This window comes from Solenopsis invicta, chromosome 3, assembly GCF_016802725.1.
Source record: "Solenopsis invicta isolate M01_SB chromosome 3, UNIL_Sinv_3.0, whole genome shotgun sequence".
Taxonomy (NCBI): domain Eukaryota; kingdom Metazoa; phylum Arthropoda; class Insecta; order Hymenoptera; family Formicidae; genus Solenopsis; species Solenopsis invicta.
In genome coordinates, this window is record NC_052666.1 from 16,143,319 (window position 1) to 16,256,553 (window position 113,235).

A 113,235-nucleotide genomic window follows, 5' to 3' on the forward strand; every position below is an offset into this window, starting at 1 on the left:
TAGTAATCAAGATATTTCTCGTCTTCCTTTCAATGGTGGTTTCAATTGTGGTTTAATTTGATATTACTGCAAGCGTGTAGAACTGTGTGCTCCGTTACGAAAGTGGAGTAACCAGGTTCTTGAGGGTAAAGCCTGCCGCAGACGATACGTTTTTTCTTACGAGATTGCTTACGTGCTCCTATACTGGCAGTCTTACGTGCTCCCGTACTGGAAATGGGTAGCTTACGGGCTACGCTACTGGCTCGCGTACTGGATTTTCGTAATAGATCATGTCCTATTTTTCTTACGTGATTCTGTACTGATTTATTGTAAAAGCCAATCAGAACGCAGTCTTATAGGTTATACTGGGTTATACCAAGTTATAAGGGCCTCGCACATGAAATGCATAACGTAACACAAGCACAACATAAGACCGATGGGCCAATGAGCATCCAGCATAAAGTCGCCATATTGATTTACATAACATTTTCATTGGTCCGTCAGTCTTATGTTATGATTATGTTATATTATGCATTTCATGTGCGAGGCCCTATACTGTCGAAGTGTTATCAAAGTTCAAACGTGAATTCACTTCGCAAACATAACATCGTGCAGAAATGAAAAGACTTCAAAATAGTCCAAAAAAAGTATTTTATGTTTAATAGAGGCCTACTAATAAGAACCATGTTTACATGCAATAAACACACCAAATTACCATAATAAACACAGTAAAAGTGAGGCATTAAAGAATGTATTGACTGTCGACTCCATAAACGTCGGCGATATTTATTTCATTGTCGCAATTTTTCAATAAATAAAAATAATGCAATTTTACGACAATGTACAACTGTTGCAATAATTTCATCTATCTCATCCATATTTAAGCGTGCCGCTTCTATGAAACAGATTTCAGTTGCTTAGCCCGTACGAAAACTCGCACCGTGTGAAGCCACGGCCAGTAGCACTGCCAGTACCATTGCCCGTACGGTAGCAAGTAAGAAAATCCAATTAGAAATCCAGTAAGAAAAAACGTATCGTCTGCGGCAGGCTTAAGTCATAAGTCGGAGTAGTTAGAGACCCTATAATAAGAGTCGCGCCATCAGGCGATCTTGGCAAAATCCAGTGAGCGAGAAGTATATATACTCTTATCTTTTTCTTTCTTTAATTTAGGTTAAAGAAAGAATGAGATAAGAGTATATATACTTCTCGCTCACTGGATTTTGCCAAGATTGCCTGATGGCGCGACTCTTATTATAGGGTCTCTAGGAGTAGTTAGAGTCCCTAGAAGTAGAGAGTCTGGACATCTCGGGGTTCCACGTGATTGGATGCACGTGATTGTGCACCTAAAATGACAGCACCAATACGGATCACTGTTTAATCCTCTTTAGCCAATGCGATAACAGCATACACACGTTCAAGTGCACACAAAGATAAACATACACACATAAAGCTCACGTACACCCGAGGACTTTGATTCTGTCCATGGGGAAATTTTCCAAACTGAGAAGTCACCACTTTCTACATACTTGCAGTTCATGGTTAATAAAACGACTAGAGCTTATTGGTTGTTACGTTAATCATAAACTGTAAGTATGTAGAAAGATAGCTTCTCAGTTTGGAAAATTTCCCCATGGACAGAATCAAAGTCCTTGGGTGTACATAAATCAGGAACACTTTTGCTTCGCGCGCGCTATCGAGTTCGGTCTCCTATTCTCCTATTTCATAATACCGACCTTAAGGGCCTCGCACATGAAATGCATAACAGAGCATAAGGCTTCTGGACCAATGGGAATCTTATGTAAATCAATATGGCGACTTTATGCTAGATACTCATTGGTCTATCGGTCTTATGTTGTGCTTATGTTATGTTATGTATTTCATGTGCGAGGCCCTTTAAACTAAAAAATTGATGTTATGTTATTTCACTTCAACGCGGCAAATGCAACAACGCCGCGTTCATGCGGCTAGCGGCATTAGAATTAAAAAGCCCTAGATCTAGTTCTTTCTGAACTGCCGCGTTGCCGCGCGCGGCATTTGCCGCTTCCATTAGGGGGTCGATCATGAAACTTTCTGTTTGTTTTCTGTTCCTGAACTCTCTAAATAAGTGTACACTTAAAATGAAATAGATAGATGTTTCAAAGTTAGCGAAAGCAAGAAAGAACGTTCCAGTGCAGTCTAGTGCAGGAATAGAAAACAAGCCTTTTGACCTTAGGCCTGTTCGTGTTGCTGCTCTTTTTGAATTAATTTCTTTGTCGTCTCTCTCTTTCTTACGATCAAATATATATTTATCTCATCTCGAGTGCAAAAATTTTTGGGGATTTCAAGCAACTCGAACAGACCTCTTGGGCTGCGTTCAGATTCCCCACCCGAGTGCACCCAGGCACCTAAAGAGCGTTCAGATTCCTTTAGAGTGCCCCTACCGGACATTAGGTGGGTCGTTCACTTTATCACTCTGTCTATCCCGAGAGAGTGGAAAAACCACATGGGTCCTTGAGCCGGGTGAAACGGGTGGGTGACGTAAAGGTGCGTTCCAAAATGTATCGCTATAAAAATTTCTATATATTTGTGATAAAGCTCGTATATTTAAAACAAATTTAAAATAAAAAAATAAATTTAATTTAAAATATTATAGTAAATAAAAATTAAAATGTATAAATAGAATAAAGAAAAACGTTAATAACCAAGTAAAGTTTAAACGTTTTGTTTATTATTCTGTTTATGTAATTACAGATTAATAAATATTAATCTTTTATTCTATTAATGTAAGGTTTCTTGGTCTACAGTCTCACAAAACCGTTATATAAATATTTATATTTGAGATTATTATGTTAAAGATTTTTAGTATTTCTAAATATTTTCTGATACTAATAAAATATACTGTTTGTTTTCTGTTCCTGAACTCCCTGAATTAGTGTGCACTTAACGTGAAATAGATATATATTTGAAAGTTAGTGAAAACAAGAAGGAACGTTCCAATGCAGTCTAGTGCAGGAATAGAAAACAAGCCTATACATATAATAGATGATATGCGCAATATATATCTTCATCTAATTTGTTAAAATAAAAATTTATTTTCATTGTTTAAATTGATTCGTCCTATTCTACTAACATTTAATTTTCATCTACTTTAGCTATATTGATAAAAATATTCATAGTAAAATATTTATGTATTATCTTTATCGTTTATCTTAATTTATTATGTAATTTATTCCGAATCTGAGATATTTATGTTACTATTTCTCAGCGTTATTTGCTAAACACACCCAATGTTTGAGAGTGCGTTCAGATTTCATAAACCACTAGGGAGCTTTTCATTAGCTCCGCCCATTTACCCAGTCACCCAGAGATCACTCACCGGGTGGAGAATCTGAACGCAGCCTTGGGTGTTTACGATAACTAATCGGATCTCGGATTGGATTGAACAATGGTACTCAACGTAAGTATAGAAAATTTCCCTAGGCTAATCGGATTGACGATCTCTGTCTCAAATGTGATCCGATTGATGACGAAAGCGTGGAGACGCAGAAGCATGCTTGAAAAGTAAGTCTCTTTATTTTTTTAAATAATCACACAAAAAATCAAAGATAAAGTTAAAAAGAATGATTTGAATTTAGATTTATTGTAATATTTTTTGTCTAAATACTAAATTTTATTTAAATTTTTATTTGTAAAAATTAATTAATCTATTCTAAAGTTTGTGGTTATATCGGAAACAAATCAAAGTTAATAAAACAATTATTAATTGTTAGGTACAAATTAAAGCATATAATATTTTAAGCATATCATATAAAATTCCTGTTTATTATAAACTTAGTAAAAATAACTTTGAAATCATTCAACTACATTACACATTAATCAATATTAATTTATATGTTAAAAATCAATAATGTTTCTAAAAATGTTCTTTTTATTCTTTTCCAGATCGTGAATAAACTTCAATTCCATGAATAAATAAAAGTTACTGGAAAATGGATTTATATGAAGAGGGCATTATTGAACAATATCAATTTGTGCTAACTTAAAATTTGTAAAATCTACTTTTCTTTATTAGTTGTTTATTAGAGAGTAATAATATAAAAATAATATAAATATACGCATAATATATGCATACAATTATTTTAATTTTATTTATGTATATTCCGTTCTTATATTATTACTCTCTAATGAACAACTAACAAAGAATAGCAGATTTTACAAATTTTAAATTAGCACAAATTGATATTGTTCAATAATGCCCTTTTCATGTCAATCTATTTTCCTGTAATTTTTATTTATTCTTGGAGTTGAAGTTTATTTACGATCTGGAAAAGAATAAAAAAAACATTTTCAGAGACATTATTAATTTTTAACATATAAATTAATATTGATTAATGTATAATGTAGTTGAATAATTTCAAAGTTATTTTTACTAAGTTTATAATAAACAGGAATTCTATATGATATGCTTGAAATATTATATGCTTTAATATGTACCTAATAATTAATAATTGTTTTATTAATTTTGATTTGTTTCCGATATAACCACAAACTTTAGAATAGATTAATTAATTTTTACAAACAGAAATTTAAACGAAATCCAGTGCTTAGACAAAAAAATTACAATAAATCTAAATTCAAATCATTCTTTTTAACTTTATTTTTGATTTTTTGTTATTATTTAAAAAAATAAAGAGACTTACTTTTCAAGCATGCTTCTCGGTTTCCACGCTTTCGTCATCAATCGGATTACATTTGAGACAGCAATCGTCAATCCGATTAGCCTAGGGAAATTTTCTATACCTACGTTGACTACCATTGTTCAATCCAATCCGAGATCCGATTAGTTACCGTAAACACCCACGAGTTAGTGGGTGTTTACGGGTGCTTTCCAACAAGAGTGCCACAGTGTGACACAGTGTCACACAGAGAGACACAGTCAGTGCTTTCCAGCTACGACACAAATCGACACTGTGTAACACAGTGTCCATTAGTGTAAGAGAGAAAATTTTAGTTGTTTCACTCACACTAATGGACACTGTGTTACACAGTGTTGACTTGTGTCGTAGCTGGAAAGCACCCAGTGTAACACAGTTGTGTAGTCTAATTGGAACAGATAAGTTACCAAACACGGTCACTAGAGTGCGTAAAAGACTGACTTAGTAAAAAACACAGATTCGAATTGAATCAGAAATCTATCCGTAGAAAATCCAGACCCGTTAAAGAAGGAATTTTACATTATCCAACGTAGGAATAACTTCTTTACAATGCCGACAAAAGAATAAACTTGCAATTTAATCCGATGAAATACGTATGAATAATGAATAATCAACGAATGCATTGTTTCTTAGGCTTATACAATTCTTTAAATAAAAATAATGAATATTGATTACTATTTAAGAATTCTGGGTCCGGTACATAATTTTTGAACACGAGACATTTTTAGTAAAAATATAAGTCTATTGTGCTAATTTAAAAATGTAGCATGTAAAGAAACGAAAGATTCAAACTATAATTTTAATTTTATATGTTAAGGCGACAAAACGTAACTAAACATGACTAAAATGTATCAGTACCACACTTGAAAAAATAATTTATTTGCCCGATGTGTTGGCACTATTGATGGCTGACACGGCCAAACTTAAGATTGAGCTGTGTTTTGCAGTGTCGCTCTGTGTCTCTCTCTGTGTCATAGTTGGAAAGCACCAATGTAGACACTGTGTTACACAGTGTCGCCTGTGTCTCTTGTTGGAAAGCACCCTACGATAACTAATCGGATCTCGGATTGGATTGAACAATCCGTTTGTTTTCTGTTCCTGAACTCTCTAAATAAGTGTACACTAAGGGCCAGTTTCACAACTTAGTTTAACCGGAGTTTAAACCTTTAAACTTGGTTTACGGTAAATATTGTGTCCCACAACTGTCTTAAACCTCGGTTAACGTTGTTAAACTGCGGTTAAAGTTGAACGGCGAAATTCGGGCGTTTAAGGTAGATAACCGAGGTTTAATACTGCAGCGCCACTGCTTTCAGTAATCTTTCGAGTATTGTACTTCATGGCTGATATCTCCACGGGGGGTTTTAAGATTGTGCGTCTTGAACCTCCTTAGTAGGAATTAGGTTATGTGACGCCCGTGTGTGTGTGTGACTTTGCTCACTCTTGAGCCTCAAGCATAAAAACATCGAGTCACACGATGTTATATGATTCTTTTCGTCTTCTTTATAAAGTCGTATATTATTTTGACTTTAGGCCAATTCTCTTCCTTGATCAAATCCACGACACTCTCCACTCCCTCCAAATCGTTTCTCTGTAGGATCTCTCCCATTACCATTCTCTCCTCGTCGTATCTGCTACAGCGCCACACCACGTGATCGATGTCCTCCATCTCGTTTCCACATTCACATCTCTCGTCCTCAATATATCCCTTTCTAGCTAGTGAGGCGTTCAAATTATAATGGTTTACTCTAATTCTATTAATAAAGGTCATAAAACCTCTCTCCGCCTCTCTTCCGTGAAACCAGGGTTTTTTGTCCCCACTGTGAAAATTTTCATAATAGAAACATCCCTTTGTTTCGAAAAGCCTAATGTTCTTTTCCATTGTACTTCTCCATGCTTGTTCGATCGTCTCGACTTTTAAATCGTAAATTGGCACCTCAATCTCCTCGCCTGCTGCTTCCTCCGCACCACATTTAGCCAAATAATCTGCCAATTCATTACCGGATATCCCACGATGAGATGGGATCCACACAAATATTATCTCTTTGTTTGACTCTTTAAATTTACAGTACCATTTCTTAATTTCTAGTACATACTTATTTTGGTAAGTATACAATTTTTTAAAACATACAGCTTGCAGCACTGATTTACTATCCGTAGCAATAACAAAATTATTATAACTATCTCTTTTTCTATACGCCATTTCCAACGCAGTCTTTATGGCGAACGCTTCCGCCGTAAAAATAGAACATTTTTTAGGAATACTCGCATAAAATCCCTCCTCCTGATCCTCGAAAACTATGCCCACACCTGTAGCTACTGAGTTTAAAGACTTCGACCCGTCAGTGTACACAAACAATGTCTTGTCATTTAATTTGTATTTCTTTTTAGTGTTATTAATAAATTCTTTATCTATGTTGTTATAACCTTTAATATTATTGACATTAAATTGAACGTTTTTTGGTATAATACTATATTCTTGACCGATTTCACAGTCCATCTCTATTTTCGTATTAAGAGTCTCATACTCCATATTCCATAATTCATAACCGTTTTCTTTTTCTCCAATGACATTGCTGTTACCATTAGCGTAGGTCCAAGCCTGGCTCAAAATACTGATCTTTTTCAAGGGATTCCTATATCTAATATATTTTTCGGATTCGACTAGATTATTCAGACTTAATCTTATACTATCTATTCCATATTTATAAACTCTAAGGCAAAAATTTTTTGCTAACATTAAAGCTCTGTCTGACAAGTAGGTTAATTTAGCTTCTGCCATTATCACATTATTTGGAGTGGAATTCCTATAGCCTAGGGCTGTTCTTACGCCCAAAAATTGACCCCGTTCTATTTTTAATTTCGCATCTTCATTTTGGGGTGCGTATATAAAACTACCGTAATCCGCTATGGATCTAACGATACTCTTGTACAGCATAAGTGCCGTATTAATTTCTACTCCTCTTGACACGTTACTTAGGTATTTAAGGATTGAATTCGCTCTATTAATTTTCCCTCTAACATCCTTAATTTGTTGAACAAATTTTAAGTTGTTATCGAAACAGATACCCAAAAATTTTGCTGTCCCCTGGTTATTGATCTCCATTCCCTTGATTTTGATGTTCAAATTCTTATCAATAAAACCTGATTTTGAGAATTCTACGAGGTTTGTTTTTTTTGGTTCTAATTCTAAGTTGATTTTACTTAAATTTTTTCCAATTGTCTGCACAGCTGCTTCAATACGATTCTTATTGTCTAGTCTACTATAGCTACACCTATATAACGCGATATCGTCCGTGAATTGTAAGACATTAATGTCATTTTCTATTTCGTTGGTTATGTCATTCGTATAAAACGCATACAAAATTGGACTGAGTACCGCTCCCTGAGGCAAACCCTTGTCAACATTTCTAAACAGTGATTTATTGTTGTTAACAATAAATTCGGTATTTCTAGTTTGTAACCACCTGTTAATAAAATTGAAAATTTTTTTTGGACATCTCTCCGAAATTAATTTTCTCTTTAATGTACTAAAATCCACATTGTCATATGCCGAGGACACATCTAAGAATACCCCCAATGAGTATCCATCCAACAAGATAGAGCTTTTTATGTCCGCAGTGATTTTGGCCAAATTTTCCGAACAAGATTTTCCCCTCCTAAAACCGTTTTGTAATCTATTCAATTTTTTATTGTTTTCAAGCCACCATAGGAATCTTTCATTTACGAGTCTTTCCATCATTTTGCACAAGCAAGAAGACAATGCTATTGGTCCTTTTCTTTCCCTACTTTATCTATGAAGAAGACTTGGTATCTTCTCCATTCCCTAGGAATGGTCGCTCCGTTCCAAATATTATTAAAAATAGTTAGTAATACCTGTTTTGCAGATTCTGGTAGGTTACTTATCATAGGATAACTTATCCCATCCACTCCCGGGGCTGAATCCTTTTTAACCATGCTCACGGCCCTCTCAAGTTCGTACATGTTAAAGGGGCTATCTAGATAATTATCTGTCCCTAAATCAACATTTATCTGAAATGAATAATCTATTGGCACCCATGCTGGCGACAACTCCTCGATGGTTTTCATAATTTCTTCCTCTCTATTTTTTGTTTTCCAACTATTCCAGTTAATTTTTTTTTTGACATTTTTAAAAACTCTCATGGTATTCCACACATAGCTAAGATTTGTGAATCTATTGATACTGTTACAAAAATTTATAAAGTTTTCTTTTTTTTTTCTTTTAAAAATTTTTCTTGCAATGGCTCTAATTCTTTTATATTCTATGAAATCTGTTATGTTGCGAGTGTGTGTCCATTTATTTAATTTGTTTTTTCTTAGTTTCAGTATTTCCACACATTCTTGGTCCCACCATCTTACCTGTTGTTTTTGACGTTTGTTACTAAGTTTAATTTTTATATTTCCGTTGCCATCTATCAAGTTGTCCTCAGCAGGTTTACCTGACGCCAGTCTAGCCGCTCTCACTATCAATTTAACGAATTTAGAGTAGCTTTGCTCAATATCCCTCCAATTATTCATTTCTCCATAGTTTTGTTCCCAAAAAGGTTCATCCATTAAAGCCGTATATTGTGTCCATGCTGTTTTTTTTGTTAGTAATTCTATTAGATCTTTTTTTGTATAAACAAGTATCATTACCCATTGTTATTGAAATAGGAAAGTGGTCCGATCCCCAAGTGTCGTTTCCCTGTTCGTAATCAATGATTCCTGCCAAGTATTGATTAGCAAATATCAGATCCAAATTTGAAGCTCGTTGATTGTCATAATTAAGTCTCGACTTGGTGTCAGTATTAATGCAAATATACCCTCTATCAAACATTGTATTCATTAAAAATTCTCCATTTTTATCAATATTCTCACAATTCCACAGAGTGTGGTGTGCATTAAAGTCACCTATTATTAAGCTGTTCTCATTAACTTCTTTGAATCTTAATATTTTTTTCCAATCCGTTAAGCAATTATTTCCCGCCGGTTTTCTATATACCCCCACTAAATTAAATTTATTATTCAAATTGTTAATTTTTACTCCGACTATGTCAAAATTCTTAATATTACTTCTCCAGTCTTCCATGATTACAAAATCTATGTAATTTGCAACTAGAATAGCTACCCCCCCTGAGTTTGTCAAATTATTACTTTTTACTATTTTGAAACCTGAAAAATATAAAATTTTATCATTTGGCCATTTAGTTTCCAATAGAACAATATCATAATTTTTAATTAGATTTTCAATTTCTAGTTTTTTACCTCTAATCCCTCTCGCGTTCCAGATTAAAATTTTAGCCATACCTGATTTTTTTTTTTTTTTTTTATTTATTCAATTAATCGGTCTCTATCTATCCAGTAACTCTTTCTATTATTATTCAATAGTAATTCTCTTTTATTTTTGGCCTCCTCAAAACGATTCTTCCATATTGAAATTTTATCTAGCACCCTATGATTGTCTTCCTCTGTTGAATCTTGTCTTTTTTCATTTGTTTTATAATTATCTTCATCCATAGAGAAACTGCTAATCCACTCTATTATATCATTTCTTATTTTACCGGAAGTCAAAAAAATTTTTTTGAAATTATTAAAAAATTCTCTATCGTTGAATTTCTGGCAGGAATCATCGCTCGTATTCTTTCTTTCTATATTGACATTCTCTAACCTTTTCAAAGCAATCCCTCTTTTTTCTTTAGTGATTTCTAATTCTCTATTATTAAAGTTTTGATAAAAGTTATGGTATGTATTTTTTTTCCTAATAACTTCCTCACGTTCTCTAGACCCTCCCGTTCTATTATCTTTACTTTTATGGTTTTCGTTATATTGTTTATTGAATTTACTACTATAAGATTCCTTTGGTGTCTTGTTATTAGTAATTTCTTTACTTGAACTAGTATCCAACTTTAAAGTAGGCCATCCCCCTGGATTCTTAAATCTATCATATTCTCTGTTTTTGTTATTTCCGAAGATCATATTTTTTGCTTCTATAAATGATATATTGTTATGTCCCATAACCATTTTAATCTCTTTGTTTACGCCATACACCGGACATTTCTTATTAGTCGATCTATGTTCGTCTTTACAGTTTCCACATTTCAAAGGTTTGTCACAAAATCCGTGTGACTCATCACTACATCTAATGCATTTTGTGCTTTCTTTGCAGTAAGCTTTAATATGACCGTACTTAAAACAGTTATAACATTGTTTTACCGATTCTATATATGGACGTATTTTTAAACCGAATCTTACATTCTCAAATATAGCAATGGAATCCCTGATTTTACTGCCTCTCATAGTAATTAAAAATTTATTAGTATAAATGTATTCAACCTTTTTAGTTGTTCTATTCCATAGTCTTTTTTTCATGTTTTCTATACTGACAATATCTTGTTTGTCTAAAATATTTTCCCAAAGCTCGGGAATACTATAAGACCAGCTATCAACGACTCCCTTACTAGTTAAAGTTCTTTTGTCTATAAACGTTTTAAAACCTTTATTTAAATTTTCTTTTGAGATGTTCAAAAAAAAGTTTGCTTGTTGAGCTTTTTCGAACGAGACAATAGCCAAGTTAAATTTTATCATTGTCAAGTTTTCAAATTTAATTTTATTTTTATTACACCAATTTAGTAAGATTATCTGATTTTTACCTACGTTTGTATTTCCATTTGCCTCAGCGAATTTACAATGAACATTACAACACCCTGTATAACATTCCGGAAATCTCTCAATGTTTACATTTTCCTTTCCGAATATATCGCGACCGTTGCTTCGTTGCAACCTTCCGTTAACCACGATATACAGTTCTCTCTCTAACTCTGACCTTGTCGATCCTTGATTGTCTTCTGTGTTGTTTCCTACTTGTTGCCTTCCATTCGGTTCGTCCTTGTCTTTATTCGAATTCCCCTGACATTCCTGCATCTCTTCATTTTCATTTTCCTCGTTGTTCACTATGTAATTTGTTTCACTTGTTGAGTCCATCGTTTCCTCTTCTATATTTCCTAACTCTATCGCCACGTTCTCCATAGCCTTTTCCTCTTCAATTTTTCCACTTTTTAAATCTTCCATTATTAACTTAATCTTTCCTTTCATTCCACTCATTGTAGATTGCTGTCTCTTTGATTCCTTACTCTTGTTCCCGCTTCTAGTGGACATCTTGTCCTTAATCACAGTTTCAGTTGCGTTCCCCCTTCCGATGGGGGGAACCGGCGGCATTCTTTCTGCCTTCCTTTGGTTTTACACTTAATTAAATCTCCTCCTCCCGCCACAATCCGTGACAAGGTTCTCCCAGTACGTTACTGCTATAAGAGTGCTCAGAGCAGCGCCACACACACACGTCCGATCGCTACGGCGTCTCGAACGCGACTCCTGATATCTCCACGGAATTGTAAAAAGGTTATGTTGCGAGATATGGCTCTGGAATATATGTTATCGTCATCTGACGATGAAGATTTTGTGCAAATAATAAATCGACGCCCGAGAATAGTTAGAAGACGACCGTCATATTTTGAAGAATTTGATGACATTGATTTTTATGCTCGATTTCGCTTAACCAAGGAATCTGTTACTGCAGTCTTAAGAGAAATCAAAGAAGAAATTTCTCATAAAACAGAACAGTAAAAATAGTTTTGTAATATTATTAAATTAGTACTTATAGATTACATACTATAATTACGATGACCATATATATGTGTTTTTCCAAAGAACAGTTTTTTTTTATTTCGAGTGGCTGTCTTTTAGATTTATTTATTTTTTTCAAAACTCAATTTTGTCTTTCATTCTAATCTGTTGTTCTTTATTTTATGAGAAATTTTTTTCTAATTAGTGTTCCAATGTTTAATGTACTTAATAAAGTGTAAATTTTTACAGTAACAATTGAATTTAATTGTTTAGTTCAAACTGATTTGGAAACATGTAAGAAGAAAACTTTAAAACTTTTAAATTTGTTCATTATTTTTTGCCTTGGTGTATAGAACCTGTAATATCTCATTCCCTACTCTTCGGTAACAACCAATCACACTACTTGTTCTAGAAGAAAGATAAGTCTGTTGAAGTTTCTTCGCATAGATTATAGGTTTACGTAACCTAGAGTTAAAATCTGGTTGTGAAACGCGATAGAAGTTTAACTGTGGCGTTAAACTTGACGGTAGTTCAACTAAGCTCGGGTTAAACCCAAAGTTGTGAAACTGGGGGTGTTTACGATAACTAATCGGATCTCGGATTGGATTGAACAATGGTACTCAACGTAGGTATAGAAAATTTCCCTAGGCTAATCGGATTGACGATTGCTGTCTCAAATGTAATCCGATTGATAACGAAAGCGTGGAGACCGAGAAGCATGCTTGAAAAGTCTCTTTATTTTTTTAAATAATAACACAAAAAATCAAAGATAAAGTTAAAAAGAATGATTTGAATTTAGATTTATTCTAATTTTTTTGTCTAAACACTGGATTTCGTTTAAATTTCTGTTTGTAAAAATTAATTAATCTATTCTAAAGTTTGTGGTTATATCGGAAACAAATCAAAATTAATAAAACAATTATTAATTATTAGGTACATATTAAAGCATATAATATTTCAAGCATATCATATAGAATTCCTGTTTATTATAAACTCAGTAAAAATAACTTTGAAATTATTCAACTACATTATACATTAATCAATATTAATTTATATGTTAAAAATCAATAATGTATCTGAAAATGTTTTTTTTTATTCTTTTCCAGATCGTAAATAAACTTCAACTCCAAGAATATATAAAAATTACTGGAAAATGGATTGACATGAAAAGGGCATTATTGAACATTATCAATTTGTGCTAACTTAAAATTTGTAAAATCTGCTATTCTTTGTTAGTTGTTCATTAGAGAGTAATAATATAAGAAAGGAATATACATAAATAAAATTAAAATAATTGTATGCATATATGATGCGTATATTACATTTTTATATTATTACTCTCTAATAAACAACTAATAAAGAAAAGTAGATTTTACAAATTTTAAGTTAGCACAAATTGATATTGTTCAATAATGCCCTCTTCATATAAATCCATTTTCCAGTAATTTTTATTTATTCATGGAATTGAAGTTTATTTACGATCTGGAAAAGAATAAGAACATTTTTAGAAACATTATTGATTTTTAACATATAAATTAATATTGATTAATGTATAATGTAGTTGAATAATTTCAAAGTTATGTTTACTAAGTTTATAATAAACAGGAATTCTATATGATATGCTTGAAATATTATATGCTTTAATATGTACCTAATAATTAATAATTGTTTTATTAATTTTGATTTGTTTCAGATATAACCACAAACTTTAGAATAGATTAATTAATTTTTACAAACAGAAATTTAAACGAAATCCAGTGTTTAGACAAAAAAAATTACAATAAATCTAAATTCAAATCATTCTTTTTAACTTAATCTTTGATTTTTTGTGTTATTATTTAAAAAAATAAAGAGACTTACTTTTCAAGCATGCTTCTCGGTCTCCACGCTTTCGTCATCAATCGGATTACATTTGAGACAGCAATCGTCAATCCGATTAGCCTAGGGAAATTTTCTATACCTACGTTGAGTACCATTGTTCAATCCAATCCGAGATCCGATTAGTTATCGTAAACACCCTGGGCCTTAAAATGAAATAGATAGATGTTTCAAAGTTAGCGAAAGCACGAAGGAACGTTCCAGTGCAGTCTAGTGCAGGAATAGAAAACAAGCCTAATGGTACTCAACGTAGGTATAGAAAATTTCCCTAGTCTAATCGGATTGACGATTGCTGTCTCAAATGTAATCCGATTGATGACGAAAGCGTGAAGACCAAGGCTGTGTTCCGTTTTTACTGGCAGTGCAGTAAATGTGACGTCATGACAGTACACTGTCACAACTGTTCCAATATTACTGCATTACTGCCAGCACTGCTATAGCATCGTATTTCGGAACAGCATAGTAGCCATATTGCACTGTGGGTGTTTACGATAACTAATCGGATCTCGGATTGGATTGAATAATGGTACTCAACGTAGGTATAGAAAATTTCCCTAGGCTAATCGGATTGACGATTGCTGTCTCAAATGTAATCCGATTGATGACGAAAGCGTGGAGACCGAGAAGCATGCTTGAAAAGTCTCTTTATTTTTTTAAATAATAACACAAAAAATCAAAGATAAAGTTAAAAAGAATGATTTAAATTTAGATTTATTGTAATTTTTTTGTCTAAACATTGGATTTCGTTTAAATTTCTGTTTGTAAAAATTAATTAATCTATTCTAAAGTTTGTGGTTATATCGGAAACAAATCAAAGTTAATAAAACAATTATTAATTATTAGGTACATATTAAAGCATATAATATTTCAAGCATATCATATAGAATTCCTGTTTATTATAAACTCAGTAAAAATAACTTTGAAATTATTCAACTACATTATACATTAATCAATATTAATTTATATGTTAAAAATCAATAATGTCGCTGAAAATGTTTTTTTTATTCTTTTCCAGATCGTAAATAAACTTCAACTCCAAGAATAAATAAAAATTACTGGAAAATGGATTGACATGAAAAGGGCATTATTAAACATTATCAATTTGTGCTAACTTAAAATTTGTAAAATCTGCTATTCTTTGTTAGTTGTTCATTAGAGAGTAATAATATAAGAACGGAATATACATAAATAAAATTAAAATAATTGTATGCAATATATGATGCGTATATTACATTTTTATATTATTACTCTCTAATAAACAACTAATAAAGAAAAGTAGATTTTACAAATTTTAAGTTAGCTACAAAGTTAGAACAAATTGATATTGTTCAATAATGCCCTCTTCATATAAATCCATTTTCCAGTAACTTTTATTTATTCATGGAATTGAAGTTTATTTACGATCTGGAAAAGAATAAAAAGAACATTTTTAGAAACATTATTGATTTTTAACATATAAATTAATATTGATTAATGTATAATGTAGTTGAATAATTTCAAAGTAATGTTTACTAAGTTTATAATAAACAGGAATTCTATATGATATGCTTGAAATATTATATGCTTTAATATGTACCTAATAATTAATAATTGTTTTATTAATTTTGATTTGTTTCCGATATAACCACAAACTTTAGAATAGATTAATTAATTTTTACAAACAGAAATTTAAACGAAATCCAGTGTTTAGACAAAAAAATTACAATAAATCTAAATTCAAATCATTCTTTTTAACTTAATCTTTGATTTTTTGTGTTATTATTTAAAAAAATAAAGAGACTTACTTTTTAAGCATGCTTCTGCGTCTCCACGCTTTCGTCATCAATCGGATCACATTTGAGACAGAGATCGTCAATCCGATTAGCCTAGGGAAATTTTCTATACCTACGTTGAGTACCATTATTCAATCCAATCCGAGATCCGATTAGTTATCGTAAACACCCGCAACTTACGAGTGGTTGAAATGCGTATACGTTTACTATTCGATTACCGATGCGTATTCTGTAACACAATTTACGGTCGTTCGTATTTAGATACGTGTACACCCAAGGACTTTGATTCTGTCCATGGGGAAATTTTCCAAACTGAGAAGTCACCACTTTCTACATACTTGCAGTTCATGATTAATAAAATGATTAGAGCTTATTGGTCGTTACGTTAATCAAGAACTGTAAGTATGTAGAAAGATAGCGACTTTTCAGTTTGAAAAATTTCCCCATGGACAGAATCAAAGTCCTTGGGTGTACGTATCTTTTGTATGTACGAATGCAATACGCGGCAACACTGGATTGGTGTACTATCCAGTACTATCTTTATTAAAAACATGGCGTAGTTGCCAGTAACACGTGCTTTATTTTTCAACGCTTATTTTGCGTAATAATTTTGTATGTTGATTAAAAAAAAAAAAAACGAAAATGGATGCAAGAAAACGTTGTGCGAATGTAACAGAAGAACAAAAAACGCTATTATTACAATTTATGGAAAAAAATCCGCGTTTGATGTCCGGTAAATTTTTTGCTGATTTTACATTTAAAGATGCAACTATTTTGTGGCAAAAGCTTGCAGATATCTTAAATAGTTGCAATGGTGTAAGCAAGGATTGGAAATCTTGGCGAAAGGTAAATATATATCTGCGTACATATAGAAAAATATAAAATAATTTTTTTAATACCTAAGTAACGATAAGGTTAAGATGACATTATTTTTATCTTAATCTGGTTATTTGGCTATAATTTATCTATTTCTATAACTTATTAATTGAATTTGTAATAATATATTTTTTAGTGCTGGCAAGATTTGCGATCACGTAGTGAATCAAAACAAAGCAAAATAAATGCAGAACGATGGAAAACTGGTGGAGGAAATGAATCTAATCTTAAATTAAGTAAAACGGAAGAAGCAACATTAAATTTAATTTCTCCTATATGTATCGATGGACACACAGAAGTTAAAGAAAACGAAGTACAAATAGAATCAGATACTGAGGTAAAATTTTACAAGAACTTTATAATTAATGTAGATTTTTTCTTTATAATAGTATTATAAATTTTTTATATCAAGTTTTTTTAACTTTTTATTATTTCACTTAGTTCTTTTTTTTTTCACTTTTATTAGATTTATTCCTTATAATATTATAGAATATTCTACACGTAAACTTATCTTGATTCTTTATTTTTAGATAAATTTTGAAACTGATGAAGTGGAATATCTTGATGAAGATATAGAAGATTTGAAACAAATTGGTATAAACAGTGCAGTCTACTTTAATATGGGAAATACAGAAACCAAAGATGATAATAAGGAGAATACATTAATCGACAATGCTGCAGGCAATTCAGATGAAAACGGTAATAGTAATGATAGTTCAACTACACCAATAACAAAAAAAAGGAAAAGAATGTCACTGTCTCAAAAACTTCAAGCAACACAACAGCCAACACAGGATCTTGCAAATATAGCACAAAAAACATATGATATGCAAAATACTTATTACGAAAATAAGTTGTTATTAAGGAAACAAGAATTAAAACTTAAAGAAAGATTAGTTAGTGCAGTTGAAAAGTGCAATCCTTCATAATATAATGTCTTTTATTGTAAACATATTATATATTTTTTTAAATCATTTCAGTTATAATAAATCGTAAGGGTTGGTTTATAATAGCTGAGAATAGCCATAACGTAAAGAAATTGGCCAATTATAGTCAATTATTTTTCTATAAATCGACTACGATTAGCCAATTTCTTATGGTTACGGCTATTATCAGCTATTATAAACCAACTCTAATATCTTATTTAATAATAAATACTTGTTTCCTTAATAATGCACGCCTATACGTAATGTATTATATATGTAACCATTTTTAGATACTTTTTTAAGTAATGATATTGAATTTAGAAAAAGAAACAAAAATATTTTTTTTATTAGCTTTCAGAGATAAAGACTGTATAAGTCCAGTATATATAATTGATTGTTATATTTAAGATCATCTCAAGTACTGTCTTAAGTGATTTAAGATGTCATTAGACAATCACAGCCGTAGTAGCATTCAAGACATTACTTAAGGCGATTTTAAAATAAGATTCGATTATGAATATCGGTCTAAGAATTCTCTCTCTTGTGATTTAATGTGATGTTATTTTTTTTAATATATTTTATAAAAGATTATAAAGCTTCCAAATAACTTTTTGTTTTAGTTTTATATATTCAGTTGTATTTTCTATATTATATGCATAATATATAATAAATATGTGTACACCCAGCATCATCGATTCTTTCTCTCAGAAAATTTTCCAAACTGAGAAGTCACCATCTTTCAATATACTCGCAGTTTATGATTAATGTAACGACTAGAATTTATTGATCGTTACGTTTTTCATAAACTGTAAGTATGTAGCAAGATAACGACTTCTCAGTTTGGAAAATTTTCTGAGGGACAGAATGGAACAGAATCAATGATGTTGGGTATACGTTTTATAAGTATTATAAGTATTATCGAAGATAAGCACGAATTAATTGCTACTTCGCAATTGTTTGCCTGCTGCCAATTCAGGATTCACTCTGTTAGCTATTTCTTCATTATCTCCATTGCATTGATTAAACATATCATCTTGCCAATCATCATCATATTGTGGAAATGGAATGTTTTCTATACACATATTATGCAAAACAGCACAGGCATTTGTAATTTTACATGCCATTTGTGGTGTATAATGTAAAACTCTGTGTTTCAATAAACAGCGAAATCGCATCTTTAGTAAACCATTGCAACGTTCTATTAAAGCTCGACAAGACATTTGTCTACAGTTGTATCTTTCTTCTGGACTATTTTCTTCTGCGTTAGCGACTGGAGTTAGTAACCAAGGACGTAAAGGATAACCTGAGTCACCTAAAATAGTCGTTAATAATACATATTACAATTTTAGTTATTACAAAGATACATAAATAATTTGTTCGCGTTGCTTAAAAATGTTCAAAAACTTGTATAAATGGTAGTGCTGTTTTGAAAAATATGTGTCTAGAAAACGATATTTGCATTTAAAACGAGATATAATATATATTCGAGTGATGGAGAAAGACAAAACAAAGATGCCCAGTACAAAAAGTGTAAGCAACGTGAACAGATGTAATAAAAAATACAAATGTATCCTTTTATTATTGGGCGAATTCAAGCTTAGACATTTTGACGCTTGAACTCATCTATTGATACAATACACACACACACACACAATTATACTTACCCAAAAGGAAAAAAGTCATATTTGGCCATGTTCTATGGATTGTTTCCATTCCTATCTTTAAGTTAGAATTATTCCATATATAACTGTCATGTGTGCTTCCAGGATATCTGGCATTTATATTCAGTATCTTTAAACTCCAATCACATACCTGAATTGAAAAATTATACATTGGCCCGTATTCATAGTCGATTCTTTTTTCAAGATCGTTTTAAGTAGAATATTTTAAGATGCTAATCCGGCTCTCTGTTTGATGACATCTTAAGACGATCTTAAATATAAGAATGGACCATAGTATTCATAATCCGTTCTTATAATATTTAGATTTGTTTTAAGAAGTATTATTTTAAGATGTTATCAACTAATCAGAGAACTGTTTTAGCATCTTAAGGCATTACTTAAGACGGACTTAAAATAAGAATTAACTATGAATACCGGTCTACAAATTCCGACCTATAATATTAATAAAGTAATAATGTATTATGTCTGTTTGTGTTGTTTGCACTACTTGCACTTAACATCTTCGTTTTCTCTCTCTCCAACACTCCTATATTATATTTATCTCGTGTAATTATTTTAAGAGAGTTTAAGCAACGCAAACAAACCTAATAATTTAATATTAAAAAAAAGAACATTTATACACTTACTAATTGTACATTTATCGAATGATATCCCTTTCTGTTAACGTATAAATGTTCAGGGTTTACGGCATCATGAACCTGTGGTGGAAAGATAGCTATGTGAGTGCAATCTATGCATCCAATTACTCCAGGAAATCTATGATTATCATAAAATCTGAAAATGTATCATAATACACTATAATAATTTTGATTAATAATGCAGATTAATATTATAGTCATTGAAAAATTTACTAACTGTTGTCTTAACTGCTTCAACTCATTTAAAGTTCTGGGAAATTTAATCCACTAGTTCATTACATTAGCCTCATTTAATGCATTTACAACTTCGTTAATACATCTCGATACAGATGGTTGACTTATGGCAAGATGTAAATTCTGTCCTACACTTGTTTGATAACTACCATGTGCGAAAAAATGTAATGCTGTCAGTACCTAATGCAAAATTTACAAGGATTAAAAAATAACAAGGATGGGAAGTAACGAGTTATAATAAGTAACGCATAAGTAAGTTATATTAGTAAGTATAATAGTATAAAAGTATAATAACAGTAAGTGTAATAAGTTAAATTATCATAACTTACGTTATATAACTTACTTACGCGTACATAGATTTTCGCTGCTTTTGTTTCGTATATGGTGTTAAATCTCTTATTATATTACGCACTAATTCGCGGTTTCGTTAACCGAAATAGTTTTAAAAATTTCGTGTCATTTATATTGAATGCGTCAGCTACAACATATCTTATCCGATGATTTCTCCGCATGACATATGCATTAAGTGCAACTTCGGCGGCTTCAATTTCTTATGCAATCACAATATTATTAATAATATTTATTTTTATTTATAGAATGAAATTGTTTTATACTAAATAGGCTTTCGCAAACGTGCGTTACTTCCCATCCATGTTAAATAATACACATGTATTAATAACATTATGTAATTTACGACATATATATAAATAAATTCTGTATTATTCCTAATACGTCACCCTTATTTTTTAGTTACCTTCCCCTCCACCTATAAGTCTGTGGAACCCTGTAACTTTGTTACATTACATACATCTCTAAACATAAAGCATATTTTTTAGCTCATATGTGAAATTAATACCTCAGAGTCAGTTAAAGACGATAAATGAGATCTAAATAAGAAAAACTTTGTTCTGATATTTTAAAATAATTACAATTGTTTAGAGAAATTATATTGCAAAAATTGGCAAAAAGATTTTACCTACAAATACTTCAATTAAAGAAATCTTAAAATTTTAACTTGAAGCAAAACAACAATGGAATTTTGTAGTTGACTCTTGGACTAACAAAAAAAAATAATAAGATATAAATCGCTCCAAAATGTTAAATTATTTAAAGTATCGAAAAGCGACATTTAAAAAAACATGATTTTATAATTAATAAGTAAAATTTTATTATTTGAGCTATACAAAATAGTTAATGAAGGGTTGTAATGAATAAAAATCATTGTATATATAATAATAAGCACGGACGGGAAGGAAAATCTTAAAAATTTCAAAGTTTTTGCGCACATTAGTTCGCAAAAGGCAAAAGAATATTACATTGCATGTAATAATGCGTATACATTACACTAAAATAATTTTTTTTTATTTAATTTTATGCACTTTTATACTATCTGTCTAAAACCGAGTAAACATATATTTAATCAAAAATAAAGAAGCATCCATAATGCTGAAAACTTACAAATTAATCACCCATAGGAATCAGGTATTTTTTTAAACTTTTGTGCACTTTCACAAAAAAATAATGCAAAAGAAATGTTTATACAGGCTCATTGAATTTATGGATAGTTTAAAATTTTTTGAACATCAATTCAAATCCTCAAATTATATAATGAAAAAGTTACAGCAATGTAAAAAATCGCATAGGGTACTCCATACCTATGGGTGGCGGCAACCTAAAGTTATTTATGTATATTTATAATTTCTATGTGTTTACTTTTATTTTGGAATCCAACATGGATTTTCGCTTTTTTTGTTTCAAGTATGGTGTTAAATCTCTAATTAAATTACGCACTAATGGTTTTGTTAATCGAAATAATTTTAAAAATTTTGGGTCACACAAGTTGAAAGCGTCAGCTGCAACATGTCTTATCCGACGATGATTTCTCCGCATGACGTGTGCATTAAATGCAACTTCAGCGGCTTCAACTTCTTGTGCAACCACAATATTATTAATAATATTCATTTTTATTTCTCTGTAAATACATAATAAGTATTTTTAGAATATTACACAAATATTAACAATTAAAATATTACTATGAATTCTCAAAGAATATTATTTAATAATATATTTTATACATGAAAATATTCTGTTAATGTTATATGTCTTTACATAATATTCTTAGTTATTACTTTAATATACGTAAAATATAAAAATGTTCATACAGTTTTGAGATTTGAAGGAATAAACATTTCTTGAAATATATAAAATTATTAATAAATGGCACATTAAAACTCTGTTTTTTGCGTAATACATTTTATATACGCTATTTTTTACGTAAATTTTATTTTATTTTAATAAAAGAATATTTACATTAATATTTATATTAATTTAGAAACATTATTTTAATATTATTTAATATTATATTGTATTAATATAATATTAACTTATAGAGTATTACATTTAATATTCTATAAATATACCTACGAATATTATTTAATATTAAATATTATTTAATATTATTATTTATAATAATATATTAAATAATATTATGCGCTTATAGGTTACAGAAAGTTTTACACTAAATAGGCCAATAGACATTCGCAAACGTGCTCGAAATCAGGATGCGAATGCTCCAGACCACTCGCAGCGCTGCGTATGAAAATTTGCGTGTACGTTTCAATGCGTGCACGTATCTGAGGTTCGAGAATAGGTTTTCAAATAAAAGCGCTCGCAACTCTGAATTTGCGCATACGTTTCTCTTACGAGTGAGTTAGAGAATCGGGGCCCAGTACGCGTATCAAGTGCTCGGTGTAAACTAAGCCTTTTTCCCTAAGGCGGAAACGTGAAAAGTTAAAAATTTCTCCATTAACTTCAATGGTAAAGATTTTCACTTTTCACGTTTCCGCCTTAGGGAAAAAGTTTCATGATCGACCCCCAGTAGGCACCTTAATAGGAAAAAGGTCGGCAGTCGGCGTGACGCTTCTCAGGTTTCTCTCTGACCTTGACCCCTATTTAAATTATAATACTATTTATGTTAAATATACTTTAAATTAATAATTAAATAATTTTTTAATTAAAATATAATAATTAAGTTAGGGATAATCAATTTTTAGGTTCGCGCCGTGTTTCCCGCGCGTGCGCGAACCACGCCGGAAAGATGACAGCGGTCTGTCAACAGCAGCTACGTTTTATCAGCTGTCATACTACTAACCTGTCAGAATTGAGAGAGTTTGCGCGATATGAAAGCTCTCGCTCCCATTTGCATGAGATTCCCGAGGAATGTTGAACAATTGCAATTATACTCGTAGTCTGCTTTAACATACGTTGGATCTCCGTTTACTTGTGTTTGATTCGGACGCACTGTCGCTGTCGTTCGTCGTGATGGCTCTACAGGAGGACGAGAACACTTGGTAAGCCGAGATTGCAGTTTTCTCATGTCGTCGGGAAACAACGTGTTTTGACGAGAATATCGAACTTTGTATTGATTGGCGGTAACGCGCCAAATTTCTGTTAATTCGTACGATCCGTGACACAGTTGCAACGTGAAGCATTGTAAAATGTAGAGAAACGTTGCATGCGTGCAACTGCAATGAAGCGTAGTAGAAGATATTTTGATTAGTGGAGTAGTGCGAATTACGTAATATTGTTTCCAAGTTTTTGCCAATTAATATGCTAAATCTGTATATAGATTTTAAGTGGATATATATTTAAATGGATATGCAGTCAAGCTTGTACATCCTTTACATACTTTCAAATGCAAATACCAGTTTTGGTTTTTTTATTAACTTTAAGTCAATTTTTCTTGTTGTTTCAGGGTGTTAGAGCTGGAAGCAGCATTGCTTGACACAGAAGCACCATCTGCATCCGATATATATGCCATTTGTAAAGGTCAGCCAGTTCCTGCCAATTTAAGACCAGATGTCTGGCTGGCTTGCCTCTACGTTACTGATCGAGGTGATCAATTGAGCCAGTTTAATGAAGTTTACGATTTACCCGAGCAAAATATAATTCGCGAAGATTGTCAACAGTTGGTTGGTAAGTACTTGGAAAGCTATCTCATATACATATAGCTACAATTTTTGTATAGCTTAATGTTTACTAACAGTTATTATCAAACATTGCAGCAAAACTTGGGAATGATGATGAAGATAAAGTTTCTGTAGTTTCTGATCTTGAATCTATATTAACATTTTATTGTAAAAGTAAATGTAAACAATACGAAAGAGGAAATGGATGGTTAGAATTATTAGGTCCTTTAATAGCTTTAAAATTACCACGTGCTGCAACTTACAATCTCTTTGAAGCAATAAGAGATATCTATATTCCAAGGTAAGAGAATCATATGGTAATAAGCATTATCTTTATTTGAATACATATTTTCATTGATATAAAATTGATTATTTATTAATTTTTGAACAATATCCATTATTCTTTTTAGAGGTGAAACATATAGTTCAGTTTTAAGATTACTACTTCTCTATCATGAGCCAGAACTCTGCTCCTTTTTGGACACGAAGAGGATATCGCCTGACCAATATACAAAAGTATGGGTGAATACCCTTTTTGCTGGTGTTTGTTCATTACCAGCAGTCTGTACAATGTGGGATCTATATTTCATGCAAGCTGATCCATTTTTCATGTTATTTCTCTCGCTTATCATGGTTATAAATGCCAGGTAAATATTGATTAAATTAATATTTAGATGTAATGTAATTGTTATTACATTAATTCTCATTTTTGTAGAGAGCAAATTTTGAGTATGAAGGATGAGGATAAGCAAAGTATAATAGATGCAATAGCAGTAATGCCCTGTGCTTTGGAAGCAGAGGATGTAACCGATTTCTGTTCTTTGGCACAGTATTACGCGATGAAAACACCAACGTCTTTTAAACAAGACTTGTATCCTGTAATGTATGGTGAAAGCTCCGACGAGAAACTAATATCCCACGCATTATGTTTACCGGTATTGGCGCAAGAATTAGTAGAAAACGCTATTGAACCTCCATCCATACCTAACAGCAGTGTTGAGGCTGTTAGATTCTTTCTCGTGGATTGCAGACCTGCTGAACAGTATAACGCAGGTCACTTACCAACAGCGTTTCATCTTGATTGTAATTTAGTAAGTTATTAATTACACAAAGCATATTAAAAATATTTTTAATTAACATAGAAATTTTAACATTTATTAAAATGATGTATACGCTTTAAATTTTGATATAAAAGAAGATAAAATTTTCTTTTTAGATGTTACAAGAACCTGCCGCGTTTGCTACCGCAGTACAAGGCTTGCTACAAGCTCAGCGTCAAGCGCTAGCTGTCGGTTCACAAGCTGGCGGAGAACATCTTTGTTTTCTGGGAAGCGGTAGACAAGAGGAAGATCGCTATACACACATGGTAGTAGCATCCTTTTTACAAAAACATACACAATATGTCAGCATGGTTACCTCTGGATATCAAGGTATTTTTCACTAATTTTGAATGTACTTTTACGAATATAAATTATATCTTTTGCATATAATTATGATTTTCTTTTCAGCCATTCATGAATATTTTGGCGACGAAGTGGTATCAAGTCTTGTCGATCACAATTCGCAACATTGTCTGGTGTGTAATGCTAACATGTTAGAGGAAAATTCGAACGAAGCGAGCCCCGTTAAAGTCAGAAATAACAATTCGGATCTCTTGGGCAAGATTGGACTAGCTATGAAGTTAAAGAGTCAGGAAGTAAAGGGGAAGCTATTTGATTACATTGTTAATCCCACAGCAAATGTTAATAGCAATACAGAAAAAAGAGATAGTAAAGATTTGGACTATATTAGACGTCAGAGAAAAACTGCGCCTGTGTTTAGTATAGACGATGATCAAGAGATAGGTAATTGCATTTCTTTAAATTATCCTTAAGTGATTTCGAACTGCTTATCATAAAGGAAAGAACTTATTTAATCTGATCTGTTATTTATAGATATGACGATGACTAATAATGAAAGTGAAGAGCCTATCGAAGTAGTATCTGTACAACAATGGATGAAAGATCCTAAGTTATTACATTCCTTTAAATGCCAAGAAGTGAAAGTTAATGGCGATCTCTGTGATAGGTGAGCTTCTAAAGAGGATTTTCTTGTGCATATTAAGTTGGTCATATGTGCATGTATTTTTCTTTATTTCAGTCAACTATTAGTTACCGATAGTCACCTTATAGTACTGCGAGAAATCCCGGAGCGAAAAGGCGCTGCGCACGTAATCGTGAAACGTCCTTTAACGAGCATCGTCAAAATAACGTCGAGAAAGCGGCACGCCGATCTAATAACTTTTAAATACGGTACAACGCAATATAACGATACAGTTATTTCTGATATGGATAAGTTTCTTATACCCAATGCGAGTGAAGCGACTAAATTAATCACACAACAGATCATGAGACAACTGAAAACATCAGATTAATATTATGGGTATGTATTTTATAGAAACATTTCAGGCTAATGTACAGATCTTACGAAGTTGAATTTGTGACGATCAATTTTCTTAAACAAATTTATCTTTGATATAAACAATGTATTTGATTTTTTTATAGTTATTTATTGAGATAATTGTTTATTTTTTATTGTATTAAATATAATTATTGGAATTTAGATGTTGAGTGAGAATATTTCTAATATTGTTTATATTTTTTATGAAAATCATAATTTAACTATATTATGAAGATTTTATGTCCATGTAATTTCTTTTGTATAATCAATCAGATGACGTTATGTCGTTTATATATATATATATATATATATATATCTTTTTTAAATATGACATTACGACTGACCTAAAAACCAATGCGTTCATAACTTTGTAATTCATGTTTATATGTAATTATATTGTTAGAGTCAAACAAGAGAATGCATTAGATTTCTAATAGAAATATCTAAAGGCCTTCAAACCTTTGTTGTCTAACAGTGCATAAAATTTTCGCAGTGCTAATGTTAGTCAAGATTATTTGATTAGATTAAGATTCTGTAGGAAGAGCAGTCAAGTTATCAAGTTACAAATATTTATAATAAATATAAAAAATTATTGTATTATAAAAAAATCAATACAGTTCCTAAAAAATATAGATCTTTATACTTTCTTTCCTAAAAATTCCTCTAAACTTTATTCTCCTAAAAAAGTTCCATGTTATAATAACATAATAACAAATTTAGGAAAAATCCTATAACCTGGCAACTCTGAAGAAAAGAAAAATATTATGAGCTAGAAAAGAGTCGAGTATTAATATGTATATGTGACTGATTAATTATTAATCACGTTTTTAAATGTGTTTGCGCATAGAAAAATAAGCAAAAATATTTATCAATTTTAGTTGACAATTCGTCTTAACGTGATTTTAATATATTTATTACATGTATATATTTGTATTTTGTAAATTACATATTGCAATATATTCTCACAGGAAAAAATTTATACAAACAATATAAAGATAACAAGTATAAATAGGTTACATTTATGAGACAATAAAAAATTAACTTTATATATTATATGTGTGTGTGCGTGTGCGTGTATGTGTGCGTACGCGCGCGCGCGCGCGCGCGCGCGTGTGTGTGTGTGTGTGTGTGTGTGTGTGTATGCAATTATTAATCACATGGTAATATTGGTAATTTAAATGTAATTTAATATAATTTGTAAAAATAATTATAAATTGTGTGTGAGAATTGTACGTACATATTTCGTGTATGGATTAGAAAATGCTAGTGAATAATTGGTCAACTTAAGTTGACCGATACCATATCATTACTGATACGTTATCAGTATTATATTTAACGCGCTAGATGCGATAATAATAATTTGTAGGATGTCTGTAGTAATTTTACTGTCTCTTCTATCAAAATCAAATTATGAAAAAAATTATCAAAGGAAATAATATTGTTGATTCTTCATATTATTAAAAAAAATATTTAATTTTGTAAATGCATTGCTGAAAAAATTTCTCATCCCTACATTTTCTTCAATTTTATGACGAAAGTGTGCGATCAATCGCACAGCAAAGCAACCAGTTTATAGATTTAAAAAACCGATAATAGGTTACAAGTTAATAAATGCGTTTTTTAATGTTTTAAAGTAATAAATGCATATTTTTTTAAAGTTGAGATAAGTATATACAGTAATATAATTCACACTGACAAGAGCATGATGTGGCGTGGATATATACGTATATATTTATTGACACATACGTACACATGCGTAAAGGGTTGATATATGTGTTGGTATCAGCCAGTATCCGGTCCGGCCTTTGCTAGTGCGCGCTGTCGTAGTGTCGTACTGGTCGTACGTGCGTACGACGTACAACGCGGAGGAGGAATGACTGTCAAACATGATGTGCCAAAATTATTCAAGCTAAAGCAGTCAGGAAAAGTCAAAGGATGGGAGGAGTAAACTGGAGTGAATTGTTCCCAGGAAGATGGAGTCCTGTCATTTTTATCTCTTACATAGCTCTCTTTATAAACCAAGGTATTTTGATCACATGTTTTATAAGCAGTTCTCATCTTCCTTGTTACAACAAATGGGCAAGATAAAATAGATTTTAATTAAATGTAAGTTGTTATGAAAATACAATATCAAATTGTGATAATCTACTACAGGTATTCTTGTAACATGGTCTCAAAGAAGTGGCCGCTACGAATATAATATTGTAGCAGTTGTGCTGATGACAGAGGTTCTAAAATTGGTCATATCCACGGCACTCTACTGGAAAGAGTAAGTAAAACAATTGAAAAATTTACAATTTGTATACAGCTGACCAGATTTTTTTAATTGGTATTAATTTATCTTATAGCAATAGCATCCTGACACTTCTCCAAGAGACAAGAAAGAATAAAAAGGGTGAGATTAAAAATAGAGATAGAGATTTCTAAAAACTTATATAAATGTTCAAAATGTGAATCAAAAAAGACTAAAAAAAGTTTCTGTAAATTTTTAGTGCTTTTGCTGTATATGATACCCGCGCTTTTGTACTGTCTCTACAACAATCTAGCATTTGTCAATTTGGCTAGATTTGACCCCACAACTTATTATGTCCTACTGCAACTCCGTGTTGTACTTACAGGAATCATTTTCCAGGTATTGACAATACTGTTTTCATATGTAGAGGAGTGACAAATGATGTAAGAATTCTGATTTCCTTTAGGTCATTTTTAACAAAAAGTTATCCATGACACAGTGGTTTTCTCTAGTGATCTTGACAGTTGGCTGCATGATAAAGCACTTCGACGCCCACGTCCTTGGCACGGAATTCCATGTAGATATTTTTCTACTTCTAATTCTTGTACAAGTGAGTCACCTATCATTGATATCTGTATGAATAAAGGGGCACAATTGTTTTCTAAAAAACATCTTGCTTTACAGACAACATGCTCCTGCTTAGCTGGTGTATATAATGAGTATTTGCTGAAGCGACAGGGTGCAAACATCGACATTTTTATACAGAACGTATTTATGTATATCGACAGTATTTTCTGCAACGTCGTAGCAATCGTCCTATTAAGTATATTCACGAATGGCGCTAGCGAAACGTTGAGTAACGTCGAGATCGACACGTTCCTAAAACCAAAAGTAATCTTAATTATGTTAAACAATTCGCTCGTCGGGATAATAACAAGCTTTTTCTTGAAAACCTTGAATTCTATACTAAAGACTTTCGCCAGCGCAATGGAACTAATTTTTACCGCGGTATTGTGTTGGATTTTATTTAGCATACCTATTAGCATGAACACTATTGTTTCTATAACTATGGTGAGTTTCGCTGTTATTTTATATTCGAGAAATCCTGTACAGAACACTCAGCCCAAAGAGAGGGTGGAAAGTGGGAAGCTTCTAGTATAAATGACAGTATTAAATTTTATTTAAACGATAACATGATCGTAACCAAATAAAATTGTGGAACAAAATACGCGTCACCATTAACGTTAAGCTGTTTCACACTACGTGATAACGTGATAGACCTAGTTTACACCGAACACTTGACACGCATACTAACAAGTAACTCTATTAAATTGTCTTAATTTCGACAATACGTATAAATGTATACGTGATATCTATATTTAATTAATTATCTTGATTCATATTGTACCAGCTTAGTATACTATTCATTAAATTTATTACCGAAATTAAGATAATTGAATAGAAAGTTACTAAATATTACGCGTATCAAGTATTTGGTGTAAACAAAGCCATTATTATCTGAACTAAAGTTGTTAAGACAATGACTGAACGCTTGTGAATAAATATCGAAATTTCTTTTAATAAATAAGAGAATTAAGTAGATAATTTAACGAGCGTTACCTAGAGAGAAATAACAAATAACAGACGTCTAATAAACGTTTATTAAACGCTATTAACGTTTGATCGACGTCGATCCAATTTGTATGTTCGCTCTGGGAAATAATCTTTGTTATCTAATAGCAGATCGTGAAAATTTAATTATCTTTATCAATCTTTATATTTTTTAAAAGCATTGGTCTCTTTTTAAACGGAAATGGATTAAGATCTGGATAGTAATGCTTTGAGATATCTTATCAAATGTTCTAGTGAAATTTTATATTTATATCTTTATGTTTACCTATCTAATCTTTTGTTAAAAAAAGCGTATTTTGAAATTAAAGTAAAACATTGATTATCTGGATCATTGATTACTGGATTTATAATTTCCATGAATGTCTTTTATAAAAAAAAATCTTTGATTCCTGAATAAAAAAAGATCGTTTCAGTTTTAAAATTTCGATTTCAAATCGCTTAGCCATGAATATCAACCCTATTATTCTCGCAAAACGATTTATATCGTTTCAATCGAGATCATACGACCTTGCTTTAAATTTAAAGTCCATTAACCAATTGCGTCCCTCGTTCCTCTCCCTCCACTCCCCTTGTTCTATTCGTTTACGTATCTTTGTTCTTCCAAAGGCATTTGGTTTCCATCATTCTTTTTCATGTACGCAACCTCTGTTGCATCACTTGCTATATATTATTTATTGACAGAAACCGTGTGAAAGCGATTTACAAAAAATCCTCGAAAATTTACTGTCAAGACAACGAGGGATACGGCCACTCAGGGCTGCGTTCAGATTCTCCACCCGGTGAGTGATCTCTGGGCATGTCTCTGGGTGACTGGGTAAATGGGCGGAGCTAATGAAAAGCTCCCTAGTGGTTTATGGAATCTGAACGCACTCTCAAACATTGGGTGTGTTTAGCAAATAACGCTGAGAAATAGTAACATAATATCTCAGATTCGGAATAAATTACATAATAAATTAAGATAAACGATAAAGATAATACATAAATATTTTACTATGAATATTTTTATCAATATAGCTAAAGTAGATGAAAATTAAATGTTAGTAGAATAGGACGAATCAATTTAAACAATGAAAATAAATTTTTATTTTAACAAATTAGATGAAGATATATATTGCGCATATCATCTATTATATGTATAGGCTTGTTTTCTATTTCTGCACTAGACTGCATTGGAACGTTCCTTCTTGTTTTCACTAACTTTCAAATATATATCTATTTCACTTTAAGTGCACACTAATTCAGGGAGTTCAGGAACAGAAAACAAACAGTATATTTTATTAGTATCAGAAAATATTTAATAATACTAAAAATCTTTAACATAATAATCTCAAATATAAATATTTATATAACGGTTTTGTGAGACTGTAGACCAAGAAACCTTACATTAATAGAATAAAAGATTAATATTTATTAATCTGTAATTACATAAACAGAATAATAAACAAAACGTTTAAACTTTACTTGGTTATTAACGTTTTTCTTTATTCTATTTATACATTTTAATTTTTATTTACTATAATATTTTAAATTAAATTTATTTTTTTATTTTAAATTTGTTTTAAATATACGAGCTTTATCACAAATATATAGAAATTTTTATAGCGATACATTTTGGAACGCACCTTTACGTCACCTACCCGTTTCAACCGGCTCAAAGACCCATGTGGTTTTTCCACTCTCTCGAGATAGACAGAGTGATAAAGTGAACGACCCACCTAATGTCCGGTAGGGGCACTCTAAAGGAATCTGAACGCTCTTTAGGTGCCTGGGTGCACTCGGGTGGGGAATCTGAACGCAGCCCAGGGGGTCGATCATGAAACTTTTTTCCTAAGGCGGAAACGTGAAAAGTGAAAAATTTCTCCATTAACTTCAATGGTAAAGATTTTCACTTTTCACGTTTCCGCCCTAGGGAAAAAGTTTCATGATTGTCCCCCAGAGGATCGATTATGAAACTTTTTCCCTAGGGCGGAAACGTGAAAAGTGAAAATCTTTACCATTGAAGTTAATGGAGAAATTTTTCATTTTTCACGTTTCCGCCTTAGGGAAAAAGTTTCATGATCGACCCCCAGGATGATTTTACCTGAAGCCCGGAAACGCGGAAATAACTAGATTCCGCGTTTCTACGTTCCGTCGTTTCTTTCCGCGTGTTTGAGCGGAAAAGAAGAATCCAACGGAATCACACTGGTGTGTGCCGATGTGCACGTGTAAAATAATTCGAGTTTGTAATGGACGGCCCTGTAAGTATAATTTAAATAATTATTAATACTCAATAAACATAATAGTGCTATTATTTTGATAGAAAAATCTTTGTAATTTCTCACTTCTTTCGACATAGATATAACACGTAAAATCTAAACTAAAATCTTAGGGTGCCGTCACATGGGGCGTAACTTACGTAGCGTAATTTGCGTATTCTAGTAACTTCTAAAATACGTTACGCCATTTTAAAAGCCTTCTTTCTCATGAAGTGTATTTCGCGGATTTTCAAGAAATGCGTATCTAATGCAACCAATTGCTGATTAGGGTTTCTCTTGTACTCTCTAACAGAAATGCTAAACAAATTTACGATTGGTTTTTATAATTTACGCGTCTCGGAAAGTACGCCTCATGTGGAACTGATACTCTGCACACTAGTATGTGTGAATTGTCTATGTGCGAATCTATCCTGTGCGGGCATACATTTCTGTTACTTGTAATTTTCAAAAATTTATATATTTAAAACGAAATAAATATATGTTAGGCATTTAAGAAAAAAAACCATTTTACATGCAAAAAATTTAAGCAACACGGACATATCTATTAATGTACATACAGTGCGTTGCATTGATTATTTTTATGTTCATGACTGAATGCTGCGGTGATCATTGACAGCAGCATTTGGTCATGAATGCAAAAATAACTAAGAAAAAAACGTGGTCCTTAAAATCGGTACTCCAAGCATTAATGCAACTCACTGTACAATGCGTTGCATTAATGCCTGGGGTACCGATTTTAAAGAGCACGTTTTTTTCTTGGTTATTTTTACGTTCATGATCGAATGCATCAACGATCACCGCAGCATTTGATCATAAACGTAAAAATAACCAAGAAAGAAACGTGGTCCCTAAAATCAAACCCCAGGCATCAATGCAACGCACTGTACAACTATAACCTTAAAATTTTGTATCAACTTATCGCAAGAAAGTTGAATATGACAGAATGTTATTACAGAATAGCTGTTATAAATAATAAATTTGATATAAAACTGTTTCTTAATTTACCCTGATTTCATTATCCATCTTTCAATTTTGTTCTGCTTATTTAAGTAATACATGTGTTACCAATACATGTATTACTACATGTGCACCCAAGGACATGGTTCTGTCCATGGGGAAATTTTCCAAACTAAGAAGTCGCTATCTTTCTACATATTTACAGTTTATGATTAACGTAACGACCAATAAGCTTTAGTTGTTTCATTAATCATGAACTGCAAATATGTAGAAAGTGGTGACTTCTCAGTTTGAAAAATTTCCCCATGGACAGAATCAAAGTCCTTGGGTGTTTACGATAACTAATCGGATCTCGGATTGGATTGAACAATGGTACTCAACGTAGGTATAGAAAATTTCCCTAGGCTAATCGGATTGACGATTGCTGTCTCAAATGTAATCCGATTGATGACGAAAGCGTGGAGACCGAGAAGCATGCTTGAAAAGTCTCTTTATTTTTTTAAATAATAACACAAAAAATCAAAGATAAAGTTAAAAAGAATGATTTGAATTTAGATTTATTGTAATTTTTTTGTCTAAACACTGGATTTCGTTTAAATTTCTGTTTGTAAAAATTAATTAATCTATTCTAAAGTTTGTGATTATATCGGAAACAAATCAAACTTAATAAAACAATTATTAATTATTAGGTACATATTAAAGCATATAATATTTCAAGCATATCATATAGAATTCCTGTTTATTATAAACTCAGTAAAAATAACTTTGAAATTATTTAACTACATTATACATTAATCAATATTAATTTATATGTTAAAAATCAATAATGTATCTGAAAATGTTTTTTTTATTCTTTTCCAGATCGTAAATAAACTTCAACTCCAAGAATAAATAAAAATTATTGGAAAATGGATTGACATGAAAAGGGCATTATTGAACATTATCAATTTGTGCTAACTTAAAATTTGTAAAATCTGCTATTCTTTGTTAGTTGTTCATTAGAGAGTAATAATATAAGAACGGAATATACATAAATAAAATTAAAATAATTGTATGCATATATGATGCGTATATTACATTTTTATATTATTACTCTCTAATAAACAACTAATAAAGAAAAGTAGATTTTACAAATTTTAAGTTAGAACAAATTGATATTGTTCAATAATGCCCTCTTCATATAAATCCATTTTCCAGTAATTTTTATTTATTCATGGAATTGAAGTTTATTTACGATCTGGAAAAGAATAAAAAGAACATTTTTAGAAACATTATTAATTTTTAACATATAAATTAATATTGATTAATGTATAATGTAGTTGAATAATTTCAAAGTTATGTTTACTAAGTTTATAATAAACAGGAATTCTATATGATATGCTTGAAATATTATATGCTTTAATATGTACCTAATAATTAATAATTGTTTTATTAATTTTGATTTGTTTCCGATATAACCACAAACTTTAGAATAGATTAATTAATTTTTACAAACAGAAATTTAAACGAAATCCAGTGTTTAGACAAAAAAAATTACAATAAATATAAATTCAAATCATTCTTTTTAACTTAATCTTTGATTTTTTGTGTTATTATTTAAAAAAATAAAGAGACTTACTTTTCAAGCATGCTTCTCGGTCTCCACACTTTCGTCATCAATCGGATTACATTTGAGACAGCAATCGTCAATCCGATTAGCCTAGGGAAATTTTCTATACTTACGTTGAGTACCATTGTTCAATCCAATCCGGGGTGTATTCCGAAAGTTCTATTGAAAATAGTCTTTTTAATCATAAGGTTGGCAGCACTGTAACTAACTACGTTGTGTTCCGTAATGTAAGTTGATTATCGTTTGCTCACGTCAGCTCACGTTGGTTTGCAAAGATCAACAAAGAGGTTAGTTTAATTTCTTATACTTTAATTATTTATAAAATAATTATAATCATGTATTATTGATTAAAATATTATTTACTAAAAATAATTTTGATTATAAAATAGGAATTCAAAAACACAAGACTTTCCAAAAACTGCATGAAAACTAACTGCAAAGTTTTCTATCTATTTATAATGTTTATAAACAATTATTGGAGACATTGCACTGTAGTGGTGCTCATTGAACAGAGGATATCAGCATCGGTGAAATATTTCTCAAGTTTGAACCAGATTTTGTTAAAGCATATTCTCCATATGCCAACTTCTTCGAAAATATAAAACAAATGTTAGAGGAATGTAATCCAAATAAACAACGGTTTTACGTCTATTTAAAAAATTGCCACACAAAACCAAGGATGTAGACAAGATCAATGCCATATTATCGGTTTTCTTTAGCTTTCACTTATATTTTTCTAAAAAATGGATTTACTTATATTTGATGAATTATTTTCAAGTTCAAGTGAAAGTTCTGACAGTGAAGAAGAAATATTAGATATTATTTTTGAGAACAACGAAAATCATCCTAGAAGAAGAAAAGCAAGAGTTCAAAATTTTATTGAAAATGTAATTTATGAATACGATAATAAAAGTTTTCAAGAAAACTTTCGGTATGTATATAAAATTAATTTATTAATCTTATATGTATGTACAAAAATAAAAGACAAAAATATTTATTTTAGAATGCAAAAAACAACCTTTAATTATCTTTTATTTTTATTACGAAATGATTTAGAAGAAGAAAATTATTCTGGAAGAATACCCATGTCTGCAGAGAAACTGTTGTACATAACTTTATATGTGTTAGCAACACCAGATTCATACAGGTTAACTAGTTAAATTAAAATAATTTTTTGTAAAGGCATGATTAATAATTATTTAATAACCATATAATTTAATTAAAGGTCGGTGGTTACAAAATTTAATGTTGGCAATGCAACAGCTTGGCGAGCGGTACGAAAAGTTGTCAAAATTCTTTGTACATTTAGGAATTATTTTATTCGATGGCCAAACAGAAGAGAAATAAATGATTATAGTCGAAGATTACAAATTGAATACGGTTTTCCTGGAGTTATTGGAGCTTTGGACGGGACGCACATTTGTATATTAGCTCCATTGGAAGACAGTTAATCTTATATCAACAGGAAAGGAAGACACTCTAATCAGTTGCAGGTACATATATTTATTATGATTACTTGATTAACAACATGTGTTTTAAAATATTTAAAATAATCTTCTATACAGGTAGTATGTAATGATAAATTGCAATTTTTACATTGTTATGATGGTCTTCCTGGATCTGTGCATGATATGAGAGTATTTAAGTATTCAGGATTACAACAAAAATGTAACGACCAGTTTTTTCCTGATAACACCCATATTATTGCAGACTTAGCTTATGTATTGCAAAAACATATCACGGTGCCATATAAAGATAATGGTCACCTAACTGAGCAAGAAATGAATTACAATAGTGTTCTTTCTAGAACTAGAATGATAGTAGAAAGATCAATCGGCTTATTAAAAGGACGATGGAGATTTCTGTTGGATAAAGTACCAATGAGAAGAACGGATTTAATACCATGCTATATAATAAGTTGCTGTGTTTTACATAACATTCGTCTACTGCAAGGTGATCATTTTGATTATCCAGTTATTTTCAATGAAAACTTAGCTGCGGGACCAGAGCCAATGGCAGTAAATCAATTTCTACAAAATGAAGGACTAGTAAAAAGAGAAGAAATAAAAAATATGTTGAATACTTAATTTGTACGCACAATACTATGTAAAAGTTTAAAAAAAATAAATTACTGATATATTGAAAATATTTGATTTTTTATTCAATTGCAATATATTATTACATTATTATTACATATTATTACAGTTTTTATAACTAAACATTTATGCACAGTAACAACTTAGCAACAACGCTTTTCCATGCTTTTCAATAAGGTTTTTATACTACAATTATAAATAAAAAAAAAACTTTTGTAACATTATTTTATAGAAGTTATAGATTATTTGCAGTCTTTTTCAAAATATATTCTATATTATTTATATGGTAATACAGAAAAACTAATACAGAAAGAATTATTCTTGAATAGATATTAATACAAACATTTAACAGATTGAGAAGATTTCTACTGTTAAAATATTTTACATTCTTTGTTAAGAGAAATATAAAAATTTTATTTTATACCTTTAATCGCACGTTCATATATTTGATTTGAAACATATAATGTATAATTGGATACTCCATCAAATAATATTAATTGTTTGATTGTATTTACATTAACATTTTGTGATTGAAGCTGTTCTGTAAACAATTAAATCGAATAAATTATCTCTCCGTGCTTATCTAAAAACATGAAATATTAAAACAAGCATGCAAGCTAAGCTACTACAACTTCTCCAACTATTTAAACAGAATAAACTTTATTATACATTATTAGTGCACAAAAACGGACATAATTTAATTTACTTACAATTAATAAATTAATATTAATCAAAACTTAGGATTTTTATCTCCGGAATTCTTGGAAATCCATTTTTTGCTTTTTGATTCCTATTTTAAAATCAAAATTATTGTCAGTAAATAATATTTCAATCAATAATACATGATTACAATTATTTTATAAATAATTAAAATATAAGAAATTAAACTAACCTCTTTGTTGATCTCTGCAAACCACCGTGAGCCAACGATAATCATAAACTTAACTTACATTACGGAACACAACATAGTTAGTTACAGCGCTACCAACCTTATGACTAAAAGGGATATTTTCAATAGAACTTTCGGAATACACCCCCGAGATCCGATTAGTTATCGTAAACACCCCCGGTGTTAAGTGTTCGATGTAAACTAGGTCAATGTCGTTGACGCAGCATTCGATCATGAATATAAAAATAACAAAGAAACGTGGTCCCTAAAATCGGTACCCCAGTCATCAATGCAACGCACTGTACCATCAAAAATGGCGGGTTTCAACAGCTTAAGAAGAAAAGAGACAACCAACATAATGGTTAGAGTCCTATATAAAGAGAGAAGCGACATCGAACCCCCACCACAACCTTCAGTATCCAATTGAGTCCTCCACCGCCATTTTGGGACCGCTCTAACGTCATCAAACACCATTTGTATCATTCTGCAACTAGCTGTGGTCACAATATGGCTGCTCGCTTAGCCAATCAAGGCTATGTTCCGATATTAACTGCCAGTACTGAAAATGTGTAGTATATGCATGGTGGAAGGGATAGCATGGTGTGCTCAATTTGCAGCCTTCTTTCTCTAAAATCTGCGCTCTCCGTCGTTTTTCTGCTTCTTATTCCAGAGGGCTGCCAAGTGTGAAAAGTTGAAGTATTTCACTTTCTAAAGTCTGTACACCTGATATAACTGTCTTTGTCGGACGTTTTCTATTTTCACTCTATCTCTTTTCTTGCAGATAGTTACCGCTGTAAATAAATGTTATTAAATACAACACGACACAAAAGACTAATTGCGCTCATTGTAAAAAATTAATAAAAATTAAACAGTTTGTGTAAAATATAAAGATTAATAGTATTGAATAATAAAATAATATTTGAAATAACACTACAAATATAAATATCGTAATAAATTTTACGGTAATTTTAATAATAAAAAATAAAGTTCTTAAAAATTTAAAAAACAACTATTGATATACAAGAATTTTTTCCAAAACAAGAAATAAATAGAATTATTAAGTCCACAAATCATTACAGAATATTAATCTTTTGTAAATAAAAAATTATTGAAATTTGAAGATATTTTTTCATTAAAAATGAAAAGAAAAAAATAGTTAAGATAGTTAAATTGAATTAAATAATATTCATTGATTTTATGCTTGAGCCACGTGTTGGTGTTTTTGAATGAACTGACTAAGACAATCTCTACCGACAAAATGTGAAGAAATAAGTCATTATTTTTTATGCAAGTTTCATGATAAATATAATAATTTATTATACACAATTCTTATATTATACAGTTTTTAGATACACATAATTATTTATTATTTTATACATTTCAAAGTTAAAAAACTAAGAGCTAAAAATTCTATTTGATTTTTTTCATTTTTTTCTTGTTTTTGGTGGCGTTCAACACATTGCATATGTTTCCTCCAGCCTTCGATTACTGTAATAATAAAACAAAACATCATTGTTTATTGTATATACCAAGAATTTTGTGGCAAATTAAGATAGCAAATTACTATCATCAGTAATCGTTCAATGTTGTTCTTACCTTCTAAATCGACCCTTCGGTGATTCTGCATCTATCATACATTCCTGTATATTCGATGGATCATCAGGGCTGACGAGTAACTCGGAAGACTACATGTACATTTTCGTGGATGACGGGAAGCGGAAAATCTTCGGCTATGACTTTGAAGTCCATATTACTTTCATTGTTACTAAAATAGAAAATATAAATGTTACTTTGATAATGTTATGCAAAAAAAGGAATGTATTTTTCAGTAATTAATACATCAATTATTATTTATTCATTTTTACCTATTTTCCGTTTTTGGTAACAATAATGTTGGAACTGCACTCGGCAAAAGCGACTGTCTTCGAATGTCCATAGGAGGTCGAATCTTTTTACTTCTCACAAACAAATCTTCTGTGAAGTGTGCTAAGCATATATTTGCTGAAAATTCAAATGACAGAATAATAGTTAAGTTAACTAACAATTAATAAGTTAACAATGTCGTAACATTGTCTTAGTTTACATCAAGCACTTGATGTGTGCTATGTAACTTCCTATTAAATTATTTTAATTTCGACAATACGTATAAATGTATACATGATACGTACATTTAATTATCTTGAAACATATTGTATCAGTTTAATATACGAGGTGTGTTCAAAAAGTATCGCGAATTTTGTGTTTTTTCAAAAATTATTTATTTATTCATGAATATCTATTTTGTCCCCTTCAAAGTAATCCCCATGAGATATTATAAACTTGTGCCAACGGTTTTTCCAATCTTCGAAGCACTTCAAAAATTCATTTTTTTTTATCTTGTTCAGCTCCTCCTTCGATGCCGTCTTTATCTCGTCAAGCGTAGCGTAACGTCGTCCTTTCATGGGCCTCTTCAGTTTAGGGAACAAGAAAAAGTCACAGGGGGTCAGATCTGGGGAATACGGTGGCTGCGGCATCATTAGTGTGTTGTTTTTGGCCAAAAAGTCGCGCACAAGCAACGATGTGTGAGCAGGGGCGTTATCGTGGTGCAAAAGCCAATTTTTGTTCTTCCACAAATCCGGGCGTTTCTGGCGGATTGCTTCGCGCAAATTGCGCATAACTTGCAGGTAATATTCCTTATTGACCGTTCTACCCTGTGGCAAGAACTCATGATGCACCACGCCCCTGCAATCGAAGAAAACTGTCAGCAAAACTTTCACATTCGACCGAACTTGGCGCGCTTTTTTCGGTCTTGGTTCGTGCGGCAGCTTCCATTGAGATGATTGAGCTTTGGTTTCCACGTCATAACCATAAACCCACGATTCGTCACCAGTTATGACCCTCTGGAGCAAATTTGGGTCGTCGCGGACAGAGTCCAACATCTCATTAGCAATGTTCATGCGATGCTGTTTTTGGTCGCAATTGAGCAATTTTGGTACGAATTTCGCGGCGACCCGTCTCATGCCCAAATCATTGATAAAAATCGAATGGCACGAGCCAATCGATATGTTTAGGTCCTCAGCAACTTCTCTAACGGTGATTCGACGATTGGCCAATACCATTTTCTCCACTTCATTAATTTTTTCGTCTGTTGTTGAAGTGCTCGGGCGTCCGGCACGCTCTTCGTCGTTCACATCTTCTCGGCCTTCTGAGAACATTTTGTACCACCGATAAACGTTGCTTCGGTCCAAGGTAGCTTCTCCGTATGCCACAGTCAACATTCGGAATGCATCCGCGCACTTAATTTCGTTTTTCACACAAAATTTGATACAGGTTCTTTGATCCATTTTTTTGAATAGGTAAAAATCGAAGACGATCCAAAACACGTGCAAGCAAAGCAGCTGTCAACAATTAAGTGAACATTCAAAATGGCCGAGCTTGTCGGCATAAGTGAGAGACATGAGTACCAACATAACGCCACAAAAAGATCGAAATTCGAATATACGTAACCCGCGAAAATTCAAAATTCGCGATACTTTTTGAACACACCTCGTACTATTCTTTAAATTTATTGCAAAAGTTAAGACAATTAAATAGAAAGTTGTTGGTTAGTATATATATCAAGTAATTGGTGTTAGGTTAGGTTGCTCTATTAAGATACGAATATTTACAATATTTTCTTTTGGAACAGTATTGGAATGTTGTGTGTGTGCCTGTATGTGTAATACAAATTGCAATGGAAATAATGTCATTACAAAAAATTGGCTAATAATATTTAATAAGACTTACCATTCTTAATATTTTTCGGCATAAAACTCTCTCCGATTCTCTGAATTCAGCCTTCACGCATTACTGCATTTTCCGGAAATCGGAAAAAGCTTACTTGCGCCGGCAAGTACGTTTCGTTGCAATTTTTACACGATTTCACTACACAACGTACCATTTTCACTTTATTTTACAATAAAGTTTAAAAAATAACCTCAAAGCACGTGTTGTTACTATGGACGCTATGAAGCAAAGACACTGAAATTGGAGCAATGACGCTGGCGGCGCTGGTATGACAGAAAAAGACGCAATGCACGCACTCGTACGTGTGACAAAGATGCGACCATCTAGGTTCAGCAACTTTCCGACATTAAATATTTCATTTTTTCACAGTTGGCAGCCTTCAGGAATAAGAGACACTTTGCCGTGAAAAGGGGCGTGGTTTAGCCAAATTGAGCACACCATGGTTGTGTTCCGATATTAACTGCCAGTACTGAAAATGTATAGTATATGTGACGTGAACTATAAATTTTCAGTACTGCCAGTAAAAACGGAACACAGCCCATGTTATACTTCCACCATGAGTATATGTGACGTGAACTATAAATTTTCAGTACTGCCAGTAAAAACGGAACACAGCCCAAGTATCAATCAGATTACCAATCAGAGCTACGTACATCAATGTCGCTTCTCTCTTTATATAGGACTCTAATAGCGTTTTTCACTGGGAGAACTGGTGCGCACTGAGTGCGCACTCGCTACGGGCAACGTGTTTCACTGAACGTTTCGGTGCGCATGAAACCGGTGCGCGCTGTTTCACTGGGAAGGCTAGTGCCGAATTTTTGCCCTTTCGTGCAAGATTTCGGCACGAGCTCCCAGAGACGGTGCCAGTTCAGTGCAACATGGCTGCGCGGGACGCACGATTAGCAATTGCATTACTAGATTTGCTTTCTTCATCATCATCTAGCAGTGATGAAGAAGAAGTATTAAAAAATCCACGGAAAATTCCGAAAATCAAAAATTTTGTTCAGGTGGTGCATAACTTAACGGATAAAGATGTAAATACATCTGTTTTCATTGTTTCTGCAGATTATATTGTATTACACGTGAAGCAATAATATATATTGTATAAATATATAGTATCAATACTACAAATAATTATCAAAATATTTAAGATAGACTTGGTAGTATTAAAATTAGAGAATAAAACGTAGGAAATGCGAATCAAATGCGGTAGTTGGTGCGTCAATAATATAAATAGTAAATATATTTCGCTATCAGTACATAAATGTGAATACAAATAACGGACGCGTTTCGACTTTCTTTGAAGTCATTCTCAACGATAATTTTAAATTAACAATTAGCATATATGATTTTGTTAATTGAAAATTATCGTTGAGAATGACTTCAAGGAAAGTTGAAACGCGTCCGTTATTTGTATTCACGTTTATGTATTAATAGCGAAATATATGTATTATTATATTGACGCACCAACTACTGCGTTTGATTCGTATTTCCTACGTTTTATTCTCTAATACAAATAATTATATTATTAATAATTGTATTATTAATTATATTATTATTATTACTATTATTACTATTACTACTATTACTATTACTATTATTATTATATTACATTATTATTATTAATTATTTTTAATCTAATGGAGTCTGTGGTACTTACCAATTAATTTTATTATTTTATTAATTTTATTATTATTTTTATTTATTAATTTTATAGAAATTTATCAATTTCTTTTCTAACATGTGCATTGAATAACCTCAAAAACCAAGATCATAAGTATATACTTACTCTTTAATTTATTATATAAGTCCGTTTCAAGCGGCTCAAGGGTTAAAGTTAATATTTCAGTATTTATTCTAAAAGAAATACACAAACTAATCGATCCTTCCATATTAAATTACAAATTTTTGTGATGCTAATGTTCAAAAGGTATCGAATATAATGCGCCATAAAACTGCACGGAAAATAATGGACGTGTTTAGCTGAGAGTGCAAGAAACTCGCACTGTCAGTGCACTCGGGCAGTGTCGCCTGAACTCGGCGAGTTTCCAGTGCGCACTCAGTGTCGCCCAGTGAAAAACGCTATAATAATGGTAATCTCTCTCTCTCTCTCTCTCTCTCTGACCGGCCTTCTACACACGATTTCTATAGACTCTTTCCAGTATGTATTGAGTTCAGTGGTCGGCTCTTTCTCTCTTTCTCTCTCTCTCTCTCTCTCTCTCTCTCTCTCTCTCTCTCTGTCTCTCTCTCTCTCTCTCTGTGTGTGTGTGTGTGTGTGTTTCTGCTATCTGGTTGCGCACGTGTGCATGCATGCAATGCATGCAATGCATGCATGCGCGCATGTATTGCATTTTACGATCCCGTAGTGACGTCGTGGGCGTATGTGTGACACATGTGCGGTGTCGCGGCGGTGTTCTGCGTTCTTCCGCGGATCCTGACGATCCTCCTCTCGGAATCTCGCCCTCCTTGATAGCGCCGCCACGCTCTGGAACGTCGTCGGACATTTCTTCCGTCTCCTCTTTTTCTCCTTTTTCCTTCTTTTTCCTCGCTGACGGATCCGGTGCTAATGAGCGTGCGTTAGTGCGCGGCAGGCCCGCGCCACAAACGATAACGACGCGTCGAATCGCACCAAGCTCGGAACGCCGGACGTAACAATCTTATCTTTTGATCATGGGTAAGTTTTCGCTGTTTTCGCCGAATTCACCGCGTTCCTGCACGTCCACTGATCGTTTCAGAAGACCCCACGGAGGCACAGAAGTGGCAGCAACACCTGTCCCTGCTGCGGGAGCAATATGTCAATTTGTACAACGCGAACGCGGAACTACAGCGGGAGTACGCCGTCGCCACGGCCGAGAAGCAGGAGGGCGGATTTGTCGGCCGGCTTTTGACGACGGTGGCATCCTTGTACTGTCAGCACCGTTACAGGTATTCCTACGTGTATAACCTGAAATCTAGGGTGTTCTTTCACAGCAACAAATAACATAGGATCAATAGGTATGACATTTTTTCAGTGACATAAGTATAAAACTGATTGACCAAGAGATACCGGCACATAAATTCATACTGTCTGCTAGGACTGATTTCTTCAGCGACGCCGCTCTCGTCGAAAAGACTGTTTTAGGTTAGATGAACTTGTATCTCATTTGTTTATGTCTTATTCTTACTGTAATATATTGTGTTATGTCTGTTATGATTGTTTTCAGATTGGAGCAACTTGAATAGTGCTGTTGCATTGGTGCTACTGAAATGGATTTACACAAGCAAAATATCCCAGGAACACCTAACATTGGATTTGATGAAAGCAGCAGCTGGTTTCCAACTGTCCGAACTGGTAGATCAGTGTGAGAAGTATCTAATTGGGACTGTAGGCCTGAAAAATTGCGTGGGATTGTACTCGGCAGCCGAGGAACTAGGCACTCTAAAATTGAAGGAGCATTGCAGCTCCTTAATCTCTGCACATTGGGTAATAATTGCACAATTGTTTAAATTGTCAAATTAATGCTGTTAACATTATATTTAAAATGTCTAATCTTGCAGGAAGATCTGACGGGCGAGGATTTCAAGGAAATTCCAGGTTCTCTGCTGTACAAGTTACTGCAGACTAAAAGTAAATATCCCTTGCATGCAGCGGTACGTTTAATGCGTGAGGACGTTGTATTTCTATATCTGGTGGAACACAACGCCGAGGTAAGATTTCTTTCTCTCATTTTTGTTAGATAAATAAAAAACTGAATACAACATGATATGCACAACAATAAAATTTATTGAGGGAATTTTAATTAGTTATTACAAAACAATTTGCATAATTTATATGTATATATGTATGAAAATATGAAAATATACACACATACTGTTAAAGTAGGGGTTTAATATTTTAACTGTGATAATATCAGTTACAATTTACATATTCACAGCACAAATTTGAATGTTAAATATTTAAGCATGCACAAAGTACACTTTGTTTACAAAGATGAGATAAATGACAGTTTTGGTTTTAGTAGTTTTTGGCAATGCTTATATATGAACTGATAAAATATTTGTTAGTATAAATTAAGGAAAGATTCAATCTAGTATCTTCGTTAATTTTTTATGGTCCCTCATATTTATTAAAAGCTGTGGTAATTTTTTCAGAAATTTATACAAAATATTGGCAATTATTGCCAAGCAATGAATAGATTTTCATACTTTGATTATATTAGTAATATATTTTATACAGGAATTCAATTAATTTTCTTTAACAAGATGATTTGAGAAATAAGATAATTCAATTATTATTTTTAACAAGATAATTGATATTTTTTCATTCAAAAGCATATTCCAAAATATAAATATAGAAATATTTATAAACCACAAAATTAAAAATAAATTTTTGACCTATTCTCAAATTCATTTTAAAAATAAATTTAAAAAATTAACAATTATAAAAATTAAATTAGTTGTTTATAATCATTAATAAATACATAGTGTATATTTTTGTATTATGCAATATAATTCTTGTAATTTGTTATGAAGGATCTCTGTACTTTCATAATTAACAAGAGACATTCTTGCACATGAAACTTTTATACGAATTGCACTTTCTTTTTAAGTAACATTGTGCTATAAACTATAAAGTTTTACAACAATCTTATAATTAGCAGCGCTAATATCATCCCACATACTTTGCTAAACATTTCGATTTGTGGGGGGGATGAATTGCACAAGTGAAAACTACAGAAACAATATTCAGGTGGACCAGTAGGTGCACCTCTGTGTTCTCCAATAAAACAACCTTCGTCATATGCAGATGTTATGATCTCCTCCTTGTTATACCACTGCTGATCATTGTAATCATAAGTGCGAGAGGTATACTTCTGTAGTGCGCAATCTCGTTGAACAGTGGTCACTACAGATGCTGAAAAAAGAAAAATTTCAAATGTAAATAAACACTATTTAAGACCATGTGAAAACATCATCTGAGTGCACTATGTATCATTTTATCTTTGTTGTGTACCAAACATTAAACAAACATAAAATGATACATAGAGGCACCTGGGTGATGTTTTCAAATGCAGCCTAACAGTAGTATTTGCAAACATTGTCTGCTTACTTTTAGACTGATACTGAACAGTTCTCTTCATACAAAACGTCGAGGTTGGACAAAATACTTGGAATTTGGCACTCCCGTCAAAATGGGAACAAAGCAGATCTGTGTCATCTGGATTTATCAATGTCATAAGACACTTGAAACACGAAATACCTTCTCCTCGTACTTGTGAAACATCTATAAATTTTAAGATGTTAATCTCATGTCTTCACTTTTAGTACATATTGGTACATATTAATATAAAAAGAATCGTACATGACAGAATACTGATACATAATATCATAATTTGCAGACTTGACTTTAAGTTATACATTTTATTTGCAATATCATTCATATCCCATCAAGGAGTAATCATTTAAATGAATAATGAGGTATTTATTTGATACTTCAGTAACAATGATAGAGAATCTGAAACAGTGTTTGAATAGTGTTTAACTTAAAATTTATATTAATTTCTCAAGAATAAGATATGATCAACCATTTAAAATAGAAATCATCCAGATATTTCATTTAAATAACCTTATTATGAACAGAATTAAAAGTTTCGGACAATCACAGATAATTGCTTCTGCAATTGTTGATAGATCTCCTGTTTAAGATATGTTAGAAATCACTAGATTTCACCGCTGGATGATCTTCTGTGTTCACGCGAGGTTTTCAAATCAGAGCTTTCCGATCTCATTATACTTTTAATTAATGTGCACTGGCATATCGACGTTCGCCACCAATGAAACGATGGACAGGAAGTGTCTATCTATCACAGAGTCTCGCCGTTCGCGTAATGATGCATCGTAACGACTTATTTCGCGACACGCACCACGATGACCGTCGTTGGACGCACCTCGCATGACACGCGTCAAAAACGTACAGAACGACTGGCCGACGGCTGATTGCGGTCGGCAGGGCGTCGTACCGCGGGGCCACGTCATCCGCCTCGGTCATACTTTAATACTCCCTCGGCCTTCCATGTATATCAGAAAATAATCTTCATACTTCCTCCACTTTTTCACACTGACCCGATCCGTGCCATTCCAGCGCGTGAATACACGCACGCGCGCGCGCGCATACACACACACACGGCACACGCGAGCGCATATATCGCGCTGATGCAGTGGCTCTCAATCTCGATTCTTTTTACAGCTGTTATTGCGACTTACATTTATTTTAGATATATTAAAGATATATTTAAAGATATATTTTTAAAAATATATTTATTTTAGTTAAGAATTAAAATAATCTAAATTATTTTAAGTATGCATTTATATGAAATGCAAATAAATGTTTAATTATTATGTCGTTTTCTAAATAATTTTTATTATAAGATGTTTTATATAGCAATATTTATAATGTAAAACTTTGCAATAAAATGCAACTTGCAAGCTTTAAAATTGTCGTTTTTTACATAGAATAATCTTTAAATCAATTTTAAACAAAGTAAATGAAATGAATCTTTTGTTTCTTGATGATAATAGGCCTGTTCGTGTTGCTGCCCTTATTGAATTAATTTCTTTATTATGTCTCTCTCTCGTTCTTACGATCGAATATATATTTATCTCATCTCGAGTGCAAAAATTTTTGGGAATTTCAAGCAACTCGAACAAATCTAATGTTGTGATTATTTCTGTTAGCTTCCGAAGGCGGTCAATGCTGTGGATCACAAGGGAGAAACGGCTTTGGAAGTCGCCCTGAAAACTCGCCAGCCATCCCTGGCACGCACTCTGGTCGAGCATGGAGCAGATCTGAGTGCGAAGGATACGAGAGGTCTTTCTCTCCTTCACTCGGCTATCTTGAAAGGAGATTCCTACTCGTCCGAGTTTATAATCGAGCAGCTGGAGAACAACGGCAGCGTACAAAAGTTATGCGAGGCTGTAAAAATTAATGAGGGCGCGAAAAATGTAGCGGATCTTAAACAACTGGAAGGCTGCACCGCCTTACATCTAGTGGCGAAGCACAATACGGAAAATATGCTGGCAGTTGGCTCGAGACTACTCCAGGCGGGAATTGATCCGAACTTACAAGATCACAGGGGATGGTAAATTTGTACTTTCTATCAATGTTTCACTTAAAAATTTTGTAGCTCTTAAATTATACTTGGAGTAATATAAAAGCTAAACGATTATTTAATAAAATTCGAAATAAACTTGATTATAACTTCTATAACTAAAAATATTCAAATATAAAGATTATTTCTTTTTTATCCTTCTCGATTATTGATTTTTTGTTCCTTACTTTTTTACAGGACTGCGCTTCACAGTTGTATCTTTGAGAAAAACGAGATGTTGTTCGATCTGTTACTCGCAGCAAAGAATATAGATGTAGATCAAATTACAAACAAGGATGACACAGCGTTGTGTTTCGCGATGAAGATGGAACCCTTCAACGAGAACTTTGCATCGAAATTACTAATCAAGGGTGCCATACCGAATCCAACGTACGACGTCACCGGAGATACGTTGCTCCATATCTTGACGCAAGAACGCAGAGAGGAAGCGGCGTTATTCTTAGTGGAATATTGTAATAATAATTTAACGAAAACCAACAACGAAGGTTTCACGATACTGCACGAAGCATGCAGGGTTGGCTTAAAGGATCTGACTCGTGCTCTGTTAAGAAACGGGCTGCCGACCGATGTCGTTACTCTTTCTACTGGCGACGCGCCCATTCATTTCGCAATTTCGAATCTGTATACCGACATAGTCATCGAACTATTGGACGCTACGAACTTGGATTCGCAGCTGACTATTAAAAACAACGCAAACGAGACACCTCTGAGTTTGGCTATAAAAGCACCGTTCAAGAAGGGCAAAGATATTGTGTTGGCTCTGATAAAAGCTGGAGCTGATGTAAATGAACGCAACGAAGAAGGCCTGACATTGTTGCATCAAGCGATATTGAAAGAGGATTCAGCTACAGCGATATTTTTATTAGAAAATGGTGCTGACATGAATACAAAGTGAGTTCAATAAAACTTACAAATATTTACTTGCTTAATCCTATTAACTTTAATCCTATTAACTTTAATCCTATTGTTTAATCATATTACTCTTAATTCTATTAACAATTGTATTTTGGTATTTGCAGAACAGCCAATGGAGAAACGCCGTTACAACTGTGCGTACATTGTAGACTGGGTGAAGTAGTGGAAGCTCTTTGTAGGCGAGGTGTAGACACCTCAATAGGATGCCCATTGTGGGACGCTTTGGATTCAGATCAAGAAGACACCGCATCGATCTTGGTTAAACATGGAGCGGACACTGATTGCTGGGGTCCAGGTCCCGATGGATGTCAGCAAACGTTATTACACAGAGCGATCGATGATAATAAAGAGGATATCGCGCAATTTCTGATTAGAAGGTGCACAAATTTTTTTAATCGAAAAGAACGAAAAACAAACAAAAATTTACACCAGCAAAAAAAATTATTTAAAGATTGTAAATATACTATATAATTTTTTATAATCTACGTCACGACAAAGTTATAATTTATGATTTATCTTAAAAAGAACTTATTTAAAATACTATGACATTAAAACATTATAATACTGATTTAAAATACTATAACATTATATATTTTACCTTTTCTCTTAACGACGATGTATTACATGTGGATGTATTACATGTATTACAGTGGATGTGATTTGAATGCTCCGAGACGACTTGGTCCAGATGGTGCTGGTGGAGACGAGGCAAGAGACGAGTGCACACCTTTACATTTGTGTTGTCAATGGGGATTGGAACAAGTTGTTCAAACGCTCATCGAGCATGGAGCCGATGTGAATGCCCGTGACACAGAGGGAAAAACACCTGTGCACGTAGCGATACAGAATCAGCACTCGCAGATTATTTCTCTTTTGCTATGCCATCCAAATATAGATCTGAATAAAAGAGATAAGAAGGGACTGACACCTTTCGCAACCGCTCTGACAGTCCGCAACAACAAAGCCGCACAAGCAATATTAGAGAGATTACCTAAGGCCGCTGAGCAATACGACAATAAAGGCAGAAACTTTTTGCATACTGCTATACAGAAGGGTGACATGGAGAGCATTTTATTTTTATTGTCGATACAAGTACTGCATTTAATTTACGTAAATAATTGTATATAAAATCAGTATCTGCAGCCGGCTGTCTCTTTTCAGGTAGACGTAAACTCGAGAATACATGACGTTACGCAAACGCCTCCCTTACATCTTGCAGCCGTTTCGGGGAACGAGATGTTGGTGCGAAGTTTGATTTTGGCGGGTGCTCGTGTCAACGATACAGATGCAAATAGGAACACCGCGTTGCACGTGGCGGCAAAAGCGGGACATGCTACTGTCGTCTCCGCATTATTGCAAGTAAGGCGGAAACTATTCAGTGTATGCCAAATACCAAAGTCAATAGACGTGTTTTAATTTCGGTATATTGTACATAGAACAACATTAACTTTGATGCGGTAAACGCGGACGGCGATAACGCGTTGCACGTAGCTGTAAGAGAGGGTCACGTATCAGTAGTACGGACGTTGTTGACTGAGTGTACGCTAGATGCGGAAGCGGTAAATCTCAAGGGTCGCAACCCTCTACATGAGCTGGCCAGATGTGCGAGGGATAACGCTGCGACGATATGCGACCTGTTTTTAGAATGCATGTCACAATATCCAGTTAATAACGCAGGTACAAAGAAAAGACAATAAAATTATTTTAAAACGTTAAAATTGTTTTGAAGGAAGTTGCAGGAAATATATATATTACAGGTATGTATAACTAATTTTCTATTGCAGATTTAGATGGAAATACGCCGTTGTTAATTGCGTACATGAAGGGCAATGGCAATCTTTGTAGAACATTAGTGAAAGCTGGAGCGTGTCTAGGTTCGATGAATAAAGATGGAATTACGATCTTCAATTATCAAGTAGCGACGAAACAGCTATTATATAGACTGTTAGATTCCCTGACACAAGAAGCACCGTGGTCAGACAAAGATTGCTGCTTAGAGTGCGGAACAAAATTCTCTCTCACAATGCGCAAGCATCACTGGTACTGTTAAACGTTTTAATGACAAAAGTTGAAATGTCGATCTCTCAAACGGGCATATATTTTCCTTCTTTTTTTCAGCCGACATTGTGGACGAATTTTGTGCAGCAAGTGTTCTGGTCAAGATGTACCAATCTTGAAATTCGGCTTGAACAAGCCAGTACGCGTGTGCAACGTGTGCTTCGATGTATTGTTGGGTACAGGTTCTCTTCAACCGTCATAGTTAAAATAAGAATTTATATGTGATTACTGATAGGAGAAGAGAGCAAATGTTTTTTTATATGAAGAAAATGCAGATACAAATCGAAAGTATGTGTAATTGTACGTCATTGATATTTTATGTATCCTATTGTATACATATTGTTCAAATTTGTTAAAACTATCTCATAGAGTTGAAATACAGATGAAGAGACTGTGGATCAATATAATTCCCCTCTGTAATAAGTTAATCTTTTTATTGCTAGTATTTGATTATATATATACAATGCTCGAGAGAAATCTTTAACTTTAACATTGCGAACAAGTTTACTCTTTCTGAAATATTGAACAAAATTATTTAAGTTTACTGAATAGTGTTTTTGAGACGCAGTGATCAACGCATTGCACATAGTCGATAAGTTCTTCTAGACAGGTTTCCTCTGTGTTGGATCTTGAATTGACACGATCGTTGCATGTATTTAACTTCTCTTTGAAATTGGCGCATTTCACTTGTTGACTGCATTCCTCCTACAAAAAGAAAAGTCAAGAGTTAAAATGTGATACAAAATAACATTAGATTAATAATCTAATTAACATTACAAATATACTTGTAATGTCCTTTAATAATGTGATATAATTATAAATAGCGATTTGAATTTGAACTGAATTGATTCTCAATTTGGTTGTTTACTTCATTTAGACATTCTATTTGTATACAGGGTTTCAGAAATAAATGGTCAAACTTTAAGAGCATATTCCACTCATTGTAAGGAAAAAAAAGTCATACAAACATGGATTTGGAAATGCTTCCTTTCCAAGTTGTAAACAATTTTTATCGACTTTACAGAAATTGCTGGAAATAATTTCCTTCTGTAATTATCTTCTTGAACCGATTTTTCTTCCACCTACACTTAATGGTAACAACTACAGACAATTTTTGGAAATGCAACTCCCTATATTATTAGAAGACGTTCCATTATGATTTCAGATACGCAATCAAATGTGCTTCATGCATGATGGAGCTCCAGCACATTTCAGCCACATTGCTCAAGAGTTTCTGAATAATAATTACGTGTACATAAATAGATGGATTGGTAGAGGACCTATTGCCTGCACTTTCTCCCAATTTGAACCCTTTGAATTTTCGCTTAAGGGGACATCTTAAGACTCTTGTGGATGATACTCCTGCTGCTACTACCAAAGTACTCCGAAATTGTATTATCGTTGCATATGAAAAAATACGAAATACTCTGGGAATTTTTGAACATCTTCGACTATCCATGCAACGTCGATGCAAAGCATGCATTGATGCGGAAATAAATTATTTCCAGCAATTTCTGTAAAATCAAAAAATGTTTGTAACTTGAAAAGGAAGCATTTCCGAATCCATGTTTTTATTTTTTTCATCCTTACAATAAATGAAATATGCTCTTAAAGTTTGGCCAACTATTTCTGAAACACCCTGTATATTGTGAAAAAGAATTGTTTTGTGTAACGTAATACACGTTCGCACTCTCTTTCAGCTTTATTAAATAACAATTTTTATATAAAAAAACAAGTCAAATACCAGTGTTTGGAAGATTTTTTCTTTCGGTTAAAAATTTCTCTGGAGCCATAAGATGCACACGAGCAACGATTGTGGCTTAAACTTTATCGAACTTGTCTGTACTTTGAATAATCGACAATGCGTATTTGCACGCGCGTTCGAAAGACAAAATATTATGTAACGAACGTCACTCACGCGGAGAACAGTTTGCGGATCCACTAGCTCCTCTTCCTCGCCCTCATCAGCCTTGACTATCGGCAGATAACGCTTGAAGAAGTCCTGTATATTCGACATTTCTCTTTTTTAGGATACTTTGATAACGTGGAAGTCGAAATTGATTCCAAGCCTCTTCTTCGGAAATTTCGGAATACTTCGGAACAAGCTTCGCGAAGATAACCACAAACGATGGCCGCAACGCAACCACGCAACCTTGCACAATCTCTGCAACTGTCTGCAACTTCAGAACGTTCGGGAAGGACGATTATCACGATTCATCGATTGATCGAAATTTAAACTTTTGTGCGTCGAACAAATGATTCGTGTAGTGACCAATCAGCTGCCGAAAATAGGCAGCACAAAAAGTGATTGGTCATGCTTTTACTTGCACGCGCAAAACGTCCATTGCTACGTTCACACTTGAGGTGTGTTCAGATTTTCAGTCCTATTGGACTAATTGTAAATATCTATCGCAAGAAAAACTCATTCTATTAAGCGTTTTTCACTGGGAAAACTAATGCGCACTGAGTGTGCAGTCACCGCTGGCAATCGAACGTTTCGATTCGCGCGATGACGGTGCCAACGGAAGCGCCCAATTACTGCAGCAAGTGCACACTCAGTGCGCACTAATTTTCCCAGTGAAAAACGTTATATATGATTTATAATCCGCGTCTGCAATTCATAATGAAATCAAATGAAATTAACTTTATATGTGCCGTGTTATTTTTTAAAAAGATTAAAATACATATGTATAAAATATATATTAAAATGCATATTTTAAAACACACGGTATATAAAATGATAAGTAATTTACGTAGAAATCTAGCTGGAAACACCTTAGCCGGTTGAATCAATTGCTCAAACAACTTAATTGAAGTCGAAATCGCCCTAAAGAGTCCGCGCGTTCTAACCTTCGTAAGGTGCGGAGAGGGCCTAAACTAGTCGTGGGCGCCAAGTAATTAGTAATTGATTCTGTAATTTGAAAGAGAGAGAGAGAAAGAGAAAAGGCCACTTGTGATGAAAGATAAAGAATGACGTTACCGATCTAACAAGAAGAGGACGCGTTCGCGCGTCGACCCGGTTTACGCGAACGGGTTATGAACGCGCACGGGGGATGCGCAAAGTGCGTCTCGTGTGCGCGAATGGACACGGCCAGTCAAACACGCTCAGGTGCGTCAAACTCTGCGTTGCGCCTATCGAGAAAGAGAGAGAGAGAGAATCGCGCGTGTCGCGAAGAGTCAGTGAGCAAGGTGAGCAAGTGAGAAGGACGAGAAGAGGGAGAGAGAGCGAGAGATAGAGAAGTTGAAAAACTTGCTCCGTACGTTTCATCACGCTTTCATCAGGCCGGAGACCGCGCGAGCCGTCAGCAGTGACGAAACGTCGGTAGCAGGACGGTCGAGAGGACGATCGGTTCGATAGCTCGATAGCGAGCAATAGCGAGCTCGGGCTCGGGACGCCGCGCCGTTGCGCACCATCGCTGGACGTTTTACAAAAGTTACGCGATCCCTGGCAGAGGAAGAGAAAGAAATTGCAACGTAACTGAATAAGGGTAAAGGTTTTGGCGGAAGAGAGATAGACTGAGCAAGGAAAGACAAAGAAGAAAAAACGGAGAAGAGTGAAGAGAGGCGAGGAGAGTGGAAGACAGAAGCAGAGAAGTAAAGGCAGTAAAGGCGAGAGGAGGTTTAAGCCAAAGCCTCGAACATAAAGCTTGTCGACGGCACGCTATACGGAGAATTCCGCGGCGTGGGATGTTCTTGGCGGATCATCGTCGCGCGGGCAACCCAACCTAAAAAAAAGGACCGCCGAGAAGCGCCTTCGAGGTTATGTACTGTTGAGAGGGGGTCACCACGACGTTCTCGCGCGAGACTGAACGGCCGAGGTCGAACAGCGAGAGAAAGAGAGGGATTACATCGTAAGTCTGTGAACACTATGGCTTTCGGATCCTACCTGAGGATGCCGTATCGATAACGCCGTATCGGGGATCGGTATCGATCCAGGGACAAGGGTCTCGTGTTTGCGCGACGAGAGAATGCGTCCTCGTGCGACAATCCACAGCGGAGTGTCAAGGCTTCGTGCGATTATTGCCTCTAATGTGATCGAGCGTGTGCGATGAGAGAGAGAGAAAGAAAGAAAGAAAGAAAAATCGTTAAAAGATGCCCGTAACAAACTGTAAAGTTAGTCTATAAAAAATACAATTATTTTGCAGTTACTGTACGATCTCTCATGTAATCATTGCCGCGTCTCTGATGTAGGAGAGACATACCTAGGCACTTAAAGTTTCGACAACGAATTCGCTATTTTTGTAATTGAATTATTTTTAAGTGATGAACAGAGTGATGTATGGAAATGGTGTTGTACTGATTTACAATTCAATTTGTGTGAACGCGTACGATTTTATTCTTTTCGCGATTTGATAAACAAGCTTTTCTCAAAAGATGTGAATAAATTATGTGTTACATAGGTTGATTTGCATTCACCATAATACCAATATTATTTAAAGTTTGGATAAATGTTTACGACAGAAGTTCATGTGAATGGATGATGCTTGGAGGCAATGAACGGCATGGAGAGGCATGGTCATGGACATGGACATTCACATGCGCACTCGCATCGTCATCGCCATTCCCATGGCAGTTCTCAAAGTACTTCGCAGAACTCGAATCAGCCGTCATCGAAACATAGCCACGGACACGTGACACATTCGCAAAAGGATGCAGCCGCGCCACCGGCGACCCCGAAGACCCAGAGAAATTTTAAGTTGCTGGTTGATCCATTTTTAGTTAAGGGAGCTACAAGACTATGCAGATACGATGGAACTGTCCCGGGAGACCCGACGTATCCACAAGTTCAGCCTCGAGATCCCAGATCGCAATTAACAAGGATCTGGACTCGACTCGAACAGCTCGATCTACCTGTACCTAGATTTAAAATCGACGCCAATTACTGTGGAGAGCCACCGCCACTGGAAGTAACATTTTGCCATTTAAACGACAATATCGATAAGATATTTTTGACAAACATGGTTCAGAAATTTGGGTCTATAGAAGAGCTTACTATTTATTATCACCCACTAACCAATAAGCATCTTGGCATAGCAAGAGTGGTGTTTGAATCGACCAAGGCATCCAAGGTGTGTGTAGAAAAGTTGAATAATACATCTGTGATGGGGAAAGTATTAAGGGTGTTTTTAGATCCCTTTGGGGAAGAATGCAAGAAGATGTTTGAGGAATTAACTATTGAGAAGAAACCAGAGAAGAAGGTGGAAAAAGAGGTTCCAAAGCCACCACCACCGGAGGTTGAACAAGAGAAACATCAGACACCAGTAGAAAAGGCTGTGCCTGAAGAAAGGGATGACTTTAGAAATAATAAAAAAACTATTCTAAGTATGGACAAGAATAGAGAACCATACGTAGAAAATTCAAGATATAACAAATACAGAGACTATCCTACGCCGAGCGGCAGCACAGGTAGTGATTTGGGTTATGGAACGGCGCCCAGTGAATTGAATTATTCTAGTAATTACTCTCAAAATTCTACCCCGGCAACAAATTATGATTTCTATTATAGCAGTTATCATCATCAACCTCCAAGTAGTTACTTAGCTAATATCCCACAAAATGTGTCACAGAGTATACCGATTCAACAGAACTCGAATGTATGGTGGGGCAATAATTCTGGCTCGACGGGATATTCAACTTCGACCTCTGTTTGGCCAATTCAACAACATGCGACAAATTTAGACAGTGCTGGTTCTAATATGACACCAATTAATAATAAAACTTCCAGTGCAAAGGTGCATCATACTCCTAAAAAGGAAAAAGAGAATCAGACTACTACGGCAAAGAGTACGCCACGCGATTCTCCCGATGAAACTCGCAAAACATTAGATTTAGATACGAGAATTGCTATGTTATTAAAGGATAAAGCAGGTGGAATGGCACCTCCTTTTCTACAATTTGGCAGTGACTCGGAAGACGATAAAAAATCTCAACCTGACAATGAGATGCTGTCAGAGCCTCCCAGTCCCTTCCTCTCGCGCGAAATATACAAACAATGTTTCGACAAGATAGTAGAGAGGAATAAGGAACGCAGGAAAATTCATGAGAATAGCATTAGTCATTTCTCTGTGGACGAGGATTTGGGTAGTGTCATAAGTTCCAGTGAAGATGAGGCATTGTTGGGAAGTTACAGTCCTGCACCTGATGACAATGAACCAGAGCCACCTAAGGACCCACCACCGCCTCCGCCACCTGACGACGACAGAATGTCTCTGAGCCCTTTGAGTTCAGGGGATGAAAAAATTGAGGAAGTGAGATCATGTACATATGTGTAAAATATAGTATTTGTTGCATTCATTCATAAATATTTTCTTAACAGGTAATAGCGCAAACTGAACCTTCGAATCAACTATATCCGGCAGCTGGTTATCCTGGACATTTGACTCATTACCCCTCTAATGATGTGTATAATTGGCCACGACCGACACAGTATCCTTATCCTTATGGAACAACTTATTTACAGAGCCATTATCAACCTACCACGGCAACTTTTTCAGCAACAATTGGAAATCATCAAGGAGCAAACTATTATTCTTCTTTCCAATCTCGGTTACATGCTATGGCAAATTATAACATCACGAAAGATCCACAGGTACAATTTGTCATTACATATACATATAAATCTGAAATTTATATTTTTCCGCGATTTGTTAAAAAAAAAACTGATAAAAATATTCTTGTTTAGGGACCTGCCATTAATGGAGTATTGAACAAAGTTGTAAATGAACTAAAACAAATTCTAAAAAAAGATTTTAATAAGAAAATGATAGAAAACACAGCATTTAAATTATTCGAGGTTTGGTGGGACGAAAAGAAATCCGAGAAGAATCAAACTCAGGGTAGTGGCGACAATATCATTGCCAATAACACGACAAAAGAGGATGTGAAACCACAAGGATTGTCTTCATTATTGGAGCAAGCGACGCCGTTAGGACTCAATTACGATGGTTTCGGTTTGGGTATTCGAGCTAGTATGCCAAAGATGCCTTCATTTAGGGTAAAATAATTTTTATGTTTTATTTATGACTTATGTTTATTTGCCAATGACATTAAACGTTAGTAAGTATTTATTTAATTATATGTAGCGCAAGATCAAAGCTCCAAGCCCATTACCGCAGGATGAGGATAGTCGGCAGTCGGGTCACGCTGATATGGAAACAATTGAAAGTGACAGTGATTTGGATGTACCACCTGTACAAAAAACGAAAAAACCTCTGACTTCTCTTCCGACTGTCTCATCCTCGTCTACCACGTCTTCATCAATCGAAAGTAGTAGCGAGGAGGTTAGTTCCAGTGAATCTTCCGATAGTTCAAATGAAAGTTCCGATGAAGAAGCTTGTTTCGAAGATGAGGTGTGTATAAAGCATAAATGAATCTGATAATTTAAGAAGATGCAATAATTAGACTAATTAAAATGGATTTGTTTTTAGCAAGATACAGATAGCCGAATGTCCGATCACAGACCTTTGGCTAGTAATAGCGAGGATCCTGATATATTGATGGAACTCGCGATCCAAAGGTCTCTAGACTGTCCCACGCCAACCGGCAGAGAAACGCCAGTGCCGGATATCAAAATTAAAGATCAAAATTCGATCGAGTTTCCACAGATTGATGATGATAATAATCTGGATAGTTTATTAGTTTCTCCTGTAGGGTACGAAAGCGTCAAAGAAGAGGAAAGAATTGCCGAGAAGATGCCTGTAGCGGAAGAAAAACCGTTTGATGTGTATAAAACCTTGGACAAGGAAATAAAGAATGTGTCGAGAATCACCGAAGACAAGGGAACGCAGAGTGATATAAAACCTGCACCAATGATGATAACATCAGCAATAAAAGAGGAAACATTACCAGATATGGAGAATTCGGCCGCAGAAGCTTTGATGACTTTAGCTGGGCAGGATAACATTATACGACATAGGAGTCCTGGTCCTGTACAGCCTAATATTATCAGAGCGCTGCAGACAATGTCAGCAAAATATATCAATGATGAACCTATTTTGAAGGATAAGATTGAAATGTTTAGCGAGATTCCTACGACTGACTCGGAGGAAGAAAGCTTAGAAATCAGAAGGCTAAGGTCAGTTAAATAAGTTTTTATTTAGTAATGATTTTTTTTTACATATAGTACTATATAATGCGTATACTGCTCGTCAAGTCGAACTTAACGAGTTGATTTACCCAGACAGATAAAGTCAGTAATGTTAAATGCGCGTGCACGTCAGAAGGTATATATTGGCAGTAATGCTGGTTGTGTTCTGATATACATTATCAGTACTGAAAATCTATAGTTCATGTTACATATATCATGGATTTTTAGTACGGACAGTGTATATCGAAACATCGCCACAGAATAATAAGAAAAATAATAAATAATTACTAGATCATGCGAATCGTTGACCGGCAGTGCACATACACGCATATATACTGCGGGATAAATTGCAATAATTAATTTGTGACAACAACTTAAAATTACGATATTTTCTATAGGTATCAAGCAGAGACAGAACTTCGATTAAATGGACAGCGAACACCGAGTTCACCCGGTTCTCAAGCTTCGCAAGTATACATGGAACATTCATATTCGTTACCACCCGCACAACCGGAGCCTATCGAACCGGTGATACGTGTACCGCCAGCCTCAGTGAAAGTAAAACATTCGAAGATTGTCAAATTAACAAAATCAAAAGACAATACTCATAAAATCGAGAAACAGAAATCCAAGAAATATACAAAAGTACATAGCAGTCATCAGAACCATGTGGGAGAAAAGGAGAATATCCGAAATGAGTACATATACGACAAGCTTCCTAAGCAGGTTCCAGAGCCGACCGTCACGTACAAAGCACGAGATTATATGTCAGAAATGGCTATTTTGTACGAATTTTTAACTAGAGGAATAGACGCAGAGGATGTGGAGTATTTGAGAAGAAGTTACCAGGCTTTCTTAGCGGACGATAGTCACAGTTACTGGTTGAACGACACACATTGGGTCGATCATCCGCCGACGGATGTACCGAGTCCCGCGAAAAAGAGGAAACGAGACGAACTACGATTGCACGCGAGTGGAAGTGCTAGAACGGAAGGATATTACAAAGTTGACATCAGAGAGAAGGCTAAACATAAAGTAAAATATTAGATATTTGATATATTTATAAAATGCACATTTTTCTAAAAGAAATTTAAAGTTTCAACAGACGTGTATATGTATATTGTTATATTACTTTCTTATCTTTAGTAATATAACAACTAATCGTTTTGTGTTCTTACAGCATCATTATGCTCAAAGTATACAGCGTAGCAATGATGTGGAGGACAGTGGTGGCTCTTATATTGGAGGTGATGGTGTAATGAATGGTCCAAAGAATAGTTCTAAAGCGTTGACCGGTAAGATGCAAGCGTTGTCACGCGAAGCACGCAGTAATCAACGTCGGTTGTTAACAGCTTTCGGAATTGATACGGACAGTGATCTCCTTAAGTTTAATCAATTAAAGGTAGTACATAATTCAATATTTGTTAATGTAACTACTGATTCGTATACTTTAATATGAATTTTGTGTTCTAGTTCCGTAAAAAACAATTGAAATTTGCTAAATCTGGTATTCACGATTGGGGCTTATTTGCCATGGAACCAATCGCGGCCGATGAAATGGTTATTGAGTATGTTGGACAAATGGTTAGACCGGTTGTAGCCGATCTACGGGAAGCCCAATATGAAGCTACTGGAATCGGTAGTTCTTACCTCTTCCGCATCGATTTAGATACAATTATCGATGCGACAAAGTGCGGCAATTTGGCGAGGTTCATTAATCACAGTTGCAATGTGAGTCACTTAAAATTATTCATTTCTTTAATCTTAACTGACAATATAATAAATATATTCTATGTGTATAAAGAAGAGAGAATTCTAATCTGAATTGTAATTTGTTTGGAATTCATAAAGGTTTGTCTTGTAACACAGTCATATTAATCTTGGAATGAGAAAGGCAGTGCAATGCATTTTACTATAGTTACACAACAAATATCTTTACTTTTTTAGCCGAATTGTTACGCAAAAGTGATCACGATTGAAAGCCAAAAGAAGATCGTAATCTACAGTAAACAACCAATAGGAGTTAACGAAGAAATTACTTATGATTATAAATTTCCATTGGAGGATGATAAAATCCCTTGCCTTTGTGGAGCTCCTCAATGCCGGGGTACCCTCAACTGAATTGTTCATTCTTTTTCGTGTCTTCTACACTTTATCACACCCCGCTCATATTTTTGTAAATATTTCCCCATGTAAACATTTTATAAAAATGCAATGGAAAATGCTAAATTATGTTAAGATGCGTTTTTCCTACTTTATTACGAGACCCTTCTGATCCAGCGTGCAATTTCAACAATTTGAGATAAATGTATAAATAATTATCACACTGTGTGTTAAAGTTATTTTATAATTCATTTTTGTATTTACCATCGACTGCTGAACATATTAATCGACTGATGCCATGAAAAAAATACAATTAAAATTGTACTCTTTTTTTCAGTGCAATTATTTGCAATTATAAACAATGTAAATATTCTCTGTGTATTATATACAAAGTGATTTTCAATTGTATGTCAATAGTTTCAAGAGTAAATTTGTAAAATGAAAAAGGATATGTTGTGAACATGGGTTTAAGTTTTATTTTCCAAGTTATAATAAAAGTTAAAGTACATTTTATTTTGCATTTAATGTGACTTGTCTTATTAATAGCACTTATAAATATCCATGTGTTAATTTTCTTTGTAATATATAGCTTATTGTATTAATATAAATAATTTTAATTTTATTAATATTTAAGGCTCCTGAGTACTCGCCGCGGTCATATTGAAGTCGTGACGTCAGAAGCGAGAAATTGCGTGAAATGACACGTAATTTTGTCCGACGTGCCATTTGTAAGTAAAGCTAATTTGGATAAAAGAGACCAAGCATATGGCTTTTAAACACTTCTAAATATCGATCACGACTATCCTTTTTCCGCCTAACAATCAGTAAATCGTTGTAAAAAGCATGTAAAGTGAAGCTATTGAAATAGGAAAACACACGGTCACGTAATTTTGTTCGACGTGCCATTTCTAAATAAAGCTAATTTGGATAAAACAAACTAATCAGATGACTTTAAAACACTTCTAAATATCGGTCACGACTATCCTTTTTTCACATAGCAGTCAGTAAATAGTCGCAAAAAGCACGTAAAGTGACGCCTATTTAGACAGGAAAACACACGGATAGCTATTGAAAAAAGTGAAAAATGTTCTTTTATGTATAAAATTCAAAGAAACTTTACTCGCGGTCCATTTTTACGAATTTGGTAAATACGAGACAAGTCATATTTTCACAATAAAACACATAACAAAATGATATACACGACAACATCTCATCGTCAATCTGTCACCGTGTATTAAGGCGCAAGTTCACGCAGCGAATAAAAGCTGGGGGTCGATCATGGTGGAAGTAACATGGTGTGTGCCATGATGTAAGAAACAAGGTGAAACAACGCGCATCGTCGGCGGCTCGATGCGCGGTAAGAGGCGTGGCTCGATGTGGTGAGCCAATGAAATTTGGGTCCAAATATATCCGCGCAATTTGAATACGAAACAATTATATGTAGTCACACGTACTTAAATTGTAGATGTTAGTTGTTAAAAAAAATAATAATTGTAGTTGTTAAAAAAAATAAATATAAAAATGTAAAAATACTTGAAATTTGTTATCTTTAACACAAATTACTGTTTCAATAAACACTGTTGTTATAAACATGAAATACAACAATTTAGCCATAGACATAAGCTCATTCTTATAATTTTCCAAATTTCTTCTAATCCAAGTTTAAAAAATTTGAAATAACAATTATCTCAATTTTCATTAATGTACAAAGTCTCAACTTTATCTTCACGTTCTTCCTTTTTTAGTAGCTTTGAATTTCTCCGATTCACCGATTATTTCCAATTCACGTATAAATACAAGTATAAATACGTCTCAGTACCGGAGCCGTAGCCATATTGAATCTTAAAATTTGGACCCACTTCTGATTGGTCTAGAGTATGGTCTACTGCGCATCTGGTTACTTGTTTCACCTTTCTTCTTACATCATGGTGTGTGCAGTTTGCAAGCATCTCTCTCTAATTCTTTGCTCTCTCGCTTGTTTTCTGACCGTTCAGACCCCAGGTGTACCAATCTTATTTAACTCCACAAAGTTGTTACAACTGAATGTAGTTGTCTTCGTTGCACGCACATCATGTTGTATTCTCTCGGTCTTTTTTTATCGCATACGTGAATATCGTACGAGAGCCTCGAACAGAAGGAAAAGTGTGATTTGCATGTAAGTAATATTTTTTAATATTTTACAATAATTGAAGAAGTTTGTTCATATATTAACATAAATTAAACTGGAAAGGCTTCAAATAAAATTACATAAAATGCAATAAAATGACTCTTTGAAGGTCTCTTTCAATATATAAAAAGAAAAAACAAATACAAAAATTTAATTTTAAAGAATTCTCAGTTAATTATCTCCCAAATTAGTTCGATCCGCCATAAGGCCGCGAACTGCACTATATATAGTGCTTTTCCTAGATCGCTCCGTTTGAAAAGTCGCGATTTTTTTACTCAATCCGCATAAAATGCCGCGAGTAATGTATAAAATTCTTAAGATCGTTCCGCTTGAAAAGCCGCGATCGTTTTACTCGATCTGCACAAAATGCCGCGAGTAAATGTAAAATTGATATTTTACAAACTTTGATTAATTTTTGTGGAAGTTTGACTTGTATAGGTTGCTCATCTACCACGAAAGTCGATGCAGTCTTGTTGAGATAATAACACTCTAAAGGAAGCAGGATCAGTCTTTCTTTAAAAATTTTCGCAAATCGTTGACTAAGTCACCAAAAGTTGGTCTATGTTTATTTTTTGTTGCAAAAATTATGTTTTTGTTGCGGAAATAATTTTTTCATTTTTTTATTTTTTCTCCTTTCATCATTTTTTAAGTATTGCTTCTTATTTATTTTACAATGCACCGACGCACCATCTTCACTAAATTTCAGATAAAATCTCTCGAATTACGAACGTCTTTCGAAATCACGCGTACTACAAACGGTACAAACTGCAATTCTTTCAGAGAAAAAGACACAACGAACATATAGCAGAGTGGGACAAAGATGCAATCATAACAGTTGTAGTAACCTGATATTATCAAACATTTAATTTTTCGAAGTTGGTACACCTGGGGTCTGAGCGGTATCCGAAGCGAAAAAGGGGCGTGGTTTGCGGATTTTGCACACACCATGTAATACTTCCACCATGGGGTCGATTATGAAACTTTTTCCCTAAAGGGGAAACGTGAAAAGTGAAAAATTTCTCCATTCACTTCAATAGTAAAGATTTTCACTTTTCACGTTTTCGCTCTAGAGAAAAAGTTTCATGATCGACCCCCTGGCGTTTTACCCTCTCTCCCAGTGTTCTCAGATTGAGGGATTTCTGACGCATGCGCAGTAGGGCACATATGGGCTGCGTTCCACCATGGTTCCGATGTACACTGCAAGTACTGAAAATCTATAGTTCACGTTACGTATACTATAGATTTTCAGTACTGGCAGTGAATTTCGGAACGCAGCCATGCTTTACCTAGCAGTAGCGCGCATAGCTTTACAAATAATAGGTATCGGGGAGCCCGTCTCAAGAAGAGAATAGGAAAAATAAAGGATTTATATGTAAAGGACTTTATCGATTAAAAAATATAGTTATGGTAAGTAATGATAAACTTTATTAATTTTTTGCTGCAGCCGACTTATTACAAATAACAACATTTGTTGCAAGGGCAAGGAAAACTGCAGAAAACCTTACCAGTATCCGAACAAATACAAAATTATATAATTATAAATGTATTATATTATTGTAAACAAAGAAATATAAATGTTATTATAATAATTATTTAAGTAACATATTGACTTGGGATCTCCCGACTTTCTAGAGCGGGTGTCTTGACAATCAATTTAATATCACTCATGCAGCGTCTCTAAATGTACTCTCAATGATATTTTAATTTTTTCAAAAATGTTAGGTCAATTTGCCAAACATCACATTAACAAGGAATAAATATTTATTTTTGATATTTTAAATTATTATTTTATTATTATTCTTTAAATTTACATTTTTTACAATACCTGTTTATTATATATGCAATATAGGACTTATGGGGCTAAGAATATAATAATATGTAAATAGAAATTCTATTATAATTATATAATATTAAATTAATATTAATATATAATATTAAATATATGGGCCCCAAATTGCGCCCAGCAGTGTAGCCGAGCACGAGTCTGTCATCAATGCATATGTATGAGTGAAGTCCTATCTGTGATGACCAGTGCTACTGCGCATGCGTCAGAAGTCCCTCAATCTGAGAACACTGCTCTCTCCATCAATTTGGCGAATCCAGCGAATAAACGCTCAAAGTTCGACACAGTCCAACTTTTAGCGACTAAACGCTGACGTTTACCCCTTCTCCATCAATTTTCATCAATGTGGCAAATTCAGAGAATAAACGCTCAAAGTTCGACACAGTCCAACTTTTAGCAAAACGACGCTGAAATTTAAATATTACATTCCAAATTAATTACCTTCCAAAAGTGAATATATAAAAAAAAAAATTATGACTAAAAGGTTAAATCAATCGACATCACCTGAAAATACAAACAAAGTTAGTATATATTATATACATATAGTAAGCATACTTTTAGGCTAGGTTGCTTTTTGTTTTTTATTTATTTATGTTAGATAGCTTTATTTGTTATATTTTGTTAATAACTGTGTTTTTTATATTGTAGGAAATTCTGTTATACCCTCATATACTTGTGGTGTGTGCAAAACAATTGTTTATACCATACAAGAAAGTGAAGAAATATATCGGCACTCTTGTATGGAGGGATATAATGAATGTTACATAGATAAAAATTCATATTATTTTTATCCTAAAAGCGGTAAATACATTAGTAACAATTTCGGCCCGATGCAAAGAAGAAACTGTGCTCATTACGATTTACAAAAATCGGAGTTACCCAAAACTTTTTTTTATATCTATTTCTTTTTCTTTTTTTAACAAATACATTGCAGCAATTGCAGCAGCTATACGTCGTCTTCTAATTTCAGCTATAACCGTCACTGTGTGTTTATAATATTTTACATACTTGATATATTGATTATAATATTCCAACTCCATTTTTGTCAGATTATGTACTTAGCAATTGCCGCTTTTAACGCTGCTTTGCGTTGCGGTGGAGTTGGGTAGAGTAAGGGTAAAACGCCAGCTTTTATTCGCTACATGAAAATAAGGATAGAGACGATAGCGTTTAGCTTTTTAACGCTGCTTTGCGTTGCGATTGAGTGGGGGTAAAACGCCAGCTTTTACTCGCTGCGTGAAATTGCATCTTTAGTTCTAATTTTGTCCGCGATAGAATGTCGTTACCATCAACGCGGAGTTCTTGGCTGAGGAGTCAGGCTAAAGTCCCATGGACTGGGGGTCAATCATGTAATTTCACGTGGAATTTCACTTTTCACTTTTCATTTTTTCATTTTTCACTCATAGAGAGTTCACGTGAATCTTTTCACGCACAGCGATTATGTATAGATAATGCGCGGAAGTTTAGTTTGCGTTCCGAAATTCACCATTAGAGGCTTTGTCATTGCAACTATCAAGCGATCGTGAAAAAGGTTTCTACCTGCTTTTACAATATAACTTTTACTGTAAAAATTTTATTATATAAAAAAAAATTGTAAAAAATATTCATAAATAAATAGCAATATTTCTTAGTTATATTGCATAAACTTAATTTACAAATATAATATATATTACATTTATTTTTAATGATCCATATATTGTAACAACTATTTTATTATGTAGTAATCTAATACTCAAAATTACATTGTAATTTAATTCAAACATTGTTTTTCAAAATAAATTTTAATTAGTTTTTCATGTATGCAAATTTTAAAGTAAATTAATTTCATTAGTCATCAAATTTAACTTTGTTTAATTAAAAAATATTGAATAATTTAGAATACGGACCTTGATCAAAACTGAATTCTCCGCTCACACATGTATTTTCCTTTATAAGTTATAAACACTTATATGATTGATTAATATTTTATTTCACAACACGCACCTTTCTTATATCATTGTGTTTCAAAACGCGTTAAAGTATATTTTTATCTAAATTTGCATTTGATAAAACCTCATTCTATATAATTATCAAAATATCAATTTGTCAAATATAAATATCAAACCTAATTATATCACAAAAGCATTATTTTTATTTATGTATGTATTACTTTATCCTATCAACGCAATGCAATACCAAAAAGGTTAACCTCTTCAATAATACCTCTTCACTACTGTTACCACACTGTTACCATACTTTCATTCTTATTTCAAAATACATACAATTTATTAATTCCCTAAATTTTCGCCTTTTTGCCATCACGGCTGATGGTGAAAAAATTCACGTGAAAAAGTTCATATTTCCGCTCATAAGTGAAGGCTTGTTTTCTATTCCTGCACTAGACTGCACTGGAACGTTCCTTCTTGCTTTCGCTAACTTTGAAACATCTATCTATTTCATTTTAAGTGTACACTTATTTAGAGAGTTCAGGAACAGAAAACAAACGGTGTGTTAAGCCTGCCGCAGACGATACGTTTTTTCTTACTGGCTTTCTAACTGGATTTTCTTACTTGCTACCGTACGGGCAATGGTACTGGCAGTGCTACTGGCCGTGGCTTTACACGGTGTGAGTTTTCGTACGGGCTGAGCAACTGAAATTTGTTTCATAGAAGCGGCACGCTTAAATATGGATGAGATAGATGAGCTAGATGAAATTATTGCAACAGTTGTACATTGTCGTAAAATTGCTATTGCATTATTTTGAATTATTGAAAAATTGCGACAACAAAATAAATATCGCCGACGTTTATGGAATCGATAGTCAATACATTCTTTAATGCCTTACTTTTACTGTGCTTATTATGGTAATTTGGTGTGTTTATCGCATATAAACATGGTTCCTATTAGTAGGCCTCTATTAAACATAAAATACTTTTTTTGGACTATTTTGAAGTCTTTTCATTTTTGCACGACGTCATGTTTGCGAAGTGAATTCACGTTTGAACTTTGACAACACTTTGACAGTATAACCTGGTATAACCCAGTATAACCTATACAGACTGCGTCCTGATTGACTTTCACAATAAACCAGTACAGAATCACGTAAGAAAAATAAGACATGATCTATTACGAAAATCCAGTACGCGAGCCAGTAGCGTAGCCCGTAAGCGGGTGACACTCTTTTGGACACAGCACGATTGGACACCACCACTCACAGCGCTTGACCAGTGGAAAAACTCTAGGCATCGGCTGCCATAAGTGGTGGTGTCCAATCGTGCGGTGTCCAATCGTGCGCCCCCCCCCGTAAGCTACCCATTTCCAGTACGGGAGCACGTAAGACTGCCAGTATAGGAGCACGTAAGCAATCCCGTAAGAAAAAACGTATCGTCTGCGGCAGGCTTTACATGATTCCGTGGAATCGTACACCCACTTTGGGTGTTTACGGTAACCCAAGTTGAGTTGGTTTCCACTAGGGCCGTAAAATATTAGGCGTGACTCTCTCTAGTACCTTTGTGATTTATGACAATTCAATGCTGTATCATATTGCCTGAGTTAAGTCATTCGCGCATCATGGCGCTTCACGGCGCTTCATGGCGACCGGTTGTGTGGTTGTGATCGAGGCTTCCATCCGTTGAGATTGTGATAATTAATAAGCCTATAGCTACCTCAGATAGCACACAGTGTTCTACACCAGAAATAGAGCAAATTAGACTTGAAGTGCGCGTATCATATCCTAACTACGCAAATTAGGTATTGCGCAACATGAACAAAGACCCCCCTGCCCCAGTGGCGGGGGGCGGCGGAGCACGAACACCGGCCGACGATGTCGGCCGGACGTGCCCGGGGATTCCCGCGGGCTTCCCTAGTCCCCCCCCTCCTCCTCACCCTCCTTTCCCTCCCATTCCCCCAGCTCCTAACATACCCAGCAGCATCCCGGCTGGCAATTTTGAAGTCTTCGAAGCCGCCTATAACCGCAAACTAACCTCTACATATTGCACTCAGACTCTTCCAGAAGATATTCAAGTTACGGGAGACAGGCAATCTACAGTAAGTGACTTTGAATCGATAAACGGACAGGCACCCATGGATATTGAATCAGCTAAACCGCAGAGGAAAAGGATTCTCGAGGAAACGACAGATCAAAAAAACGCATCTACCTCTAAAGTCAGTAAGTCAAGCAAACATAACCTCCTTAATAATAGCAAGGCTTCAGGCTCAAATCTCCCTAGCCGCAAAGAATGCGATTCCTCTCGACAAGTAAATGTCATTCAAGACGTGAACGGCTCTAGAGCGGGTGGCACTACCAGCGATAGCCATAATAAGATCCCCACTACTTCTACTAATGGACCAAATGTGCCAAAATACTCGCGAGACGACCATCCCCCATACATTGTGTACGTATATAACACTAATATTGATGCCGCTGATCCGGAGGCCGCTCACCCGCTGCACGTCTGCAGCTTGATTTCCAGCATTGCCGCTAATAACGACATCATCGAAAACAAAAAGATAGGTCGCGGAAAAGCTATGGTTGAATTTAAATCCGCCGCCGCTGCCAACAATTTAATAGTCTCTCCTTTGTTGAAGCTTCATAATCTACGTGCCTTCATCCCCTCATATCGTATTTTACGTACCGGCTTAGTTAAAGACGTCCCTCCCAGTATTAATTTGGATACGATACTCAAATCAATTGAAGCCCATTCACATAGAATCCTAGAAATTAAGAGATTAAATAAGAGGGTTATCAGAAATGGTGAACCCATATTAATTCCTTCGTCGTACATAAGTATTAAATTTGCAGGACAAACTTTACCAAAGTACGTTTACATTTTTAAAACTAAGCATGAAGTCACCCCTTTCATTCCCAGAACAAAAATTTGTTACAAATGCTACAGGGTTGGACATATTAGCACTTCGTGCAAAGGCCACGAAAGATGCCTTAAATGTGGTTTAAGAAAACATGATAATGATAATGACTGTCCCATGCATAATAAGCAACCGGTTTGTATTAACTGCAAGGGCGATCACCTTGCTACGTCTCCAAACTGTCCTACAGTCCTTAGCCAAAAAAAGATCACTTCCCTTGCGGCCACCGAAAACATTCCCCTGTTCCAAGCAAGAGAGATCATTAAACGCAGTAATCCTGATGTCAACTTACAATACTCTGGTCCACCTCAGATTGTTAACGATCCTAGAACGGACTTCGGTAATTTCCCTCCCTTAAGAGATAACGATTATACTAGATATAATAAACACTTCAGGGATAGGCCCAACCGTCCCTCACTCGACACTAATTACCTTTCCAATTTTCACAGTCATAACAGATTCGACGCCCTTGAAAATATGGAAGATCTTCATCATTCCTCGGCTCCATCTCGCCGTCTCAGTTCTTATGCCGGTGTGGTCGCAGGCAACAGTAACTTTCAGTCCAGTTTTAATGGCGGCCCGCATGCACATTTGCTCTCACCTGAGCCCAGCTTCTCTCACAGACGTGACAGCTCATCTCACCTTCGTCCTCCCCCTCCCGTCAGACACTCGACGGACCCGGGCAGGCCTTACCAATGTTACCCCAACGGTCGTCCCCTGGTTTCTTCAGGAAATGGAATAGCGTATAATCACAGCAATTTAAGTGAACCTGCAAACGCTGGGCACTCATCTGAACCAAACTGCAACATTGCAAGCTTCGGTGATTTCATTAAGGATATTAGCAGTTTCTTCTTACAAAAGATATTCCCACTACTACTTAACAAAAATTACGATGCGGCTACGGAAGAGTCAATTAATTTTTTGATTAACTATTTTAGCACTAATAAACTCAGTAGCCTTTTTAAATATTTTGTTAACTCCTGGACTAATACTGATGGTAATAATTCTGACAATGTTAATAATTCAAGCTATACAGTAGAATATTCTAGAGATCATACGGCTTCCTACAACGGTCTAAAAGAAAACAGCCAATCCTCATCTAATCACGTTTTCCCAGTATTAATCGACTCTAACCTTACATCTTAAATTTTGGTCTATTCAAATAATGTCACCCGCGACACAACATATTTTATACCATTATAACAATAATAATAATAATAACTATAACGGGAGGACACAGCTCACCCATAACGGTAACAATCAAACGCGTAAGTCTAATGTTGTGAACATCCTACAGTGGAACTGTCAGGGTCTCCGTAGCAAAGCGGCTACCCTGCAGTCCCTTGCGTATAATTACGATATAATCTGCATTCAGGAAACGATACTCTATGAGTCAAACTACTTCCATCTCAAAGGCTATCATACTGTTAGGCGAGACATTACAGGTCCCAACATGCGTGGACTCTGCATTTTGATCAAGGAAAACATTTTTTATTCCACCATTGACCTTGACGCATTTTCGCACCCTTCCTTAGAAATTCTCGGTATCATCATCAAGGTTGACAATTCTCAGTGCTTGATTGTCAACACTTATCGCCACCCTTGCAGGTGTACTCCGTTCGCCGTTTTTAATAGACTGCTTGAACTTCAGGACAAATTCCAACTTACACTCTTGATTGGCGATTTTAATTGCCATCATATACACTGGTATAACGCTTATGATGATGGTCCCGGCCGGTCTTTAGCCAAAGCCATAGAACTACACAATTATGTTATCCTCAATGAAATGAGCCCTACCTTGATGACGGCTCCAGGATCTAGAGATTCAATTATTGATCTCTCTCTTTCTTCTCATAAGCTAGCTCCTCTATGTCTATCCCAGACACTGAGTGACACCTGGGGTAGTGACCACTTCCCGCTAACTATACAAATTAATGGACCTATCAAACAAGCCAAAAAATTCATTTACAAATGGCCTCTCTCCGAGGAACAATTAAAAATCTTTTACGCTTTATGTCTAAAAAATCCAATAAAACTCGAAGATCTCTCAGGCTCTAACAGTTGCGAGAAATACATAGCATTTGTCAATCACATCAGGAACATCTTATTCGATCTCATTCCTGAAGAACAAAGATTTCCTAGAACCATTAACATCAAGCCCTCTACTTCCCTCCCTCCCTGGTGGAACAATGACTGCCAGAGAGCCGTCAACCTTCGTAGAGAAGCCACTGCCATCTACAAAAAATATCCCACGTTCGATAATTACAATTACTTTGTGCAGACCAAAAGATCGTGTACCAAACTTCTCAAAAAACACAAAAGTAAAGGTTGGAAGAACCTCTGCCACACGTTTAATTCCAAAACTCCCACTGCTGAGCTTTGGTCTCTGATCAAACTTTTCAAAAAGCGCAATCTAGTCAACGCACATACTCAACCTGACACTGAAAGTGTCATCAAGGCGCAATCAGCTGTTATTGATAAGCTCTGCCCCCCCTCATGTTTGCATTACTTTCAGGATCCCTCTTGGACTAATGGTACAACGAGCTCTTTTGATGATGGCAGTGATGACCTACAGAATGCATCCAATGCTGACTTACAAGGCTTGGACCTGAACGTTTCTCTTCCCGAAGTCATGGCGGCCGTAGATGATATGAAAAATTCCTCTGCTCCTGGGCTTGACCAATTCTCCTACAAAATTATTAAAGCACTGCCTCACGAATTCATCATTGTACTTGTAAATTTGTTCAATGCCCTCTTACAGGAGGGCCAGTTTCCGAAGCAATGGTCCCAATCGCTCATCGTACTGATACCCAAGCCGCAAGGAGGGGTAAGACCTATTTCTCTTCTATCATGCTTCCTTAAAGTCCTTGAAAAGACTTTATATCTGAGACTCAGGTGGGCTATGGAAAATAGATGCTCTCTGCCTGATTTTCAGGCTGGCTTCAGAGCTAACAGGTCTTGTGTGGACAATTTGGTCTCTCTTTCTAGCTATGTGCATTCCGCCTTCCTCGAGGGTAAACTTGTCGCTTGCGCTTTCCTTGACATCATGGGCGCTTTCGATAACGTCATCCCTGCTATTCTGGTACAGGAATTGATAAACATGGGCTTTCCCCCCAAGTTTTGCCGTTTTATTTACAACCTCACTAGCGAAAGAGAAATATTCTTTGCAGTTGGCGGCGAACTAAAGGGTCCATACCGTGTACATAAGGGTACTCCACAGGGTTCCATCCTTAGCCCCTCACTCTTCAACATTTATCTTCGAAATATAGGCAAACACTTAGCTGGTAATACCCAGATTCTACAATATGCTGACGACCTCGCGGTGTTTGTGGCCTCTGATAATGAGAGAAACGCTATTGCTGCCTTACAGGCTTCTATAGATCGTATTTCCCTTTTCCTTAATGAGAGAGGCTTAGGTCTGTCGTCTGAAAAATCTCAGCTCATTGTTTTTTCCAGGAAACGAACATCAAAATTTAATACGAATAATACCCTTAACATTATTATTAACGACAATCCCATACCCCGGGTCGATAGCGCACGCTTTTTGGGCGTCTGGTTTGATAATAAACTCAGAGGAAACGTTCACCTAAAACACTTAATTGTTAAAGGCAGAAAGCTTACTGATATCATTTCTTCCCTTTCAGGAGTATGGTGGGGCGCTCACCCTCGTATACTTCTTCAAATCTATAGAGCAATTTTTCGGAGCTCTATAGAATACGGAGGTCAGATCTTTCAATTCCAACGCAACTCCATGAATTTCCTAAAGCTTAAAAGGCTAATTTACAGATGCATCAGAGTTGCATACGGCTACAGAATTTCCACTCCCATCAACATTATGCTCTTCGAATCTAAAGAACCCCCTCTTGAAATTAGAATTTCACACATCTCCTCTAAATACCTATATAAAGCACTAGCCAACAAGAGTAATCCTGTCATCTCCTCTCTAGAAGCCCTGAAGGGTGTAGCGACTTCCCGGCAGGATAGGATCAGTATCCTTAAAAGATTTCCCATCTTTGGTGTATACGTGCACGTTATCGGGGATGGTAATAGAATTTTCCGCAGTACAGTAATCCCAAGATTTCAATATAATTATCCTGTCTCTTGCTTCAAACCGAAAATCAACGACTCCCTTACAAAATTCAAAAAAGACACACCTAACGAACTTATCAGACAAAGCTTCCGCTGTCTAGTAGAGGAACACTTTAGTCTGCACGTTAAATTATACACAGACGGATCCAAATCTGAACAAGGTATTCGTGTGGGGGCCAGTGTCTGGATCCCCTGCCTGGGCCGTTCCGTCACCCATAAATTGCCCACTGAAACGTCTATTTTCACCGCTGAAGCGTGGGCCCTACTCGAGGCTGTTGGCATCATTGAGGAACTCCACTGGAAGAATGTAGTGATTTTCACGGATTCTCTCAGCGTGTTACGCGCTGTTATGCAACACAGTCACAAAGCTGATAATTACGTTGTCTACCGCCTTAAATATAAGCTGTTTGTCCTTAATGAAGCTGGGGTAAACCTGACCCTTTGCTGGACGCCGGCACACAGAGGAATTCCGGGAAATGAGGCGGCGGATGCGGCTGCTAAAGAAGCTGCTCGCTGCGGCTACGCCCCACCATTTCGGATACCCTACGCAGACTTCTTTGCTATGGCTAACATCGATAAATGCAACAAGTTTAAAGCATACTTAGAAGACGCTGCTCACAGAACTGGTGCCCAACATGCTGCCTTGTATCAGCAAGACTCTCGCAGACATCCTTGGTTTCATCGAAAGTCTCTTATCAGAAAGGAAATAGTCATCATTAACCGTCTTAGAAGTAATCATTATAACTTAAATTACAGTTTGCACAGAAAAAACATGACAAATCTACCATCTTGTGACTGCGGTGACGGCCGCCAGGATGCTAATCATATCATATTTTACTGTCCTACCACCACCCCGAAATCTTGCAACCTAAGGAAGTACATTAAAGACAAGTTCCCTTTTTCTGAAATTAACATCTTTCCCATGCTTAAATTTCCTACCAGTAGTATCTGTCGTCTTATTCTCGCCTACTTCACGTCATGCAACCTCCTCATTTAAACCCTCCCGCCTCGCGGGTATACCCGCTAGTTTGCGTCTCTGACGCGATTCAAGGGGAGGGCGCTCGACTCCAACTACTCCGATTTACGACTTACCCTCAAGAACCTAGTTACTCCACTTTTGTAATGGAGCACACATTTCTACACTCTTGCAGTAATACCAAATTAATCTACAATCACCACTGAAAGAAAGACAAGAAATACCTTGGTTACTATGGTCAAATCGTCCCCGCCATGCTGTACATTGGGGACGGGTACCAATAACGTTGAGAAGAAGAAGAAGAAGAAGCCTGAGTTAAGTTAAACCTCGTGCTCAACCGGTGGACTGCGTAGAATAGTCAAAATATGAAACAATTCGATTATAAGGCACAAATTAATTTTAGAAATAGAAACATTATGTATGCAAAATTAAATAAATGTTTTGAATATATTTCCAATTTAAAAGAAACTCCATATGGAAACATGCTCATTAATTCTCGTAGAAACGCTAGATTTTTAGGTTCTTGTATTTCAATTAAATGTTTAATGGGATTATGCTTTGCGAAAAACCAAATTCTTTGTTATAATATATTTGCACTTTTAAATTAAGTCAAGATCATTTAGAACTTATGTTTAGTATTATAAGACAGCAATTTAAATGCAATAATAACCCTATAGTTTAAAGCAATTTCAAAGTACAATAAAAAAAATTTTGCTTCATATGGAATTAAAAGAAGATTCATCTGGAAACTGTATTTCAATATCAAATATAAATATATTATATTTTACTTCTTGATTAAATTTAATTACGACAGTAAATAATGGAAAATAGACATTAGTAACTGATGCATCAAATTGTGATAATAAAAACTAGAAATATATGATATTGCTTTGTATTGTAATAAAAATAACTCGCAGCTAATTACGAAATGCTCCCGCAGTATTATATCATACATATCAGGTATTGCAGTATGTTTTTTAACAAAAAAACATTTTGAACAATGTGTTGACGCTTTGACAGAACTCCAGCTAAATTCTTACGACCATGATTTGATTTCCATAAAAAATAAAGGAGGTTTATTATTTCCTTCAAAAAATGCAATATTTATGTGTGAGGTTTATGAGAAACTTATGCAAATAGCTATTCTAAAATTTCTACATAGTACACCCAAAGACTTTGATTCTGTCCATGGGGAAATTTTCCAAACCGAGAAATTGCTATCTTTCTACATACTTACAATTCATGATTAACGTAACGACCAATAAGCTCTAGTCATTACATTAATCATGAACTGCAAGTATGTAGAAAGTGGTGACTTTTCAGTTTGGAAAATTTCCCCATGGACAGAATCAAAGTCCTTGGGTGTACACGGTTAGTTTCCTCCGTTTCCTCCATTTCCTGTTCATCGAGAGAACACGTGTGAAAGAAATAGGAAATAACGTAAGAGTTTGCAAGAAATTGACAAGCCTTTAATATGTTGTAATACAGATAAAAATATGGGATACGTATTTTTATATGTATTACAACGGGCCCACATGATTGTCAAGAGGATGAAACACGCTCTTAAAATAAATTGATTTTTTAATTTCTGAAGTAAACCGTCAAAATGGTAAAAAATATTAAAAAAAGTTTCAAATAAAAGTTTTATATATTTCTATGTATTTTATAACACTTTGTTTAGATTTTTTTTAAATGTCATTTTTTTCCTTCTCTTCTAAATTTCTGAAAAATTAAAAATTTATTTTATATCAAAACTTATAGCATATTTAACAACAAATTCAAACATGTATGGTAAAGTTATAGTTCGAAGACACATTTTTCAGAAATAAACTAAAAATATCTATATCGCTATACACGTGCCCCATCCATATCTGCTTTATGGCGTTTATTGTTAATATATATATATATTTTTTTTAATTTTTTTTAATGACTACAAGACTTCTCGTGTTATTATATTTTTATATGTTTTTTAGGTTTAATTTTATTATCTTTTTATTTTTTATTTATTTATTTACTTATTTATTTTTTATCTATTTACTTTTTATTGCTAAAAATCTATACAATAATGAGGACGCTCAGAATTTAACTGAGCAAAAATAACTGTATTTGCTTGTCTTATTGTTAAACCTTTCCAATTTAATATTTAATTTTGATATAACAACAAACTTGTTCAATTGTAAAATATTAAAAAATATCACTTACATGCAAATCACACCTTCCTTCTGATGTATGTAAATCGAGCCATGGAAATATACATACAAGGATAGAAAGAGAAACTAACATGTGTGAAACAAAGAAGGTAGATCCAGCATACCAACAAGCTGACACTAAATAATTTTACTTTTCACAGTTGGCTGTTTTGTCAATTGTAGCCCTTGCAGAGCAAAAGTGGGCATGGTTTAGCCAAACTGCACACACCATGTTATCCCTTCCACCATGGGTCTAACTTAACTCAAGTAATACGATGGTCATAAGTCGGAGTAGTTAGAGTCCCTAGAAGTAGAGAGTCTGGACATCTCGGGGTTCCACGTGATTGGATACACGTGATTGTGCACCTAAAATGGCAGCACCAATACGGATCCCTATTTAATCCTCTTTAGCCAATGCGATAACAGCATACAACACGTTCGAGTGCACACAACGATAAACACATAAAGCTCACGTATGTACATACACTGACATAATCATCACCGACATTTTAGGAACAGATGTCCAGACTCTCTACTTCTAGGGACTCTAGGAGTAGTTGGAGTCGAGCGCCCTCCTCTTGAATCGCGTCAGAGACGTAAACTAGCGGGTATATCCGCGAGGCGGGAGGGTTTAAATGAGGAGGTTGCATGACGTGAAATAGGCGAGAATAAGACGACAGATACTACTGGTAGGAGATTTAAGCATGGGAAAGATATTAATTTCAGGAAAAGGGAACTTGTCTTTAATGTACTTCCTTAGTTTGCAAGATTTCGGAATGGTGGTAGGACAGTAAAATATAATATGATTTGCATCCTGGCGGCCGTCACCGCAGTCACAAGATGGTAGATTTCTCATGTTTTTTCTGTGCAAACTGTGATTTAAGTTGTAATGATTACTTCTAAGACGGTTAATGATGACTATTTCCTTTCTGCTAAGAGACTTTCGATGAAACCAAGGATATCTGCGAGAGTCTTGCTGATACAAAGCAGCATGTTGGGCACCTGTTCTGTGAGCAGCGTCTTCTAAGTATGCTTTAAACTTGTTACATTTATCGATGTTAGCTATAGCAAAGAAGTCTGCGTAAGGTATCCGAAATGGTGGAGCGTAGCCGCAGCGAGCAGCTCCTTTAGCAGCCGCATCCGCTGCCTCATTTCCCGGAATTCCTCTGTGTGCCGGCGTCCAGCAAAGGGTCAGGTTTACCCCGGCTTCATTAAGGGCAAACAGCTTATATTTAAGGCGGTAGACGACATAATTATCAGCTTTGTGACTGTGTTGCGTAACGGCGCGTAAAGCCTAAATCACACCAGTGATTGACGATTGCGATTGACGATTGGCGATTACTTTTCAAACCAATCAGAAGAAAGCAGTCGCCAATTGAGATTAGCGATTGCCGTTTAAAAAGCGCTTTATTTTCGTCAATCGGCAACCAATCGTAGCCAATAAAATAATCACGTGATTATTATAACCTAACAGGATTAGTAAAGTACTTGTGCCCATGGTGGACGTCTGTCGTATCGTACGGAAAGCACTCTAATTATTAAAATTTTAACTCTAATTATCACAATAATTAGCAATGATCAATGTCCATCTGTGTTCTTGATGGACGCCCTTGGTGGACGCCTGTGTCATAACTGTCATATCGTAAGAAAAGCACTCTATCTCCCATCCGGGAGTACATACCAAAGTGGTAATAGAACATTCACAGTCAAGAGTATTTTGGCAACGTAGACTCAAGTGTAATTTCGAATACATATCTTAATAACGAGCAAAATATCGCTCAATCGATATTATTGGCAACGTCTGCAGAAACGAAAATTATCAGCAGTTATAACCCAGCAAACACCACGTTACATGTAACGTAAATGTTAGTTGTAATTTCCCACTCAACAATGTAACTGTTATATAACACATTCGTTATATAACAGTTACATTGTTGAGTGGGAAATTACAACTAACATTTACGTTACATGTAACGTTGTGTTTGGTGGGAATTATTATGCTACTGGAATGTAATAATAAAAAACATAATAGAAAAAAATGGGTGCACTGATGGCTAGCTAAAAGAAAAGAAAAAGGTTTACATCATAATTTGTTCATGGAACTTAGTTTAGAAGATCCTAATAGATTCAGAAGGTATGTAAAAAAGTGTTTTTTTAAATAAACATTTAAAAGAAAAGCGTTGAAATATTTCTTACAACATTTATTACAGATGTTTGCGTGTGGACACAAAAACATTTGAAAAACTTTTGGAGAGAGTTACTCCACTCATTATGAAGAAAAATACGCATTTAAGAGAAAGCATTTCAGCAGCAAAAAGATTGTCTTTGACTTTACGTCATTTAGCTACAGATAGTTAAAATTATTGCTTCTAAGAAACGTTTATACAACATCTACAATAAGATTATTGTAATGTTACAAGAAAGATGCACATAACAGACGACCATGTTCCACAAACAAAGCCCATATACCATGACTTCATTTGTCAAATTCATAATTTTCTTATTTATATTTTAAAAAAAAGACGATGGTCATAAAATATACCCGAGTTGGTAGAATATCACGATATCTTGTATAATTCAAGTTAAATTCTAAGAACAATCTTTAAAATTACTTCATTATAATCTATTTAGATATTGTAGGGCTGCATTCAAAAATTTTACTCATCGGGTAAAGTAACTTTGTGATCAATCAGTATGAAGAAATCTTAATATTTCTTCGTCCTAATTGGTCACTCAAAGTTAATCTATCCGACGAGTACAATTTTCAAACGCAACCTAGGATGATTACTGATCATTAGTATTGTGGTTTTATAAAAGCTGAATTTCAATCTAGCTTGTAGCAGAAATTTGTACAGGTATATACTCTCTATGTAATTTTTAGAAATATGTTACATATTAATTTTTTAACTGTAATCTATCTTGAAGGTCTTGAATGTGAATATCAAATTATTCAATTTAATACATTAATTGATATTTTACAACTCCCTCTTTTCCTCAAAGTTTGTATTTTTCTTTTAGGAGAGTCACAGGATTCGTTGTCAATAACTTTTAGAATAGGTCAAAGCATAATATCTGGCATTATAAAAGAAGTATGTCGAGCTATTACTGAAGTATTGAAGAAAGAATATTTAAAATTTCCTTCTTCTGAAATGGAGTGGCAAGAAGTTACACGAAATTTTGATAAACTATGGCAATTTCAGAATTGCATATGTGCAATTGACGGAAAGCACTGTAGAATTGATCCACCACTTAAATCAGGATCACTTTATTATTGTTACAAGGACTTCTTCAGTATTATTTTAATGGCAGTTGTCGATGCTCATCTGCGTTTTATATACGTTGATATTGGGACAAATGGACGAATAAGTTATTCAGGAGTTTGGAACAAATGTACTCTCAAGGCTCGTTTGGAAAGCAACAATATTCACATTCCAGATCCATCTACAATATTTGGCACAAGAGAAATATTTCCTTTTGTATTAGTAGGTGACGAAGGTTTTCCTTTGACAGAAAAACTTCTTATACCTTATCCTGGTCCTCAGTGTTCTGGAAGAAAAGATCGCAGAATTTTTAATTATAGGTATGATGATTTTTTAAATTTAATACTAAAATTATCTTTGGACCTATATTATATGGAACTGTTTTAAATGAATTCCAAATGGATTACGAAATTATTTTTTCTGGAATAGAAATCTAAGAAATAATTAAACAATTTTTTTCGGAATTTAATCCAGATATTTCCATAATATATGTTCAGATCATGATTTATATTACACATTTTTTTAGATTATCACGAGCTAGGCGTTGTGCAGAAAATGCCTTTGGTGTTCTTGGAGCCAGGTTCTAAATATATCGGGCTGCAATGAGATATGACCCAGATGATGCTGAAAAGATAGTAATGGCAACTTGCTATCTTCACAATCTGTTACGGAGTAAAGTTGTTAGTAAGACTATATGTACACCTCCAACATTTATTGATGAGGAACATATAATGTCAGGTGAAATCAGATTGGGTGATTTCCGGGCAGAGCCAGCAAGTGGTTTAGTAAACTTAAGTAATCAAGGAGGAAATAGGCATGCAAATTCTGCTATTCAGCTATGAAATAAATGGTGTCTTTATTTTAATACTGAGGGTGCTGTGCCGTGGCAAGAGCGTATGGTGCGATAAATAAAATAACGTTATTATATTTTTATTCAAGTTATTATGTTATATTTGTTTCAAACCTTTTTCTTTTATTTAGTTTGTTCATTCAAGATACAATATACACACATATACATATGCATATACATATACATACGAGGTGTGATCAAAAAGTAAGGTGACTTTTCATTTTTATAAAAAAATATTTATTTATTCATCCAAAATTATGTTATCCCCTTCAAAATAATCCCCCTCTGATACAATGCATTTGTGCCAGCGCTTTTTCCAGTCGTCAAAACATTTCTGAAATGCACTTTTGAGTATTGCCTTGAGCTCCTCATGCGATACAGCCTTAATCTCTTCAATCGTCGCAAATCTTCGTCCTTTCATAGGCCTTTTCAATTTTGGGAAGAGGAAAATGTTTTGTCACCAGTTATAACCCTTTTGAGCAGATCAGGATCATCATTGACGTCGTTCAACATGTCTTGGGCGATGTTCATGCGACGCTGCTTTTGATCAAAATTAAGCAGTTTTGGAACGAATTTTGCTGACACACGTATCATACCCAAAACATCCGTTAATATTGATTGGCATGAGCCAAACGATATGTTAAGATCATCAACTATTTCTCTAATCGTGATTCGACGATTTTTCAACACAATTTCTTTCACTTCCTAAACATTTTCGTCGGTTTTTGACGTGCTGGGGCGTCCAGAGCGAGGTTCATCGTTAACATTTTCTCGGCCCTCTTGGAATAACTTATACCATTTATAAACATTTTTTTTGCTCAAAGTTGACTTACCGTACGCCACTGTCAACATTTCAAGAGTTTTTGAACACTTAATACCATTTTTTACACAAAAATTAATACAAACTCTCTGCTCCATTATTTTCAACAGCAAAAAATCGCCGAGCACGCAAACACGAGTCTAACCTTTATGCCTCTCATATAAAAACAACATATGCTATATAGTCAAAACTGTGAACATATGATCGTGACGAGTGTACCAACACAAAAAAGAAAAAATTTTGAAATTAGAGTGTACAGAGCGCGCGAAATTTAAACAGTCACCTTACTTTTTGATCACACCTCGTATATGTATATGTATATACATATGCATATATGACATTGATTGATAATAATATACTGATTTGTAAGAAATTGGAAATAAAAATTCTCATAAAAATAAACGTAAAACTTATTTGTTAAAAAAATTATTTGAAAATGACGTTAAATAACATTTCAATGAAATTAATGTTATCGTTGAATCTTATTGAAATAACAAAAACGTTAAAATTATATTAAGATATCACTTTGCTAGGATAACATTTTAATTATTTTTATTTTAAATGTGCATAATGTTAAGTATTAAATTTTAAAAAATGTTAAAATATTATCTTATTTTAAATATTTTAATATATCTGTAATGTTACTGAACCTGTTTTTTTTAACAAATAACGGTTATATAATAACTTTTTTTCATAGGAATATAATGCCCTTTAATGAAAATATGTCAAGTTATATGTAAATAGAAAAAAAACATTCTATATTAAATAAACAGAAAATTGAACATATAAAATTTAGTAAAAACAGCAAAACTATAGCACTCACGCTGTATTATTTACTCTTGTGTTTCGGTACTTGCAAAAGTAGTGAGAATTGTCATAATCTTTGTTTCACAACGCAAACGTATATCTGGTTTCATTTCTCTTAATCGAGCAGCAATATATAAACCCAGATGTTCAGCATCAGTAGTATGATGAAGCTTTGATTGCTGAATTTGTGGCATTTACTCACTACTTATTTTTTTAAATGCTTCTACTGCTTTTTCCATAACACATGACTTTTTCTTCATTGCCCCACGTTTTACGTAAACTGGACTCGTTATCTAATCGCGTTCTTTTTTTAGTCACAAAAGTTAAATTTTCAGAAACAGGTTCAAAATTTTCTAAGTCACATCCAAATCCTTCAGATGACAATGATGATGTACTGGAAAATCCAACTGTTTTAATTGAAGACTGATTGAAACCTGTTTGGCTGTCATCTTGATGTGAAGCATGTAAAGATGCATTTGTATCAGGTGGTATCAATTCCCATTTCTAAAACATGGTCATACAACATACATTTATAATAAAATTAAATATATAATCGGCTAAAAAAAGACATCGTTTCTTCTAGAACTAATTATTAATTTAATTCTAGTAATAGTTACCTCTAAATTTGTATCAAAATACATATTGCTTCTAATTGAATTTACAAGATTATTGTTTCTTTCTTCGCTATCAGCTTGATTGTCTTCAAGTAGTGCTTTTCTTACGATATTACAGTTGTTACGTCCTGCGGAGTAACGATTCTTTCCTTCGCAACCAGCGGATATTCTAATTAACGGGCGAGCGACGGTGATCTCACCCCGATCCCAAGAATTCGGTGACTCTCACGTCAATAACCGGATGTCACGAATTAAGTAGTTATAAATTCATCAATTGAGAAGATCTGAGGTGACACCGTTGCTCGATACCGGAAACACTCAAGATAGTAAAATCAGAGATCTGGAAGACGCACGTGTGCATCCCTTTGAGTTCTGATGCCCGACACCCGCATAGCAACAAATCAAAGAATTTTTTGACATTTAATGCTTCTGAGAGTTCAATTGTCAAACCTGCCGCTTTCTCGGATAACAATTACCGAGGAATATAAAAAAGTCGTAAAAGTAAATATTGCACGTGGGTGTATTAATGAATAAAGTGGTGCACACGGCCCTCGAAGGGACAAAGGGAATCATAGATGAAAAATAGTATAAATAGGTGCGTCTTCCAGCGGAGCGCGCAGTACCCAGTACGCAGTTCGTAGTACACAGTTCACAGTCCAAATCGCAGTTCCGTGGCATCTTGCATGCCCGAGTTCTGCGACTCTCGGATCCGCGGCCTTTAAACTCGTGCGCGGCGCAAGTCTCGGTCGAGAGGAAAAAGTGTCAGTTCAAATGTCCCCGGTTGGGATCTGCGGACCATTGTCCATTGGACCCGGAACACCCCCGACCGGATCTACTACCTCCCGCCGAGTCCGGCCCAGTTTGAAGCCCTGCGGCTCCGAGAGAATAGCATTCACCTGCATCGACTCACGCTACAATCTGCAAGCAGTAAGTCCCAAATCAACCGTTTGTTTCGCTCTCGTTCTTCGAACACCCTTTCTCTCTCTAGCGCGAAAGATTTCGAACATAATACATTTATTGAGGTTATTACTTTTTCCTCCCCATGCTCCTCTCCATACTCACTCTCTCTCTCTCTCTCTCTCTCTCTCTTTATCTTTAAATTCTTTTTTTTCTTGGGATTAACTCGTAAGAGTTAATCCGAAAGAATCTCTTTATTTTTAATTCTTTTCTTTCTTGGGATTAACTCGTAAGAGTTAATCCGAAAGAATCTCTTTATCTTTAAATTCTTTTCTTTCTTGGGATTAACTCGTAAGAGGTAATCCGAAAGAATCTCTTTATTTTTAATTCTTTTCTTTCTTGGGATTAACTCGTAAGAGTTAATCCGAAAGAATCTCTTTATCTTTAAATTCTTTTCTTTCTTGGGATTAACTCGTGAGAGTTAATCCGAAAGAATCTCTATATTTTTAATTCTTTTCTTTCTTGGGATTAACTCGTAAGAGTTAATCCGAAAGAAACTCTTTATTTTTAATTCTTCTCTTTCTTGGGATTAACTCGTAAGAGTTAATCCGAAAGAATCTCTTTATCTTTAAATTCTTTTCTTTCTTGGGATTAACTCGTGAGAGTTAATCCGAAAGAATCTCTGTATTTTTAATTCTTTTCTTTCTTGGGATTAACTCGTAAAAGTTAATCCGAAAGAAACTCTTTATTTTTAATTCTTCTCTTTCCTGGGATTAACTCGTAAGAGTTAATCCGAAAGAATTTCTTTATCTTTAAATCCTTTCCTTTCTAGGGATTTTCTCGTAAGAATTCTCGTTTCCCTCTCTCCCCTTAGATTCTGTCGAACCCTTTTTCCTTACTTCCGATCTTTTCCCTCGGTTTCACTCGAACTCCACTCGAGTTAACCCGAGAGGTTGTCTAAATTTTAACTTTTCGCCAAAGGAGAGAAACGGAATATTTTTTTTTATTTTAGTGAATAAAGTTCCCAAAATTCATAAAAACCGGTCACGAACAGCCGCGAAGCGCCGCCGAAATCGCCGCAATCGCCGAATTCGCCGCCTCGAAGCCATTGAGGAGGAAATCCACCAGATCGCCGCCCAAGTCAATCGACTTTGCCCCCCAGTCTCGTACTCGCCGGTCGCACCGGAAGAAGAGCGACTTCTCCCATTCGCATTTTTCCCCCACTCCCCCGTAGATAATTTTCTCCGCGCCGACTCCCCAGTAGATAGTTTTTATCGCGCCGACTCCCCCTTAGATAATTCTCCGCGCCCCGACTCCCCCATAGATAATTTTCTTCGCGCCGACTCCCCCGATTCTCAAATAACCTATAGAATCTTCCCGGACTCTCCCATTTCGCTCTCTTCTCAGGAATCTCCGACCCCTGAGATTCTCAATTTGGAGGAAGATCAACCTCCTGCGGATTTCCCAAACGTAGAGCCCCACGAGGAGAAGGAGCAACCTTGCTCCACCCCTCCGATCCTCGGATCGCATGATCTCGAGAACCAGGATCGTTCTCCTAGCCCCGCGCTCAGTATAGAGATCGTAGAGGAGCTACCTCCACCTCCCCCACGTTGTTATTTTGCCCCTGGTCCTCTTCAGTCGCTAGAGTTAATTCTCTCAATGTTTCCGATCTCTTCTGTCCCACTCCCTCCTGGCGCGTTCTCTATCGGCCCTGAAGAATTTGACCTCGAAGCGGTCCGTGTCTTCCTTTCTCTGTCTCCCCCCGATGTACCAGTCCCTGTGTATCTCCCCCATATATATCCAAAATATTATCTAATTCCCAAACTAATATTTTTAAATCACTTCCGCCCCAATACCGCCGTATTAAATGAAGTCCCAATATAGACACACATACACACTTGCGAATACTCTGTTTGTTACACTAATATAGAATATTATAAATGTAAATATATATATATATATATAACATTATATATATATATATATATATATATATATATATATATATATACGAGGTGTGTTCAAAAAGTATCGCGAATTTTGAATTTTCGCGGGTTACGTATATTCGAATTTCGATCTTTTTGTGGCGTTATGTTGGTACTCATGTCTCTCACTTATGCCGACAAGCTCGGCCATTTTGAATGTTCACTTAATTGTTGACAGCTGCTTTGCTTGCACGTGTTTTGGATCGTCTTCGATTTTTACCTATTCAAAAAAATGGATCAAAGAACCTGTATCAAATTTTGTGTGAAAAACGAAATTAAGTGCGCGGATGCATTCCGAATGTTGACTGTGGCATACGGAGAAGCTACCTTGGACCGAAGCAACGTTTATCGGTGGTACAAAATGTTCTCAGAAGGCCGAGAAGATGTGAACGACGAAGAGCGTGCCGGACGCCCGAGCACTTCAACAACAGACGAAAAAATTAATGAAGTGGAGAAAATGGTATTGGCCAATCGTCGAATCATCGTTAGAGAAGTTGCTGAGGACCTAAACATATCGATTGGCTCGTGCCATTCGATTTTTATCAATGATTTGGGCATGAGACGGGTCGCCGCGAAATTCGTACCAAACGCCCCTGCTCACACATCGTTGCTTGTGCGCGACTTTTTGGCCAAAAACAACACACTAATGATGCCGCAGCCACCGTATTCCCCAGATCTGGCCCCCTGTGACTTTTTCTTGTTCCCTAAACTGAAGAGGCCCATGAAAGGACGACGTTACGCTACGCTTGACGAGATAAAGACGGCATCGAAGGAGGAGCTGAACAAGATAAAAAAAAATGATTTTTTGAAGTGCTTCGAAGATTGGAAAAACCGTTGGCACAAGTGTATAATATCTCATGGGGATTACTTTGAAGGGGACAAAATAGATATTCATGAATAAATAAATAATTTTTGAAAAAACACAAAATTCGCGATACTTTTTGAACACACCTCGTATATATATATATATGTATATATAAATGTGCATAATTTAATTGTTAACCTCGAGCTTTGTATCGCGAGTCTGCGGATTTTTTTTGTATTACTAAATTGTGCGCCTTACCAGCTCTAATCTGTAATAAATTACTTTTACATAGAATTAATCCTTTTTTTATATACATATTTATCTTTCACATTTTCTTTCAATAAATCAATGACTGATTATAAGGAGTTTAATTAATTTCTCCACCTCACTCATCATCCCTTGCTTTATTAAGCTAAGCACTAGGTCCGATCCCGAGGTAAAGCAATTAAATTTGCTGCCTCAAAACAGGACCGAGGGACGCGGAACACCCTGAGTGTTTGTCATTGGGCCCCCCCGCTGTGGACCCATTCACCCATATATTCTGGGTTGTCGACGCGGCCTGCCTGTGCCTCGTGGGCACATTCTCAAGTTGTTACGTCTCTCCTTTCTCCCTCCATGTCTTACCTATCCTACTTCAACTCTGGACGTAACACAGTTATGGCACAGGCGTCCACCAAGGTCGTCCATCAAGAACACAAGTATGGACCTTGATCATTACTAATTGTTATGATAATTAGAGTTAAAATTTTAATAAATTAAAGTGCTTTCCGTACGATACGACAGACGTCCACCATGAGCACAAGTACTTTACTGATTCTGTTAGATTATAATAATCACGTGATTATTTTATTGGCTACGATTGGTGTCCGATGGCGATTGACGATTATAAAATAGAGCGCTTTCTAAACGGCAATCGCTAATCTCAATCGGCGACTGCTTTGCTCTGATTGGTTGAAAAGTAATCGTCAATCGTCAATCGCAATCGGCAATCGCTAGTGTCATTTGGGCTTAAAACGCTGAGAGAATCCGTGAAAATCACGAAGTTCTTCCAGTGGAGTTCCTCAATAATGCCAACAGCATCGAGTAGGGCCCATGCTTCAGCGGTGAAAATAGACGTTTCAGTGGGTAATTTATGGGTGATAGAACGGCCCAGGCAGGGGATCCAGACACTGGCCCCCACGCGAGTTCCTTGTTCGGATTTGGATCCGTCTGTGTATATTTGTTTAACATGCAAACTAAAGTGTTCCTCTACTAAACAGCGAAAGCTTTGTCTGATAAGTTCGTTAGGTGTGTCTTTTTTTGAATTTTGTAAGGGAGTCATTAATTTTCGGTTTAAAGCAAGAAACAGGATAACTATATTGAAATCTTGGGATTACTGTACTGTGGAAAATTCTGTTGCCATCCCCGATAACGTGCACGTATATACCAAAGATGGGAAATCTTTTAAGGATGCTGATTCTATCCTGTCGAGAAGTCGCTACATCCTTCAAGGCTTCCAGAAGGAGATGACAGGATTACTCTTGTTGGCTAGTGCTTTATATAGGTATTTAGAGGAGATGTGTGAAATTCTAATTTCAAGAGGGGGTTCTTTAGATTCGAAGAGCATAATGTTGATGGGAGTGGAAATTCTGTAGCCATATGCAACTCTGATGCATCTGTAAATTAACCTTTTAAGCTTTAGAAAATTCATGGAATTGCGTTGGAATTGAAAGATCTGACCTCCGTATTCTATAGAGCTCCGAAAAATTGCCCTATAGATTTGAAGGAGTATACGAGGGTGAGCGCCCCACCAGACTCCTGAAAGGGAAGAAATGATATCAGCAAGCTTTCTGCCTTTAACAATTAAGTGTTTTAGGTGAACGTTTCCTCTGAGTTTATTATCAAACCAGACGCCTAGAAAGCGTGCGCTATCGACCCGGGGTATGGGATTGTCGTTAATGATAATGTTAAGGATATCATTCGTGTTAAATTTGAATGTTAGTTTCCTGGAAAAAATAATAAGCTGAGATTTTTCAGACGACAGATCCAAACCTCTCTCATTAAGGAAAAGGAAAATACGATCTATAGAAGCCTGCAAGGCAGCAATAGCGTTTCTCTCATTATCAGAGGCCACACACACCGCGAGGTCGTCAGCATATTGTAGAATCTGGATATTTCCAGCTAAGTGTTTGCCTATATTTCGAAGATAAATGTTGAAGAGTGAGGGACTAAGAATGGAACCCTGTAGAACCCTGGAGTACCCTTATGGGGAAGGTACCGATAGCGCACAGTACTATTGCACACAAGCCACTCACAACCACTCATAGCGCTTGAACAGAAGAATAGAATCACTAGGCACCAGCCGCTGTGATTGGCTGTGTGCAATAGTACTGTGCGCTATCGGTACCTTTCCCCCTTATGTACACCCAAGGACTTTGATTCTGTCCATGGGGAAATTTTTCAAACTGAAAAGTCGCTATCTTTCTACATACTTACAGTTCATGATTAATGTAACAACCAATAAGCTCTAGTTGTTTCATTAATCATGAAACGCGAGTATGTAGAAAGTGGTGACTTCTCAGTTTGGAAAATTTCCCCATGGACAGAATCAAAGTCCTTGGGTGTACACCCAAGGACTTTGATTCTGTCCATGAGGAAATTTTTCAAACTGAGAAGTCGCTATATTTCTACATACTTACAGTTCATGATTAACGTAACGACCAATAAGCTCTAGTCGTTTCATTAATCATGAACTGCGAGTATATAGGGTGTACGCGGTATGGACCCTTTAGTTCGCCGCCAATCGCAAAGAATATCTCTCTTTCGCTAATGAGATTGTAAATAAAGCGACAAAACTTGGGGGAAAGCCTATATTTATCAATTCCTGTATCAGAATAGCAGGGATGACGTTATCGAAAGCGCCCATGATGTCAAGGAAAGCGCATGCGACGAGTTTGCCCTCGAGGAAGGCGGAATGCACATAGCTAGAGAGAGAGACCAAATTGTCTACACAAGACCTGTTAGCTCTGAAGCCAGCCTGAAAATCAGGCAGAGAGCATCTATTTTCCATAGCCCACCTGAGTCTCAGATATAAAGTTTTTTCAAGGACTTTAAGGAAACGTGATAGAAGAGAAATAGGTCTAACCCCTCCTTGCGGCTTGGGTATCAGTACGATGAGCGATTGAGACCATTGTCTCGGAAACCCTCCTGTAAGAGGGCATTGAACAAATTCACAAGTACAATAATGAATTCGTGGGGCAGTGCTTTGATAATTTTGTAGGAGAATTGGTCAAGCCCAGGAGCAGAGGAATTCTTCATACCGTCTATGGCCGCCATGACTTCAGGAAGAGAAACACTCAGGTCCAAGCCTCGTAAGTCAGCATTGGATGCATTCTGTGGGTGCCATTGCCATCGTTAGAAAAGCTAATGTACCATTAGTCCAAGAAAAATCCTGAAAGTAATGCAGACATGAGGGGGGGGGGGCAGAGCTTATCAATAACAGCTGATTGCGCTTTGATGACACTCTCAGTGTCAGGTTGAGTATGTGCGTTGACTAGATTGCGCTTTTTGAAAAGTTTGATCAAAGACCAAAGCTCAGCAGTAGGAGTTTTGGAATTAAACGTGTGACAGAGGTTCTTCCAACCTTTACTTTTGTGTTTTTTGAGAACTTTGGTACACGATCTTTTGGTCTGCACAAAGTGATTGTAATTATCGAGCGTGGGATATTTTCTGTAGATGGCAGTGGCTTCTTTACTAAGGTCGACGGCTCTCTGGCAGTCATTGTTCCACCAGGAGGGGAGGGAAGTAGAGGGCTTGATGTTAACGGTTCTAGGAAATCTTTGTTCTTCAGGAATGAGATCAAACAAGATGTTCCTGATGTGATTGACAAATGCAATATATTTCTTGCAACTGTTAGAGCCTGAGAGATCTTCGAGTTTTATTGGATTTTTTAGACATAAAGCGTAAAAGATTATTAATTGTTTCTCGGAGAGAGGCCATTTGTAAATAAATTTTTTGATATGTTTAATAGATCCATTGATTTGTATAGTTAGCGGAAAGTGATCACTGCCCCAGGTGTCACTCAATGTCTGGGATAGACATAGAGGAGCTAGCTTATAAGATAAAAGAGAGAGGTTTATAATTGAATCTCTAGATCCTAGAGCCGTCTTCAAGATGGGGCTCATTTCATTGAGGATAACATAATTATGTAGTTCTATGCCTTTGGCTAAAGACCGGCCAGGACCATCATCATAAGCGTTATACCAATGCATATGATGGCAATTAAAATCGCCAATCAAGAGTGTGAGTTGGAATTTATCCTGAAGTTCAAGCAGTTTATTAAAAGCGGCAAACGGAGTGCACCTGCAAGGATGGCGATAAGTGTTGACAATCAAGCACTGAGAATTGTCAACCTTTATAATGATTCCGAGAATTTCTAAAGAAGGGTGCGAAAATGCGTCAAGGTCAATGGTGGAGTAAAAAATGTTTTCCTTAATCAAAATGCAGAGTCCACGCATGTTGGGGCCTGTAATGTCTCGCCTAACAGTGTGATAGCCTTTGAAATGGAAATAGTTTGACTCATACAGTATAGTTTCTTGAATGCAGATTATATCGTAATTATGCGCGAGGGACTGTAGGGTGGCCGCTTTGCTACGGAGACCCTGACAATTCCACTGTAAGATATTCACAACATTAGACTTACGCGTCTGATTGTTACCGTTATGGGTAAGCTGTGTCCTTCCGTTATAGTTATTATTATTATTATTGTTGCAATGGTATAAAATATGTTGTATCGCGGATGACATTATTTAAGTAGACCAAAATTTAAGATGTAAGGTTAGAGTCAATTAATACAGGGAAAACGTGATTAGATGAGGATTGGCTGTTTTCTTTTAGACCATTGTAGGAAGCCATGTGATCTCTAGAGTATTCTACTGTATGACTTGAATTAGTATTAACATTGTCAGGATTATTACCGTCAGTATTAGTCCAGGAGTTAACAAAATATTTAAAAAGACTACTGAGTTTATTAGTGCTAAAATAGTTAATCAAAAAATTAATTAGCTCTTCCGTAGCCGCATCATAATTTTTATTAAGTAGTAGTGGGAATATCTTTTGTAAGAAGAAACTGCTAATGTCCTTGATGAAATCGCCAAAGCTTGCAATGTTGCAGTTTGGTTCAGATGAGTGCCCAGCGTTTGCAGGTTCACTCAAATTGCTGTGGTCATACGCTATTCCATTTCCTGAAGAAACCAGGGGACGACCGTTGGGGTAACATTGGTAAAACCTGCCCGGGTTCGTCGAGTGTCTGACGGGAGGGGGAGGACGAAAGTGACATGAGCTGTCACGTCTGCGAGAGAGGCTGGGCTCAGGTGAGAACAAATGTGCATGCGGGCCGCCATTAGAACTGGACTGAAAGTTACTGCTGCCTGCGACCACTCCGGCATAAGAACCGAGACGGCGAGATGGAGCAGAAGAATGATGAAGATCTTCCATATTTTCAAGGGCGCCGAATCTATTATGACTGTGAAAATTGAGAAGGTAATTAGTATCAAGTGAGGGACGGTTGAGCCTATCCCTGAAGTGTTTGTTATATCTAATATAATCGTTATCTCTTAAAGGAGGGAAATTACCGAAATCCGTTCTAGGATCGCTAACAATCTGAGGTGGACAGGAGTATTGTGAGTTGACGTTAGGGGGTCAATCATGTAATTTCACGTGGAACTTTTCACGTTTCACTTTTCACTTTTCACGTTTCACTTTTCACTTTTCATTTTTCATTTTTCACTCATAGAGAGTTCACGTGAAACTTTTCACGCACAGTGATTATAGGCCTGTTTTCTGTTCCTGCACTGTTCCTACACTGCACTGGAACGTTCCTTCTTGCTTTTGCTAACTTTCAAACATATACCTATTTCATTTTAAGTGCACACTAATTTAGGGAATTCAGAAACAAAAAACAAACGTTATGTATGAATAGGCCTGTTCGTGTTGCTGCCCTTTTTGAATTAATTTCTTCGTCGTCTCTCTCTTTTTCACGGTCGAATATATATTTATCTCATCTCGAGTGCAAAAATTTTTGGGGATTTCAAGCAACTCGAACAAACCTAATAATGCGCGGAAGTTTAGTTTACGTTCCGAAATTCACCAGTAGAGGCTCTGTCATTGCAACTATCAAGCGATCGTGAAAAAGGTTTCTACCTGCTTTTACAGTATAACTTTTACTGTAAAAATTTTATTATATAAAAAAAATTGTAAAAAAATTCATAAATAAATAGCAATATTTCTTAGTTATATTGCATAAACTTAATTTACAAATATAATATATATTACATTTATTTTTAATAATCCATATATTGTAACAACTATTTTATTATGTAGTAATCTAATACTCAAAATTTCATTGTAATTTAATTCAAACATTGTTTTTCAAAATTAATTTTAATTAGTTTTTTATGTGTGCAAATTTTAAAGTAAATTAATTTTATTAGTCATTAAATTTAACTTTGTTTAATTAAAAAATATTGAATAATTTAGAATACGGACCTTGATCAAAACTGAATTCTCCGCTCACACATGTATTTTCCAAATTTATAAGTTATAAACACTTACATGATTGATTAATATTCTATTTCACAAGACGCACCTTTCTTATATCATTGTGTATCAAAACGCGTTTAAATATTTTTATCTAAATTTGCATTTGATGAAACCTCATTCTATATAATTATCAAAATATCAATTTGTCAAATATAAATATCAAACCTAATTACATCACAAAAGCATTATTTTTATTTATGTATGTATTACTTTATCCTATCAACGCAATGCAATACCAAAAAGGTTAACCTCGTCAATAATACCTCTTCAAACTGTTACCACACTGTTACCACACTTTCATTCTTATTTCAATATACATACAATTTATTAATTCCCTAAATTTTCACCTTTTCGCCATCACGGCTGATGGCGAAAAAGTTCACGTGAAAAAGTTCATATTTCCGCTCATGAGTGAGTTACATGATTCCGTGGAATCGTACATGATCGTGCAGTTCACGTGAAACTTTTCACTTTTCACGTTTCCGCCCTAGGGGAAATGTTACATGATAGACCCCCAGGATTGCTGCGTTTAATAATCTCTCTTGCTTGAAACAGGGGAATGTTTTCGGTGGCCGCAAGGGAAGTGATCTTTTTTTTGGCTAAGGACTGTAGGACAGTTTGGAGACGTAGCAAAGTGATCGCCCTTGCAATTAATACAAACCGGTTGCTTATTAAGCATGGGACAGTCGTTATCATTTTCGTGTTTTCTTAAACCACATTTAAGGCATCTTTCGTGGCCTTTGCACGATGTGCTAATATGTCCAACCCTGTAACACTTATAACAAATTTTTGTTCTACGAATGAAAGGGGTGACTTTATGCTTAGTTTTAAAAATGTAAACGTACTTTGGTAATGTTTGTCCTGCAAATTTAATACTTATGTACGACGAAGGAATTAATATGGGTTCGCCATTTCTAATAACCCTCTTACTTAATCTCTTAATTTCTAAGATTCTATGTGAATGGGCTACAATTGATTTGAGTATCATATCCAAACTAATACTGGGAGGGACGTCTTTAACTAAGCTGGTACGTAAAATGCGATATGAGGGGATGAAGGCGCGTAGGTTATGGTGCTTTAATAAAGGAGAGACTATTAAATTGTTAGCAGCGGCGGCAGATTTAAATTCAACCATAGCTTTTCCGCGACCAATCTTTTTGTTTTCAATGATGTCGTTATTAGCGGCAATACTGGAAATCAAGCAGACGTGCAGCGGGTGAGCGGCATCGATATTAGTGTTATACACGTACACAATGTATGGGGGATGGTCGTCTCGCGAGTATTTTGGCACATTAGATTCATTAGTAGAAGCAGTAGGGATCTTATTATGACTATCGCTGGTAGTGCCACCCGCTCTTGAGCCGTTCACGTCTTGAGTGACATTTACTTGACGAGAGGAATCAAATTCTTTGCGGCTAGGGAGATTTGAGCCTGAAGCCTTGTTGCTATTAAGGAGGTTATGTTTGCTTGACTTACTGATTTTAGAGGTAGTTGCGTTTTTTTGGTCTGGCGTTTCTTCGAGAATCCTTTTCCTCTGCGGTTTAACTGATTCAATATCCATGGGCGCCTGTCCGTTTACCAAATCAGAGTCACTCACTGTAGATTGCCTGTCTTCCGTAATTTGAATGTCGTCTGAAAGCGTCTGAATGCAATATAGAGGTTAGTTCGCGGTTATAGGCGGGTTCGAAGACCTCAAAATTGCCAGCCGGGATGCTGCTGGGTATGTTAAGAGCTGGGGGAATGGGAGGGAAAGGAGGGTAAGGAGAAGGGGGGAGACTAGGGGAGCCCGCGGATCCCCGGGCACGTCCGGCCGACATCGTCGACCGGTGTTCGTGCCCCGTCACTCCCCGCCACTGGGGCAGCGGGGTCTTTGTTCATGTTGCGCAATACCTAATTTGCGTAGATAGGCTATGATTCGCGCACTTCAAGTCTAATTTGCTCTATTTTTGGTGTAGAACACTGTGTGCTAATTAGAGTCCTATATAAAGAGAGAAGCGACATTGATGTCCGAAACTCTGATTAGTAATCTGATTGATACGTGATTGGCTAAGCGAGCAGCCATATTGTGACCACAGCTGTTTGTAGAATGATACGAATGGTGTTTGATGACGTTAGAGCGGTCCCAAAATGGTGGTGGAGGACTCAATTGGATACTGAAGGTTGTGGTGGAGGTTCGATGTCGCTTCTCTCTTTATATAGGACTCTAGTGCTAACTAAGATAGCTATAAGCTTATTAATTATCACGATCTCAACGGATGGAAGCCTCGATCACAACCACACAACCGATCGCCATGAAGCGCCATGCGCGAGCACTACGATACATTCATGGCCGCGCGACATTCGGTCATGAATGTATCGTAGTGCAAGAAAGAAATGAGGTCCCCAAAATGGGTGACCCAGGCATTAATGGCATGGTCTGTACAGTCGTGTTCATTATAGATGCGACACTTTCTCTTAGATGCGTTTCTGAACGCGCGACTATAACAAGAGCTGAGAACATGATTGGTTCTTACTTGTGGATCCAACCAATTACTTTTGCCACTTGATGAGCAAGGCTACATTCCAAAAACCATCGAAGAAAAAGTGTCGCAACTATAATGAACATGACTGTACATTAATAGATATGTCCGTGTTGCTTGAATTTTTTGCATGTGAAATGCTTTCTTTTCTTAAATGTCTAACATATTGTTACGAGCAAAAGGGGTACTTGTTTACTCGCGCTCTCACTCCGGAAAAGAACTAGACTTCTTTATCAAACACAAAATCACTTTAATTGTTAACCACCAAACACGACCATATCATCACACACCAAACTCCAAAATCAAAGACAGCTCATTTTTTTAATAAACAAGGCCGTTGTCAAGGAGAACGCTTCACGGCCTTATTCACACCGCAGCTCGAACTCGCCTCGCAGGGACGGCTCGGCTCGTAACACTATCCCCCTTCTTCAAGGTTGTCGTCCCGACAACTAACGCCAAGGATTTCCAAAAGTTCTTCAATTTCTAGCTTGTGCGCTTGTCTCTTCGTTTTTCGGACAAGGGGGAGGAGAAGACTAAATTTTCCAAGGACTCATCGCCATAAAGGCTCCCCAAATCCCCGTCTCGGCATTTGCCGTAAGGCCCGCGGGAAAACCTTGGATCAAAAACACCGGGGCGAGACGGTCTTCTTAAGAACAAGAAATATTTCAGTGACTCTCTATACGATGTACATCATCTCAAAGGAGCCTTAGAACTGAAATGAAAAACAAAATCCGACAAGTATTCTTTTGTAAATAACATAACTCTAAAAAGAAAAAGCTTTAGTCAGACATCCTATGAACTCATCTCCCAAGGTGAAGATTTCTAGAAAAACACGACGACTTGCTGCTTTACCCCGGGTCACTGACACGGGTTACCGAGCGTCGCTCGCATTATTCCAAAACTCACACTTTTTTAGGAGAAAAAGAAAATGTCTAGATGTTTTTTCCTATCCCAGTTTTTTACTTTGGGTAACTCAACACCCACGATTCAAACCAAAATGACGATTTCCTGCTCTACCCTGGGCTCCTGCCACAGGTTACCGAGCGTCGTCCACTTCTGAAACCCATTTGTAAGACAAACCCATTTGTTCAACCCCGGATCTCAGTTATGGGTTACCGAGTGTTGTCTTCTAAAATGCTGAATCTTATGATAATCTCCTTTTTTTTTTTTTTTTTTATAACGGAGAGGAAATGCGTTACCGCATACCCCAGGCCCCGGGGGAGGCCTGGTGGTTATGTGGGGCTCTTCCCCGCCGACGCAACGTGTCGGCGGGGACATACCCACTAAAACCTCTCCGGGTGTCCTGCCCTGGTCCATGACTGGGGGGCTCCGGGAACGCGTGCAGCATACTTCCGGAGCCCCCCGGACCCGGTCGGCCATAGGCCGATTCGTCGCGCCGGGTACGCCCTGACGTGGGCGCACCCGGCAGAGCTCTTGGGCCTGATCAGCCCTAGGTCGGGGGAGGGGGACACCAGCCCCCCCGCCTCTATCCCCTGGTTGTTTGGGGGTAAAGCCCGGGGTATCCGGCCCCCGCCGTAACCCCGGGCCTCTTCGCGCCGCACTGACGGCGGCGCGGTCCTCCTGACTACTCTGGGGGGGGAGGGAGAAACTTCCCTCGTTCCCCTCCTCCCCGGCGAGGCAGAGGGGAGGTACGGCTCCGCGTTACATCTCAGAGTCCCCCCCGGACCGTCAGGTCGGGTCTGCCTCGCCGGGTTCTCCATTATATCGAGGGGCCCCCCTCCTCGCCCGACTGCGCGTCCCGAAAGCGGGGCCGGCAGCCGCAGGGGAGGAGGGTCGCCCCCTCGCCGTGTTTGCCCGTCGCTCTCCTCCTCCTCCCTAATTGTGGGAAGGGAGGGGGCAGCTGATCGCCCGCACCCCCGCCGCCTTTTGGCTGACGGGCCTCTGCGGCCCGAAGGGCGGGGGCGGGCCTTCTTCTTCTTCGGGGCGGCCGGGGGGGAGCCAAGGTGGATCATGGCCCCCGTCCCCGCCGCCCCTGTCGTCGTTGTAGTCGCCGGGGGGCATGCGTCCCCCCGGCCACCTTTCTCTAATGGTTTCGGCCTCCTCCTTCTGCCGCATTACTTGCTCGCAGAAGGAGGAGACCGCTACCCAAGCGCTCTCCCTGCCAACCATCTGGCTAATGATGGCCGGCAGGGAGAGGTCGTCACCGACATCCCTTCGCAGGACTCCGCGCAGCTCCTCCCACGCTGGACAGTGCTCCAGCGTGTGCTGCGCGGAGTCCCGATCGGCCTCACAGTGGTGGCACTGCGGCGTCGGCTCCTTCCTTATCCTGCACAGGTACTCACCGAAGCAGTCATGCCCGGTGAGCACCTGTGTCGTCCGGTAGGACAAGCCGCCCCAGGGGCGGCCCACCCATTTGTCCAAGTGGGGTAGGACGGCCTCCAAGATCCGAGATCCCGCCGCCGGCGGGTCATTGGCGAGACTCTCCCGCCAAGACCTCATGGCCCGCCGGCGAGCCCTTTCTCGCAGTAGCGCGGCGACCCTGTGGGTAACCGCTCCCCCCTGCAGGCGGACGGCTTTCGCCCTGGCATATGACCATGCCAGGGCGTCGGCCGTGAATTCCGCCGGGGGGAGTCCCGCCAGTACTAAGGTCCCCGCGTTAGGGGCGGTGCGATAGGCGCGCACGATTCTCCGCGCCAGCCGCCGCTGCACGGCGTGCAGCACATCCTTTATGCGGCGGCTGGCCAACGCCTCGCGAAACCAGACCCCGTACAGGGCCCCGGCCATGGCCGCGTAGGCATATGCGCGCCTCGCACCTACTCCCGGACCTCGGAGGTTGGGCATCAACCTTAGGAGGGCGTCCGTCATTCTGCCCAATCGCTGGGCCAATTTGTCGAAGTGCTCGACAAAGGCCCAGCGACCGTCCAGTTGCAACCCCAGGTATTTGAGGGTTGCCCCCACTCGGACCCGGGTGTTGTCCACCCGGACAAAGGCCCGGGGCGGTACCCGGGAAGAGCCATTATGAAAAAAAATGGCTTCCATCTTCTCCGGGGCCACCCTCAAGCCCAGGCTCTTGATGGAGCCGACGAGGCAGTTCACTGCCCAATTGCCCATGGCAATCGCCATCACCCAGGAGGCTCCCCGGGCTACCACGAACGTGTCGTACGCGTAACCAACGACGTGGCAGCCAGGGGGGAGGGCCACATGGAGCACTTTGTCGTATGCGGCGTTCCATACCAGGGGGCCCAGCACGGACCCCTGCGGCACGCCGCACAACATATCCCTCCGCTGCTGGAGTCCGGTTTTATCCCGGAACTCCAGCACCCTGTCCCGGAAGTAGTCCCGAACGATGGCGACGAGGTAGGGCGGCAGGCGAAAGTGTTCGCTAAGCGCCGCCACAACCTCGCCCCAAGGGATACTATTGAAGGCGTTGGCGATATCCAAGGATATCGCCAACGCCACCTCCCCGTCCCTCGTGATGGATTCCGAGAGGGATCGGACTTGTCTGACTGCATCGACAGTCGATCTCACCTCTCGGAACCCGTATTGTCCGGGGGACAATTCGGGACCATACCGGGACATATGCCGGATGATGCGGTTGGCAATGATTCGCTCGAAAATCTTACCCGCATCATCCAGCATACATAGGGGCCTATAAGCGGAGGGACTCTCCGTTGGCTTGCCCTCCTTTTTAAGGAGGACAAGCCGGGCCCTCTTCCACCTCCTGGGGAAAGTACCTTCACGGAGGCACTTCGTGTAGAGGCCGCGAAGCGCCTCCCCTATTATAGAAGACGCCCGGGCCCAGACCTTGGCGTATATTCCGTCCGGCCCGGGCGCCTTCGCTTTCCTGCCGTTTATTCGAGCGAAGGCCGCGACCATCTCGTGTCTGGACACATCCAGTTCCTCGGTCCATCCCGGGGGAGAGCCGGTCTTCTCCGGTATGTCCTTCCCCCTGGTGGGGAATAAAGTGTCTACCACCGTTCCCAGGAACTGGGGGTCCAGCGTCTCCGAGACTGGAGGCACCCACGGGCGGAGCCTCTTCCTCACAATTTTGTAAGGTCTCCCCCATGGGTCGCGATCCAGCTCGGAGAGGAGCTCCTCCCAGGCCACGGCCTTCGCCCGCGTGATGGCGGTCCTCAGGGCCTTCCTGGCTTCCCTGAGGACTGCCTCGGCGTTGTTCAGCTCATTCTCCATGCCCCGCCGCTTGGCGCGCGTGTGTGCCCGCCTGGCGGCCACGGTGGCTCGCCTGAGTTCAGCGAGCTCCGCGGACCACCAGTAGGCGGCGCGGCGCGCCATCGGTCGGCTGCGGGGCATGGAGGCGTCGCATGCGCGCGACATTATTTCGCACAAGCGCTCCGCCTCCTCCTCGGCTCCGAGGTCAACCTCTCCTCCCGGCCAGGTAGATGCCAGGAGGCTGACCTCGAGGGCTTCCGGGTCGAGTTTCCTCAGGACCCATCGACGTCCGTCACGTTCGCGGCGGCGTAGCTCGCGCACCGCAGGGGGGGAGACGAGCTCCATGGAGATCAGTCTCTGATCAGACAACTCCCCCAAGGAGCCCGCCTCCACGCGCCATCCCTTAACCCTGTTGAGGGCGTTGGGGGAAGCCCACGTTATGTCAACGATGGACTCCCCCCCGGCCCCCACGTAGGTGCTGACCTGGCCCCTGTTCAACAGGACCAGGCCAAGCCCAGCCGCAAACTCCAGGGCGAGGCGGCCCCTTAGGTCTGTGCGTGGGGAGCCCCAAACCACAGCGTGGGCATTGAGGTCTCCCCCCACGATGACCGGCCTAGGAGAGCAAGCTAAAATCTCGTTCTTCATGGCGTCTAGGGCCACCTCGTACTCCCCCCTATTAAGGTTAGGGGGGAAGTAACACCCCATGACGTCGATAGGTCCATACTCGGCCATTACGAAGCCCTCTCCAGGAGGTCAATTCTATATTATTCACCTTGGTGAAAATTACAAAAGTGAATAAATTTACTAAAATATTTGTGATTTCATTGGTCAAAAGCTAGTGAATTTGCTCACTTTTGTAATTTTTACTCAACTTATGTGATACAGAATCGACTCCCAGCCGATATCGGAATCATCGGCGGAGCGCTCGGTACATGGTGGCTGGCCATCGCCACCCTCCCCAAGGAGTCCCCAACCCAGTTAGGGTTATCTTTGGGGATCCTGTAGGGGTCAGCGACGATGGCCAGCCCGCCACCCCCCTCCGCCAGGCACTGCGCAAGCATATCCTGCGCAGCCCTGGCGTGATTGAGGTTGGCCTGGAGGAGCCTAAGGGGCATTTTCGGTTGTCCCCTGAGGCTCCTCCACCTCCATCTCTGTATCGCGGGTTACCGCACTTTCGTTTCTGATGCTCCTCTCCCTTTGCGGGAGAGGAGCTTCCTCCTCGACTACCATGGGGACCGGAGCTGGGGGCGGGGTTGAGATTGTAGATGGCCCCGCCTCCTTCCGGTCCTCGGTGCTCAGGGGCGCCCGTTGCGGCTTGTTCGCCAGGCACCCCTTCGCATCGATCCTATGCTCGGCGGGCTTGCCCGCGTCTCGACAGACCGGGCAGCCCGCCTTGGCTGTGCATGCCTTGGCCAAATGGCCAAGGCCTCCGCACCTGTAGCAGCAGCCGGATCTGTCGATCCGGCTGCTACATCTGGCCTGGACGTGGCCTTGGGCCAGGCACTTCTGGCACTGCAACCCCCGAGGGGGAAGCAGCACCACTCGGCAGCTCGACCAGCCCACCCTGACGCGGGGGGCGGCCAGGGCTGCCTTACCAGCCTTGGCTGGGATCCGAACCCAGCAAGTGCCTAGCCCGTTGGGAGCCATTCGGATCTCCCCCACCTTGATATCGTGGGGGGAGCATCCTCCAATGGCTCCCAAGGCCTCGGCCACCTTGCTCGAGGTGACCGAGTCGTCCAGGCCGCTCAAACGTAGCTCGACCGTCTTACACGGTCGAGCTACTTTTACGTCGTCTCTTCCGCCGAGGGCTTCCCTGATCCCTTCGGCCAGGGCGTCGGCCTTGGTGCCGTTTTCGACGCCCCTGACCTCTAGGATCAGGGCCCCCGTGATGGCTCGTCTCGGGCGCAGGTCCTCGATCCCGAGGGAGGTGAGATTGACTCTCTCCCTCGCGGTCTTGAGGACCTGCGCGTATGCTGCTGGGTCCGCGCAGATCACCGTCACGGCCGCCGTTGTCGGCGGCCTAATTTTGGTGGACCTCGCCGGCCCAGAGGCATTTTTTCCTCCCTGTGAAGGGGGGGTAGGGGTAGCACCCCCTGTCACCCCTTTCTGTCATCCCCCGCGCCCTCCGCCCCTCCCCCTCCCCTTCTTCTTTTTCGATGAGGAGGAAGTTTGGGCGGGGGGTTGTTGGGGGGGGTTGGATCGGGAGGACCCTCAGGGCCCTTTTAGAGGGAGGGAGGGGCGCCGCCCCTGGCCGCCTCAGAATTGGCAGCTTTAGCGGCCCCCTTCTTCTTTTTTCTGGAGACCACCTCCGTCCACAGTTGGAATATGGACGGGGTGGCCTCCTTCTGCGTCGGAGCGGGCCTCGTGGCCGCTGCAACCGCGTTACCTGCTCCTTTCTGGGGGGGCAACCCCGGGCTGCTTGGCACTTTTGCCCGCAGTCGGGGATGCCCTGGGCCTCTCTGCCACCCTGGGAGCGGGGAGAAGCCCCATCTCGGCGAGGACGGCCGGGAGGACTCTGGAAAGGGCCTCCTTAAGGCTGTCCTCAGTCAGGGCTTTCGCCCTCTTCTTTTCTTTCTTCCCGCTCTCCCCGACCCCGGCCCATCCCAGAGGACTGGGGGGAGGGGGAAGGGCAGGGAAGGAGGCGCGGGAAACGGGAACCGCTGCCCGGTCCGCCACTTTCGACAGGGGGTTGTGACCGGACGAACAAATGCTAATTTCCGAATTTTCACTTTTCAGGTTATTTCACCTACCTTTAAGATGAATCCTGCATGAATTTCACGGTCGCCAGGTAATTTGACCCTCTAATTACCAAGGTGTAGTATGTAATTGTAGTTTCCCTCTGTTTCAGGAATCCTCGTACGTGATTGGCCAGGCTCGTCCTTCCTGTCAATCCCAACGGTCGTCGTGGGATTGATTACGCCGCTGCGTAATGTTCGTCGGTACACAGGTAAGTTTATTATTTCAATTGCGTGCACTGAGTTTAATGTTCATGCACTTCTTATTTCAGGTAGTGACATGTGGATGGGACTTATCAATGTCGGTTGCGCAAATCGCTTATGCCGATTTACATAATATAATGTTTATTGCACACACATGATAATAAAAGAAAATAAAAGTACAATTGGTCCCTAGTCACTATTACTATCGTTCTTAGTAAATAACTTAACTGTTCGCGTCGCGCGCGAGATGATGCAATGTTGCATCATACCACGTATGCCCGATGGCATAGGTCTGTCTCTGAGCTCGGTCTGTAACCGACTGACTGTCAATATGGCGACGCTTGGCTTTTCTCGTCGAGGCCCCTATTTCGGACGCCGCCATGTATCACTCCGCCAAGATGGCGGTATTACCACAACTGAGCGCGGGAAGGCGCATTTGAACCTGTGGTATTTTTAACAAGCTATGATTAAATGACATTTTGTTGTGATTAATTATGCAAATATTGATATATTAAGTGGAAAATTAAAACTGTTTAGCGCGTATTGTTTGATTGTGTGTTTAACCTATTTTGTGGTATACTTTATGCTTATACTTGTGTATTTTAAAATAATAATAATACTGGGTACAAAATAATAATTATAAAAATAAACTGATAATGAGAATATTTATACATGTTAAACTCTTAGCTTTAGTATTATCAATTTGTTTTGTTGGACGGTATTTGGCTGTTGTCCGGATCTCCCTCTTTCCCTGACGATGCTTCTGTCGCGTCGATCCTCGTTGTGTGGTCGCTTGTTACGTCGTTGCGATCGTTGTGGGATTCCTGGATAGCCGTGGTCTCCGCTTCCTCCGGAGTGGTTTCCATGTTCGCTTGGCTAGTTTCCGGGGTGCTTTCCTTGGCTTGCGGATCCATTTCAGCCTCTGGAGAGTGTTTTACGGGGGGCTCCCCTTTGCTTGGGAGTCTGTTTATTGTGACCACGGGTAAATTTACCCGCGGTTGCAGGGTTCAGCTGCTTGCTGACCCCCTGTAACGGCGGGCGGAAGTAGGGCTTCTTAAGGTCCCTGGCCGATATAATCAGGGGCTCTTTTAGTGTTTCGACGGACACGACCATCGGCCCTGGTTTGGGTCGCGTGGTCGTGCCGTCCACCGGTTGAGGGGGTTCCGAGGTGGGAAGCTCCTCCACCCCCATGTCCAAGTCCGCAGTTGGACTTGGCATGTGGGAGGACGACCCCACCAGGGCCCCCGTGACCTCCTCGTAGAGGTCCGTCTGGACCTCGGCGTCTGTGTACTCTCCAGCTTGGGCCAAGAAAGGGCTCTGGAGTCGCTCGACCCGAGCTCTCAGTAGGCCGAGCTCAGCCTCCAGCTTAGCCCTTTCTTTGGCCCATTTGGCCCTGGCTTTTATTAGGGCAGCATTTTCCTCCCGGTGGAGTCGCGCTTCCTCGCTCTCCCCCTGCCTGGCCACGATGCCGGTCAAGCCAACCGTCAGTTCCGTGTATGCGGTCCAGAGGTCCCTCCTAATGGTACCTTGAAGATTACCGGACCGCTCCACGGACTTGCCCAAGCAGTTGGACATGACGGCCGCTACCGCGGCCAAGGGCTGTGCCTCTAGCTCTTCCGCGCGCTCGAGGGCTTCATTTTGCGCCCTCGTGGCGCGCTCAGAGGTGGGCTTCACATTAGGGTTGACGACAGCCCTATGGTCTCGCCTGATTAGTTTGGCCTTCTCTGCCTCGGCCTTTTTCTTAAAAGCCTCGGCAGTGAATTGCCCTTCGTGGGAGGGGTCTTTGGCCGGCCTCCCACGTCCCTTTTTAGAAGGGCCTTTGTCCTCTTCGGATGAAGAGGACAGGAGAAAAACAGCTGCCCTCTTCTTCCCCTTCCCTATGGACTCCGCATCCGAGTCGATGTCGATGTCCATTTCCGCCCCCCACCCCTCGGTCATTGGGGCGGTGCTCGGAGGGGGCGGCAGGGAGGCGTCTCCCCCCTGTTCCGAACCAGAAGGTTCGGGAGCATCTCCTGTGGCCGGCAAGCTCGCGCCCGACCCGCTCTTCTTAAGCTTGGGCGCTTTGCTTGAGGCCGGACCGGGCCTCGTACCCGCGATACCGGCGGGTTTGCCCACCTTAGTGGGGAGAAAATCCCCAAGGGTGGGCAAGACGTTCTTGGACTTTAGGTCCCGGCCTACATCGCGCAGGAGAACCAGGGGGTAGCTCGGGCTGAAAAGCTCGAGTTCCCCGGCTCCCACGCTAGACCCCTTCCTGTAAACCGAGGCGTCTCTCCCCTCAGCGGGTGAGACGTCCTCGAGGTCCACGTATATATTTGGAGAGGACAAAGACTTTGTCCTCCCCAGTCCTTCTCCCGAACGAGTACCGGAGGGCACATCGTTCTTCCCACCGCTTGTGTTTTTAGAAATGCTCATTGTTTGTTTATCCCACTCCCCGTGACAGCTGGACCGACCGGCGTATCTCCCACCCCGCCGAAACATGACCGATACGGGTGCCCCCGGTACTCCGGGGGGATCGGCTTATGGCGCAGGCCCTGGGGATGTGACATCCAGGGCACGGGCCTCCAGCCCCCTACACACCCATGCGGAGGAGCCATCAAGGGCTCGCCCCGCATGAGCTTTCAGGGGTCCCCCGCCTCCGACAGCGGGGGCACCGTCACGGGTGGCGCCACCCGGGGGGCCCCACGGACGGGTCGGGCAACGGAAGCGACGCCCCTTCCGCACCCTAGCCGCCGTGGCGACCAGCACGTCCGCCCAGGGGGGTGACAACTCCCCTGGGGGGACAAGACTCCGGCCCGGCACCCGCTTCGGAAGGGACGCCGTCGCGGAATGCCGGGCCAGCTAACACCGCCTCGGGCCCCGCCTCGGAATACTTCCGAGCGGCCCCGGAACCAGTCCAGCCCGCAACCTCGGGGAGGGTTTCCCACGAGGAACGCGCTGGACCGTCCTCCACCGCTCCGACCCTGCCCCGGAATAAGTCCGGGCGGCCCGGAGACGGCCCAGCCCGCTGGGTCCGGTAAACCGGGGTCCCAGCGGCCCGTCTCGTCCGATTTGGGGCGGCGAGGAGTTCCGTTCCGGGACAAGTCCCTTCACAGAGACCCCTCGCCGCTGTCCGCACACGCCCTCGGCCCTGCCTCGGAAAAGTCCGAGCGGCCCGAGGGCCGCCCCGACCCGATGCATCGGGGAGAGTTTCCCACGATGCACGCGCCGGGACACCCCCGCCGCTCCGGCCCTGCCCTGGAATACGTCCAGGCGGCCCGGAACGGCCCAGCCCAACGGGATTGGCAGCGCCCAACCCGCCGGCCCGTCCTTCCCGGAGGGACTGGCTCTCCCCGTGCCAGGACGCGAGCCGTGAAAACGACACCGTCCCCAGACACAGGGGTTACCAGACCCTCTTCTTCTCGTGCCCGCCGCGCCCGGAGGCGCCTTGGGCAAGGCATTTGCCTTCGGTCTGAAGACAAATGCCCTCCACGTGACCTCTTGGCCCCCATCCCCGAAGACATTCGGGGATGGAGTTCACCCTCTCACCACGATGAGGTGGGTCACATCGGGGTGCGCACGATTGGACACCGCACGATTGGACACCACCACTCACAGCGGCCGATACCTAGAGTTTTTCCGTTGGTTTGGTTAGATAAGTCAAGATGATTGGTTGGTGTCCAATCGTGCTGTGTCCAAAAGAGTGTCACCCGGTCACATCGAGAGGGTTATGATAATCTCCTGTCACGGGGACTTTAAGCGTAGTCTGTGTCACTTCCAAATCAACAATAAATAAATTTTGCGGGCTCTGATTCTCTATTCTTACTCCAATTGCCTTTCCAAATACAGTGCTAACCTATCCGCATGAACCACTTTTTTCCTATGTCTCAATGATTTCTGGATACAGAATACCACTTCGCTAAGTTTCCTCATTATCTTATAAGGACCCTCCCAATTTCTTTGTAACTTAGGAGCTTTCCCTTTAACTCTTCGAGGATTAAACAACCAAACCTTTTGCCCTTCCTGAAAAAGAATTTGCTTAACCCCTCGATCATACCTGTTTTTCACTCGAGTAGACCTTAAATCCATTCGTTCCCTAACGTCATTATGTATCGATTCCAACTTTTTTCTTAACCCTCTAACATAACCTTCATCAGAATTTTTTTCAAATTCTGGAAGACTTCCTCGCAACAAATCTAAAGGAAGTCTTAAATCTCGGGCAAAATATAACTTAGCAGGAGTTACACCAGTGATTTCATGTTTTGAAGATCTGTACGCTAGAAAAAACATTGGAACCCAATGAACCCAATCCTGTTGATTCTCGGAAATAAATTTTGAAATTTATATAACTAATTATAGTCTGATGTTGGCGCTCTACCTGTCCATTAGACTGAGGATGTAAGGGAGTCGTCCTTGTTTTCCTAATTCCAAGTATACGCATTAATTCCAAAAACACTTTAGATTCAAAATTCCTTCCTTGATCGGTATGAATTTCTAAAGGAACTCCATGTCTAGAAATAACTTCTTTGACTAAAATCTCTGCTATCGGACTTGGTTAGGTGGCGTGCGAGTGAGTGGATGTGTGGCGAGAGCGTGCGAGTTTTTGGTAAGCGTTGCGTAGATAATTAAGTCAGCGGAGGGAGGTAGGAGAGGGGAGAGAGAATCGAGAGAGGGGATAGTTTCAGGGTGAGTGAAGGCAGAGGGGAGGAAGAGGTGAGTAAGAAGCTAAAAGGGTAGATAGGTAGTAGCGGCGAAGAGAGGATGACGAGTAAGGCGGGAGATAGAGAAGTCGGTAAGGTAAGGAGTAGAGATTTGAGACAGCGAAAGTTGGTAACTGAGGAGAAATCAAATGGTAAAAAAGTCTCATTTAGGTTAGAGGAGTCGGGAGGGACGAGGACAGCAGACTGGGAAAGAGAGCGAGAAAAGATGAGAAGAGAATGGAAAGAAGAGGTAAAGGAACTGAAGGAGGAGATAAAGAAGTTAAAGGAGGAATTACATAAAACAAAGAGCAAAGAGAAAATATGGGACGAAAGATTCTGCGATGTGATAGAGAGAATGGAAAATGTTGAAAAATGGAAGGAGGAGGTCAGGAAGGAATTCATAGGAGAAAAGGAGGAAGAGGAACTGAGAAGCAGCGAAGGAGAAAGTGAAAGAGGAGGAAGCAGCAGAGCATCTAGAATAAGTAAATGGGGGAGCATAAGATCAATAGGTAGTGACGACAGATTCAGCGACAGAGAGGTGAACAAACTGAAAAGATGGATGCACGAGAAGGAAAGAGAGGAAAGAAGCAGCAATATAGTTATCAGAGGGCTGGGTAGAAGAAGGGAAGAACTAGAAAAAGAAGAGGATAAGAACACATGGATAGAGAAATTTTTGGAGAATGAAATCGGAGTAGAATGTAAAATAAAGATGTGTAGGATAAGCAGAACGGTAGTTATAGCAAAAGTGGAAGGAGAAGATAAAAAGAATGAGATCATGATAAACAAGAGTAAGTTGAGAGGAGGCGGAATTTTCATAGTAAATGATTTATCATGGGAGGAGAGGAAGACTCAAGAAAAGATTCACAAATGGAGAAGAGAACAGAGAGAGAAGGGAATAGAAATAAAAATAGGGACAGGAAGAGTAAAGATAGGAGATAGATGGAGAAACTGGGAAGAGATAGAGGAAGAAAGAGAGAGAAAGGGAAGAAGGGCAGAAGAAGAGAAGAGAGAGAGAGGAAAAGAAAGGAGGAGAGTGGAAGACGGAGAAGATAAGAGACGGGAGGATTTCAACTAAGCCAGGAAGAGGAAGGGGAAGAGGAAGAAAGGAAGGTGGAGAATGAAGAGAGGAGGAGACTGACTTTTTGGAACATAGCAGGTATCTGGAGACAAGATGTAGAGTTTTGGAATTTTATAGGAGAAATGGATTATGTATGCTTAATAGAAACATGGTTGGAGGAGAAAGGATGGGAAAGAATTAGGAAGAGATTACCAACGACACATTCATGGGATTGCAGCTTGGCGATTAGAGAGAAAAAGAGGGGTAGAGCAAGAGGAGGTTTTATTGTAGGAGTAAATAAAGAGTGGGGAAAAGAGCAGCTAAAAGTAAAATGCTTAGAAGAAGAAGGGATGTTAGTAACAAAAGTCAAGAACAAAGAAGATAAACGGTGTTTTATAATAATAGGGATATACGCAACCAGAAACTGGGTTACAACAAGTAACATGATAGAAAGGATAGTGGAAGAAAATAAAGGAGAATATATAATAATAGGAGGAGACTTTAATGCAAGAACTGGTACGGAGGGAGGGAATGATGAAGAAGGATGGGGAGTAGTACGCAAAAGCAAAGACAAAGTAGTTAACAATAGAGGGAGGGAATTCATAGATTTAGTAGGAGAAATAGGGGGAAACATTATGAACGGAACAATGAAAGGGGATAAAGAAGGGGAATTCACTTATGTAGGAGAGAGGGGTAGCTCAGTAATAGACTACGTAGTAATAAGCGAATATTGTAGAGAAATTGTAAACGATTTTAAAATCGTAGGACGATCGGACTCGGATCATATGCCCTTGGTCTTGGAGGTAAAGAGGAACACAGGAAGAGAGAAGAAGAAGAAGACAGAAAAGAAGAAAGAAGAAAGATGGAGATGTAGGTGGAAAGAAAAGGATATAAAGGAATATAAGGAAAGGACGAATGAGACGGATCCGAAAGAAGAAATAATAGAGGAGGTAACAATAGAAGAAAAATGGAAAGCGCTAAAGGAGTTGGTTCTCGAGGCTATGACAAAAATAAAGGTAAAAGAAGGAAAGAAAAGGAAACTAGGATACAAGGAATGGTGGGACAAAAGTTGTACAAGGAGGAAAAGGATAGCCCACAGAGTTTACAGAGGCTGGAGAGTGGGGAAGCTAAACAGAGAGAGATTTATAGAGGAAAGAAGGAAATATAGAGAACACATGGAAGAAAAGAAGAGAAAGTGGAAAGCGAAAGAAGAAGAAGAACTGAGGAAGTTGAAGAATGAGGCGGAGGTATGGAAAGTAATAAATAAGAAAAGAGGAAAAGGAAATTGGATAGAAAATGAGATAAGTAAAGAGGCTTGGACAGAACATTTTAGAAAACTAATAGGAGGGGAAGAAGAGGTGCCAGAAGGGGAAAAGGAAAGAAGAGGAGCAGAGGAGAAGAAACAAGCAAAAAAACAAGAAGTAAGGGAAACGGACGAAGAAGAGCTGAAGGAGGTAGAAATAATTACGGCAATAAATAGTTTGAAGAAAGGAAAAGCAGCAGGTATTGATGGGATTCCGATGGAAGCCTGGAAATACGGAGGATCAAAAGTAAGAAAAAGATTTGTGAATTTAGTAAAGGAAATCTGGAAGAAGAATGAGATTCCGGAAGACTGGAAGAAAAGTGTAATTGTGACAATTCACAAGAAAGGGGACACGGAGAAGGCGGAAAATTATAGAGGAGTAGCGCTGTTATGTACGGCTTACAAGGTATACGCAGAAGTTATAAGAAGAAGATTGGAAAAGGAAGTAGAGGAGAGAGAGCTAATACCAGAGAGCCAAGCAGGCTTGAGGAAAGGAAGAAGGACAGTGGACAACATTTTCATACTGAGCCATGTTGTCCAAAGAGAGAGAGAAAGAAAGGAAGATGGAAATGAAAGAAAGGTGTTCGCCTTCTTCGTGGACCTAAGAGCAGCATTTGACAACGTAAACAGAGAAAAGCTTTGGGAACTGATGGAGGAGTGGAACATAAACGGAAACATAATCGACAGGTTGAAGGGAATATACAAAAGAACGATGGCAACAGTTAGGACGGGAGATGGACTAACAGAGGAGTTCAAGACAAGAAAAGGAGTAAGACAGGGATGTGTTCTGAGTCCGATACTATTCAACATGTATATCGCGGATATTGATAAGTATTTAGATGTAAGGAGGGTAGGGGGGGGTAAAGATTGGAAAGAAAAGAATTTGGTCCTTGGCGTATGCAGACGACTTGATTTTACTAGCAAAGAATAAAGAAGCCATGGCGGATATGATGGGAACGCTAAGGAGATTCCTAAAAGACAGAAAACTGGATTTAAATGTGGAAAAATCGAAAATTATGGTTTTCAATAGTGGAAGGAAAGAGAAGAAAAGAAAATGGACATGGGAAGGAAAGGAAATAGAAGAAGTACAAAAATTTAAGTATCTAGGTTTCACGTTTAACAGAAGAGGAGATTACGCGAGCCACATAAAAGAGCTAAGGAGAAAGGGAAGGATGGCGGCGAATATAGTATGGGGTATAGGCGAAAGGATGTGCAAAAACGATTTTTCGAGACGATGGAGTTTATTTAGATACTTGGTAGAAAGCGTGATGGTATACGGAGTAGAGATATGGGGATGGGAAGAAAGGAAAGAGTTAGAAAAGATACTTTTGGATTATATGAGATGGATGTTCAAACTAGATTTCTGTACGCCAAGATATTTAATAACGAAAGAGTTAGGTTTAAGAAAGTTAAAAGGAGAATGGGGAATTAGAGC

At 37.6% G+C, this 113,235-nt stretch overlaps 11 protein-coding genes, 4 long non-coding RNA genes and 1 pseudogene across 25 annotated transcripts; 7 read left to right on the forward strand and 9 right to left on the reverse strand.

Annotated features, from left to right (window-relative positions):
* Positions 1 to 6,150: 6,150 nt before the first annotated feature.
* Positions 6,151 to 8,412, reverse strand: LOC105203890. The gene has a single exon (XM_011172812.2). It carries the CDS (start codon positions 8,410 to 8,412, stop codon positions 6,151 to 6,153), a length of 2,262 nt encoding a protein of 753 aa, XP_011171114.2.
* An 8,006-nt stretch (positions 8,413 to 16,418) lies between these two features.
* On the forward strand, positions 16,419 to 21,027 carry LOC113006272. The gene is made up of 3 exons (XM_026142204.2): positions 16,419 to 16,786; positions 16,953 to 17,153; positions 17,347 to 21,027. Exons 1-3 carry the CDS (start codon positions 16,583 to 16,585, stop codon positions 17,743 to 17,745), a joined length of 804 nt encoding a protein of 267 aa, XP_025997989.2. The 5' UTR covers positions 16,419 to 16,582; the 3' UTR covers positions 17,746 to 21,027.
* LOC120357422 lies at positions 18,646 to 21,116 on the reverse strand (annotated as a pseudogene).
* Positions 21,117 to 22,720: 1,604 nt separating this feature from the next.
* On the reverse strand, positions 22,721 to 24,014 carry LOC120357091. The gene is made up of 2 exons (XR_005574295.1): positions 23,448 to 24,014; positions 22,721 to 23,244 (listed from the first exon to the last, which is right to left on the reverse strand). It is a non-coding gene; the product is annotated as an uncharacterized LOC120357091 (long non-coding RNA).
* LOC105196911 (TBC1 domain family member 23) lies at positions 23,618 to 27,335 on the forward strand. Its single transcript, XM_011163069.3, has 9 exons — positions 23,618 to 23,646; positions 24,051 to 24,271; positions 24,361 to 24,565; positions 24,675 to 24,911; positions 24,980 to 25,355; positions 25,481 to 25,694; positions 25,773 to 26,108; positions 26,199 to 26,331; positions 26,404 to 27,335. The coding sequence occupies exons 1-9, from the start codon at positions 23,618 to 23,620 to the stop codon at positions 26,675 to 26,677; spliced, it is 2,025 nt and encodes a 674-aa protein (XP_011161371.1). The 3' UTR covers positions 26,678 to 27,335.
* A 1,122-nt stretch (positions 27,336 to 28,457) lies between these two features.
* LOC105208182 (UDP-galactose transporter senju) lies at positions 28,458 to 30,896 on the forward strand. The gene is made up of 6 exons (XM_011177963.3): positions 28,458 to 28,726; positions 28,858 to 28,972; positions 29,052 to 29,098; positions 29,196 to 29,335; positions 29,403 to 29,546; positions 29,621 to 30,896. Exons 1-6 carry the CDS (start codon positions 28,639 to 28,641, stop codon positions 30,095 to 30,097), a joined length of 1,011 nt encoding a protein of 336 aa, XP_011176265.1. The 5' UTR covers positions 28,458 to 28,638; the 3' UTR covers positions 30,098 to 30,896.
* LOC120357090 lies at positions 28,728 to 30,205 on the reverse strand. Its single transcript, XR_005574294.1, has 2 exons — positions 29,973 to 30,205; positions 28,728 to 29,815 (listed from the first exon to the last, which is right to left on the reverse strand). It is a non-coding gene; the product is annotated as an uncharacterized LOC120357090 (long non-coding RNA).
* Positions 30,897 to 32,788: 1,892 nt separating the features above from the next.
* Positions 32,789 to 38,700, reverse strand: LOC113003735. Its single transcript, XR_005574333.1, has 4 exons — positions 38,378 to 38,700; positions 38,196 to 38,275; positions 37,910 to 38,026; positions 32,789 to 32,803 (listed from the first exon to the last, which is right to left on the reverse strand). It is a non-coding gene; the product is annotated as an uncharacterized LOC113003735 (long non-coding RNA).
* Positions 35,562 to 37,513, forward strand: LOC120357125 (protein ANTAGONIST OF LIKE HETEROCHROMATIN PROTEIN 1-like). 6 transcript variants are annotated; one of them, XM_039446864.1, is made up of 5 exons: positions 35,562 to 35,676; positions 35,779 to 36,320; positions 36,393 to 36,536; positions 36,615 to 36,882; positions 36,998 to 37,513. In XM_039446864.1, exons 2-4 carry the CDS (start codon positions 36,133 to 36,135, stop codon positions 36,838 to 36,840), a joined length of 558 nt encoding a protein of 185 aa, XP_039302798.1. In that variant the 5' UTR covers positions 35,562 to 35,676; positions 35,779 to 36,132; the 3' UTR covers positions 36,841 to 36,882; positions 36,998 to 37,513. The 6 variants fall into 6 exon arrangements, with proteins under 6 accessions (XP_039302798.1, XP_039302799.1, XP_039302801.1 ...); XM_039446865.1 differs by having other exon boundaries at positions 37,100 to 37,513; XM_039446867.1 differs by having other exon boundaries at positions 36,699 to 36,882; positions 37,100 to 37,513.
* Positions 38,701 to 39,807: 1,107 nt separating the features above from the next.
* Positions 39,808 to 40,254, reverse strand: LOC120357169. Its single transcript, XR_005574350.1, has 3 exons — positions 40,240 to 40,254; positions 39,971 to 40,139; positions 39,808 to 39,862 (listed from the first exon to the last, which is right to left on the reverse strand). It is a non-coding gene; the product is annotated as an uncharacterized LOC120357169 (long non-coding RNA).
* A 4,148-nt stretch (positions 40,255 to 44,402) lies between these two features.
* Positions 44,403 to 52,679, forward strand: LOC105205434 (rabankyrin-5). 3 transcript variants are annotated; one of them, XM_026139786.2, is made up of 13 exons: positions 44,403 to 44,813; positions 44,875 to 45,064; positions 45,151 to 45,260; positions 45,343 to 45,602; positions 45,677 to 45,826; positions 48,854 to 49,257; positions 49,465 to 50,178; positions 50,307 to 50,579; positions 50,853 to 51,294; positions 51,364 to 51,561; positions 51,639 to 51,879; positions 51,987 to 52,242; positions 52,321 to 52,679. In XM_026139786.2, exons 1-13 carry the CDS (start codon positions 44,810 to 44,812, stop codon positions 52,460 to 52,462), a joined length of 3,384 nt encoding a protein of 1,127 aa, XP_025995571.1. In that variant the 5' UTR covers positions 44,403 to 44,809; the 3' UTR covers positions 52,463 to 52,679. The 3 variants fall into 3 exon arrangements, with proteins under 3 accessions (XP_025995571.1, XP_025995942.1, XP_039302377.1); XM_026140157.2 differs by having other exon boundaries at positions 44,878 to 45,064; XM_039446443.1 differs by lacking the exon at positions 44,403 to 44,813 and having other exon boundaries at positions 44,934 to 45,064; positions 45,134 to 45,260.
* On the reverse strand, positions 45,890 to 48,342 carry LOC105205431. 4 transcript variants are annotated; one of them, XM_026141705.2, is made up of 4 exons: positions 48,067 to 48,337; positions 47,481 to 47,633; positions 47,229 to 47,402; positions 45,911 to 47,033 (listed from the first exon to the last, which is right to left on the reverse strand). In XM_026141705.2, exons 2-4 carry the CDS (start codon positions 47,557 to 47,559, stop codon positions 46,756 to 46,758), a joined length of 531 nt encoding a protein of 176 aa, XP_025997490.1. In that variant the 5' UTR covers positions 47,560 to 47,633; positions 48,067 to 48,337; the 3' UTR covers positions 45,911 to 46,755. The 4 variants fall into 4 exon arrangements, with proteins under 4 accessions (XP_011173097.1, XP_011173098.1, XP_025997490.1 ...); XM_011174797.3 differs by having other exon boundaries at positions 47,745 to 48,335; XM_011174795.3 differs by lacking the exon at positions 47,481 to 47,633 and having other exon boundaries at positions 45,890 to 47,033; positions 48,043 to 48,342.
* LOC105205432 (cytochrome b-c1 complex subunit 6, mitochondrial) lies at positions 52,678 to 54,457 on the reverse strand. The gene is made up of 2 exons (XM_011174798.3): positions 54,179 to 54,457; positions 52,678 to 52,965 (listed from the first exon to the last, which is right to left on the reverse strand). Exons 1-2 carry the CDS (start codon positions 54,275 to 54,277, stop codon positions 52,792 to 52,794), a joined length of 273 nt encoding a protein of 90 aa, XP_011173100.1. The 5' UTR covers positions 54,278 to 54,457; the 3' UTR covers positions 52,678 to 52,791.
* A 653-nt stretch (positions 54,458 to 55,110) lies between these two features.
* LOC113004760 (histone-lysine N-methyltransferase SETD1) lies at positions 55,111 to 62,898 on the forward strand. The gene is made up of 9 exons (XM_026139249.2): positions 55,111 to 58,508; positions 58,577 to 58,849; positions 58,943 to 59,254; positions 59,343 to 59,609; positions 59,688 to 60,334; positions 60,745 to 61,381; positions 61,527 to 61,748; positions 61,820 to 62,077; positions 62,294 to 62,898. Exons 1-9 carry the CDS (start codon positions 56,754 to 56,756, stop codon positions 62,465 to 62,467), a joined length of 4,545 nt encoding a protein of 1,514 aa, XP_025995034.1. The 5' UTR covers positions 55,111 to 56,753; the 3' UTR covers positions 62,468 to 62,898.
* Positions 62,899 to 81,479: 18,581 nt separating this feature from the next.
* On the forward strand, positions 81,480 to 82,751 carry LOC113003804 (protein ALP1-like). Its single transcript, XM_026134843.2, has 2 exons — positions 81,480 to 82,138; positions 82,345 to 82,751. The coding sequence occupies exons 1-2, from the start codon at positions 81,708 to 81,710 to the stop codon at positions 82,403 to 82,405; spliced, it is 492 nt and encodes a 163-aa protein (XP_025990628.2). The 5' UTR covers positions 81,480 to 81,707; the 3' UTR covers positions 82,406 to 82,751.
* A 1,472-nt stretch (positions 82,752 to 84,223) lies between these two features.
* LOC120357205 lies at positions 84,224 to 85,233 on the reverse strand. Its single transcript, XM_039447139.1, has 2 exons — positions 84,913 to 85,233; positions 84,224 to 84,799 (listed from the first exon to the last, which is right to left on the reverse strand). Exons 1-2 carry the CDS (start codon positions 84,934 to 84,936, stop codon positions 84,509 to 84,511), a joined length of 315 nt encoding a protein of 104 aa, XP_039303073.1. The 5' UTR covers positions 84,937 to 85,233; the 3' UTR covers positions 84,224 to 84,508.
* Between the last annotated feature and the right edge of the window lie 28,002 nt (positions 85,234 to 113,235).

Bases quoted from the DNA above. Each gene is read 5' to 3' on its own strand.
- LOC105203890 (XM_011172812.2), bottom strand. From the start codon at position 8,412: ATGATGGAAAGACTCGTAAATGAAAGATTCCTATGGTGGCTTGAAAAC.
- LOC113006272 (XM_026142204.2), top strand. From the start codon at position 16,583: ATGGATGCAAGAAAACGTTGTGCGAATGTAACAGAAGAACAAAAAACG. The intron at 16,787-16,952 runs GTAAATATATAT...TATATTTTTTAG, and splicing joins ATTGGAAATCTTGGCGAAAG to TGCTGGCAAGATTTGCGATC. The intron at 17,154-17,346 runs GTAAAATTTTAC...CTTTATTTTTAG, and splicing joins AAATAGAATCAGATACTGAG to ATAAATTTTGAAACTGATGA.
- LOC105196911 (XM_011163069.3), top strand. From the start codon at position 23,618: ATGGCTCTACAGGAGGACGAGAACACTTG. The intron at 24,272-24,360 runs GTAAGTACTTGG...CAAACATTGCAG, and splicing joins AGATTGTCAACAGTTGGTTG to CAAAACTTGGGAATGATGAT. The intron at 24,912-24,979 runs GTAAATATTGAT...TCATTTTTGTAG, and splicing joins ATCATGGTTATAAATGCCAG to AGAGCAAATTTTGAGTATGA.
- LOC105208182 (XM_011177963.3), top strand. From the start codon at position 28,639: ATGGGAGGAGTAAACTGGAGTGAATTGTTCCCAGGAAGATGGAGTCCT. The intron at 29,336-29,402 runs GTATTGACAATA...GATTTCCTTTAG, and splicing joins TTACAGGAATCATTTTCCAG to GTCATTTTTAACAAAAAGTT. The intron at 29,547-29,620 runs GTGAGTCACCTA...CTTGCTTTACAG, and splicing joins TACTTCTAATTCTTGTACAA to ACAACATGCTCCTGCTTAGC.
- LOC120357125 (XM_039446864.1), top strand. From the start codon at position 36,133: ATGGATTTACTTATATTTGATGAATTATTTTCAAGTTCAAGTGAAAGT. The intron at 36,321-36,392 runs GTATGTATATAA...TATTTATTTTAG, and splicing joins AGTTTTCAAGAAAACTTTCG to AATGCAAAAAACAACCTTTA. The intron at 36,537-36,614 runs GTTAACTAGTTA...ATTTAATTAAAG, and splicing joins GCAACACCAGATTCATACAG to GTCGGTGGTTACAAAATTTA.
- LOC105205434 (XM_026139786.2), top strand. The intron at 45,261-45,342 runs GTTAGATGAACT...GATTGTTTTCAG, and splicing joins CGTCGAAAAGACTGTTTTAG to ATTGGAGCAACTTGAATAGT. The intron at 50,179-50,306 runs GTGAGTTCAATA...TGGTATTTGCAG, and splicing joins GGTGCTGACATGAATACAAA to AACAGCCAATGGAGAAACGC.
- LOC105205431 (XM_011174795.3), bottom strand. From the start codon at position 48,154: ATGACGTGGCCCCGCGGTACGACGCCCTGCCGACCGCAATCAGCCGTC. The intron at 47,403-48,042 runs GTGCGTGTCGCG...TAAAATTTATAG, and splicing joins GTCCAACGACGGTCATCGTG to ATGTTTCACAAGTACGAGGA. The intron at 47,034-47,228 runs GTAAGCAGACAA...TTCTTTTTTCAG, and splicing joins TGTTCAGTATCAGTCTAAAA to CATCTGTAGTGACCACTGTT.
- LOC105205432 (XM_011174798.3), bottom strand. From the start codon at position 54,277: ATGTCGAATATACAGGACTTCTTCAAGCGTTATCTGCCGATAGTCAAG. The intron at 52,966-54,178 runs GTGAGTGACGTT...TTCTTTTTGTAG, and splicing joins ATCCGCAAACTGTTCTCCGC to GAGGAATGCAGTCAACAAGT.
- LOC113004760 (XM_026139249.2), top strand. From the start codon at position 56,754: ATGAACGGCATGGAGAGGCATGGTCATGGACATGGACATTCACATGCG. The intron at 59,255-59,342 runs GTAAAATAATTT...AATTATATGTAG, and splicing joins CAAAGATGCCTTCATTTAGG to CGCAAGATCAAAGCTCCAAG. The intron at 61,749-61,819 runs GTAGTACATAAT...TTTGTGTTCTAG, and splicing joins TTAAGTTTAATCAATTAAAG to TTCCGTAAAAAACAATTGAA.
- LOC113003804 (XM_026134843.2), top strand. From the start codon at position 81,708: ATGGAGTGGCAAGAAGTTACACGAAATTTTGATAAACTATGGCAATTT. The intron at 82,139-82,344 runs GTATGATGATTT...ACATTTTTTTAG, and splicing joins CGCAGAATTTTTAATTATAG to ATTATCACGAGCTAGGCGTT.
- LOC120357205 (XM_039447139.1), bottom strand. From the start codon at position 84,936: ATGTATTTTGATACAAATTTAGAG. The intron at 84,800-84,912 runs GTAACTATTACT...ACCATGTTTTAG, and splicing joins ATTTTGATACAAATTTAGAG to AAATGGGAATTGATACCACC.